This window comes from Salvelinus alpinus, chromosome 3, assembly GCF_045679555.1.
Source record: "Salvelinus alpinus chromosome 3, SLU_Salpinus.1, whole genome shotgun sequence".
NCBI lineage: Eukaryota > Metazoa > Chordata > Actinopteri > Salmoniformes > Salmonidae > Salvelinus > Salvelinus alpinus.
The window spans coordinates 98,455,486-98,599,664 of record NC_092088.1 but is presented as its reverse complement, the minus strand read 5'-3'; the positions used below and the strand labels follow the sequence as shown (position 1 = coordinate 98,599,664).

The following is a 144,179-nucleotide window of genomic DNA, read 5'->3' as shown; positions in this document are numbered from 1 at the left end:
GATTCACAACAACAGTGTTAGACAGGTGGGAGGTTCACAACAACAGTGTTAGAGAGGTGGGAGGATTAGATTCACAACAACAGTGTTATAGAGGTGGGAGGATTAGATTCACAACAACAGTGTTAGACAGGTGGGAGGTTCACAACAACAGTGTTAGAGAGGTGGGAGGATTAGATTCACAACAACAGTGTTAGACAGGTGGGAGGTTCACAACAACAGTGTTAGAGAGGTGGGAGGTTTAGATTCATAACAACAGTGTTATAGAGGTGGGAGGATTAGATTCACAACAACAGTGTTATAGAGGTGGGAGGATTAGATTCACAACAACAGTGTTAGAGAGGTGGGAGGTTTAGATTCACAACAACAGTGTTATTGAGGTGGGAGGATTAGATTCACAACAACAGTGTTATAGAGGTGGGAGGATTAGATTCATAACAACAGTGTTATAGAGGTGGGAGGATTAGATTCATAACAACAGTGTTATTGAGGTGGGAGGATTAGATTCACAACAACAGTGTTATAGAGGTGGGAGATTCACAACAACAGTGTTATAGAGGTGGGAGGATTAGATTCACAACAACAGTGTTATAGAGGTGGGAGGATTAGATTCACAACAACAGTGTTAGAGAGGTGGGAGGTTTAGATTCACAACAACAGTGTTATAGAGGTGGGAGGATTAGATTCACAACAACAGTGTTAGAGAGGTGGGAGGTTTAGATTCACAACAACAGTGTTATTGAGGTGGGAGGATTAGATTCACAACAACAGTGTTATTGAGGTGGGAGGATTAGATTCACAACAACAGTGTTATATAGGTGGGAGGATTAGATTCATAACAACAGTGTTATAGAGGTGGGAGGATTAGATTCATAACAACAGTGTTATTGAGGTGGGAGGTTTAGATTCACAACAACAGTGTTATAGAGGTGGGAGGATTAGATTCACAACAACAGTGTTATAGAGGTGGGAGGTTCACAACAACAGTGTTATAGAGGTGGGAGGATTAGATTCACAACAACAGTGTTAGAGAGGTGGGAGGATTAGAATCACAACAACAGTGTTATAGAGGTGGGAGGATTAGATTCACAACAACAGAGTTATAGAGGTGGGAGGTTTAGATTCACAACAACAGTGTTATAGAGGTGGGAGGATTAGATTCACAACAACAGTGTTATAGAGGTGGGAGGTTCACAACAACAGTGTTATAGAGGTGGGAGGATTAGATTCACAACAACTGTGTTATAGAGGTGGGAGGATTAGAATCACAACAACAGTGTTATAGAGGTGGGAGGTTTAGATTCACAACAACAGTGTTATAGAGGTGGGAGGATTAGAATCACAACAACAGTGTTAGAGAGGTGGGAGGTTCACAACAACAGTGTTATAGAGGTGGGAGGATTAGATTCACAACAACAGTGTTAGAGAGGTGGGAGGTTTAGATTCACAACAACAGTGTTATAGAGGTGGGAGGATTAGATTCACAACAACAGTGTTATAGAGGTGGGAGGATTAGAATCACAACAACAGTGTTAGAGAGGTGGGAGGTTCACAACAACAGTGTTATAGAGGTGGGAGGATTAGATTCACAACAACAGTGTTAGAGAGGTGGGAGGATTAGATTCACAACAACAGTGTTATAGAGGTGGGAGGATTAGATTCACAACAACAGTGTTATAGAGGTGGGAGGATTAGATTCACAACAACAGTGTTATAGAGGTGGGAGGATTAGATTCACAACAACAGTGTTAGAGAGGTGGGAGGATTAGAATCACAACAACAGTGTTAGAGAGGTGGGAGGTTCACAACAACAGTGTTATAGAGGTGGGAGGATTAGATTCACAACAACAGTGTTATAGAGGTGGGAGGATTAGAATCACAACAACAGTGTTAGAGAGGTGGGAGGTTCACAACAACAGTGTTATAGAGGTGGGAGGATTAGATTCACAACAACAGTGTTATAGAGGTGGGAGGATTAGATTCACAACAACAATGTTATAGAGGTGGGAGGATTAGAATCACAACAACAGTGTTAGAGAGGTGGGAGGTTCACAACAACAGTGTTATAGAGGTGGGAGGATTAGATTCACAACAACAGTGTTATAGAGGTGGGAGGATTAGATTCACAACAACAGTGTTAGAGAGGTGGGAGCTTCACAACAACAGTGTTATAGAGGTGGGAGGTTTAGATTCACAACAACAGTGTTATAGAGGTGGGAGGATTAGATTCACAACAACAGTGTTAGAGAGGTGGGAGGTTCACAACAACAGTGTTAGAGAGGTGGGAGGTTTAGATTCACAACAACAGTGTTAGAGGGGTGGGAGGTTCACTACAACAGTGTTAGAGAGGTGGGAGGTTTAGATTCACAACAACAGTGTTAGAGAGGTGGGAGCTTCACAACAACAGTGTTATAGAGGTGGGAGGATTAGATTCACAACAACAGTGTTAGAGAGGTGGGAGGTTCACAACAACAGTGTTAGAGAGGTGGGAGGTTTAGATTCACAACAACAGTGTTATAGAGGTGGGAGGATTAGATTCACAACAACAGTGTTAGAGAGGTGGGAGCTTCACAACAACAGTGTTATAGAGGTGGGAGGATTAGATTCACAACAACAGTGTTATAGAGGTGGGAGGATTAGATTCACAACAACAGTGTTATAGAGGTGGGAGGATTAGATTCACAACAACAGTGTTATAGAGGTGGGAGGTTCACAACAACAGTGTTATAGAGGTGGGAGGTTCACAACAACAGTGTTATAGAGGTGGGAGGTTCACAACAACAGTGTTATAGAGGTGGGAGGTTCACAACAACAGTGTTATAGAGGTGGGAGGTTCACAACAACAGTGTTATAGAGGTGGGAGGATTAGATTCACAACAACAGTGTTAGAGAGGTGGGAGCTTCACAACAACAGTGTTATAGAGGTGGGAGGTTTAGATTCACAACAACAGTGTTATAGAGGTGAGAGGATTAGATTCACAACAACAGTGTTAGAGAGGTGGGAGGTTCACAACAACAGTGTTAGAGAGGTGGGAGGTTTAGATTCACAACAACAGTGTTAGAGAGGTGGGAGGTTCACAACAACAGTGTTAGAGAGGTGGGAGGTTTAGATTCACAACAACAGTGTTAGAGAGGTGGGAGCTTCACAACAACAGTGTTATAGAGGTGGGAGGATTAGATTCACAACAACAGTGTTAGAGAGGTGGGAGGTTCACAACAACAGTGTTAGAGAGGTGGGAGGTTTAGATTCACAACAACAGTGTTATAGAGGTGGGAGGATTAGATTCACAACAACAGTGTTAGAGAGGTGGGAGCTTCACAACAACAGTGTTATAGAGGTGGGAGGATTAGATTCACAACAACAGTGTTATAGAGGTGGGAGGATTAGATTCACAACAACAGTGTTATAGAGGTGGGAGGATTAGATTCACAACAACAGTGTTATAGAGGTGGGAGGTTCACAACAACAGTGTTATAGAGGTGGGAGGTTCACAACAACAGTGTTATAGAGGTGGGAGGTTCACAACAACAGTGTTATAGAGGTGGGAGGTTCACAACAACAGTGTTATAGAGGTGGGAGGTTCACAACAACAGTGTTATAGAGGTGGGAGGATTAGATTCACAACAACAGTGTTATAGAGGTGGGAGGATTAGATTCACAACAACAGTGTTAGAGAGGTGGGAGGATTAGATTCACAACAACAGTGTTAGAGAGGTGGGAGGATTAGAATCACAACAACAGTGTTATAGAGGTGGGATGATTAGATTCACAACAACAGTGTTATAGAGGTGGGAGGATTAGATTCACAACAACAGTGTTATAGAGGTGGGAGGATCACAACAACAGTGTTATAGAGGTGGGAGGATTAGATTCACAACAACAGTGTTAGAGAGGTGGGAGGTTCACAACAACAGTGTTAGAGAGGTGGGAGGTTTAGATTCACAACAACAGTGTTATAGAGGTGGGAGGATTAGATTCACAACAACAGTGTTAGAGAGGTGGGAGCTTCACAACAACAGTGTTATAGAGGTGGGAGGATTAGATTCACAACAACAGTGTTATAGAGGTGGGAGGATTAGATTCACAACAACAGTGTTATAGAGGTGGGAGGATTAGATTCACAACAACAGTGTTATAGAGGTGGGAGGTTCACAACAACAGTGTTATAGAGGTGGGAGGTTCACAACAACAGTGTTATAGAGGTGGGAGGTTCACAACAACAGTGTTATAGAGGTGGGAGGTTCACAACAACAGTGTTATAGAGGTGGGAGGTTCACAACAACAGTGTTATAGAGGTGGGAGGTTCACAACAACAGTGTTATAGAGGTGGGAGGTTCACAACAACAGTGTTATAGAGGTGGGATGATTAGATTCACAACAACAGTGTTATAGAGGTGGGAGGATTAGATTCACAACAACAGTGTTAGAGAGGTGGGAGGATTAGATTCACAACAACAGTGTTAGAGAGGTGGGAGGATTAGAATCACAACAACAGTGTTATAGAGGTGGGATGATTAGATTCACAACAACAGTGTTATAGAGGTGGGAGGATTAGATTCACAACAACAGTGTTATAGAGGTGGGAGGTTTAGATTCACAACAACAGTGTTATAGAGGTGGGAGGATTAGATTCACAACAACAGTGTTATAGAGGTGGGAGGATTAGATTCACAACAACAGTGTTAGAGAGGTGGGAGGTTCACAACAACAGTGTTATAGAGGTGGGAGGTTCACAACAACAGTGTTATAGAGGTGGGAGGTTCACAACAACAGTGTTAGAGAGGTGGGAGGATTAGATTCACAACAACAGTGTTATAGAGGTGGGAGGATTAGATTCACAACAACAGTGACTTTATTCCTGAATCCTCCCTTATCTCCAAGTTTCATTTGAAATTTGAATAATTGTTAGTGTACTTTATCAGGTACGTTAACCGTTGCATTCTAAATTAGTTTGGAAATTAGGTTCTATCTCTTGGGCCATCTAGTGGGCCATCTAGTGGGCCGTCTAGTGGGCCGTCTAGTGGGCCGTCTAGTGGGCCGTCTAGTGGGCCGTCTAGTGGGCCGTCTAGTGGGCCGTCTAGTGGGCCGTCTAGTGGGCCGTCTAGTGGGCGATCTAGTGGGCCGTCTAGTGGGCCGTCTAGTGGGCCGTCTAGTGGGCCGTCTAGTGGGCAATCTAGTGGGCCGTCTAGTGGGCCGACTAGTGGGCCGTCTAGTGGGCCGTCTAGTGAGCCTTCTAGTGGGCCGTCTAGTGGGCCGTCTAGTGGGCCGTCTAGTGGGCCGTCTAGTGGGCCGTCTAGTGGGCCGTCTAGTGGGCCGTCTAGTGGGCCGTCTAGTGGACCGTCTAGTGGGCCGTCTAGTGGGCCGTCTAGTGGGCCGTCTAGTGGACCGTCTAGTGGGCCGTCTAGTGGGCCGTCTAGTGGGCCGTCTAGTGGGCCGTCTAGTGGGCCGTCTAATGTCTAGTGGGCCGTCTAGTGGTCCGTCTAGTGGGCCATCTAGAGGGCCGTCTAGTGGGCAGGTATTGAATGGCTGAGGGTAGTTAAATGTTTGAGTTATCATTACTGAAACAAATTGTCATGACCAAAACAAATTGTCTGATCACGTGGCTGTTACATAATACAATTCAATTTAATTCGGACATAGATAAAAATAAAATGATTGACATCAATGTGCATATTGTTTCAGATTTCAAACAGCTCAACATCTGTTGACCTGTCAGGTTCTGTATTGATGTAATGCTATATAATTACCATACCGGCTGTCTACTCGAGACCACCTAATGTCTAGACAACAAGACATATGCTACAAGCTGTCAGACTGCCATTTCTATGGGGGTAATCATGCAGAACAGTATCGTTTAACACTATAGGCACTATATACTGTTCGCTGCTCTGGCACCCCAATGGTGGAACAAACTCCCTCACGACGCCAGGTCAGCGGAGTCAATCACCACCTTCCGGAGACACCTGAAACCCCACCTCTTTAAGGAATACCTAGGATAGGATAAAGTAATCCTTCTAACCCCCACCCCCCCCTTAAAAGAGTTAGATGCACTATTGTAAAGTGGTTGTTCCACTGGATATCATAAGGTGAATGCACCAATTTGTGAGTCGCTCTGGATAAGAGCGTCTGCTAAATGACTTAAATGTAAATGTAAATGTAATATACAATAGGAGGCCTTTTGTCTGTCTTCTTTCCCTTGAACTCTTAGTGATCCACAGTTCAGTACAGCTGTAACCTGGGTGATGGTTTAGTGGTCCACAGTTCAGTACAGCTGTAACCTGGGTGATGGTTTAGTGAACCACAGTTCAGTACAGCTGTAACCTGGGTGATGGTTTAGTGAACCACAGTTCAGTACAGCTGTAACCTGGGTGATGGTTTAGTGAACCACAGTTCAGTACAGCTGTAACCTGGGTGATGGTTTAGTGGTCCACAGTTCAGTACAGCTGTAACCTGGGTGATGGTATAGTGAACCACAGTTCAGTACAGCTGTAACCTGGGTGATGGTTTAGTGAACCACAGTTCAGTACAGCTGTAACCTGGGTGATGGTTTAGTGAACCACAGTTCAGTACAGCTGTAACCTGGGTGATGGTTTAGTGAACCACAGTTCAGTACAGCTGTAACCTGGGTGATGGTTTAGTGAACCACAGTTCAGTACAGCTTTAACCTGGGTGATGGTTTAGTGAACCACAGTTCAGTACAGCTGTAACCTGGGTGATGGTTTAGTGAACCACAGTTCAGTACAGCTGTAACCTGGGTGATGGTTTAGTGAACCACAGTTCAGTACAGCTGTAACCTGGGTGATGGTTTAGTGAACCACAGTTCAGTACAGCTGTAACCTGGGTGATGGTGTAGTGAACCACAGTTCAGTACAGCTGTAACCTGGGTGATGGTTTAGTGAACCACAGTTCAGTACAGCTGTAACCTGGGTGATGGTATAGTGGTCCACAGTTCAGTACAGCTGTAACCTGGGTGATGGTTTAGTGAACCACAGTTCAGTACAGCTGTAACCTGGGTGATGGTTTAGTGGTCCACAGTTCAGTACAGCTGTAACCTGGGTGATGGTTTAGTGAACCACAGTTCAGTACAGCTGTAACCTGGGTGATGGTTTATTGAACCACAGTTCAGTACAGCTGTAACCTGAGTGATGGTTTAGTGGTCCACAGTTCAGTACAGCTGTAACCTGGGTGATGGTTTAGTGAACCACAGTTCAGTACAGCTGTAACCTGGGTGATGGTTTAGTGAACCACAGTTCAGTACAGCTGTAACCTGGGTGATGGTATAGTGAACCACAGTTCAGTACAGCTGTAACCTGGGTGATGGTTTAGTGAACCACAGTTCAGTACAGCTGTAACCTGGGTGATGGTATAGTGGTCCACAGTTCAGTACAGCTGTAACCTGGGTGATGGTTTAGTGAACCACAGTTCAGTACAGCTGTAACCTGGGTGATGGTTTAGTGGTCCACAGTTCAGTACAGCTGTAACCTGGGTGATGGTTTAGTGAACCACAGTTCAGTACAGCTGTAACCTGGGTGATGGTTTATTGAACCACAGTTCAGTACAGCTGTAACCTGAGTGATGGTTTAGTGGTCCACAGTTCAGTACAGCTGTAACCTGGGTGATGGTTTAGTGAACCACAGTTCAGTACAGCTGTAACCTGGGTGATGGTTTAGTGAACCACAGTTCAGTACAGCTGTAACCTGGGTGATGGTTTAGTGGTCCACAGTTCAGTACAGCTGTAACCTGGGTGATGGTTTAGTGGTCCACAGTTCAGTACAGCTGTAACCTGGGTGATGGTTTAGTGGTCCACAGTTCAGTACAGCTGTAACCTGGGTGATGGTTTAGTGAACCACAGTTCAGTACAGCTGTAACCTGGGTGATGGTATAGTGGTCCACAGTTCAGTACAGCTGTAACCTGGGTGATGGTTTAGTGGTCCACAGTTCAGTACAGCTGTAACCTGGGTGATGGTTTAGTGGTCCACAGTTCAGTACAGCTGTAACCTGGGTGATGGTTTAGTGAACCACAGTTCAGTACAGCTGTAACCTGGGTGATGGTATAGTGAACCACAGTTCAGTACAGCTGTAACCTGGGTGATGGTTTAGTGGTCCACAGTTCAGTACAGCTGTAACCTGGGTGATGGTATAGTGAACCACAGTTCAGTACAGCTGTAACCTGGGTGATGGTTTAGTGGTCCACAGTTCAGTACAGCTGTAACCTGGGTGATGGTTTAGTGGTCCACAGTTCAGTACAGCTGTAACCTGGGTGATGGTTTAGTGGTCCACAGTTCAGTACAGCTGTAACCTGGGTGATGGTTTAGTGGTCCACAGTTCAGTACAGCTGTAACCTGGGTGATGGTTTAGTGGTCCACAGTTCAGTACAGCTGTAACCTGGGTGATGGTTTAGTGGTCCACAGTTCAGTACAGCTGTAACCTGGGTGATGGTTTAGTGGTCCACAGTTCAGTACAGCTGTAACCTGGGTGATGGTTTAGTGGTCCACAGTTCAGTACAGCTGTAACCTGGGTGATGGTTTAGTGAACCACAATTCAGTACAGCTGTAACCTGGGTGATGGTTTAGTGGTCCACAGTTCAGTACAGCTGTAACCTGGGTGATGGTTTAGTGGTCCACAGTTCAGTACAGCTGTAACCTGGGTGATGGTTTAGTGAACCACAGTTCAGTACAGCTGTAACCTGGGTGATGGTTTAGTGGTCCACAGTTCAGTACAGCTGTAACCTGGGGGATGGTTTAGTGAACCACAGTTCAGTACAGCTGTAACCTGGGTGATGGTTTAGTGGTCCACAGTTCAGTACAGCTGTAACCTGGGTGATGGTTTAGTGAACCACAGTTCAGTACAGCTGTAACCTGGGTGATGGTTTAGTGGTCCACAGTTCAGTACAGCTGTAACCTGGGTGATGGTTTAGTGGTCCACAGTTCAGTACAGCTGTAACCTGGGTGATGGTTTAGTGGTCCACAGTTCAGTACAGCTGTAACCTGGGTGATGGTTTAGTGGTCCACAGTTCAGTACAGCTGTAACCTGGGTGATGGTTTAGTGGTCCACAGTTCAGTACAGCTGTAACCTGGGTGATGGTTTATTGCCCTGACGACTAAGATGTATTCTGTCGTGAAGTGAGTCAGCGGGAAAATACTGTTGAGATGGACTAGCTAGTTTTCATAGGAAAGTGCAGACACACAGTCCTATGGGCCCTGGTCTAAAGTAGTACACTGTATAGGGAACACACAGTCCTATGGGCCCTGGTCTAAAGTAGTACACTGTATAAGGAACACACAGTCCTATGGGCCCTGGTCTAAAGTAGTACACTGTATAAGGAACACACAGTCCTATGGGCCCTGGTCTAAAGTAGTACACTGTATAGGGAACACACAGTCCTATGGGCCCTGGTCTAAAGTAGTATACTGTATAGGGAACGCACAGTCCTATGGGCCCTGGTCTAAAGTACTACACTGTATAAGGAACACAGTCCAATGGGCCCTGGTCTAAAGTAGTACACTGTATAGGGAACACACAGTCCTATGGGCCCTGGTCTAAAGTAGTACACTGTATTAGGAACACACAGTCCTATGGGCCCTGGTCTAAAGTAGTACACTGTATAAGGAACACACAGTCCTATGGGCCCTGGTCTAAAGTAGTACACTGTATAAGGAACACACAGTCCTATGGGCCCTGGTCTAAAGTAGTATACTGTATAGGGAACACACAGTCCTATGGGCCCTGGTCTAAAGTAGTACACTGTGTAAGGAACACACAGTCCTTTGGGCCCTGGTCTAAAGTAGTGCACTGTGTAAGGAACACACAGTCCTATGGGCCCTGGTCTAAAGTAGTACACTGTATTAGGAACACACAGTCCTTTGGGCCCTGGTCTAAAGTAGTACACTGTATAAGGAACACACAGTCCTATGGGCCCTGGTCTAACGTAGTACACTGTGTAAGGAATAGGTTAGAATTTGGGACACAAGCAATACATTTGATTCTCTTCTGTAGGTAAACTCCAGGACACCTACAGCACCCGATGTCACAGGAAGGCCAAAAAGATCATCAAGGACAACAACCACCCGATCCACTGCCCGTTCACCCCGCTACCATCCAGAAGGCGAGGTCAGTACAGGTGCATCAAAGCTCGGACCGAGAGACAGAAAAACAGCTTCTATCTCAAGGCCATCAGATTGCTAAACAGCCACCACTAACACAGAGAGGCTGCTGCCAACATACAGACTCAAATCTCTGGCCACTCTAACAAATGGATCACTAGTCACTTCATGCAATGCCACTAAATAATGTCACTTTACTAATATCTTACATTACTCATATCACGTGAATATACTATGCCGCTCGTCCATCGCTCATCCATGTACTTACACATTTTCTCTTTCACCCCTTTAGATGTGTGTGTATTAGGTAGTTGTTGTGGAATTGTTAGATTACTTGTTAGATATTACTGCACGGTCGGAACTAGAAGCACAAGCAGAAGACACAACATTTGGCTATGTGGGAGAAGATCCAACATTTGGCTATGTGGGAGAAGACACAACATTTGACTATGTGGGAGAAGACACAACATTTGACTATGTGGGAGAAGACACAACATTTGGCTATGTGGGAGAAGACACAACATTTGGCTATGTGGGAGAAGACACAACATTTGACTATGTGGGAGAAGACACAACATTTGGCTATGTGGGAGAAGACACAACATTTGGCTATGTGGGAGAAGACACAACATTTGGCTATGTGGGAGAAGACACAACATTTGACTATGTGGGAGAAGACACAACATTTGGCTATGTGGGAGAAGACACAACATTTGGCTATGTGGGAGAAGACACAACATTTGGCTATGTGGGAGAAGACACAACATTTGACTATGTGGGAGAAGACACAACATTTGGCTATGTGGGAGAAGACACAACATTTGGCTATGTGGGAGAAGACACAACATTTGGCTATGTGGGAGAAGACACAACGTTTGGCTATGTGGGAGAAGACACAACATTTGGCTATGTGGGAGAAGACACAACGTTTGACTATGTGGGAGAAGACACAACATTTGGCTATGTGGGAGAAGACACAACATTTGGCTATGTGGGAGAAGACACAACATTTGGCTATGTGGGAGAAGACACAACATTTGGCTATGTGGGAGAAGACACAACATTTGGCTATGTGGGAGAAGACACAACGTTTGGCTATGTGGGAGAAGACACAACATTTGACTATGTGAGAGAAGATCCAACATTTGGCTATGTGGGAGAAGACACAACATTTGACTATGTGGGAGAAGATCCAACATTTGGCTATGTGGGAGAAGACACAACGTTTGGCTATGTGGGAGAAGACACAACGTTTGGCTATGTGGGAGAAGACACAACATTTGACTATGTGGGAGAAGATCCAACATTTGACTATGTGGGAGAAGATCCAACATTTGGCTATGTGGGAGAAGACACAACATTTGGCTATGTGGGAGAAGACACAACATTTGACTATGTGGGAGAAGACACAACATTTGACTATGTGGGAGAAGATCCAACATTTGGCTATGTGGGAGAAGAAACAACGTTTGGCTATGTGGGAGAAGACACAACGTTTGGCTATGTGGGAGAAGACACAACATTTGGATATGTGGGAGAAGATCCAACATTTGACTATGTGGGAGAAGATCCAACATTTGGCTATGTGGGAGAAGACGTTACATTTGGCTATGTGGGAGAAGATCCAACATTTGGCTATGTGGGGCAGCCTGTGGGCCGCATGCCCCTGCAACTGGCAGCCTGTGGGCCGCATGCCCCTGCAACTGGCAGCCTGTGGGCCGCATGCCCCTGCAACTGGCAGCCTGTGGGCCGCATGCCCCTGCAACTGGCAGCCTGTGGGCCGCATGCCCCTGCAACTAGCAGCCTGTGGGCCGCATGCCCCTTCAACTGGCAGCCTGTGGGCCGCATGCCCCTGCAACTAGCAGCCTGTGGGCCGCATGCCCCTGCAACTGGCAGCCTGTGGGCCGCATGCCCCTGTAACTGGCAGCCTGTGGGCCGCATGCCCCTGTAACTGGCAGCCTGTGGGCCGCATGCCCCTGCAACTGGCAGCCTGTGGGCCGCATGCCCCTGCAACTGGCAGCCTGAGGGCCGCATGCCCCTGCAACTGGCAGCCTGTGGGCCGCATGCCCCTTCAACTGGCAGCCTGTGGGCCGCATGCCCCTGTAACTGGCAGCCTGTGGGCCGCATGCCCCTGCAACTGGCAGCGTGTGGGCCGCATGCCCCTGTAACTAGCAGCCTGTGGGCCGCATGCCCCTGCAACTGGGAGCGTGTGGGCCGCATGCCCCTTCAACTGGCAGCCTGTGGGCCGCATGCCCCTGCAACTGGCAGCCTGTGGGCCGCATGCCCCTTCAACTAGCAGCCTGTGGGCCGCATGCCCCTTTAACTAGCAGCCTGTGGGCCGCATGCCCCTGCAACTGGCAGCCTGTGGGCCGCATGCCCCTTCAACTAGCAGCCTGTGGGCCGCATGCCCCTGCAACTGGCAGCCTGTGGGCCGCATGCCCCTGCAACTAGCAGCCTGTGGGCCGCATGCCCCTGTAACTAGCAGCCTGTGGGCCGCATGCCCCTTCAACTGGCAGCCTGTGGGCCGCATGCCCCTTCAACTGGCAGCCTGTGGGCCGCATGCCCCTGCAACTGGCAGCCTGTGGGCCGCATGCCCCTTCAACTGGCAGCCTGTGGGCCGCATGCCCCTTCAACTGGCAGCCTGTGGGCCGCATGCCCCTTCAACTGGCAGCCTGTGGGCCGCATGCCCCTGTAACTAGCAGCCTGTGGGCCGCATGCCCCTGTAACTAGCAGCCGGTGGGCCGCATGCCCCTGTAACTAGCAGCCTGTGGGCCGCATGCCCCTGTAACTAGCAGCCTGTGGGCCGCATGCCCCTGTAACTAGCAGCCTGTGGGCCGCATGCCCCTGTAACTGGCAGCCTGTGGGCCGCATGCCCCTTCAACTGGCAGCCTGTGGGCCGCATGCCCCTGTAACTGGCAGCCTGTGGGCCGCATGCCCCTGTAACTGGCAGCCTGTGGGCCGCATGCCCCTGTAACTAGCAGCCTGTGGACCGCATGCCCCTGCAACTGGCAGCCTGTGGGCCGCATGCCCCTGTAACTTGCAGCCTGTGGGCCGCATGCCCCTGTAACTAGCAGCCTGTGGGCCGCATGCCCCTGTAACTGGCAGCCTGTGGGCCGCATGCCCCTTCAACTGGCAGCCTGTGGGCCGCATGCCCCTGTAACTGGCAGCCTGTGGGCCGCATGCCCCTGTAACTGGCAGCCTGTGGGCCGCATGCCCCTGTAACTAGCAGCCTGTGGACCGCATGCCCCTGCAACTGGCAGCCTGTGGGCCGCGGGCCCATGTCAGCAAAATGTTAGTAGGGTGTGGTTGAATTACCGACCGGGATGTGGGGCCCTTTATCATATTAAAAACTGTAAACATTTTCCTCCATTCAACGGCAAAACGTGTAGAATTGCAGGAAATCAACTTTTAAAACTAAAACATTTTTTCTTTGCTGTCACGGGGGGGGGGGAGACGTTAAAATGTTTTGCCCACTAGGTGGGGAGGTTATGACTGTGGATGCAGACCCACTTAGCCACTGCGGGCCCTCAAACTTGCCCATCACTGATACAGACTGAGATAAACTGTGTCTCTGCCTGGAAAATATACTTCTCCCCCAAATGGAACCATATTCCCTATAATGTGCACTAGTTTTGACCAGGGCCAGTAGGGCTCTCATTAAAAGTAGTGCACTATGTAGGGAATAGGGTGCCATTTGGGATGTGTCCCAATGTATCTGCCTGGGAAATGAATGCTGTTGCCATCTTCCACACCCTGCAATTGGCCTTGTCACTTAGAGAGGGTGAGGGGAGGGGGTGAGGGGAGAGAGGGGGCGAGAGAGAGACAGGGGGAGAGAGAGAGTGTGTGGGGAGGGAGGGAGGAGGGAAGAGGAAGGGAGAGATGGGGGAGTGTGCTCTCTGTAGTTTAATCATGTTGTCTCTGGATCTGACCGCCGGGGGACATCTCCAACGATCTCCTTCAATAGCCATCATGTTGTCTCTGGATCTGACCGCCGGGGGACATCTCCAACGAGCTCCTTCAATATCCATCATGTTGTCTCTGGATCTGACCGCCTGGGGACATCTCCAACGAGCTCCTTCAATAGCCATCATGTTGTCTCTGGATCTGATCGCCTGGGGACATCTCCAACGAGCTCCGTCAATATCCATCATGTTGTCTCTGGATCTGACCGCCGGGGGACATCTCCAACGAGCTCCTTCAATATCCATCATGTTGTCTCTGGATCTGACCGCCTGGGGACATCTCCAACGAGCTCCGTCAATAGCCATCATGTTGTCTCTGGATCTGATCGCCTGGGGACATCTCCAACGAGCTCCTTCAATAGCCATCATGTTGTCTCTGGATCTGATCGCCTGGGGACATCTCCAACGAGCTCCTTCAATAGCCATCCCTCATGGAAGGAAGGAAGAAGTCATCGTTAACAAAAGAGAGGAAAGAGAGCTAGTCTTCCCTTGGGTTGGATCCCAGGACACTAATTGAGTTGTTAGATTCCTCTGGAGTCTCTGTTACAGACCCAATACAGGCCTGGATTGTCTCTGAGCTGTTATAGATCACGGCGGTTTCCCAAAGGGCAACCTATTCCCTACGTAGTGCACTACTTTTGACTACTACTACTGCTACTACTATGGGCCCTGGTCAAAAGGAGTGCACTGTACAGGGAATAGGGTGCCTTTTGAGATAGGGGCCATCTCTCAACAGAGCAGACATCTCTACTCTCCTGCTTAATAACCTTTTATGGTGACAGATGGGTAAGCCAGTACACTAAGCCAAGCATATGGAAATAAGCCAGAATGGGGTATTTAGCCTTTTCTTAAAAGGGAGGTTTAATATTATGCTGAGTGTACAAAACAGTATGAACACCTGCTCTTCCCATGACATAGACTGACCAGGTGAACCGAGGTGAAAGCTGTGATCCCTTATTGATGTCACTTGTTAAATCCACTTCAATCAGTGTTGATGAAGGGCAGGGGAGAGGTTAAAGAAGGATTTTTAAAGCCTTGAGACAATTGAGACATGGATTGAGTATGCGTGCCATTCAGAGGGTGAATGGGCAAGGCAAACTATTTGCCAGGCACATCTGCTTGTGTCAAGAACTGCAACACTGCCGGGTGTTTCCATGCTCAACAGTTTCCCATGTGTAGCCTGCCGTAAACCACCCTGCAGGTGTACCTCTGAAGCTAAGCAGGGTTGGTCCTGTTCAGTCCCTGGGTGGGTGTTGGAGGGCCAGTAGGAGGCACTCTTTCCCCTGGTCCAAAAAAAAAGAATAAATATCCCAATTCCCCAGAGCAGTGATTAGGGACATTGCCCTGTACAAGGTGTTGTCTTTAGGATGGGGTGTTAACCCCGGTGTCCTGGCTAGATTCCCAATATGTCTCTCATTCCATTGGTGATTATATCAAAATATGCCAAGATGTATCATTAAAAAAAAAGGAGGATCAAGGCACTCTTCATATAATGAATACAAAATACATTTATAATACATTTATAATAAATTAAAATACATTTATTTCTATGGCATGTTCAATGGAAACAAAGTTTAAAAACTCTGACTATTTTCTGGCTGCATGTCCTTCTTCAGGGACGAAGGCATTTTCATTAATTATATGAAGAGTGCCTTGTCCTCTCTTTTTAATGACCAATTTACCAAAAAGCAGCTTCTGTCTACCAAAACCTACTACTGTGTACCTTCTGTCTACCAACACCTACTACTGTGTACCTTCTGTCTACCAACACCTACTACTGTCTACCTTCTGTCTACAAAAACATACTAATGTGTACCTTCTGTCTACAAAAACCTACTAACGTGTACCTTCGGTCAACAAAAACCTACCGATGCGTACCTTCTGTCTACCAAAACGATCTACTGTGTACCTTCTGTCTACCAAAACCTCCTACTGTGTACCTTCTGTTTACCAAAACCTCCTACTGTGTACCTTCTGTCTACCAAAACCTAATACTGTGTACCTTCTGTCTACCAAAACGATCTACTGTCTACCTTCTGTCTACCAAAACGATCTACTGTCTACCTTCTGTCTACCAACACCTCCTACTGTGTACCTTCTGTCTACCAACACCTACTACTGTGTACCTTAGCAACGCTTCCCTTCCTCCTTCCTTTTTTTCTCCTTTAAAATGTTTTCAGTGTCATTAATAATTTCAGAATTTAATTTGTATTTGTAACATTAGACAATTATTTAATTCCTAATTTATTCCTAAAGTGTTATCCCAAATACAATCTGAGGTTATTTCATTACTTCTATTGCCAAAGATCTTTTCACAGTTGATAGATCTAAAACATATTTCTCTCAAGATTAAAGGAATTATGGATTAACTACAAAATGCAGTGAAACCTTCTCCTTGGGCTTCATAACAACAGGAAGAAAGTTGAATTTAAGTTGGGCAATTTATAGTCAATGTGGAGACAGACAGTGTCAGAGAAACATATTGTCTGTCCTTCTTCTGAACAGATTGGATTCTCAGTGCATATAAATGAGTCTAGTTCCTACTGGTAAGCAGCTGGCTGAGAGTCGCTTTAGCAGTGGGATGAAAGTCACTTCTGGAGAGCTAGGGAGGTTCACAACAACAGTGTTATAGAGGTGGGAGGTTCACAACAACAGTGTTATAGAGGTGGGAGGATTAGATTCACAACAACAGTGTTATAGAGGTGGGAGGATTAGATTCACAACAACAGTGTTAGAGAGGTGGGAGGTTCACAACAACAGTGTTAGAGAGGTGGGAGGTTCACAACAACAGTGTTATAGAGGTGGGAGGATTAGATTCACAACTACAGTGTTATAGAGGTGGGAGGATTAGATTCACAACAACAGTGTTATAGAGGTGGGAGGATTAGATTCACAACAACAGTGTTAGAGAGGTGGGAGGTTCACAACAACAGTGTTAGAGAGGTGGGAGGTTCACAACAACAGTGTTATAGAGGTGGGAGGATTAGATTCACAACAACAGTGTTATAGAGGTGGGAGGATTAGATTCACAACAACAGTGTTATAGATGTGGGAGGATTAGATTCACAACAACAGTGTTATTGAGATGGGAGGATTAGATTCACAACAACAGTGTTAGAGAGGTGGGAGGTTCACAACAACAGTGTTAGAGAGGTGGGAGGATTAGATTCACAACAACAGTGTTATAGAGGTGGGAGGATTAGATTCACAACAACAGTGTTAGAGAGGTGGGAGGTTCACAACAACAGTGTTATAGAGGTGGGAGGTTTAGATTCACAACAACAGTGTTATAGAGGTGGGAGGTTCACAACAACAGTGTTATAGAGGTGGGAGGATTAGATTCACAACAACAGTGTTATAGAGGTGGGAGGTTCACAACAACAGTGTTATAGAGGTGGGAGGATTAGATTCACAACAACAGTGTTAGAGAGGTGGGAGGTTCACAACAACAGTGTTAGAGAGGTGGTAGGTTCACAACAACAGTGTTATAGAGGTGGGAGGATTAGATTCACAACAACAGTGTTATAGAGGTGGGAGGATTAGATTCACAACAACAGTGTTATAGAGGTGGGAGGATTAGATTCACAACAACAGTGTTATAGAGGTGGGATGATTAGATTCACAACAACAGTGTTATAGAGGTGGGAGGATTAGATTCACAACAACAGTGTTATAGAGGTGGGAGGATTAGATTGACAACAACAGTGTTAGAGAGGTGGGAGGTTTAGATTCACAACAACAGTGTTAGAGAGGTGGGAGGTTCACAACAACAGTGTTATAGAGGTGGGAGGATTAGATTCACAACACCAGTGTTAGAGAGGTGGGAGGTTCACAACAACAGTGTTATAGAGGTGGGAGGATTAGATTCACAACAACAGTGTTATAGAGGTGGGATGATTAGATTCACAACAACAGTGTTATAGAGGTGGGAGGATTAGATTCACAACAACAGTGTTATACAGGTGGGAGGTTCACAACAACAGTGTTATTGAGGTGGGAGGATTAGATTCACAACAACAGTGTTATAGAGGTGGGAGGATTAGATTCACAACAACAGTGTTAGAGAGGTGGGAGGTTTAGATTCACAACAACAGTGTTATAGAGGTGGGAGGATTAGATTCACAACAACAGTGTTAGAGAGGTGGGAGGTTCACAACAACAGTGTTAGAGAGGTGGGAGGTTCACAACAACAGTGTTATAGAGGTGGGAGGATTAGATTCACAACAACAGTGTTATAGAGGTGGGAGGATTAGATTCACAACAACAGTGTTATAGAGGTGGGAGGTTCACAACAACAGTGTTATTGAGGTGGGAGGATTAGATTCACAACAACAGTGTTATAGAGGTGGGAGGATTAGATTCACAACAACAGTGTTATAGATGTGGGAGGATTAGATTCACAACAACAGTGTTATTGAGATGGGAGGATTAGATTCACAACAACAGTGTTAGAGAGGTGGGAGGTTCACAACAACAGTGTTAGAGAGGTGGGAGGATTAGATTCACAACAACAGTGTTATAGAGGTGGGAGGATTAGATTCACAACAACAGTGTTAGAGAGGTGGGAGGTTCACAACAACAGTGTTATAGAGGTGGGAGGTTTAGATTCACAACAACAGTGTTATAGAGGTGGGAGGTTCACAACAACAGTGTTATAGAGGTGGGAGGATTAGATTCACAACAACAGTGTTATAGAGGTGGGAGGTTCACAACAACAGTGTTATAGAGGTGGGAGGATTAGATTCACAACAACAGTGTTAGAGAGGTGGGAGGTTCACAACAACAGTGTTAGAGAGGTGGTAGGTTCACAACAACAGTGTTATAGAGGTGGGAGGATTAGATTCACAACAACAGTGTTATAGAGGTGGGAGGATTAGATTCACAACAACAGTGTTATAGAGGTGGGAGGATTAGATTCACAACAACAGTGTTATAGAGGTGGGAGGATTAGATTCACAACAACAGTGTTATAGAGGTGGGAGGATTAGATTCACAACAACAGTGTTATAGAGATGGGAGGATTAGATTCACAACAACAATGTTATAGAGGTGGGAGGTTTAGATTGACAACAACAGTGTTATAGAGGTGGGAGGTTTAGATTCACAACACCAGTGTTATAGAGGTGGGAGGTTCACAACAACAGTGTTATAGAGGTGGGAAGATTAGGTTCACAACAACAGTGTTATAGAGGTGGGAGGATTAGATTGACAACAACAGTGTTAGAGAGGTGGGAGGTTTAGATTCACAACAACAGTGTTAGAGCGGTGGGAGGTTCACAACAACAGTGTTATAGAGGTGGGAGGATTAGATTCACAACACCAGTGTTAGAGAGGTGGGAGGTTCACAACAACAGTGTTATAGAGGTGGGAGGATTAGATTCACAACAACAGTGTTATAGAGGTGGGAGGATTAGATTCATAACAACAGTGTTATTGAGGTGGGAGGATTAGATTCACAACAACAGTGTTATAGAGGTGGGAGGATTAGATTCACAACAACAGTGTTAGAGAGGTGGGAGGTTTAGATTCACAACAACAGTGTTAGAGAGGTGGGAGGATTAGATTCACAACAACAGTGGTAGAGAGGTGGGAGGATTAGATTCACAACAACAGTGTTATAGAGGTGGGAGGATTAGATTCACAACAACAGTGTTATAGAGGTGGGAGGATTAGATTGACAACAACAGTGTTAGAGAGGTGGGAGGTTTAGATTCACAACAGCAGTGTTAGAGAGGTGGGAGGTTTACAACAACAGTGTTATAGAGGTGGGAGGATTAGATTCACAACAACAGTGTTATAGAAGTGGGAGGTTCACAACAACTGTGTTATAGAGGTGGGAGGTTCACAACAACAGTGTTAGAGAGGTGGGAGGATTAGATTCACAACAACAGTGTTATAGAGGTGGGAGCTTCACAACAACAGTGTTAGAGAGGTGGGAGGATTAGATTCACAACAACAGTGTTATAGAGGTGGGAGGATTAGATTCACAACAACAGTGTTAGAGAGGTGGGAGGTTCACAACAACAGTGTTAGAGAGGTGGGAGGTTCACAACAACAGTGTTATAGAGGTGGGATGATTAGATTCACAACAACAGTGTTATAGAGGTGGGAGGATTAGATTCACAACAACAGTGTTATAGAGGTGGGAGGATTAGATTGACAACAACAGTGTTAGAGAGGTGGGAGGTTTAGATTCACAACAACAGTGTTAGAGAGGTGGGAGGTTCACAACAACAGTGTTATAGAGGTGGGAGGATTAGATTCACAACACCAGTGTTAGAGAGGTGGGAGGTTCACAACAACAGTGTTATAGAGGTGGGAGGATTAGATTCACAACAACAGTGTTATAGAGGTGGGATGATTAGATTCACAACAACAGTGTTATAGAGGTGGGAGGATTAGATTCACAACAACAGTGTTATACAGGTGGGAGGTTCACAACAACAGTGTTATTGAGGTGGGAGGATTAGATTCACAACAACAGTGTTATAGAGGTGGGAGGATTAGATTCACAACAACAGTGTTAGAGAGGTGGGAGGTTTAGATTCACAACAACAGTGTTAGAGAGGTGGGAGGATTAGATTCACAACACCAGTGTTAGAGAGGTGGGAGGTTCACAACAACAGTGTTATAGAGGTGGGAGGATTAGATTCACAACAACAGTGTTAGAGAGGTGGGAGGATTAGATTCACAACAACAGTGTTATAGAGGTGGGAGGATTAGATTCACAACAACAGTGTTAGAGAGGTGGGAGGATTAGATTCACAACAACAGTGTTATAGAGGTGGGAGGATTAGATTCACAACAACAGTGTTAGAGAGGTGGGAGGATTAGATTCACAACAACAGTGTTATAGAGGTGGGAGGATTAGATTCATAACAACAGTGTTATTGAGGTGGGAGGATTAGATTCACAACAACAGTGTTATAGAGGTGGGAGGATTAGATTCACAACAACAGTGTTAGAGAGGTGGGGGCTTCACAACAACGGTGTTATAGAGGTGGGAGGATTAGATTCACAACAACAGTGTTATAGAGGTGGGAGGATTAGATTCACAACAACAGTGTTATAGAGGTGGGAGCTTCACAACAACGGTGTTATAGAGGTGGGAGGATTAGATTCACAACAACAGTGTTAGAGAGGTGGGAGGATTAGATTCACAACAACAGTGTTAGAGAGGTGGGAGGATTAGATTCACAACAACAGTGTTATAGAGGTGGGAGGATTAGATTCACAACAACAGTGTTATAGAGGTGGGAGGATTAGATTCACAACAACAGTGTTAGAGAGGTGGGAGGATTAGATTCACAACAACAGTGTTAGAGAGGTGGGAGGATTAGATTCACAACAACAGTGTTAGAGAGGTGGGAGGTTTACAACAACAGTGTTATAGAGGTGGGAGGATTAGATTCACAACAACAGTGTTATAGAGGTGGGAGGTTCACAACAACTGTGTTATAGAGGTGGGAGGTTCACAACAACAGTGTTAGAGAGGTGGGAGGATTAGATTCACAACAACAGTGTTATAGAGGTGGGAGCTTCACAACAACAGTGTTAGAGAGGTGGGAGGATTAGATTCACAACAACAGTGTTATAGAGGTGGGAGGATTAGATTCACAACAACAGTGTTAGAGAGGTGGGAGGTTCACAACAACAGTGTTAGAGAGGTGGGAGGTTCACAACAACAGTGTTATAGAGGTGGGAGGATTAGATTCACAACAACAGTGTTATAGAGGTGGGAGGTTCACAACAACAGTGTTATTGAGGTGGGAGGATTAGATTCACAACAACAGTGTTATAGAGGTGGGAGGATTAGATTCACAACAACAGTGTTAGAGAGGTGGGAGGTTCACAACAACAGTGTTATAGAGGTGGGAGGTTCACAACAACAGTGTTATAGAGGTGGGAGGATTAGATTCACAACAACAGTGTTATAGAGGTGGGAAGTTCACAACAACAGTGTTAGAGAGGTGGGAGGTTCACAACAACAGTGTTATAGAGGTGGGAGGATTAGATTCACAACAACAGTGTTAGAGAGGTGGGAGGTTCACAACAACTGTGTTATAGAGGTGGGAGGATTAGATTCACAACAACAGTGTTATAGAGGTGGGAGATTCACAACAACAGTGTTAGAGAGGTGGGAGCTTCACAACAACAGTGTTAGAGAGGTGGGAGGTTCACAACAACAGTGTTATAGAGGTGGGAGGATTAGATTCACAACAACAGTGTTATAGAGGTGGGAGGTTCACAACAACAGTGTTAGAGAGGTGGGAGGTTCACAACAACAGTGTTATAGAGGTGGGAGGATTAGATTCACAACAACAGTGTTAGAGAGGTGGGAGGTTCACAACAACTGTGTTATAGAGGTGGGAGGATTAGATTCACAACAACAGTGTTATAGAGGTGGGAGATTCACAACAACAGTGTTAGAGAGGTGGGAGCTTCACAACAACAGTGTTAGAGAGGTGGGAGGTTCACAACAACAGTGTTATAGAGGTGGGAGGATTAGATTCACAACAACAGTGTTATAGAGGTGGGAGGTTCACAACAACAGTGTTAGAGAGGTGGGAGCTTCACAACAACAGTGTTAGAGAGGTGGGAGCTTCACAACAACAGTGTTATAGAGGTGGGAGGATTAGATTCACAACAACAGTGTTATAGAGGTGGGAGGATTAGATTCACAACAACAGTGTTATAGAGGTGGGAGGTTCACAACAACAGTGTTAGAGAGGTGGGATGATTAGATTCACAACAACAGTGTTATAGAGGTGGGAGTTCACAACAACAGTGTTATAGAGGTGGGAGGATTAGATTCACAACAACAGTGTTATAGAGGTGGGAGTTCACAACAACAGTGTTATAGAGGTGGGAGGATTAGATTCACAACAACAGTGTTAGAGAGGTGGGAGGATTAGATTCACAACAACAGTGTTAGAGAGGTGGGAGCTTCACAACAACAGTGTTATAGAGGTGGGAGGATTAGATTCACAACAACAGTGTTAGAGAGGTGGGAGCTTCACAACAACAGTGTTAGAGAGGTGGGATGATTAGATTCACAACAACAGTGTTATAGAGGTGGGAGTTCACAACAACAGTGTTATAGAGGTGGGAGGATTAGATTCACAACAACAGTGTTATAGAGGTGGGAGTTCACAACAACAGTGTTATAGAGGTGGGAGGATTAGATTCACAACAACAGTGTTAGAGAGGTGGGAGGATTAGATTCACAACAACAGTGTTAGAGAGGTGGGAGCTTCACAACAACAGTGTTATAGAGGTGGGAGGATTAGATTCACAACAACAGTGTTAGAGAGGTGGGAGCTTCACAACAACAGTGTTATAGAGGTGGGAGGATTAGATTCACAACAACAGTGTTATAGAGATCAAGATTAAAGGAATTATGGATTAACTACAAAATGCAGTGAAACCTTCTCCTTGGGCTTCATAATAACAGGAAGAAAGTTGAATTTAAGGTGGGCAATTTACTGTCAATATGGAGACAGACAGTGTCAGAGAAACACATTGTCTGTCCTTCTTCTGAACAGATTGGATTCTCAGTGCATATAAATGAGTCTAGTTCCTACTGGTAAGCAGCTGGCTGAGAGTCGCTTTAGCAGTGGGATGAAAGTCACTTCTGGAGAGCTAGGGAGGTTCACAACAACAGTGTTAGAGAGGTGGGAGGTTCACAACAACAGTGTTAGAGAGGTGGGAGGTTCACAACAACAGTGTTAGAGAGGTGGGAGCTTCACAACAACAGTGTTATAGAGGTGGGAGCTTCACGACAACAGTGTTAGAGAGGTGGGAGCTTCACAACAACAGTGTTATAGAGGTGGGAGCTTCACGACAACAGTGTTAGAGAGGTGGGAGCTTCACAACAACAGTGTTATAGAGGTGGGAGGATTAGATTCACAACAACAGTGTTATAGAGGTGGGAGGTTCACAACAACGGTGTTAGAGAGGTGGGAGGTTCACAACAACGGTGTTAGAGAGGTGGGAGGATTAGATTCACAACAACAGTGTTATAGAGGTGGGAGGTTCACAACAACAGTGTTATAGAGGTGGGAGGATTAGATTCACAACAACAGTGTTATAGAGGTGGGAGGATCACAACAACAGTGTTATAGAGGTGGGAGGATTAGATTCACAACAACAGTGTTAGAGAGGTGGGAGGATTAGATTCACAACAACAGTGTTATAGAGGTGGTAAGATTAGATTCACAACAACAGTGTTATAGAGGTGGGAGGATTAGATTCACAACAACAGTGTTAGAGAGGTGGGAGCTTCACAACAACAGTGTTAGAGAGGTGGGAGGTTCACAACAACAGTGTTATAGAGGTGGGAGGATTAGATTCACAACAACAGTGTTATAGAGGTGGGAGGATTAGATTCACAACAACAGTGTTATAGAGGTGGGAGGATTAGATTCACAACAACAGTGTTAGAGAGGTGGGAGGATTAGATTCACAACAACAGTGTTATAGAGGTGGGAGGATTAGATTCATAACAACAGTGTTATAGAGGTGGGAGGATTAGATTCATAACAACAGTGTTATTGAGGTGGGAGGATTAGATTCACAACAACAGTGTTATAGAGGTGGGAGGATTAGATTCACAACAACAGTGTTATAGAGGTGGGATGATTAGATTCACAACAACAGTGTTATAGAGGTGGGAGGATTAGATTCACAACAACAGTGTTAGAGAGGTGGGATGATTAGATTCACAACAACAGTGTTATAGAGGTGGGAGGATTAGATTCACAACAACAGTGTTATAGAGGTGGGAGGATTAGATTCACAACAACAGTGTTATAGAGGTGGGAGGATTAGATTCACAACAACAGTGTTAGAGAGGTGGGAGGATTAGATTCACAACAACAGTGTTATAGAGGTGGGAGGATTAGATTCATAACAACAGTGTTATAGAGGTGGGAGGATTAGATTCATAACAACAGTGTTATTGAGGTGGGAGGATTAGATTCACAACAACAGTGTTATAGAGGTGGGAGGATTAGATTCACAACAACAGTGTTATAGAGGTGGGATGATTAGATTCACAACAACAGTGTTATAGAGGTGGGAGGATTAGATTCACAACAACAGTGTTAGAGAGGTGGGATGATTAGATTCACAACAACAGTGTTATAGAGGTGGGAGGATTAGATTCACAACAACAGTGTTATAGAGGTGGGAGGATTAGGTTCACAACAACAGTGTTATAGAGGTGGGAGGATTAGATTCACAACAACAGTGTTAGAGAGGTGGGAGGTTCACAACAACAGTGTTAGAGAGGTGGGAGGATTAGGTTCACAACAACAGTGTTATAGAGGTGGGAGGATTAGATTCACAACAACAGTGACTTTATTCCTGAATCCTCCCTTATCTCCAAGTTTCATTTGAAATTTTAATAATTGTTGGTGTACTTTATCAGGTACGTTGACCGTTGCATTCTAAATTAGTTTGGAAATTAGGTTCTATCTCTTGGGCCATCTAGTGGGCCGTCTAGTGGGCCGTCTAGTGGGCCGTCTGGTGGGCCGTCTGGTGGGCCGTCTGGTGGGCCGTCTGGTGGGCCGTCTGGTGGGCCGTCTAGTGGGCCGTCTAGTGGGCCTTCTAGTGGGCCGTCTAGTGGGCCGTCTAGTGGGCCGTCTAGTGGGCCGTCTGGTGGGCCGTCTAGTGGGCCGTCTAGTGGGCCGTCTAGTGGGCCGTCTAGTGGGCCGTCTAGTGGGCCGTCTAGTGGGCCGTCTAGTGGGCCGTCTAGTCGGCCGTCTAGTGGGCCGTCTAGTGGGCCGTCTAGTGGGCCGTCTAGTGGGCCGTCTAGTGGGCCGTCTAGTGGGCCGTCTAGTGGGCCGTCTAGTGGGCCGTCTAGTGGGCCGTCTAGTGGGCCTTCTAGTGGGCCGTCTAGTGGGCCGTCTAGTGGGCCGTCTAGTGGGCCGTCTAGTGGGCCGTCTAGTGGGCCGTCTGGTGGGCCGTCTGGTGGGCCGTCTGGTGGGCCATCTAGTGGGCCGTCTAGTGGGCCGTCTAGTGTCTAGTGGGCCATCTAGTGGGCAGGAATTGAATGGCTGAGGGTAGTTAAATGTTTGAGTTATCATTACTGAAACAAATTGTCATGACCAAAACAAATTGTCTGATCACGTGGCTTTTACATAATACAATTCAATTTAATTCGGACATAGATTTTTAAAAAATGGATTGACATCAATGTGCATATTGTTTCAGATTTCAAACAGCTCAACATTTGTTGACCTGTCAGGTTCTGTATTGATGTAACGCTATATAATTACCATACTGGCTGTCTACTCGAGACCACCTAATGTCTAGACAATAAGACATATGCTACAAGCTGTCAGACTGCCATTTCTATGGGGGTAATCATGCAGAACAGTATCGTTTAACACTATGGGCACTATATACAACAGGAGGCCTTTTGTCTGTCTTCTTTCCCTTGAACTATTAGTGATCCACAGTTCAGTACAGCTGTAACCTGGGTGATGGTTTAGTGAACCACAGTTCAGTACAGCTGTAACCTGGGTGATGGTTTAGTGGTCCACAGTTCAGTACAGCTGTAACCTGGGTGATGGTTTAGTGGTCCACAGTTCAGTACAGCTGTAACCTGGGTGATGGTTTAGTGGTCCACAGTTCAGTACAGCTGTAACCTGGGTGATGGTTTAGTGGTCCACAGTTCAGTACAGCTGTAACCTGGGTGATGGTTTAGTGGTCCATTGTTCAGTACAGCTGTAACCTGGGTGATGGTTTAGTGGTCCACAGTTCAGTACAACTGTAACCTGGGTGATGGTTTAGTGAACCACAGTTCAGTACAGCTGTAACCTGGGTGATGGTTTAGTGGTCCACAGTTCAGTACAGCTGTAACCTGGGTGATGGTTTAGTGGTCCACAGTTCAGTACAGCTGTAACCTGGGTGATGGTTTAGTGGTCCACAGTTCAGTACAGCTGTAACCTGGGTGATGGTTTAGTGAACCACAGTTCAGTACAGCTGTAACCTAGGTGATGGTTTAGTGGTCCACAGTTCAGTACAGCTGTAACCTGGGTGATGGTTTAGTGATCCACAGTTCAGTACAGCTGTAACCTGGGTGATGGTTTAGTGATACACAGTTCAGTACAGCTGTAACCTGGGTGATGGTTTAGTGATCCACAGTTCAGTACAGCTGTAACCTGGGTGATGGTTTAGTGAACCACAGTTCAGTACAGCTGTAACCTGGGTGATGGTTTAGTGAACCACAGTTCAGTACAGCTGTAACCTGGGTGATGGTTTAGTGAACCACAGTTCAGTACAGCTGTAACCTGGGTGATGGTTTAGTGAACCACAGTTCAGTACAGCTGTAACCTGGGTGATGGTTTAGTGGTCCACAGTTCAGTACAGCTGTAACCTGGGTGATGGTTTAGTGGTCAACAGTTCAGTACAGATGTAACCTGGGTGATGGTTTAGTGGTCCACAGTTCAGTACAGCTGTAACCTGGGTAATGGTTTAGTGGTCCACAGTTCAGTACAGCTGTAACCTGGGTGATGGTTTAGTGGTCCACAGTTCAGTACAGCTGTAACCTGGGTGATGGTTTAGTGAACCACAGTTCAGTACAGCTGTAACCTGGGTGATGGTTTAGTGGTCCACAGTTCAGTACAGCTGTAACCTGGGTGATGGTTTAGTGAACCACAGTTCAGTACAGCTGTAACCTGGGTGATGGTTTAGTGGTCCACAGTTCAGTACAGCTGTAACCTGGGTGATGGTTTAGTGAACCACAGTTCAGTACAGCTGTAACCTGGGTGATGGTTTAGTGATCCACAGTTCAGTACAGCTGTAACCTGGGTGATGGTTTAGTGAACCACAGTTCAGTACAGCTGTAACCTGGGTGATGGTATATTGCCCTGACGACTAAGATGTATTCTGTCGTGAAGTGAGTCAGCGGGAAAATACTGTTGAGATGGACTAGCTAGTTTTCATAGGAAAGTGCAGACACACAGTCCTATGGGCCCTGGTCTAAAGTAGTATACTGTATAAGGAACACAGTCCAATGGGCCCTGGTCTAAAGTAGTACACTGTATTAGGAACACACAGTCCTTTGGGCCCTGGTCTAAAGTAGTACACTGTATTAGGAACACACAGTCCAATGGGCCCTGGTCTAAAGTAGTATACTGTATAGGGAACGCACAGTCCTTTGGGCCCTGGTCTAAAGTAGTACACTGTGTAAGGAACACATAGTCCTATGGGCCCTGGTCTAAAGTAGTACACTGTATAAGGAACACAGTCCAATGGGCCCTGGTCTAAAGTAGTACACTGTATAAGGAACACACAGTCCTTTGGGCCCTGGTCTAAAGTAGTACACTGTGTAAGGAACACATAGTCCTATGGGCCCTGGTCTAAAGTAGTACACTGTATAAGGAACACAGTCCAATGGGCCCTGGTCTAAAGTAGTACACTGTATAAGGAACACACAGTCCTTTGGGCCCTGGTCTAAAGTAGTACACTGTGTAAGGAACACATAGTCCTATGGGCCCTGGTCTAAAGTAGTACACTGTATAAGGAACACAGTCCAATGGGCCCTGGTCTAAAGTAGTACACTGTATAAGGAACACACAGTCCTTTGGGCCCTGGTCTAAAGTAGTACACTGTATTAGGAACACACAGTCCTATGGGCCCTCGTCTAAAGTAGTACACTGTATAAGGAACACCCAGTCCTATGGGCCCTGGTCTAAAGTAGTACACTGTATTAGGAACACACAGTCCTTTGGGCCCTGGTCTAAAGTAGTACACTGTATTAGGAACACACAGTCCTATGGGCCCTGGTCTAAAGTAGTACACTGTAAAGGAACACAGTCCAATGGGCCCTGGTCTAAAGTAGTACACTGTATAAGGAACACACAGTCCTATGGGCCCTGGTCTAACGTAGTACACTGTGTAAGGAATAGGTTAGAATTTGGGACACAAGCAATACATTTGATTCTCTTCTGTAGGTAAACTACCTGCACTCCAGGACACCTACACCACCCGATGTCACAGGAAGGCCAAAAAGATCATCAAGGACAACAACCACCCGATCCACTGCCTGTTCACCCCGCTACCATCCAGAAGGCGAGGTCAGTACAGGTGCATCAAAGCTCGGACCGAGAGACAGAAAAACAGCTTCTATCTCAAGGCCATCAGATTGCTAAACAGCCACCACTAACACAGAGAGGCTGCTGCCAACATACAGACTCAAATCTCTGGCCACTCTAACAAATGGATCACTAGTCACTTCATGCAATGCCACTAAATAATGTCACTTTACTAATATCTTACATTACTCATATCACGTGAATATACTATGCCGCTCGTCCATCGCTCATCCATGTACTTACACATTTTCTCTTTCACCCCTTTAGATGTGTGTGTATTAGGTAGTTGTTGTGGAATTGTTAGATTACTTGTTAGATATTACTGCACGGTCGGAACTAGAAGCACAAGCAGAAGACATTACATTTGGCTATGTGGGAGAAGATCCAACATTTGGCTATGTGGGAGAAGACACAACATTTGGCTATGTGGGAGAAGACACAACATTTGGCTATGTGGGAGAAGACACAACATTTGACTATGTGGGAGAAGACACAACATTTGGCTATGTGGGAGAAGACACAACATTTGGCTATGTGGGAGAAGACACAACATTTGGCTATGTGGGAGAAGACACAACATTTGGCTATGTGGGAGAAGACACAACATTTGACTATGTGGGAGAAGACACAACATTTGACTATGTGGGAGAAGACACAACATTTGGCTATGTGGGAGAAGACACAACGTTTGACTATGTGGGAGAAGACACAACATTTGGCTATGTGGGAGAAGACACAACATTTGGCTATGTGGGAGAAGACACAACATTTGGCTATGTGGGAGAAGACACAACATTTGGCTATGTGGGAGAAGACACAACATTTGGCTATGTGGGAGAAGACACAACATTTGGCTATGTGGGAGAAGACACAACGTTTGGCTATGTGGGAGAAGACACAACATTTGACTATGTGGGAGAAGATCCAACATTTGGCTATGTGGGAGAAGACACAACATTTGACTATGTGGGAGAAGATCCAACATTTGGCTATGTGGGAGAAGACACAACGTTTGGCTATGTGGGAGAAGACACAACGTTTGGCTATGTGGGAGAAGACACAACATTTGACTATGTGGGAGAAGATCCAACATTTGACTATGTGGGAGAAGATCCAACATTTGGCTATGTGGGAGAAGACACAACATTTGGCTATGTGGGAGAAGACACAACATTTGACTATGTGGGAGAAGACACAACATTTGACTATGTGGGAGAAGATCCAACATTTGGCTATGTGGGAGAAGAAACAACGTTTGGCTATGTGGGAGAAGACACAACGTTTGGCTATGTGGGAGAAGACACAACATTTGGATATGTGGGAGAAGATCCAACATTTGGATATGTGGGAGAAGACGTTACATTTGGCTATGTGGGAGAAGATCCAACATTTGACTATGTGGGAGAAGATCCAACATTTGGCTATGTGGGAGAAGACGTTACATTTGGCTATGTGGGAGAAGATCCAACATTTGGCTATGTGGGGCAGCCTGTGGGCCGCATGCCCCTGCAACTGGCAGCCTGTGGGCCGCATGCCCCTGCAACTGGCAGCCTGTGGGCCGCATGCCCCTGCAACTGGCAGCCTGTGGGCCGCATGCCCCTGCAACTGGCAGCCTGTGGGCCGCATGCCCCTGCAACTAGCAGCCTGTGGGCCGCATGCCCCTTCAACTGGCAGCCTGTGGGCCGCATGCCCCTGCAACTAGCAGCCTGTGGGCCGCATGCCCCTGCAACTGGCAGCCTGTGGGCCGCATGCCCCTGTAACTGGCAGCCTGTGGGCCGCATGCCCCTGTAACTGGCAGCCTGTGGGCCGCATGCCCCTGCAACTGGCAGCCTGTGGGCCGCATGCCCCTGCAACTGGCAGCCTGAGGGCCGCATGCCCCTGCAACTGGCAGCCTGTGGGCCGCATGCCCCTTCAACTGGCAGCCTGTGGGCCGCATGCCCCTGTAACTGGCAGCCTGTGGGCCGCATGCCCCTGCAACTGGCAGCGTGTGGGCCGCATGCCCCTGTAACTAGCAGCCTGTGGGCCGCATGCCCCTGCAACTGGGAGCGTGTGGGCCGCATGCCCCTTCAACTGGCAGCCTGTGGGCCGCATGCCCCTGCAACTGGCAGCCTGTGGGCCGCATGCCCCTTCAACTAGCAGCCTGTGGGCCGCATGCCCCTGTAACTAGCAGCCTGTGGGCCGCATGCCCCTGCAACTGGCAGCCTGTGGGCCGCATGCCCCTTCAACTAGCAGCCTGTGGGCCGCATGCCCCTGCAACTGGCAGCCTGTGGGCCGCATGCCCCTGCAACTAGCAGCCTGTGGGCCGCATGCCCCTGTAACTAGCAGCCTGTGGGCCGCATGCCCCTGTAACTGGCAGCCTGTGGGCCGCATGCCCCTTCAACTGGCAGCCTGTGGGCCGCATGCCCCTGTAACTGGCAGCCTGTGGGCCGCATGCCCCTGTAACTGGCAGCCTGTGGGCCGCATGCCCCTTCAACTGGCAGCCTGTGGGCCGCATGCCCCTTCAACTGGCAGCCTGTGGGCCGCATGCCCCTTCAACTGGCAGCCTGTGGGCCGCATGCCCCTTCAACTGGCAGCCTGTGGGCCGCATGCCCCTTCAACTGGCAGCCTGTGGGCCGCATGCCCCTGTAACTAGCAGCCTGTGGGCCGCATGCCCCTGTAACTAGCAGCCTGTGGGCCGCATGCCCCTGTAACTAGCAGCCTGTGGGCCGCATGCCCCTGTAACTAGCAGCCTGTGGGCCGCATGCCCCTGTAACTAGCAGCCTGTGGGCCGCATGCCCCTGTAACTGGCAGCCTGTGGGCCGCATGCCCCTTCAACTGGCAGCCTGTGGGCCGCATGCCCCTGTAACTGGCAGCCTGTGGGCCGCATGCCCCTGTAACTGGCAGCCTGTGGGCCGCATGCCCCTGTAACTAGCAGCCTGTGGACCGCATGCCCCTGCAACTGGCAGCCTGTGGGCCGCATGCCCCTGTAACTGGCAGCCTGTGGGCCGCATGCCCCTGTAACTGGCAGCCTGTGGGCCGCATGCCCCTGTAACTAGCAGCCTGTGGACCGCATGCCCCTGCAACTGGCAGCCTGTGGGCCGCGGGCCCATGTCAGCAAAATGTTAGTAGGGTGTGGTTGAATTACCGACCGGGATGTGGGGCCCTTTATCATATTAAAAACTGTAAACATTTTCCTCCATTCAACGGCAAAACGTGTAGAATTGCAGGAAATCAACTTTTAAAACTAAAACATGTTTTCTTTGCTGTCACGGGGGGGGGGGAGACGTTAAAATGTTTTGCCCACTAGGTGGGGAGGTTATGACTGTGGATGCAGACCCACTTAGCCACTGCGGGCCCTCAAACTTGCCCATCACTGATACAGACTGAGATAAACTGTGTCTCTGCCTGGAAAATATACTTCTCCCCCAAATGGAACCATATTCCCTATAATGTGCACTAGTTTTGACCAGGGCCAGTAGGGCTCTCATTAAAAGTAGTGCACTATGTAGGGAATAGGGTGCCATTTGGGATGTGTCCCAATGTATCTGCCTGGGAAATGAATGCTGTTGCCATCTTCCACACCCTGCAATTGGCCTTGTCACTTAGAGAGGGTGAGGGGAGGGGGTGAGGGGAGAGAGGGGGCGAGAGAGAGACAGGGGGAGAGAGAGAGTGTGTGGGGAGGGAGGGAGGAGGGAAGAGGAAGGGAGAGATGGGGGAGTGTGCTCTCTGTAGTTTAATCATGTTGTCTCTGGATCTGACCGCCGGGGGACATCTCCAACGAGCTCCTTCAATATCCATCATGTTGTCTCTGGATCTGACCGCCGGGGGACATCTCCAACGAGCTCCTTCAATATCCATCATGTTGTCTCTGGATCTGACCGCCTGGGGACATCTCCAACGAGCTCCTTCAATAGCCATCATGTTGTCTCTGGATCTGATCGCCTGGGGACATCTCCAACGAGCTCCGTCAATAGCCATCATGTTGTCTCTGGATCTGATCGCCTGGGGACATCTCCAACGAGCTCCTTCAATAGCCATCATGTTGTCTCTGGATCTGATCGCCTGGGGACATCTCCAACGAGCTCCTTCAATAGCCATCCCTCATGGAAGGAAGGAAGAAGTCATCGTTAACAAAAGAGAGGAAAGAGAGCTAGTCTTCCCTTGGGTTGGATCCCAGGACACTAATTGAGTTGTTAGATTCCTCTGGAGTCTCTGTTACAGACCCAATACAGGCCTGGATTGTCTCTGAGCTGTTATAGATCACGGCGGTTTCCCAAAGGGCAACCTATTCCCTACGTAGTGCACTACTTTTGACTACTACTACTGCTACTACTATGGGCCCTGGTCAAAAGGAGTGCACTGTACAGGGAATAGGGTGCCTTTTGAGATAGGGGCCATCTCTCAACAGAGCAGACATCTCTACTCTCCTGCTTAATAACCTTTTATGGTGACAGATGGGTAAGCCAGTACACTAAGCCAAGCATATGGAAATAAGCCAGAATGGGGTATTTAGCCTTTTCTTAAAAGGGAGGTTTAATATTATGCTGAGTGTACAAAACAGTATGAACACCTGCTCTTCCCATGACATAGACTGACCAGGTGAACCGAGGTGAAAGCTGTGATCCCTTATTGATGTCACTTGTTAAATCCACTTCAATCAGTGTTGATGAAGGGCAGGGGAGAGGTTAAAGAAGGATTTTTAAAGCCTTGAGACAATTGAGACATGGATTGAGTATGCGTGCCATTCAGAGGGTGAATGGGCAAGGCAAACTATTTGCCAGGCACATCTGCTTGTGTCAAGAACTGCAACACTGCCGGGTGTTTCCATGCTCAACAGTTTCCCATGTGTAGCCTGCCGTATACCACCCTGCAGGTGTACCTCTGAAGCTAAGCAGGGTTGGTCCTGTTCAGTCCCTGGGTGGGTGTTGGAGGGCCAGTAGGAGGCACTCTTTCCCCTGGTCCAAAAAAAAAGAATAAATATCCCAATTCCCCAGAGCAGTGATTAGGGACATTGCCCTGTACAAGGTGTTGTCTTTAGGATGGGGTGTTAACCCCGGTGTCCTGGCTAGATTCCCAATATGTCTCTCATTCCATTGGTGATTATATCAAAATATGCCAAGATGTATCATTAAAAAAAAAGGAGGATCAAGGCACTCTTCATATAATGAATACAAAATACATTTATAATACATTTATAATAAATTAAAATACATTTATTTCTATGGCATGTTCAATGGAAACAAAGTTTAAAAACTCTGACTATTTTCTGGCTGCATGTCCTTCTTCAGGGACGAAGGCATTTTCATTAATTATATGAAGAGTGCCTTGTCCTCTCTTTTTAATGACCAATTTACCAAAAAGCAGCTTCTGTCTACCAAAACCTACTACTGTGTACCTTCTGTCTACCAACACCTACTACTGTGTACCTTCTGTCTACCAACACCTACTACTGTCTACCTTCTGTCTACAAAAACATACTAATGTGTACCTTCTGTCTACAAAAACCTACTAACGTGTACCTTCGGTCAACAAAAACCTACCGATGCGTACCTTCTGTCTACCAAAACGATCTACTGTGTACCTTCTGTCTACCAAAACCTCCTACTGTGTACCTTCTGTTTACCAAAACCTCCTACTGTGTACCTTCTGTCTACCAAAACCTAATACTGTGTACCTTCTGTCTACCAAAACGATCTACTGTCTACCTTCTGTCTACCAAAACGATCTACTGTCTACCTTCTGTCTACCAACACCTCCTACTGTGTACCTTCTGTCTACCAACACCTACTACTGTGTACCTTAGCAACGCTTCCCTTCCTCCTTCCTTTTTTTCTCCTTTAAAATGTTTTCAGTGTCATTAATAATTTCAGAATTTAATTTGTATTTGTAACATTAGACAATTATTTAATTCCTAATTTATTCCTAAAGTGTTATCCCAAATACAATCTGAGGTTATTTCATTACTTCTATTGCCAAAGATCTTTTCACAGTTGATAGATCTAAAACATATTTCTCTCAAGATTAAAGGAATTATGGATTAACTACAAAATGCAGTGAAACCTTCTCCTTGGGCTTCATAACAACAGGAAGAAAGTTGAATTTAAGTTGGGCAATTTATAGTCAATGTGGAGACAGACAGTGTCAGAGAAACATATTGTCTGTCCTTCTTCTGAACAGATTGGATTCTCAGTGCATATAAATGAGTCTAGTTCCTACTGGTAAGCAGCTGGCTGAGAGTCGCTTTAGCAGTGGGATGAAAGTCACTTCTGGAGAGCTAGGGAGGTTCACAACAACAGTGTTATAGAGGTGGGAGGTTCACAACAACAGTGTTATAGAGGTGGGAGGATTAGATTCACAACAACAGTGTTATAGAGGTGGGAGGATTAGATTCACAACAACAGTGTTAGAGAGGTGGGAGGTTCACAACAACAGTGTTAGAGAGGTGGGAGGTTCACAACAACAGTGTTATAGAGGTGGGAGGTTTAGATTCACAACAACAGTGTTATAGAGGTGGGAGGTTCACAACAACAGTGTTATAGAGGTGGGAGGATTAGATTCACAACAACAGTGTTATAGAGGTGGGAGGTTCACAACAACAGTGTTATAGAGGTGAGAGGATTAGATTCACAACAACAGTGTTAGAGAGGTGGGAGGTTCACAACAACAGTGTTAGAGAGGTGGTAGGTTCACAACAACAGTGTTATAGAGGTGGGAGGATTAGATTCACAACAACAGTGTTATAGAGGTGGGAGGATTAGATTCACAACAACAGTGTTATAGAGGTGGGAGGATTAGATTCACAACAACAGTGTTATAGAGGTGGGAGGATTAGATTCACAACAACAGTGTTATAGAGGTGGGAGGATTAGATTCACAACAACAGTGTTATAGAGATGGGAGGATTAGATTCACAACAACAATGTTATAGAGGTGGGAGGTTTAGATTGACAACAACAGTGTTATAGAGGTGGGAGGTTTAGATTCACAACACCAGTGTTATAGAGGTGGGAGGTTCACAACAACAGTGTTATAGAGGTGGGAAGATTAGGTTCACAACAACAGTGTTATAGAGGTGGGAGGATTAGATTGACAACAACAGTGTTAGAGAGGTGGGAGGTTTAGATTCACAACAACAGTGTTAGAGCGGTGGGAGGTTCACAACAACAGTGTTATAGAGGTGGGAGGATTAGATTCACAACACCAGTGTTAGAGAGGTGGGAGGTTCACAACAACAGTGTTATAGAGGTGGGAGGATTAGATTCACAACAACAGTGTTATAGAGGTGGGAGGATTAGATTCATAACAACAGTGTTATTGAGGTGGGAGGATTAGATTCACAACAACAGTGTTATAGAGGTGGGAGGATTAGATTCACAACAACAGTGTTAGAGAGGTGGGAGGTTTAGATTCACAACAACAGTGTTAGAGAGGTGGGAGGATTAGATTCACAACAACAGTGGTAGAGAGGTGGGAGGATTAGATTCACAACAACAGTGTTATAGAGGTGGGAGGATTAGATTCACAACAACAGTGTTATAGAGGTGGGAGGATTAGATTGACAACAACAGTGTTAGAGAGGTGGGAGGTTTAGATTCACAACAACAGTGTTAGAGAGGTGGGAGGTTTACAACAACAGTGTTATAGAGGTGGGAGGATTAGATTCACAACAACAGTGTTATAGAGGTGGGAGGTTCACAACAACTGTGTTATAGAGGTGGGAGGTTCACAACAACAGTGTTAGAGAGGTGGGAGGATTAGATTCACAACAACAGTGTTATAGAGGTGGGAGCTTCACAACAACAGTGTTAGAGAGGTGGGAGGATTAGATTCACAACAACAGTGTTAGAGAGGTGGGAGGTTCACAACAACAGTGTTAGAGAGGTGGGAGGTTCACAACAACAGTGTTATAGAGGTGGGATGATTAGATTCACAACAACAGTGTTATAGAGGTGGGAGGATTAGATTCACAACAACAGTGTTATAGAGGTGGGAGGATTAGATTGACAACAACAGTGTTAGAGAGGTGGGAGGTTTAGATTCACAACAACAGTGTTAGAGAGGTGGGAGGTTCACAACAACAGTGTTATATTGGTGGGAGGATTAGATTCACAACACCAGTGTTAGAGAGGTGGGAGGTTCACAACAACAGTGTTATAGAGGTGGGAGGATTAGATTCACAACAACAGTGTTATAGAGGTGGGATGATTAGATTCACAACAACAGTGTTATAGAGGTGGGAGGATTAGATTCACAACAACAGTGTTATACAGGTGGGAGGTTCACAACAACAGTGTTATTGAGGTGGGAGGATTAGATTCACAACAACAGTGTTATAGAGGTGGGAGGATTAGATTCACAACAACAGTGTTAGAGAGGTGGGAGGTTTAGATTCACAACAACAGTGTTATAGAGGTGGGAGGATTAGATTCACAACAACAGTGTTAGAGAGGTGGGAGGTTCACAACAACAGTGTTAGAGAGGTGGGAGGTTCACAACAACAGTGTTATAGAGGTGGGAAGATTAGGTTCACAACAACAGTGTTATAGAGGTGGGAGGATTAGATTGACAACAACAGTGTTAGAGAGGTGGGAGGTTTAGATTCACAACAACAGTGTTAGAGCGGTGGGAGGTTCACAACAACAGTGTTATAGAGGTGGGAGGATTAGATTCACAACACCAGTGTTAGAGAGGTGGGAGGTTCACAACAACAGTGTTATAGAGGTGGGAGGATTAGATTCACAACAACAGTGTTATAGAGGTGGGAGGATTAGATTCATAACAACAGTGTTATTGAGGTGGGAGGATTAGATTCACAACAACAGTGTTATAGAGGTGGGAGGATTAGATTCACAACAACAGTGTTAGAGAGGTGGGAGGTTTAGATTCACAACAACAGTGTTAGAGAGGTGGGAGGATTAGATTCACAACAACAGTGGTAGAGAGGTGGGAGGATTAGATTCACAACAACAGTGTTATAGAGGTGGGAGGATTAGATTCACAACAACAGTGTTATAGAGGTGGGAGGATTAGATTGACAACAACAGTGTTAGAGAGGTGGGAGGTTTAGATTCACAACAACAGTGTTAGAGAGGTGGGAGGTTTACAACAACAGTGTTATAGAGGTGGGAGGATTAGATTCACAACAACAGTGTTATAGAGGTGGGAGGTTCACAACAACTGTGTTATAGAGGTGGGAGGTTCACAACAACAGTGTTAGAGAGGTGGGAGGATTAGATTCACAACAACAGTGTTATAGAGGTGGGAGCTTCACAACAACAGTGTTAGAGAGGTGGGAGGATTAGATTCACAACAACAGTGTTAGAGAGGTGGGAGGTTCACAACAACAGTGTTAGAGAGGTGGGAGGTTCACAACAACAGTGTTATAGAGGTGGGATGATTAGATTCACAACAACAGTGTTATAGAGATGGGAGGATTAGATTCACAACAACAGTGTTATAGAGGTGGGAGGATTAGATTGACAACAACAGTGTTAGAGAGGTGGGAGGTTTAGATTCACAACAACAGTGTTAGAGAGGTGGGAGGTTCACAACAACAGTGTTATAGAGGTGGGAGGATTAGATTCACAACACCAGTGTTAGAGAGGTGGGAGGTTCACAACAACAGTGTTATAGAGGTGGGAGGATTAGATTCACAACAACAGTGTTATAGAGGTGGGATGATTAGATTCACAACAACAGTGTTATAGAGGTGGGAGGATTAGATTCACAACAACAGTGTTATACAGGTGGGAGGTTCACAACAACAGTGTTATTGAGGTGGGAGGATTAGATTCACAACAACAGTGTTATAGAGGTGGGAGGATTAGATTCACAACAACAGTGTTAGAGAGGTGGGAGGTTTAGATTCACAACAACAGTGTTATAGAGGTGGGAGGATTAGATTCACAACAACAGTGTTAGAGAGGTGGGAGGTTCACAACAACAGTGTTAGAGAGGTGGGAGGTTCACAACAACAGTGTTATAGAGGTGGGAGGATTAGATTCACAACAACAGTGTTATAGAGGTGGGAGGATTAGATTCACAACAACAGTGTTATAGAGGTGGGAGGTTCACAACAACAGTGTTATTGAGGTGGGAGGATTAGATTCACAACAACAGTGTTATAGAGGTGGGAGGATTAGATTCACAACAACAGTGTTATAGATGTGGGAGGATTAGATTCACAACAACAGTGTTATTGAGATGGGAGGATTAGATTCACAACAACAGTGTTAGAGAGGTGGGAGGTTCACAACAACAGTGTTAGAGAGGTGGGAGGATTAGATTCACAACAACAGTGTTATAGAGGTGGGAGGATTAGATTCACAACAACAGTGTTAGAGAGGTGGGAGGTTCACAACAACAGTGTTATAGAGGTGGGAGGTTTAGATTCACAACAACAGTGTTATAGAGGTGGGAGGTTCACAACAACAGTGTTATAGAGGTGGGAGGATTAGATTCACAACAACAGTGTTATAGAGGTGGGAGGTTCACAACAACAGTGTTATAGAGGTGGGAGGATTAGATTCACAACAACAGTGTTAGAGAGGTGGGAGGTTCACAACAACAGTGTTAGAGAGGTGGTAGGTTCACAACAACAGTGTTATAGAGGTGGGAGGATTAGATTCACAACAACAGTGTTATAGAGGTGGGAGGATTAGATTCACAACAACAGTGTTATAGAGGTGGGAGGATTAGATTCACAACAACAGTGTTATAGAGGTGGGAGGATTAGATTCACAACAACAGTGTTATAGAGGTGGGAGGATTAGATTCACAACAACAGTGTTATAGAGATGGGAGGATTAGATTCACAACAACAATGTTATAGAGGTGGGAGGTTTAGATTGACAACAACAGTGTTATAGAGGTGGGAGGTTTAGATTCACAACACCAGTGTTATAGAGGTGGGAGGTTCACAACAACAGTGTTATAGAGGTGGGAAGATTAGGTTCACAACAACAGTGTTATAGAGGTGGGAGGATTAGATTGACAACAACAGTGTTAGAGAGGTGGGAGGTTTAGATTCACAACAACAGTGTTAGAGCGGTGGGAGGTTCACAACAACAGTGTTATAGAGGTGGGAGGATTAGATTCACAACACCAGTGTTAGAGAGGTGGGAGGTTCACAACAACAGTGTTATAGAGGTGGGAGGATTAGATTCACAACAACAGTGTTATAGAGGTGGGAGGATTAGATTCATAACAACAGTGTTATTGAGGTGGGAGGATTAGATTCACAACAACAGTGTTATAGAGGTGGGAGGATTAGATTCACAACAACAGTGTTAGAGAGGTGGGAGGTTTAGATTCACAACAACAGTGTTAGAGAGGTGGGAGGATTAGATTCACAACAACAGTGGTAGAGAGGTGGGAGGATTAGATTCACAACAACAGTGTTATAGAGGTGGGAGGATTAGATTCACAACAACAGTGTTATAGAGGTGGGAGGATTAGATTGACAACAACAGTGTTAGAGAGGTGGGAGGTTTAGATTCACAACAACAGTGTTAGAGAGGTGGGAGGTTTACAACAACAGTGTTATAGAGGTGGGAGGATTAGATTCACAACAACAGTGTTATAGAAGTGGGAGGTTCACAACAACTGTGTTATAGAGGTGGGAGGTTCACAACAACAGTGTTAGAGAGGTGGGAGGATTAGATTCACAACAACAGTGTTATAGAGGTGGGAGCTTCACAACAACAGTGTTAGAGAGGTGGGAGGATTAGATTCACAACAACAGTGTTATAGAGGTGGGAGGATTAGATTCACAACAACAGTGTTAGAGAGGTGGGAGGTTCACAACAACAGTGTTAGAGAGGTGGGAGGTTCACAACAACAGTGTTATAGAGGTGGGATGATTAGATTCACAACAACAGTGTTATAGAGGTGGGAGGATTAGATTCACAACAACAGTGTTATAGAGGTGGGAGGATTAGATTGACAACAACAGTGTTAGAGAGGTGGGAGGTTTAGATTCACAACAACAGTGTTAGAGAGGTGGGAGGTTCACAACAACAGTGTTATAGAGGTGGGAGGATTAGATTCACAACACCAGTGTTAGAGAGGTGGGAGGTTCACAACAACAGTGTTATAGAGGTGGGAGGATTAGATTCACAACAACAGTGTTATAGAGGTGGGATGATTAGATTCACAACAACAGTGTTATAGAGGTGGGAGGATTAGATTCACAACAACAGTGTTATACAGGTGGGAGGTTCACAACAACAGTGTTATTGAGGTGGGAGGATTAGATTCACAACAACAGTGTTATAGAGGTGGGAGGATTAGATTCACAACAACAGTGTTAGAGAGGTGGGAGGTTTAGATTCACAACAACAGTGTTAGAGAGGTGGGAGGATTAGATTCACAACACCAGTGTTAGAGAGGTGGGAGGTTCACAACAACAGTGTTATAGAGGTGGGAGGATTAGATTCACAACAACAGTGTTAGAGAGGTGGGAGGATTAGATTCACAACAACAGTGTTATAGAGGTGGGAGGATTAGATTCACAACAACAGTGTTAGAGAGGTGGGAGGATTAGATTCACAACAACAGTGTTATAGAGGTGGGAGGATTAGATTCACAACAACAGTGTTAGAGAGGTGGGAGGATTAGATTCACAACAACAGTGTTATAGAGGTGGGAGGATTAGATTCATAACAACAGTGTTATTGAGGTGGGAGGATTAGATTCACAACAACAGTGTTATAGAGGTGGGAGGATTAGATTCACAACAACAGTGTTAGAGAGGTGGGGGCTTCACAACAACGGTGTTATAGAGGTGGGAGGATTAGATTCACAACAACAGTGTTATAGAGGTGGGAGGATTAGATTCACAACAACAGTGTTATAGAGGTGGGAGCTTCACAACAACGGTGTTATAGAGGTGGGAGGATTAGATTCACAACAACAGTGTTAGAGAGGTGGGAGGATTAGATTCACAACAACAGTGTTAGAGAGGTGGGAGGATTAGATTCACAACAACAGTGTTATAGAGGTGGGAGGATTAGATTCACAACAACAGTGTTATAGAGGTGGGAGGATTAGATTCACAACAACAGTGTTAGAGAGGTGGGAGGATTAGATTCACAACAACAGTGTTAGAGAGGTGGGAGGATTAGATTCACAACAACAGTGTTAGAGAGGTGGGAGGTTTACAACAACAGTGTTATAGAGGTGGGAGGATTAGATTCACAACAACAGTGTTATAGAGGTGGGAGGTTCACAACAACTGTGTTATAGAGGTGGGAGGTTCACAACAACAGTGTTAGAGAGGTGGGAGGATTAGATTCACAACAACAGTGTTATAGAGGTGGGAGCTTCACAACAACAGTGTTAGAGAGGTGGGAGGATTAGATTCACAACAACAGTGTTATAGAGGTGGGAGGATTAGATTCACAACAACAGTGTTAGAGAGGTGGGAGGTTCACAACAACAGTGTTAGAGAGGTGGGAGGTTCACAACAACAGTGTTATAGAGGTGGGAGGATTAGATTCACAACAACAGTGTTATAGAGGTGGGAGGTTCACAACAACAGTGTTATTGAGGTGGGAGGATTAGATTCACAACAACAGTGTTATAGAGGTGGGAGGATTAGATTCACAACAACAGTGTTAGAGAGGTGGGAGGTTCACAACAACAGTGTTATAGAGGTGGGAGGTTCACAACAACAGTGTTATAGAGGTGGGAGGATTAGATTCACAACAACAGTGTTATAGAGGTGGGAAGTTCACAACAACAGTGTTAGAGAGGTGGGAGGTTCACAACAACAGTGTTATAGAGGTGGGAGGATTAGATTCACAACAACAGTGTTAGAGAGGTGGGAGGTTCACAACAACTGTGTTATAGAGGTGGGAGGATTAGATTCACAACAACAGTGCTATAGAGGTGGGAGATTCACAACAACAGTGTTAGAGAGGTGGGAGCTTCACAACAACAGTGTTAGAGAGGTGGGAGGTTCACAACAACAGTGTTATAGAGGTGGGAGGATTAGATTCACAACAACAGTGTTATAGAGGTGGGAGGTTCACAACAACAGTGTTAGAGAGGTGGGAGGTTCACAACAACAGTGTTATAGAGGTGGGAGGATTAGATTCACAACAACAGTGTTAGAGAGGTGGGAGGTTCACAACAACTGTGTTATTGAGGTGGGAGGATTAGATTCACAACAACAGTGTTATAGAGGTGGGAGGATTAGATTCACAACAACAGTGTTATAGATGTGGGAGGATTAGATTCACAACAACAGTGTTATTGAGATGGGAGGATTAGATTCACAACAACAGTGTTAGAGAGGTGGGAGGTTCACAACAACAGTGTTAGAGAGGTGGGAGGATTAGATTCACAACAACAGTGTTATAGAGGTGGGAGGATTAGATTCACAACAACAGTGTTAGAGAGGTGGGAGGTTCACAACAACAGTGTTATAGAGGTGGGAGGTTTAGATTCACAACAACAGTGTTATAGAGGTGGGAGGTTCACAACAACAGTGTTATAGAGGTGGGAGGATTAGATTCACAACAACAGTGTTATAGAGGTGGGAGGTTCACAACAACAGTGTTATAGAGGTGGGAGGATTAGATTCACAACAACAGTGTTAGAGAGGTGGGAGGTTCACAACAACAGTGTTAGAGAGGTGGTAGGTTCACAACAACAGTGTTATAGAGGTGGGAGGATTAGATTCACAACAACAGTGTTATAGAGGTGGGAGGATTAGATTCACAACAACAGTGTTATAGAGGTGGGAGGATTAGATTCACAACAACAGTGTTATAGAGGTGGGAGGATTAGATTCACAACAACAGTGTTATAGAGGTGGGAGGATTAGATTCACAACAACAGTGTTATAGAGATGGGAGGATTAGATTCACAACAACAATGTTATAGAGGTGGGAGGTTTAGATTGACAACAACAGTGTTATAGAGGTGGGAGGTTTAGATTCACAACACCAGTGTTATAGAGGTGGGAGGTTCACAACAACAGTGTTATAGAGGTGGGAAGATTAGGTTCACAACAACAGTGTTATAGAGGTGGGAGGATTAGATTGACAACAACAGTGTTAGAGAGGTGGGAGGTTTAGATTCACAACAACAGTGTTAGAGCGGTGGGAGGTTCACAACAACAGTGTTATAGAGGTGGGAGGATTAGATTCACAACACCAGTGTTAGAGAGGTGGGAGGTTCACAACAACAGTGTTATAGAGGTGGGAGGATTAGATTCACAACAACAGTGTTATAGAGGTGGGAGGATTAGATTCATAACAACAGTGTTATTGAGGTGGGAGGATTAGATTCACAACAACAGTGTTATAGAGGTGGGAGGATTAGATTCACAACAACAGTGTTAGAGAGGTGGGAGGTTTAGATTCACAACAACAGTGTTAGAGAGGTGGGAGGATTAGATTCACAACAACAGTGGTAGAGAGGTGGGAGGATTAGATTCACAACAACAGTGTTATAGAGGTGGGAGGATTAGATTCACAACAACAGTGTTATAGAGGTGGGAGGATTAGATTGACAACAACAGTGTTAGAGAGGTGGGAGGTTTAGATTCACAACAACAGTGTTAGAGAGGTGGGAGGTTTACAACAACAGTGTTATAGAGGTGGGAGGATTAGATTCACAACAACAGTGTTATAGAAGTGGGAGGTTCACAACAACTGTGTTATAGAGGTGGGAGGTTCACAACAACAGTGTTAGAGAGGTGGGAGGATTAGATTCACAACAACAGTGTTATAGAGGTGGGAGCTTCACAACAACAGTGTTAGAGAGGTGGGAGGATTAGATTCACAACAACAGTGTTATAGAGGTGGGAGGATTAGATTCACAACAACAGTGTTAGAGAGGTGGGAGGTTCACAACAACAGTGTTAGAGAGGTGGGAGGTTCACAACAACAGTGTTATAGAGGTGGGATGATTAGATTCACAACAACAGTGTTATAGAGGTGGGAGGATTAGATTCACAACAACAGTGTTATAGAGGTGGGAGGATTAGATTGACAACAACAGTGTTAGAGAGGTGGGAGGTTTAGATTCACAACAACAGTGTTAGAGAGGTGGGAGGTTCACAACAACAGTGTTATAGAGGTGGGAGGATTAGATTCACAACACCAGTGTTAGAGAGGTGGGAGGTTCACAACAACAGTGTTATAGAGGTGGGAGGATTAGATTCACAACAACAGTGTTATAGAGGTGGGATGATTAGATTCACAACAACAGTGTTATAGAGGTGGGAGGATTAGATTCACAACAACAGTGTTATACAGGTGGGAGGTTCACAACAACAGTGTTATTGAGGTGGGAGGATTAGATTCACAACAACAGTGTTATAGAGGTGGGAGGATTAGATTCACAACAACAGTGTTAGAGAGGTGGGAGGTTTAGATTCACAACAACAGTGTTAGAGAGGTGGGAGGATTAGATTCACAACACCAGTGTTAGAGAGGTGGGAGGTTCACAACAACAGTGTTATAGAGGTGGGAGGATTAGATTCACAACAACAGTGTTAGAGAGGTGGGAGGATTAGATTCACAACAACAGTGTTATAGAGGTGGGAGGATTAGATTCACAACAACAGTGTTAGAGAGGTGGGAGGATTAGATTCACAACAACAGTGTTATAGAGGTGGGAGGATTAGATTCACAACAACAGTGTTAGAGAGGTGGGAGGATTAGATTCACAACAACAGTGTTATAGAGGTGGGAGGATTAGATTCATAACAACAGTGTTATTGAGGTGGGAGGATTAGATTCACAACAACAGTGTTATAGAGGTGGGAGGATTAGATTCACAACAACAGTGTTAGAGAGGTGGGGGCTTCACAACAACGGTGTTATAGAGGTGGGAGGATTAGATTCACAACAACAGTGTTATAGAGGTGGGAGGATTAGATTCACAACAACAGTGTTATAGAGGTGGGAGCTTCACAACAACGGTGTTATAGAGGTGGGAGGATTAGATTCACAACAACAGTGTTAGAGAGGTGGGAGGATTAGATTCACAACAACAGTGTTAGAGAGGTGGGAGGATTAGATTCACAACAACAGTGTTATAGAGGTGGGAGGATTAGATTCACAACAACAGTGTTATAGAGGTGGGAGGATTAGATTCACAACAACAGTGTTAGAGAGGTGGGAGGATTAGATTCACAACAACAGTGTTAGAGAGGTGGGAGGATTAGATTCACAACAACAGTGTTAGAGAGGTGGGAGGTTTACAACAACAGTGTTATAGAGGTGGGAGGATTAGATTCACAACAACAGTGTTATAGAGGTGGGAGGTTCACAACAACTGTGTTATAGAGGTGGGAGGTTCACAACAACAGTGTTAGAGAGGTGGGAGGATTAGATTCACAACAACAGTGTTATAGAGGTGGGAGCTTCACAACAACAGTGTTAGAGAGGTGGGAGGATTAGATTCACAACAACAGTGTTATAGAGGTGGGAGGATTAGATTCACAACAACAGTGTTAGAGAGGTGGGAGGTTCACAACAACAGTGTTAGAGAGGTGGGAGGTTCACAACAACAGTGTTATAGAGGTGGGAGGATTAGATTCACAACAACAGTGTTATAGAGGTGGGAGGTTCACAACAACAGTGTTATTGAGGTGGGAGGATTAGATTCACAACAACAGTGTTATAGAGGTGGGAGGATTAGATTCACAACAACAGTGTTAGAGAGGTGGGAGGTTCACAACAACAGTGTTATAGAGGTGGGAGGTTCACAACAACAGTGTTATAGAGGTGGGAGGATTAGATTCACAACAACAGTGTTATAGAGGTGGGAAGTTCACAACAACAGTGTTAGAGAGGTGGGAGGTTCACAACAACAGTGTTATAGAGGTGGGAGGATTAGATTCACAACAACAGTGTTAGAGAGGTGGGAGGTTCACAACAACTGTGTTATAGAGGTGGGAGGATTAGATTCACAACAACAGTGTTATAGAGGTGGGAGATTCACAACAACAGTGTTAGAGAGGTGGGAGCTTCACAACAACAGTGTTAGAGAGGTGGGAGGTTCACAACAACAGTGTTATAGAGGTGGGAGGATTAGATTCACAACAACAGTGTTATAGAGGTGGGAGGTTCACAACAACAGTGTTAGAGAGGTGGGAGGTTCACAACAACAGTGTTATAGAGGTGGGAGGATTAGATTCACAACAACAGTGTTAGAGAGGTGGGAGGTTCACAACAACTGTGTTATAGAGGTGGGAGGATTAGATTCACAACAACAGTGTTATAGAGGTGGGAGATTCACAACAACAGTGTTAGAGAGGTGGGAGCTTCACAACAACAGTGTTAGAGAGGTGGGAGGTTCACAACAACAGTGTTATAGAGGTGGGAGGATTAGATTCACAACAACAGTGTTATAGAGGTGGGAGGTTCACAACAACAGTGTTAGAGAGGTGGGAGCTTCACAACAACAGTGTTAGAGAGGTGGGAGCTTCACAACAACAGTGTTATAGAGGTGGGAGGATTAGATTCACAACAACAGTGTTATAGAGGTGGGAGGATTAGATTCACAACAACAGTGTTATAGAGGTGGGAGGTTCACAACAACAGTGTTAGAGAGGTGGGATGATTAGATTCACAACAACAGTGTTATAGAGGTGGGAGTTCACAACAACAGTGTTATAGAGGTGGGAGGATTAGATTCACAACAACAGTGTTATAGAGGTGGGAGTTCACAACAACAGTGTTATAGAGGTGGGAGGATTAGATTCACAACAACAGTGTTAGAGAGGTGGGAGGATTAGATTCACAACAACAGTGTTAGAGAGGTGGGAGCTTCACAACAACAGTGTTATAGAGGTGGGAGGATTAGATTCACAACAACAGTGTTAGAGAGGTGGGAGCTTCACAACAACAGTGTTATAGAGGTGGGAGGATTAGATTCACAACAACAGTGTTATAGAGATCAAGATTAAAGGAATTATGGATTAACTACAAAATGCAGTGAAACCTTCTCCTTGGGCTTCATAATAACAGGAAGAAAGTTGAATTTAAGGTGGGCAATTTACTGTCAATATGGAGACAGACAGTGTCAGAGAAACACATTGTCTGTCCTTCTTCTGAACAGATTGGATTCTCAGTGCATATAAATGAGTCTAGTTCCTACTGGTAAGCAGCTGGCTGAGAGTCGCTTTAGCAGTGGGATGAAAGTCACTTCTGGAGAGCTAGGGAGGTTCACAACAACAGTGTTAGAGAGGTGGGAGGTTCACAACAACAGTGTTAGAGAGGTGGGAGGTTCACAACAACAGTGTTAGAGAGGTGGGAGCTTCACAACAACAGTGTTATAGAGGTGGGAGCTTCACGACAACAGTGTTAGAGAGGTGGGAGCTTCACAACAACAGTGTTATAGAGGTGGGAGCTTCACGACAACAGTGTTAGAGAGGTGGGAGCTTCACAACAACAGTGTTATAGAGGTGGGAGGATTAGATTCACAACAACAGTGTTATAGAGGTGGGAGGTTCACAACAACGGTGTTAGAGAGGTGGGAGGTTCACAACAACGGTGTTAGAGAGGTGGGAGGATTAGATTCACAATAACAGTGTTATAGAGGTGGGAGGTTCACAACAACAGTGTTATAGAGGTGGGAGGATTAGATTCACAACAACAGTGTTATAGAGGTGGGAGGATCACAACAACAGTGTTATAGAGGTGGGAGGATTAGATTCACAACAACAGTGTTAGAGAGGTGGGAGGATTAGATTCACAACAACAGTGTTATAGAGGTGGTAAGATTAGATTCACAACAACAGTGTTATAGAGGTGGGAGGATTAGATTCACAACAACAGTGTTATAGAGGTGGGAGGATTAGATTCACAACAACAGTGTTAGAGAGGTGGGAGCTTCACAACAACAGTGTTAGAGAGGTGGGAGGTTCACAACAACAGTGTTATAGAGGTGGGAGGATTAGATTCACAACAACAGTGTTATAGAGGTGGGAGGATTAGATTCACAACAACAGTGTTATAGAGGTGGGAGGATTAGATTCACAACAACAGTGTTAGAGAGGTGGGAGGATTAGATTCACAACAACAGTGTTATAGAGGTGGGAGGATTAGATTCATAACAACAGTGTTATAGAGGTGGGAGGATTAGATTCATAACAACAGTGTTATTGAGGTGGGAGGATTAGATTCACAACAACAGTGTTATAGAGGTGGGAGGATTAGATTCACAACAACAGTGTTATAGAGGTGGGATGATTAGATTCACAACAACAGTGTTATAGAGGTGGGAGGATTAGATTCACAACAACAGTGTTAGAGAGGTGGGATGATTAGATTCACAACAACAGTGTTATAGAGGTGGGAGGATTAGATTCACAACAACAGTGTTATAGAGGTGGGAGGATTAGATTCACAACAACAGTGTTATAGAGGTGGGAGGATTAGATTCACAACAACAGTGTTAGAGAGGTGGGAGGATTAGATTCACAACAACAGTGTTATAGAGGTGGGAGGATTAGATTCATAACAACAGTGTTATAGAGGTGGGAGGATTAGATTCATAACAACAGTGTTATTGAGGTGGGAGGATTAGATTCACAACAACAGTGTTATAGAGGTGGGAGGATTAGATTCACAACAACAGTGTTATAGAGGTGGGATGATTAGATTCACAACAACAGTGTTATAGAGGTGGGAGGATTAGATTCACAACAACAGTGTTAGAGAGGTGGGATGATTAGATTCACAACAACAGTGTTATAGAGGTGGGAGGATTAGATTCACAACAACAGTGTTATAGAGGTGGGAGGATTAGGTTCACAACAACAGTGTTATAGAGGTGGGAGGATTAGATTCACAACAACAGTGTTAGAGAGGTGGGAGGTTCACAACAACAGTGTTAGAGAGGTGGGAGGATTAGGTTCACAACAACAGTGTTATAGAGGTGGGAGGATTAGATTCACAACAACAGTGACTTTATTCCTGAATCCTCCCTTATCTCCAAGTTTCATTTGAAATTTTAATAATTGTTGGTGTACTTTATCAGGTACGTTGACCGTTGCATTCTAAATTAGTTTGGAAATTAGGTTCTATCTCTTGGGCCATCTAGTGGGCCGTCTAGTGGGCCGTCTAGTGGGCCGTCTAGTGGGCCGTCTGGTGGGCCGTCTGGTGGGCCGTCCGGTGGGCCGTCTGGTGGGCCGTCTGGTGGGCCGTCTAGTGGGCCGTCTAGTGGGCCTTCTAGTGGGCCGTCTAGTGGGCCGTCTAGTGGGCCGTCTAGTGGGCCGTCTGGTGGGCCGTCTAGTGGGCCGTCTAGTGGGCCGTCTAGTGGGCCGTCTAGTGGGCCGTCTAGTGGGCCGTCTAGTGGGCCGTCTAGTGGGCCGTCTAGTCGGCCGTCTAGTGGGCCGTCTAGTGGGCCGTCTAGTGGGCCGTCTAGTGGGCCGTCTAGTGGGCCGTCTAGTGGGCCGTCTAGTGGGCCGTCTAGTGGGCCGTCTAGTGGGCCTTCTAGTGGGCCGTCTAGTGGGCCGTCTAGTGGGCCGTCTAGTGGGCCGTCTGGTGGGCCGTCTGGTGGGCCGTCTGGTGGGCCGTCTGGTGGGCCATCTAGTGGGCCGTCTAGTGGGCCGTCTAGTGTCTAGTGGGCCATCTAGTGGGCAGGAATTGAATGGCTGAGGGTAGTTAAATGTTTGAGTTATCATTACTGAAACAAATTGTCATGACCAAAACAAATTGTCTGATCACGTGGCTTTTACATAATACAATTCAATTTAATTCGGACATAGATTTTTAAAAAATGGATTGACATCAATGTGCATATTGTTTCAGATTTCAAACAGCTCAACATTTGTTGACCTGTCAGGTTCTGTATTGATGTAACGCTATATAATTACCATACTGGCTGTCTACTCGAGACCACCTAATGTCTAGACAATAAGACATATGCTACAAGCTGTCAGACTGCCATTTCTATGGGGGTAATCATGCAGAACAGTATCGTTTAACACTATAGGCACTATATACAACAGGAGGCCTTTTGTCTGTCTTCTTTCCCTTGAACTATTAGTGATCCACAGTTCAGTACAGCTGTAACCTGGGTGATGGTTTAGTGAACCACAGTTCAGTACAGCTGTAACCTGGGTGATGGTTTAGTGGTCCACAGTTCAGTACAGCTGTAACCTGGGTGATGGTTTAGTGAACCACAGTTCAGTACAGCTGTAACCTGGGTGATGGTTTAGTGGTCCACAGTTCAGTACAGCTGTAACCTGGGTGATGGTTTAGTGGTCCACAGTTCAGTACAGCTGTAACCTGGGTGATGGTTTAGTGGTCCACAGTTCAGTACAGCTGTAACCTGGGTGATGGTTTAGTGGTCCACAGTTCAGTACAGCTGTAACCTGGGTGATGGTTTAGTGGTCCATTGTTCAGTACAGCTGTAACCTGGGTGATGGTTTAGTGGTCCACAGTTCAGTACAACTGTAACCTGGGTGATGGTTTAGTGAACCACAGTTCAGTACAGCTGTAACCTGGGTGATGGTTTAGTGGTCCACAGTTCAGTACAGCTGTAACCTGGGTGATGGTTTAGTGGTCCACAGTTCAGTACAGCTGTAACCTGGGTGATGGTTTAGTGGTCCACAGTTCAGTACAGCTGTAACCTGGGTGATGGTTTAGTGAACCACAGTTCAGTACAGCTGTAACCTGGGTGATGGTTTAGTGGTCCACAGTTCAGTACAGCTGTAACCTGGGTGATGGTTTAGTGATCCACAGTTCAGTACAGCTGTAACCTGGGTGATGGTTTAGTGATACACAGTTCAGTACAGCTGTAACCTGGGTGATGGTTTAGTGATCCACAGTTCAGTACAGCTGTAACCTGGGTGATGGTTTAGTGAACCACAGTTCAGTACAGCTGTAACCTGGGTGATGGTTTAGTGAACCACAGTTCAGTACAGCTGTAACCTGGGTGATGGTTTAGTGAACCACAGTTCAGTACAGCTGTAACCTGGGTGATGGTTTAGTGAACCACAGTTCAGTACAGCTGTAACCTGGGTGATGGTTTAGTGGTCCACAGTTCAGTACAGCTGTAACCTGGGTGATGGTTTAGTGGTCAACAGTTCAGTACAGATGTAACCTGGGTGATGGTTTAGTGGTCCACAGTTCAGTACAGCTGTAACCTGGGTAATGGTTTAGTGGTCCACAGTTCAGTACAGCTGTAACCTGGGTGATGGTTTAGTGGTCCACAGTTCAGTACAGCTGTAACCTGGGTGATGGTTTAGTGAACCACAGTTCAGTACAGCTGTAACCTGGGTGATGGTTTAGTGGTCCACAGTTCAGTACAGCTGTAACCTGGGTGATGGTTTAGTGAACCACAGTTCAGTACAGCTGTAACCTGGGTGATGGTTTAGTGGTCCACAGTTCAGTACAGCTGTAACCTGGGTGATGGTTTAGTGAACCACAGTTCAGTACAGCTGTAACCTGGGTGATGGTTTAGTGGTCCACAGTTCAGTACAGCTGTAACCTGGGTGATGGTTTAGTGAACCACAGTTCAGTACAGCTGTAACCTGGGTGATGGTATATTGCCCTGACGACTAAGATGTATTCTGTCGTGAAGTGAGTCAGCGGGAAAATACTGTTGAGATGGACTAGCTAGTTTTCATAGGAAAGTGCAGACACACAGTCCTATGGGCCCTGGTCTAAAGTAGTATACTGTATAAGGAACACAGTCCAATGGGCCCTGGTCTAAAGTAGTACACTGTATAAGGAACACACAGTCCTATGGGCCCTGGTCTAAAGTAGTACACTGTGTAAGGAATAGGTTAGAATTTGGGACACAAGCAATACATTTGATTGTCTTCTGTAGGTAAACTACCTGCACTCCAGGACACCTACACCACCCGATGTCACAGGAAGGCCAAAAAGATCATCAAGGACAACAACCACCCGAGCCACTGCCTGTTCACCCTGCTACCATCCAGAAGGCGAGGTCAGTACAGGTGCATCAAAGCTGGGACCGAGAGACAGAAAAACAGCTTCTATCTCAAGGCCATCAGATTGCTAAACAGCAATCACTAACACAGAGAGGCTGCTACCAACAAACAGACTTGAAATCACTGGCCACTCTAACAAATGGATCACTAGTCACTTCATGCAATGCCACTCTAAATAATGCCACTTTACTAATATCTTACATGACTCATATCACGTGAATATACTATGCCGCTCGGCCATCGCTCATCCATGTACTTACATGTACATATTCTCATTCACCCCTTTAGATGTGTGTGTATTAGGTAGTTGTTGTGGAATTGTTAGATTACTTATTAGATATTACTGCACGGTCGGAACTAGAAGCACAAGCATTTCACTGCACTCGCATTAACATCTGCTAACCATGTGTATGTGACAAATACAATTTGATTTGAGTATTATATATTAGGCTATGTGGGAGAAGACATTACATTTGGCTATGTGGGAGAAGACACAACATTTGGCTATGTGGGAGAAGACGTTACATTTGGCTATGTGGGAGAAGACACAACATTTGGCTATGTGGGAGAAGATCCAACATTTGGCTATGTGGGAGAAGACACAACATTTGGCTATGTGGGAGAAGACATTACATTTGGCTATGTGGGAGAAGACATTACATTTGGCTATGTGGGAGAAGACACAACATTTGGCTATGTGGGAGAAGACACAACATTTGACTATGTGGGAGAAGACACAACATTTGGCTATGTGGGAGAAGATCCAACATTTGGCTATGTGGGAGAAGACACAACGTTTGGCTATGTGGGAGAAGACGTTACATTTGACTATGTGGGAGAAGACATTACATTTGGCTATGTGGGAGAAGACGTTACATTTGACTATGTGGGAGAAGACATTACATTTGGCTATGTGGGAGAAGACACAACATTTGGCTATGTGGGAGAAGACGTTACATTTGACTATGTGGGAGAAGACACAACATTTGACTATGTGGGAGAAGACACAACATTTGACTATGTGGGAGAAGACACAACATTTGGCTATGTGGGAGAAGACACAACATTTGGCTATGTGGGAGAAGACACAACATTTGACTATGTGGGAGAAGACACAACATTTGGCTATGTGGGAGAAGACACAACATTTGGCTATGTGGGAGAAGACACAACATTTGGCTATGTGGGAGAAGACACAACATTTGGCTATGTGGGAGAAGACACAACATTTGGCTATGTGGGAGAAGACACAACATTTGGCCATGTGGGAGAAGACACAACATTTGGCTATGTGGGAGAAGACGTTACATTTGGCTATGTGGGAGAAGACATTACATTTGGCTATGTGGGAGAAGACACAACATTTGGCTATGTGGGAGAAGACACAACATTTGGCTATGTGGGAGAAGACACAACATTTGGCTATGTGGGAGAAGACGTTACATTTGGCTATGTGGGAGAAGACACAACATTTGGCTATGTGGGAGAAGACGTTACATTAGGCTATGTGGGAGAAGACACAACATTTGGCTATGTGGGAGAAGACACAACATTTGACTATGTGGGAGAAGACACAACATTTGGCTATGTGGGAGAAGACGTTACATTTGGCTATGTGGGAGAAGACACAACATTTGACTATGTGGGAGAAGATCCAACATTTGGCTATGTGGGAGAAGACACAACATTTGGCTATGTGGGAGAAGATCCAACATTTGGCTATGTGGGAGAAGACGTTACATTTGGATATGTGGGAGAAGATCCAACATTTGGCTATGTGGGAGAAGACGTTACATTTGGCTATGTGGGAGAAGATCCAACATTTGGCTATGTGGGAGAAGATGTAACTTGACAGATGTACAAACACATCGAGAGGCAGGAGTGAGTGAACTGTAAATTGCCTCTATTTTGATGCCAAGTCCTATTTATTCAGCTTGAGGAGAAATACAGGAGACACAAACCGATCCATGTTGATGACAGATGTTTTGACATCTCTCTCTCCTCCTCCTCCTCTCTCCTCCTCCTCCTCCTCTCTCCTCCTCCTCCTTTCTCCTCCTCCTCCTCCTCCTCTCTCCTCCTCCTCCTCTCTGCTTTGCTCCATCTCTTTTGGAGACACTATGTGATCTGTGTTTTTAACATGAACAAATTATAATATCTACATTTCAATGAATCAACCTTCATGAGAGAAGTCTTTCAACTCATTCAAAGTTCTACGGACTTGTTCCATACTCTACTTATTTACGACACATTGTCATACAGTACGTGGTTACATTGTCATACAGTATGTGGTCACATTGTCATACAGTACGTGGTTACATTGTCATACAGTAGGTCTACGTGGTTACATTGTCATACACAGTCTACGTGGTTACATTGTCATACAGTAGGTCTACGTGGTTACATTGTCATACACAGTCTACGTGGTTACATTGTCATACAGTACATGGTCACATTGTCATTCAGTACGTGGTCACATTGTCATACAGTACGTGGTCACATTGTCATACAGTACGTGGTTACATTGTCATACAGGTCTACGTGGTTACAGTGTCATACAGTAGGTCTACGTGGTTACAGTGTCATACAGTAGGTCTACGTGGTTACAGTGTCATACAGTACGTGGTCACATTGTCATACAGTACGTGGTCACATTGTCATACAGTACGTGGTTACAGTGCCATACAGTACGTGGTCACATTGTCATACAGTACGTGGTCACATTGTCAGACAGTACGTGGTCACATTGTCATACAGTATGTGGTCACATTGTCATACAGTACGTGGCTACATTGTCATACAGTACGTGGTCACATTGTCATACAGTAGGTCTATGTGGTTACAGTGTCATACAGTACGTGGTCACATTGTCATAATGTACGTGGTCACATTGTCATACAGTAGGTCTATGTGGTTACAGTGTCATACAGTACGTGGTCACATTGTCATACAGTACGTGGTCACATTGTCATACAGTACGTGGCTACATTGTCATACAGTACGTGGTCACATTGTCATTCAGTACGTGGTCACATTGTCATACAGTACGTGGTCACATTGTCATTCAGTATGTGGTCATATTGTCATACAGTACGTGGTCACATTGTCATACAGTATGTGGTCACATTGTCATTCAGTATGTGGTCATATTGTCATACAGTACGTGGTCACATTGTCATACAGTACGTGGTTACAGTGTCATACAGTACGTGGTCACATTGTGTTTTAGGATGAAACAGGAAGGAAGTTTACACCACATTTATAGAAGGTGGTTTCCCTGGCTCACCCAGAAAGAGACAGAAGAATAGACAATGTGACAAAGATGTATCATTAGATAAGACCTACGATGTGTCTCAAACGGCTCCCTTTTCCATGTGGAGGCCTATGGGCGGTGGGCAAAAATAGTGCTCTATATAGGGAATAATGTGCACAGTAAAAAAGTCTCAAAACACCACGATGGGGTAATGAAACCATGAAAAGTATTGCACCCAAGCAGAGATGTGTTCTTGGAGGGATTTTTAATGTTAACCCAATGTCTGTGTTTTAATGTGTATATCTTTTTATATTGAACCTTTATTTAACTAGGCAAGTCAGTTAAAAACAAATTATTATTTACAATGATGGCCTACCGACTGTTCACACTGTAATGATTAAAAACAGTTATCACTGTTGATTCTGTAAGCACTATTTTTATTTTATTTAACAAAGCAAGTCAGTTAACAAGAACTTGTCCTTAATTAACAATGACGGCCTAGGAACAGAGGGTTAACTGCCTTGTTCAGGGGCAGAACAACAGATCTTTAGCTTGTCAACTCTGGGATTCGATCTAGCAACCTTTCGGTTACTGGCCCAACGCTCTAACCACTAGGCTACCTGCCATCCCAGTATGCATGTTTTTTTTTCTTTTTCCATTTCAATTCAATCCAAAGTAATTTATTACAGTGTGGTTGAGTAGGTAAAATTCCAATAAAATGTACCATCTTACTGCCTCTCCTGTTTCCAATCTGTCTAAATAAAGCATTGAACAATATAAATATTCTCCGTAGGCCGTTATCATCAATCAATATTTAGGCTATAAATCATTTGCATTTCTAAACCATTGATTGTATGAGAAACACCGTTTTTCTGTTTTGAGGCTGCCTTTTCCATGCACTGAAACCCCCAGAAAGTGTTTTCACAAAACTCTCTCTTAAAAACACCAATGTTCAGGTTGAAGAACCACTTTGGGTGTTTCAGAGTTTTTCTTTTGTTAAAACACATTCTGCCTGGGTGGCAGGTAGCCTAGTGGTGTTGAGCCAGTAGAACACATTCTGCCTGGGCGGCAGGTAGCCTAGTGGTGTTGAGCCAGTAGAACACATTCTGCCTGGGTGGCAGGTAGCCTAGTGGTGTTGAGCCAGTAGAACACATTCTGCCTGGGTGGCAGGTAGCCTAGTGGTGTTGAGCCAGTAGAACACATTCTGCCTGGGCGGCAGGTAGCCTAGTGGTGTTGAGCCAGTAGAACACATTCTGCCTGGGCGGCAGGTAGCCTAGTGGTGTTGAGCCAGTAGAACACATTCTGCCTGGGCGGCAGGTAGCCTAGTGGTGTTGAGCCAGTAGAACACATTCTGCCTGGGCGGCAGGTAGCCTAGTGGTGTTGAGCCAGTAGAACACATTCTGACGATCTGGAAGGTTGCTAGATCGAATCCCCGAGCTGACAAGGTACAAATCTGTCGTTCTGCCCCTGAACAAGGCAGTTAACCCACTGTTCCTAGGCTGTAATTGTAAATAAAAATGTGTTCTTAACTGACTTGCCTAGTTAAATAAAGGTTAAATATAAAATAGCTAATATAAATGTATGCAAGTTGAGCAGAGCCTGAGGTCTGGCAATAACGCCCCCAGCAGAGACCCCTCTCCCCATAGAAGACCAGGGTTCAAATCCCCTGCTTCAACCCTCCAATCTGTTTCTCCTACCTGTCTCTGTCATTTCATAACTGTCTCAATAAAGTGTCAAAATACCCCGAACATATATTTTATCAAATGTACGCAAGTCGTTTAATTGATTTGTTAATTTCATTTTACCAAAATAATGTTAGAATAAATGCAATTTAATAGGTTGCTCAAAATGTAAGTATCTTTGATGAGGATAACCAAAGACAGAGAAAATGTAGTGATTGAACTCATTGGAAGTCTTTTGGTTTTAATCCGCCTGCATATCTTGCCACATGACTGTTTTTAGAGGATTAGAGGTCATTCCATTTTTAGACTTTATGATTCTTTCACACAATGTTGTATTCATGTTTGAAGAAAATAAAATTATATTTTTATATTAGAATTAACGTTGTTGAGCCTTGAGGTGTAATTGATCATGATGAACCGATATCAAAACCGTCAGACGAATTGATATTCAATGACGACAGCACCCATTCTCACATTGACAATTGTTTAGTAGAGGGAAGTGCAGAATCCTCAATTCTTTCAGTTTAACCTCGAGTTAGTGCTGGTGGTTTGAACACTGTGCTTGACAGTGCCTGCCAAAACGATATAAAATGGCAAATGATCAAATACAATAAACAATGTAAAATATTAAGATATAGATTAAGATTAAGATATATTTATCTATATAGAATTCTAAACATCATAATGGTGTTTGGAAGCATGAGAGGAAGACACAGCAAACGAGAAGGTATCTGATACTCCACTAGACAGGACTCGAAACACAAAAATAGGGGTTTTATTATTTTCTGTTAGTGCTCTCAGTCCCTGGCAAGGTCCCAAGGTGGAGCGGGTCGAGAGTTTCAAGTTCCTTGGTGTCCACATCACCAACAAACTATCATGGTCCAAACACACCAAGAAAGTCATGAAGAGGGCACGAAAACGCCTTTCCCCCTCAGGAGAGGCCACTGATTGGCTGATTGGCTACAATGACCCTCAAAAAGTTCTACAGCTGCACCATCGAGAGCATCCTGATCGGTTGTTTAACTGCCTGGTAAGGCGCTACAGAGGGTAGTACGTACAGCCCAGTACATCACTGGGGCCAGGCCTCCTGCCATCCAGGACCTATATACTAGGCAGTGTCAGAGGAAGGCCCAAACAATTGCCAAAGACTCCAGTCACCCAAGTCATAGACTGTTCTCTCTGTTACCGTACGGCAAGCGGTACCGGAGTGCCAAGTCTAGGTCCAAGAGGCTCCTTAGGCTTCTACTCCCAAGCCATAAGAAAATGCATAACAATTAATCAAATGGCCTCCCGGACTGTTTTTACACTGCTGCTCCTCTGTTTATTATCTATGCATAGTCACTTTACCCCTACCTACAGTACATGTACAAATTACCTCAACTAACCTGTAACCCAGCACATTGACTCGGTACCGGTATACCCTGTATACAGCCTCGTTATTGTTATTTTATTGTGTTACTATTATTATTATTTTAGTTTTTTGTTTATTTAGTAAATATTTCCTTAACTATATTTTCTTAACTGCATTGTTTGATAAGGGCTTGTTAGTAAGCATTTCACGGTAGGGTCAACACCTGTTGTATTCGGCGCATGTGACAAATAACATTCGATTTGATTTAGTGGCGTTACAACACACCATGTCATGTTTCAGAACATCTCAGGAGGATGTGTTTCAATACTCCAGCAAAGTCAAGGGTTTCGTCTCCGTCAAGTTGGTGGCAGCTCAGTTGCCACTAGTTTAGGTGTTACAGTGCATTTCATTTGAACGGTTTTGTCATTTAGGATGCAAAATAAGCTACGTTGAACGGTTTGTCATTTAGGATGCAATATAAGCTATGTTGAACAGGGAGTCGTTTGAACAGATTTCTATTAGCATTTTGTCATTCATCAGCTGTCGACTTGATTATTTGTGTCGTTATGCCCCAGTCACCTGAAAACTAGGCCAGCCAAAACCAGGCTTATTTTTTTCTGCGTAGGAGGACTAATCATTCTGATTCCAACCATTCTGAGTCCACCACTGTCTGCTTCCTCTCCCATTTCATAGTGATTGATGGGGTTTCGAATTCAAGGTGAAAGTTGCTAATAACTTGTAATTCTGTCCACAGAGAATCCATAACGACTTGGCTGATGTTGCAGAAAACAGACTTGAAATGGTAACTTCTTAGAGATGGGATAAACCTTTTATCTTTTTTTTTTTTAAATGGAGCCTTTCAAGACAGAACTCTGCATCAGAAGGCCCTGAATTCCTTCAACCAACTTTCCATTGTGAGATAATGGGTGTATTGTAACGATCGTCTGTGGTGGTAGAAGGATCGGACCAAAGCACAGCGTGGTAAGTGTTCATGTCTTTAATATAACTCCAAAACTGAACACAGGAACAAAAACAATAAACGATGATCAACAAACGAAACAGTACCGTGTGGCGACAAACACTGACACGGAAGACAAACACCCACAAACCAAAAGACAAAACAGGCTACCTAAATATGGTTCCCAATCAGAGACAATGAAAAACACCTGCCTCTGATTGAGAACCATATCAGGCCAAACGACAAACCCAACATAGAAACACAAAACATAGATAACCCACCCAACTCACGCCCTGACCACACTAAAACAAAGAAAATACAAAAGAACTATGGTCAGAACGTGACATGTATTCTCTAAGATACTGGAGAGAAGTCCACGATAAGAAGAACTCTCCAAGGAGGGCTTTCATTAACAGCATATTGAGCCAGTCACTGTGACTGAGTCTGTCACAACAGGTAATAGCCTATTAACAAAGCCAATACAGATGGATGATGTTATCACACACAAAGGGAGACAGTAGGTACTGAAAATGGAAAAAGCCACATTTGTTGAGAAGATTTGAGGATTACGTGTTCAGGCACACATACGTAAGCTTCAATTCAAATGTGGTTAATTTAGCTCTCTAGGTCCATACACACATTTAGTCACACACACGTGTGCTCACATGCACACACAGAGCTGTCATGCACCCATTATTTTAGTGGGTGCACCAAGTACGCAAGGATGGAGGGCAGGGTGGAGGCAGAGAAGTATTTGGAAGTCAGAGAATTTAACATGTTTCAAACACCTGAAACAGTTTTTTCCTGCAACGTAAAGCCATATTCATGATGTCTAATTTGATGTATAAAAAGGTATCTAAGCGTACCGCTTTGCCTGTTCAATGGTCATTGTAATTAACGAAACACACTGAACTCTAATGCCTTAGGAGATCAGTACAACTGCCAGCTCAAATCAAATCAAACGCTGTTTGTTTCAATCGACAATCTCTCTCTCCTCCTCCGCTTGTACTGGGGAGGAGGGGATACTCTTTGCCTGGTCCAGTCAGTGTGTGTCCCCGCCGCAAAATACAGCTGATAGATATATGTCATATAAATAATTATGATCAAATGTGGGCTTAAAAATAAAAGTTGAGTTATTAATTTAACGTTTGCAAAATAAATAAACAGGCCACATCTGAGAGGACACATACCCATGATGCATCTGTGTACACACACACACACACACACACACACACACACACACACACACACACACACACACACACACACACACACACACACACACACACACACACACACACTTCAACCACACCTTTGTTTCATTACCAAACCGGAGAGAAACCTCCATATGATGAAGTCCCACAAAACAAATTGCTTGTAACAAACAGTTACATGACCTACAGAATAGTCAAGAACACACTTCTACCAGCACCAATCTAAAAGCCACCAGAATGTTCTCCAACTGATCTTTAAACCTGAAGCTTCTCAGTAAACTTACAATTCTTACACGTAATGCAAAGTTTGCAAATTCAAATCCACATTCTAGGACACTTTACAGTACAGTAAAGCATATTGCCTCTCTACCATCTCTGGGGAAAAAAGTCACAACGGTATTTTCCCGAGGAGCCTTCAGCCAGAAGAGAGAAGAAGAAGAAGGAACAGGGGAATATGATCTAACTGAACTTTATCTTCAGCTGGCAGCACAACTCCTGACCAGAGATGTGTTCTGACAGACGACGGTCACATTCTAAAGAACGCCTCAGGATTCCATTACCCATAGTTCTATCAGAGAACACAACTCACTGGCAATGTCACTTTGACTGTGCGGAGCTTCACGAAGAGCTACAGAGATATACCCCTATCTCCTCTACAGCTGGGGCCCTGGGAGGGTCCCGAATGGCACCCTGTTCCCTAGATAGTGCACTACTTTTGACCAGAGCACTATGGGCCCTGGTCAAAAGTAGTGCACAACGTATGGAATAGGGTGCCATTTGGGATTCTAACCCTGGCTGCCTAGCTCAGCTGAAATCTCTGCAGTATTCCATTAAGAGTCTGTGCAGAGATGAGACATCTCACTCCTACCTTGTAGGGAATTACTTTATATCACTTGTTTCCTTCATGCTGTCTGGCTTGACGGTGGGCAGTGGCTTGACACGGACACTACGTTTGCTGTAAAGTCATTCTAACCACACAATTGAGATCACAATATAAATTGATATTGTTTCTCAATCGGAGAACATATTTTCTCACTCAGGACAATTTACAGCCTAAAAACATGTATGATAGTTTTATTTGGTTGCCAAAACTGGAGTTTATCACACTATGCCTACAGTTCTACATTTTCTATCAAGTTTTAAAACCCGAAAGTCTCCAGGCTCTGTGTGTTCTGTGTCCGTTTATAAATGGATCTGCTATTGTAATTAGGGAGTTCTCTCCTGTCCAATCAGCTGTCCAGATTGGCGGGAGACAGATATGAAACACCTGAGGCTTCTCCTCACCCACTGATTGGCTGAAATGTTCCTTCCTCCATAATTGGTGAGTTTGAATCAGAGCACTGTTCCGTGAGTTTGGGTCTTTCTGCCGTGCCGTGCCGTGGGGGGTTTTGGAACAGCCCCCAACCATACTTTAGAGAGGGAAACATGAGGGATACTCCAGTGTACATGAGCTCATTCACTCACAGTCATTTCTGATTTCATGTGTGTGATGTGAGGCATTGTTTGTCCATCCATGTCAGATCTTGTAACTTTCTGTCCAATTTAGATTCAGCAGCTGGATGCTCATCAAAGCATGCCTTAGTTACCTTAGGGAGTTTCTACTACAGAGTTATTTTTCAATAGCTGGGTGCTCATCAAAGCATGCCTTAGTTACCTTAGGGAGTTTCTACTACAGAGTTATTTTTCAATAGCTGGATGCTCATCAAAGCATGCCTTAGTTACCTTAGGGAGTTTCTACTACAGAGTTATTTTTCAATAGCTGGATGCTCATCAAAGCATGCCTTAGTTACCTTAGGGAGTTTCTACTACAGTTATGTTTCCACAGTAGAGGATGTGTTTCTGCAAAGACAATGATATCTCCCTAAATGAAATGATTGGACGTACTGCCAACTGTCGCAATATTATCTTGGAAGAAATATTGTATTCTAGCCAGTAAAACAAGGAGTTATTCCAAGGTAAAAAAACATTGCATCTGTAAGAATCAGTTGTCCAACACCAATTTTGAAAAGCGCTTAATTTATTAGTAAAAAGTTAAGTTAGATGTTGGAGACAGACGTTTCCTGTCTTGAGTTGTTGCAGTTCATTTTGTGGCACTGCTGAGAAGGAAATCTCACATTTCTTGGTAAATAGAGGACACACTGTTTAATGGTAGATAGAGGGTCAGTGGGCACGCTGTTTAATGGTAGATAGAGGGTCAGTGGGCACGCTGTTTAATGGTAGATAGAGGGTCAGTGGGCACGCTGTTTAACGGTAGATAGAGGACACCCTGTTTAACGGTAGATAGAGGACACACTGTTTAATGGTAGATAGAGGACACACTGTTTAACGGTAGATAGAGGACACACTGTTTAACGGTAGATAGAGGACACACTGTTTAACGGTAGATAGAGGACACACTGTTTAATGGTAGATAGAGGGCACACTGTTTAATGGTAGATAGAGGACACACTGTTTAATGTGAAAAGTTTATTAATAGGAAAATATAACACATTTTTGTACCATCATCTTTGAAATGCAAGAGAAAGGCCATAATGTATTATTCCAGGGGCAATTTAGATTTTGGCCACTAGATGGCAGCAGTGTATGTGCAATGTTTTAGACTGATCCAATGAACCATTGCATTTTTTTCCAAAATGTTGTATCAGACTGCCCATATGTGCCTAATTGGTTTAATAATAACTTTTCAAGTTCATAAACAGGCACTCTCCTCAAACAATATCATGGCTTCATTTCACTGTAATAGCTACTGTAAATTGGACAGTGCAGTTAGATTAACAAGAATGTAAGCGTTCTTCCCATATCAGATATGTCTATGTCCTGGAAATGTTCATGTTACTTACAACCTCATGCTAATTACATTAGCCTACGTTAGCTTAACCGTCCCATGGGGGGAACAGTCCTGTATGCTGTGTTTTTATTGATGTGGGGGATCAGCTCTGCAGTGTGTACCAGTCTGTCAGAGGTGTGTACCAGTCTGTCAGTGTGTACCAGTCTGTCAGTGTGTACCAGTCTGTCAGTGTGTACCGGTCTGACAGCGGTGTGTACCGGTCTGACAGCGGTGTGTACCGGTCTGACAGCGGTGTGTACCGGTCTGACAGCGGTGTGTACCGGTCTGTCAGCGGTGTGTACCGGTCTGTCAGCGGTGTGTACCGGTCTGTCAGCGGTGTGTACCAGTCTGTCAGCGGTGTGTACCGGTCTGTCAGTGTCTACCAGTCTGTCAGCGGTGTGTACCAGTCTGACAGCGGTGTGTACCGGTCTGACAGCGGTGTGTATCGGTCTGACAGCGGTGTGTACCGGTCTGACAGCGGTGTGTACCGGTCTGTCAGTGTGTACCAGTCTGTCAGTGTGTACCAGTCTGTCAGCGGTGTGTACCAGTCTGTCAGCGGTGTGTACCAGTCTGTCAGCGGTGTGTACCAGTCTGTCAGCGGTGTGTACCAGTCTGTCAGCGGTGTGTACCAGTCTGTCAGCGGTGTGTACCAGTCTGTCAGCGGTGTGTACCAGTCTGTCAGTGTGTACCAGTCTGTCAGCAGTGTGTACCAGTCTGTCAGCGGTGTGTACCGGTTCCGTCAGCGGTGTGTACCGGTCCGTCAGCGTGTACCGGTCCGTCAGCGTGTACCGGTCCGTCAGTGGTGTGTACCAGTCTGTCAGCGGTGTGTACCAGTCTGTCAGCGGTGTGTACCTGTCCGTCAGCGGTGTGTACCGGTCCGTCAGCGTGTACCGGTTCCGTCAGCGGTGTGTACCAGTCTGTCAGCGGTGTGTACCAGTCTGACAGCGGTGTGTACCAGTCTGTCAGCGGTGTGTACCAGTCTGTCAGCGGTGTGTACCTTTTTGTCAGCGGTGTGTACCAGTCTGTCAGCGGTGTGTACCAGTCTGTCAGCGGTGTGTACCAGTCTGACAGCGGTGTGTACCGGTTCGTCAGCGGTGTGTACCAGTCTGACAGTGGTGTGTACCAGTCTGTCAGCGGTGTGTACCAGTCTGTCAGCGGTGTGTACCTTTTTGTCAGCGGTGTGTACCAGTCTGTCAGCGGTGTGTACCAGTCTGTCAGCGGTGTGTACCAGTCTGACAGCGGTGTGTACCGGTTCGTCAGTGGTGTGTACCGGTTCGTCAGCGGTGTGTACCGGTTCGTCAGCGGTGTGTACCGGTCCGTCAACGGTGTGTACCGGTTCGTCAGCGGTGTGTACTAGTCTGCGCCTCCCGGCAGACGAGGAGGAGACAGAAGCAGAGTCAGAATACAGGTGGTTCAACAGCAGTTCAGTCTGACATCCTGTCTGTCTGTCTGTGTGTGTGTGTGTGTGTGTGTGTGTGTGTGTGTGTGTGTGTGTGTGTGTGTGTGTGTGTGTGTGTGTGTGTGTGTGTGTGTGTGTGTGTGTGTGTGTGTGTGTGTGTGTGTGTGTGTGTGTGTGTGTGTGTGTGTGTTCACCAGCAGTTCAGTCTACGATCCAGTCAGAACCATTTGTCAGATGTTTGTTCTCAGAGTTAGTGTTTGACACACCCTGTCTGTCCTCATCCTCATCCCAACAGAATGGGTGGTCTGAAATGTCCATCAACTTTAATGTTAATGCACTGCAACCCATCTCAATGTATTTCTAATAACAATATTGATACGTTACATGAATCAAGACTACAAATAACAATATTGATTAATGACATTAATCCAGACTACAAATAACAATATTGATTAATGACATTAATCCAGACTACAAATAACAATATTGATAAATTACATTAATCTAGACTACAAATAACAATATTGATTAATGACATTAATCTAGACTACAAATAACAATATTGATTAATGACATTAATCCAGACTACAAATAACAATACTGATTAATGACATTAATCCAGACTACAAATAACAATACTGATTAATGACATTAATCTAGACTACAAATAACAATACTGATTAATGACATTAATCTAGACTACAAATAACAATATTGATACGTTGCATTAATCCAGACTATAAGTAACAATTCTGATACATTACATTCCAACCATGTAAAACGTCTGTGTGATGAAGGGCCCTGTAGACACACACACACACACACACACACACACACACACACACACACACACACACACACACACACACACACACACACACACACACACACACACTAATGGGGGCCGCTCTCTAGATCAGGAACTCCACACACCCTCCTCCCCTGTGTGCATGTTTAGTTTTTTCCCTTAGTACTACACAGCTGATTCAAGTAATCAAGGTATGTTGATGAGTTCGTTATCTGAATCAGTTGTGTAGTACTAAGGTAAAACAACAAAATATGCACCAGGGGAGGCTCCAGGACCGAGTTTCAGAAACCCTGATCTAGATAACAGTAGCAGACACAACCCAGAGAAACCCTGATCTGGATAACAGTAGCAGAAACAACCCAGAGAAACCCTGATCTAGATAACAGTAGCAGACACAACCCAGGTGGACCCTGATCTAGATAACAGTAGCAGACACAACCCAGGTGAACCCTGATCTAGATAACAGTAGCAGACACAACCCAGGTGAACCCTGATCTAGATAACAGTAGCAGACACAACCCAGAGAACCCTGATCTAGATAACAGTAGCAGACACAACCCAGGTGAACCCTGATCTAGATAACAGTAGCAGACACAACCCAGAGAAACCCTGATCTAGATAACAGTAGCAGACACAACCCAGAGAAACCCTGATCTAGATAACAGTAGCAGACACAACCCAGAGAAACCCTGATCTAGATAACAGTAGCAGACACAACCCAGGTGAACCCTGATCTAGATAACAGTAGCAGACACAACCCAGAGAAACCCTGATCTAGATAACAGTAGCAGACACAACCCAGAGAAACCCTGATCTAGATAACAGTAGCAGACACAACCCAGAGAAACCCTGATCTAGATAACAGTAGCAGACACAACCCAGGTGAACCCTGATCTAGATAACAGTAGCAGACACAACCCAGCCCTAGGCCACCCCTGATAAACTCCAATAACATCTAGTTTAGTGAATCCCATTGGTATTAGGGCACCGCGTCACAATTTAAGTGTCTGTTTCTCCTCCACTATCATACAGTACACCCCAGATAGCCATTTCCTACACTGAGGTGGGAGGTTGGCAGTGTTTGTATTATGTAATGTGTGTGTGTGTGTGTGTGTGTGTGTGTGTGTGTGTGTGTGTGTGTGTGCGCATGTGTGTGCATTCGCGTGTCTGCGTTCGTGTCCGTGATCCTGGATCGGGATGAACCCCATAGTTAAGAAGTATAGTACAGTAGGTTATATATCCCGTCCCCTGGAGGTCCAGCTGTGAGTCCTTCAGTTCTCAGTTACCTCTATATATCCCGTCCCCCGGAGGTTCGACTGTGAGTTCTTCAGTTCTCAATTATCTCTATATCCCATCCCCTGGAGGTCCAGCTGTGAGTTCTTCAGTTCTCAGTTATTTCTATATCCCGTCCCCGGAGGTCCAGCTGTGAGTTCTTCAGTTCTCAGATCTCTCTATTTATCATCCCCCGGAAGTTTGTCTGTGAGCTCTTCAGTTCTCAGTTATCTCTATATGCTGCCTCATGTCATATTAGTCATGTGAATAAATATTATTCACAGTGACCTGTATGGTCTTCATGAATAAACCGTGAGACTATTTAATTCTATAGCTCTCTCCTCTCCTCTCCTCTCTGCACTGTTTCTAGGTGTTGTACCACAGACCCCGTTACACAGGGAATCAGCAACGCTACCCTCGGGATTCCACTATACTGGCAGCAGCAGGAGAGGTTCTATTGCCTGGTGCTGCTGGATGTCACAATGGTTCCGATTCAATCAGCCTTCACCTTCCAGTTAGACTCCCATCAAACACAATCTGCAGCGAGCCTATAGCTCACATAGGATGCACGTGGCGTGTCCATTAGACTTTAAGTAAAATATATAAACAGGTAATCTAGATGAGATTAGCAATAAACCACACCTGGGTAATTTGGCGTGAAAGTGCGAGCGAGAGAGAGAGAGAGAGAGAGAGAGAGGGGGGGGGAGGTAACCGAGATAATTGGCTGAATGTGATTTGTGAATCCCCATCTGCCATCCCACCTGAACGACAGAGTTATAGACATCTATTAGCTACTCGTTTTTGGGAGAAAGATAATAACAGCAATATATTTTCCCTGTGACTGTCTGCCACTGTGCTCGTTCCCCAAGAACACTTATGGAAGAACAATTTCATTTGGGTGCCATAAAAATGCATCTCGGATAATGTGATGCAATTTTGCATTGTCTCCTAGCCACATTCTCTTTTAGGCAAAACAGCAATGATGGTGGATCCCTCATACACACCTCCCTCTGTTTCTCCACATACCCCCCCCAACATAAGCACACACAGACACGCACACACAGGCACACTATGCCTCTCTCTGTCTCTGTCTCTGTCTCTGTCTCTCTCTCTCTCTCTCTCTCTCTCTCTCTCTCTCTCTCTCTCTCTCTCTCTCTCTCTCTCTCTGTCTCTCTCTGTCTCTCTCTCTCTCTCTGTCTCTCTCTGTCTCTCTATCTCTCTCTGTCTCTCTCTGTCTCTCTCTGTCTCTCTCTGTCTCTCTCTGTCTCTCTCTGTCTCTGTCTCTCTCTGTCTCTCTCTGTCTCTCTCTGTCTCTCTCTGTCTCTGTCTCTCTCTGTCTCTGTCTCTCTATCTGTCTCTCTCTCTCTCTCTCTCTCTCTCTCTCTCTCTCTCTCTCTCTCTCTCTCTCTCTCTCTCTCTCTCTCTCTCTCTATCTGTCTCTCTCTCTCTCTCTCTCTCTCTCTCTCTCTCTCTCTCTCTCTCTCTCTCTCTCTCTCTATCTCTCTCTCTCTCTCTCTCTCTCTCTCTCTCTCTCTCTGTCTCTCTCTGTCTCTCTCTGTCTCTCTCTGTCTCTCTCTCTCTCTCTCTCTCTCCACGACTGTCAGGGTGTGAGGCAGCACATTAGCTTTAAGTGATTTACATCCAGGGAATGAGGCTGCCTGTCTACCAGTAGAACGTGAAGGAGGAGAAGGTTGTAATCGATAACGATGCTGCTGAGTGTCTGAGGCCCTGTGTCAGCGCAGGACAGGATTGTCTAAGTCATTCCAAGCCTCTAATGAATCTGCCTTGTCAGACACTGAGGCCCTGCTGATTACATATTGAAGGGCTTCAAGTTAATATGGACTCTATGCCATCTCTCTCTCTCTCTCTCGCTCTCGCTCTCTCTCGCTCTCTCTCTCTCTCTCTCTCGCTCTCTCTCGCTCTCTCGCTCTCTCGCTCTCTTTCACTCTTTCTCTCTCTCTCTACCAATTTCTCTCTCCACATCCCCTCTCTTGCTCTCTTTCTCCCTCTCTCTCCTTTTCCCTTCTCTCTCAGTGAGTCCTCTTTCTCTCTCATCAAAGATGTTCCATATAACTTGCCTGGATAGTGCCAGAGGTATCAAGGGAGAAGAGACAGAACAGACATGACACAGAAATAATGAAATACAAAATTCAACAACCTTGCTGCTTGGCAAGTCTGTGGTCTGTGTGACATCAGGCGACTAGAATAATGTATTGTATGCATTGTCAGCGATGAATGATCCAAAATAGGATATGGATACAGGCTTCCTGTGAATCAGATGGGTTGTTTTTGATTGACCGTACGTCCACAGAACACTACTAGTAGATACAATACAAGAGCCCGTCCTTTAAACTGGCTGTCCTCTAATACACAGACATTGACTCCATTAAATCAGCGGTCGTCTTTTATTTAATCATCTTTAGTGTTTTGCAGAAGGATGATAAAACTTCTGCAAAAGTCAACAGCTTCAGTGCTCTGTCACAATTACTGCTTATCGAGGAACGCATCCTCATTCATCCAAACATTGACAACATGTCTGCCGCTTTCGTTTGGTAGCTAACATTTACAGGATTCAAATGCAGCTTGAGACATGACACAATGACAGTTCAGAAAGAGTAAATCTAGCGTGTCATTATTTGTCATCTTGGATTTAATTAATGCAGGAATCCAGTTAACCTTCCATTACCTATGACAGTTCAAAATAGGAAATCCAGCATGTCCTTTGTAGACATTGATTGAGTTACTAGTTCCTGTTCAGGGACCAAGTTAACCATCTGTTTTTTTTAACAGGGAGTAAGTTCTCACCTGATACATGCATCTAATTCCCATCTCTTTTTATTTTACCTTTATTTAACTAGGCAAGTCAGTTATGAACAAATTCTTATTTTCAATGACGGCCTAGGAACAGTGGGTTAACTGCCTTGTTCAGGAGCAGAATGACAGATTTTTACCTTGTCAGCTCGGTGATTTGATCTAGCAAACTTTCGGTGACAAGTCCAACGCTCTAACCACTAGGCTACCTGCCGCCTCTACACTCTAACCACCTGGCTACCTGCTGCCTCTACACTCTAACCACTAGGCTACCTGCTGCCTCTGTGTATGATAATCAGCATCTTTAAAACCAAACCACACTGTTACACGCGTCATGTGACCCAGTGACACAACTTAAAGCTGAGCTGTGATTCCATGCAGGGTCCATATTCAGGAAGTGTCTGATCCTAGATAAGCAGCACTCATTATCAATACGGGTCCCCCAGGTGATGAAGTATCTAATTAGTGTGTCTGTGTCTAATAACCTGCTCATTAGGAAATCTGTAGAATCTTTTGTCTTTTATATATATATATAGATAGATATTATTCTATTCCAGGGAACTGTTATTTTATAGCGTTATACATTGCACCATCATAACATCAGTTTGGGATAACGTCTTTTTCCATTATCTTTCTGCCCATTGTCTTCCCAGCCATTGTCTAGTGTCAGACAGGGCAACGATTCCGCATGCACTGTCGGTTTGAGGGACGAGCGCCACGTAGGAATGACGCCAACTGTCTGACTCCATTTCCCGGTGTGTTTTATATTCCTGTTCTGTTCCATTACCTGCTATACACTTCAGAGTGTGTTTGAGTGACAGGTGGACATTAGGTGCAACAGGCCAGTGTACAAGTCTCTGGTATTATATTTCAAGGTCTATTGGGGCCATGTTATCTGGCCGCACAAGGCACCACCAACACAACTTCTGACCTGCCTATATGCTGTATCCACAGATCCATTAGTGTATTGTAACCTGCCTATATGCTGTATCTACAGCTCCATTAGTGTATTGTAACCTGCCTATATGCTGTATCTACAGCTCCATTAGTGTATTGTAACCTGCCTATATGCTGTATCTACAGCTCCATTAGTGTATTGTAACCTGCCTATATGCTGTATCTACAGTTCCATTAGTGTATTGTAACCTGCCTATATGCTGTATCCACAGATCCATTAGTGTATTGTAACCTGCCTATATGCTGTATCTACAGCTCCATTAGTGTATTGTAACCTGCCTATATGCTGTATCTACAGCTCCATTAGTGTATTGTAACCTGCCTATATGCTGTATCTACAGCTCCATTAGCGTATTTTAACCTGCCTATATGCTGTATCCACAGCTCCATTAGTCTATTTTAACCTGCCTATATGCTGTATCCACAGCTCCATTAGTGTATTTTAACCTGCCTATATGCTGTATCTATATCTCCATTAGTGTATTTTAACCTGCCTATATGCTGTATCCACAGCTCCATTAGTGTATTTTAACCTGCCTATATGCTGTATCCACAGCTCGATTAGTGTATTTTAACCTGCCTATATGCTGTATCCACAGCTCCATTAGTGTATTGTAACCTGCCTATATGCTGTATCCACAGCTCCATTAGTGTATTGTAACCTGCCTATATGCTGTATCCACAGCTCCATTAGTGTATTGTAACCTGCCTATATGCTGTATCCACAGCTCCATTAGTGTATTGTAACCTGCCTATATGCTGTATCTACAGCTCCATTAGTGTATTGTAACCTGCCTATATGCTGTATCCACAGCTCCATTAGTATATTTTAACCTGCCTATATGCTGTATCTACAGCTCCATTCGTGTATTGTAACCTGCCTATATGCTGTATCCAATACTCCATTAGTGTATTTTAACCTGCCTATATGCTGTATCCACAGCTCCATTAGTGTATTGTAACCTGCCTATATGCTGTATCCACAGCTCCATTAGTGTATTGTAACCTGCCTATATGCTGTATCTACAGCTCCATTAGTGTATTGTAACCTGCCTATATGCTGTATCTACAGCTCCATTAGTGTATTGTAACCTGCCTAGATGCTGTATCTACAGCTCCATTAGTGTATTGTAACATGCCTATATGCTGTATCTACAGCTCCATTCGTGTATGTTAAATGCTGAGCTGTAGTCGATAAACAGCATTCTTACATAGGTATTCCTCTTGTCCAGATGGGTTAGGGCAGTGTGATTGCGATTGCATAGTCTGTGGACCTATTGGAGCGGTAAGCAAATTGGAGTGGGTCTAGGGTGTCAGGTAGGGTGGAGGTGATATGATCGTTGACTAGTCTCTCAAAGCACTTCATGCTGACGGAAGTGAGTGCTACGGGGCGATAGTCATTTAGCTCAGTTACCTTGGCTTGAATGAGGCTTGACTGAGCTGTTTTGTCTTGTAGTAATGTGGTGCAAGACTATATTTCCTTTATCCTTAATTCTAGCGACACACCTTTTTTTGTGTATCATTGTAACATCCTTTTTGGTCAGCAGATTCCCAACATAACACCAGGTGGTGGTGTGTTGGACACAGTGGCTGAGATACATAGAGGCTGTCTACATTCCTGATTTCTGTAACGGGTAGCTTCCCGTTTTAATATTGAATTAGGCTCAGAACCACTTGTGTTTTCAAACATGGTCCTGTTTTATCCATTGACGTGCTGATCAACGGTATATAAAAAAGTATGTGGACACCCCTTCAAATTAGAGGATTCGACTATTTTAGCCACACCCTGTTGCTGACAGGTGTATACAATCAAACACAGCCATGCAATCTCCATAGACAAACTTTGGCAGTAGAATAACCTTACAGAAGAGCTCAGTGACTTTCAACTTGGTACTGTCATAGTCTGCCACCTTTCCAACAAGTCAGTTCATGGGTATAATTTTGTATACTGATTCTGGTAAGATACCGACAAAGTCGGGCTGAATTCCGGTAGACAGAAACTGCCCGACTGCCCGGGGGGCGATTCTGGGCAGACATTCATTTTGATTCCGGGCCGAGTCCGACATCCGATTCTGGGCCGATTCAATCAGGGCCGGCTCCCCGGAAGAGGGCCGCTTCTGGGCCGGTTCAATCAGGGCCGGCTCCCCGGAAGAGGGCCGCTTCTGGGCCGGTTCAATCAGGGCCGGCTCCCCGGAAGAGGGCCGCTTCTGGTCCGATTCAATCAGGGCCGGCTCCCCGGAAGAGGGCCGCTTCTGGTCCGATTCAATCAGGGCCGGCTCCCCGGAAGAGGGACGCTTCTGGGCCGATTCAATCAGGGCCGGCTCCCCGGAAGAGGGTCGCGTCTGGGCCGATTCAATCAGGGCCGGCTCCCCGGAAGAGGGTCGCGTCTGGGCCGATTCAATCAGGGCCGGCTCCCCGGAAGAGGGACGCTTCTGGGCCGATTCAATCAGGGCCGGCTCCCCGGAAGAGGGACGCTTCTGGGCCGATTCAATCAGGGCCGGCTCCCCGGAAGAGGGCCGCTTCTGGGCCGCTTCCTCATTGCTTTCTGGGGCTGAATCTGCACCTATCCTGATACTCATCAACTTGTCCTGAAAAAAAACAGACGCCATACTTTTTCAAACCAAGTGGACAATGCAAGGACAGAAACATGAAACGGAAGTGTCCAATAAAATATAATGGATATATCACCACTCCCAATTGGCACCATTGAGGCACATCGTCCATGACAGTCAAGCTTCAACATGGAAACAGGAGAATCATGCAGATTCAGCATCAGTCATCCTGTTTTGTGAGATGATGATCAATTATTCAGTCTACTCAAGCAGAATACAAGGTCAAAGTTATCCAGGATTCTACTTTGAATGCAGCGTGCTACAGTTACTGTAAATTCATCTTTATATTAATTAAGCAGGAGTAGTATGCTATACGATCCAAAGTCCTTTATCCTTTATTTGCTAATTGAATATGCCCCTCCTCTTATACATTAACAATCTTCTTACCTTATAAACTCAGCAAAAAAAAGAAACGTCCCTTTTTCAGGACCCTGTCTTTCAAAGATAATTCGCAAAAATCTAAATATCTTCACAGATCTTCATTGTGAAGGGTTTGAACACTGTTTCCCATGTTTGTTCAATGAACCATAAATAATTAATGAACATGCACCTGTGGAACGGTCGTTAAGACACTAACAGCTTACAGACGGTAGGCAAATAAGGTCACAGTTATGAAAACTTAAGACACTAAAGAGGCCTTTCTACTGACTCTGAAAAACACCAAAAGAAAGATGCCCAGGGTCCCTGCTCATCTGCGTGAACGTGACTTAGGCATGCTGCAAGGAGGAATGAGGACTGCAGATGTGGCCAGGGCAATAAATTGCAATGTCCGTACTGTGAGACGCCTAAGACAGCGCTACAGGGAGACATGACAGACAGCTGATCGTCCTCGCAGTGGAAAACCACATATAACAACACCTTCACAGGATCGGTACATCCGAACATCACACCTGCGGGACAGGTACAGGATGGCAACAACAACTGCCCAGGTTACACCAGGAACGCACAATCTCTCCATCAGTACTCAGACTGTCCGCAATAGGCTGAGAGAGGCTGGACTGAGGGCTTGTAGGCCTGTTGCAAGGCAGGTCCTCACCAGACATCACTGGCAACAATGTCGCCTATGGGTACAAACCCACCGTCACTGGATGAGACAGGACTGGCAAAAAGTGCTCTCCTGTCTCACCAGGGGGGATGGTCGGATTTTTATTTTTCATTGAAGGAATGAGCGTTACACCGATGCCTGTACTCTGGAGTGGGATCGATTTGGAGGTGGAGGGTCCGTCATGGTCTGGGGCGGTGTGTCACAGCATCATCGGACTGAGCTTGTTGTCATTGCAGGCAATCTCAACGCTGTGCGTTACAGGGAAGACATTTTCCTCCCTCATGTGGTACCCTTCCTGCAGGCTCATCCTGACATGACCCTGCAGCATGACAATGCCACCAGCCATACTGCTCGTTCTGTGCGTGATTTCCTGCAAGACAGGAATGTCAGTGTTCTGCCAGGGCCAGCGAAGAGCCTGGATCTCAATCCCTCTGAAATGCGTTGTGCTCATTGTACTTTTTTGGACAATGGAACGGAAAACCAAACAAACATATGACTGTAACTGTTACAATGTTCCCTCTAAAATAGATAGCGAAGGGGTGGGACCCTTCAAACATGTTTACATCCCCATATCATGTGTTCTGAATATAATTCGTTCTGCTCCCACAGTATGTTGCCTTTAAGCGATATATTTATGACTGAACAACAGCAGAATATATAACAACACTCAGTCAAAGTTTAGGTTGGCAGGTGGCTGCTGTAAGTACCCCCAGGTGGCTCAATTTACCACGCGCTACAGTGATGTATTCTGAATGCTGGGGAGATTGTGCGTCATTCATGTGATTAGATTGTGTTTCCATGTGACTTGCCACACAGTACCCAAAACCCCTGGTGCCGAGAGAGGAGATGTGGGAAGGACACTATGCTACAGTAGCGCACTGGGTTGCTGCTGTTTAGAGAGGAGCAGTCCAGACTCCACTGTGGTACCGGATGATGCAGAGACAAATAGAGAGCGAGAGAGGTGCGCAGTAGGCTTCTCAGTTCACACTGGAGACGTTTTCCAGTCGCTTAGGAATGTTTTCACGTTTTGCACTAAAGGAAGTTTTCTGAAACAGGAAAAACTGTGGCTAGTCCAACCGATTCCCTATGACTTGATTGTGGGGAAGTGAGTGGAGTAAACCGTGCTTCTGAGCGGTGCGGTGTTGCGTTCGGTGGGGAAGAGGCTGAAACGGTATCAGAGTGAGAAGAGATTATCCGTGACAGCAAAAGCAAGATCTCCATTGGGCTCGAGCTCCTCTCTCTCTCTTCTGACAAACTATCACTCACCGACCAACCGTCACGGTTAGAAGATGTCCTGCGCTTCATAAACGAACGAGTGACCTCAGTGCCTCCGTTGTAGGCTGGCTATACTGTAGCCTACCTGGCGACAAGGCTGCATGTTTTGGATATTTGGATAGGATAAACAGCGTAGTCATTTTTTGGATTGAAATTACCAACGGAAAATTAATCGATAAATCATGGACAAGCGATGTTAATAGTGGACAACTGAAGGGATTGATAGCCTACAACGCATTATAGGTGAGGTGGAGGATATCTGATCCAATGTGAAGACTGATTTTTAAATTAACTTTCCATCCAAACTTAAATTGTGCCATTAATTCCCATATTTGAATGTCAAACTAAACGCATTGTTATTCTTCTTTAATATGGAGTGATAGGCTTCCTCTCATTGACAGGGTGCATCTGGTGCGGAACAAGTGAGACAACTAAACCCGTGTCTTCTTATTGATTTATATTTTAACGCAGATATTTTTTGGGGGGGATTATACAATTTTCAAGGACTTTACCAACATTCATCTCCAAGTTGTAGGCTAATTTGATAAAGCTGCCAGCTGGTCTCCGTTGTCTTGGTAGCCTTCCCTTACAGTAAAATATGTAAATTAACAGATGTGGGAATCAATCAATCACATTTTTCCTTATTGAAAAAAAACGGTACGTCTATTAGACCAGGGGGTTTTCAAACGTCTCCTGGGTGAACCCCAGCAGTTCCAATTATTTGAACGATTACACAGCTTGCATACCTGATTTAACTTGTCAATTAATCATCAAGCCCTTGGAATAGGTGAATCAGGTGAGCTAGTTCGTCTGAGGGTCCCAGAGAAGGGGTTTGAAAACCTGAATATTAAGCGTAGTCCTAATTCAGAGTGCAAATACACGATATACTTAATTAAGCGTCTTTCATAGTCCGAAACGTGTATGTGTCCCCTGTGTTCTAGAATAGTGCACCTTGTGGATGTAATACTTTTCACATTCTCAACGCAGCTCAATATCAGCGTCTGGAATGCGCTCTCCATAAAACCCGATAGAAGCCCATTTACGGTATTCTAGAACACCTGCTAATTGTTGTTATTTTATCACTCTCTCGATCACCCCGCCGACCATGCATGGAATAAATGTGTGCATGGGCTGCCTGCATCGTGGCTTTTTATCAAACCATCTGTCATAAGTCATGTATCATGATGTTTCTTTATATTTCTTGTTTTCATCCATCCAGCCCCTCTAACTACATGTACAGTTATGAGTGATACTGTCTTGTCCCTCTCAAAATCACCTCACAAAATCAATACCTACAAGTGCTGTAATTACTTGTTGTGTAGAGTATTTCCAGTGAGTGTGTGTGTGTGTGTGTGTGTGTGTGTGTGTGTGTGTGTGTGTGTGTGTGTGTGTGTGTGTGTGTGTGTGTGTGTGTGTGTCTGCCTAGCTGCTTGTGTGTGTGTGTGACTGCCTAGCTGCTTGTGTGTGTGTGTGTGTGTGTGTGTGTGTGTGTGTGTGTGGGCAGGTGCCTCTCACCAGGTCTCCCATGCTTTATCCTTTATCAACCTGCTTGATAATAATGAAACAATGTCCCCTCTGAAGTCTAGGGTCCCTCCCAGCCTTTATCCTTTATCAACCTGCTTGATAATAATGAAACAATGTCCCCTCTGAAGTCTAGGGTCCCTCCCAGCCTTTATCCTTTATCAACCTGCTTGATAATAATGAAACAATGTCCCCTCTGAAGTCTAGGGTCCCTCCCAGCCTTTATCCTTTATCAACCTGCTTGATAATAATGAAACAATGTCCCCTCTGAAGTCTAGGGTCCCTCCCAGCCTTTCTAGGTGTTGTGTGGTCGTCTAGAATGTAGGGATGATCCCTGTGGGGCGACTGAAGGCTCAGCCACAGCTGTGGCAGATAGAGAGAGATGCCTCTCCGTGGCTGTGGATGCTCCCTGGCCCTGCTGCTGCTGCCTCGGGGCTCTGCCGGCTGGGTGCCACTACCGCCCCTGTTGCCACGTCACACCATCACCACCCCTTCCTGCTCTCCCATCACCACCCTCCTCCGTTGCTCCAAGCCGTCTCCAGCTGGCAGCTTTCCTGTGATCCCTTCCTGCCTCTGGCCAGGATACCGACACACACAGCAGCTAACCCTGGCATCAGTCAGTTTCCCCTGCAGAACGTGCAGGTAGGTTGCTATCAGATAAAACTTGATATTTTCAGAATGATGGTTATTATGAATGATAAATAGTGTTTTGCTATAAACCTGAACAACATTCATGTACACTCTGATAGGGGATTACACTCACAGAGACAGACACTCACCTGCACTCGTACACATAGGCAGGCACACATGTACGCACGCACGGACGCGTGGACATGCACGGACGGATACACTCGTAACCCCGGGTTGGTCTAGTTAGTCTGATGGAAACTGACCCTTACAGCACAGTGTCCTTGTGTTGTTACTATCTGCATACAGATTTCAAAAGGATTGCATTATCACTTCAGCTGGGGAGTGTTGTTGAAGAATGAAAATGTTTTTTTGGACAACTTATCAACTCCATACCCTGGTGGTTGGTATAATATAAATAATCCATTTAACACACACTGTTATTCAAAGCCACTTCCTGTCATCTGCGCGTACATTTTTGTTAATGCATGGGTGGTCCCAGGAATCAAACACCACAATCCTGACATTGCAAGCACCACACTCTACCAACTGAGCTACAGAGGACATTGTTCTTCCCTAATGGAAACTGGCCCATGTAGCACAATGCCAAGAGTATTTCCATGTGCATTGCCCTGACTGGCCTGTAGTGTAGTGTGACTGCAGTGGGTCTCTGATTGCACCAGCGGTGCTTTAGTGTCCTCTTTGCCTCCTGATGATCAGAGCACATTCTTCCCCCGGTCCTCTGATCCCGCTCACACAGACAAACACAGCGTGACATTTAATCTGAGGAGAGCAGAGAGCGGACTTGATCAGGACAGGTCAGGCATATTGGCACTGATGTAGAACTTGACTTTTTCCCACCGTTAACCACCATTCATAGGGAGGATACTGTAGAAGGCACTTACTATCGGTGGCAGGGGGGAGGAGAAGAGGAGAATAAGAGGAGAATGGAACACAGCATCAGACACAGCAGGTGTTTGATGTGATATTTTGCAATGCAAAGCTTTTTCAGAAGAAGCTTGTGATTGATTTTTAATGTGGCGGTTGGTGGGATGAGTCAGCGTATCTCACAGAGAGAAACCAACGTCTTTTGTCTGTCCGGAGCCATGGATAGATGAGTAGATTGGTAGAGTGAGACTGAGTAGACTGAGTAGATTGGTGGAGACTAGATCCATAACTCTATGCTCGGGAAAAATACACTTCCATCGTGAAGGATTCTGAGGAGCCCCAGAATGAAGCTGTGCAGTAATGTTATATACATTTGAAAGGCTTGTCAGTGACAGACTGTAGGCTATGTTCTGTTCTGTTTGCAAGCCCTTACCTAGTTCTATATGACTCTTAATTCATCCACTGTGCCATCCTACCAACTACTGTTCATCATCCACTGTACCATCCTACCAACTACAGTTCATCATCCAGCGTGCCATCCTACCAACTACAGTTCATCGTCCACCGTGCCATCCTACCAACTACAGTTCATCATCCACCGTGCCATCCTACCAACTACAGTTCATCGTCCACCGTGCCATCCTACCAAATACAGTTCATCGTCCACCGTGCCATCCTACCAACTACAGTTCATCGTCCACCGTGCCATCCTACCAACTACAGTTCATCATCCACCGTGCCATCCTACCAAATACAGTTCATCGTCCACTGTGCCATCCTACCAACTACAGTTCATCGTCCACCGTGCCATCCTACCAACTACAGTTCATCATCCACCGTGCCATCCTACCAACTACAGTTCATCGTCCACCGTGCCATCCTTCCAACTACAGTTCATCATCCACCGTGCCATCCTACCAACTACAGTTCATCGTCCACCGTGCCATCCTACCAACTACAGTTCATCATCCACAGTGCCATCCTACCAAATACAGTTCATCGTCCACTGTGCCATCCTACCAACTACAGTTCATCGTCCACCGTGCCATCCTACCAACTACAGTTCATCGTCCACCGTGCCATCCTACCAACTACAGTTCATCATCCAGCGTGCCATCCTACCAACTACAGTTCATTGTCCACCATGCCATCCTACCAACTACTGTTCGTCGTCCACCGTGCCATCCTACCAACTACAGTTCATCATCCACCGTGCCATCCTACCAACTACAGTTCATCATCCACCGTGCCATCCTACCAACTACAGTTCATCATCCACCGTGCCATCCTACCAACTACAGTTCATCATCCACCGTGCCATCCTACCAACTACAGTTCATCATCCACCGTGCCATCCTACCAACTACAGTTCATCGTCCACCGTGCCATCCTTCCAACTACAGTTCATCATCCACTGTGCCATCCTACCAACTACAGTTCATCGTCCACCGTGCCATCCTACCAACTACAGTTCATCATCCACCGTGCCATCCTACCAAATACAGTTCATCGTCCACTGTGCCATCCTACCAACTACAGTTCATCGTCCACCGTGCCATCCTACCAACTACAGTTCATCATCCAGCGTGCCATCCTACCAACTACAGTTCATCATCCAGCGTGCCATCCTACCAACTACAGTTCATTGTCCACCATGCCATCCTACCAACTACAGTTCATCATCCACCGTGCCATCCTACCAACTACAGTTCATCGTCCACCGTGCCATCCTACCAACTACAGTTCATCATCCACCGTGCCATCCTACCAACTACAGTTCATCATCCACCGTGCCATCCTACCAACTACAGTTCATCATCCACCATGCCATCCTACCAACTACAGTTCGTTGTCCACCGTGCCATCCTACCAACTACAGTTCGTTGTCCACCGTGCCATCCTACCAACTACAGTTCATCATCCAGCGTGCCATCCTACCAATTACAGTTCATTGTACACTATGCCATCCAACCAACTACCGTTCATCATCCATGACATGGAATGGTGAAGTTTTTATTGGTTAGAGTTCAATCATAAGAGTTTTCAGTTTTGTATAGTCAAGGATCTCCTGGAAAATGATTTAAAAAAAATAATGTCTCAATTACTTGTATAGTTTGTCTTCTTTAATGAGGTAGTGCTTGTTCGCATCTTGTTAGTTTATCTTCTTTAATGAGGTAGTGCTTGTTCGCATCTTGTTCGCATCTTGTTAGTTTATCTTCTTTAATGAGGTAGTGCTTGTTAGCATCTTGTTAGTTTATCTTCTTTAATGAGCTAGTGCTTATTAGCATCTTGTTAGTTTATCTTCTTTAATGAGCTAGTGCTTGTTAGCATCTTTTTACTTCTTTAATGAAGTAGTGCTTGTTAGCATCTTGTTAGTTTATCTTCTTTAATGAGGTAGTGCTTGTTAGCATCTTGTTAGTTTATCTTTTTTAATGAGGTAGTGCTTGTTAGCATCTTGTTAGTTTATCTTTTTTAATGAGGTAGTGCTTGTTAGCATCTTGTTAGCATCTTGTTAGTTTATCTTTTTTAATGAGGTAGTGCTTGTTAGCATCTTGTTAGCATCTTGTTAGTTTATCTTCTTTAATGAGGTAGTGCTTGTTAGCATCTTTTTCGCATCTTGTTAGTTTATCTTCTTTAATGAAGTAGTGCTTGTTCGCCCTTTGTTAGTTTATCTTCTTTAATGAAGTAGTGCTTGTTAGCATCTTGTTAAGACACCTCTGCCACAAGCAATTCAAGCTACTTCCAGAAATACAGTTTGAATCATACAATGAGATCTCTAAACCTGAATTATGTGTATTTCCTGTCCTCTATTGTTTCATTTCCTCTCAGTGGGAGCTGCCATCTCCACACCACGTGCTGGGATTTCAGCCTTCTGCCAACCTGGAGCTGGTCCCTGTTTTCCCCCATCTGTACCGCTCAGTGCTGCCTCCTCACTGTGGCAAAGGATGGGTGGAGAAACGGGTCCCCGACTACAAGGTAAACAAACCACTACAACCTGGCCTGAGTCACAAATGGCACCCTACTCCCTATATAGAGTCCTATGGGCCCTGGTCACAAGTAGTGCATAGGGTGCCATTTGAGCTGCATCCATGGTCTCAGACTTCAGCTGTATCTGTCACAGATAGACTCACTGTAATCCCTGCTGTATCTGTCACAGATAGACTCACTGTAATCCCTGCTGTATCTGTCACATATAGATTTACTGTAATCCCTGCTGTATCTGTCACAGATCGACTCACTGTAATCCCTGCTGTATCTGTCACAGATGCACTCACTGTAATCCCTGCTGTATCTGTCACAGATCGACTCACTGTAATCCCTGCTGTATCTGTCACAGATAGACTCACTGTAATCCCTGCTGTATCTGTCACAGATAGACTCACTGTAATCCCTGCTGTATCTGTCACAGATAGACTCACTGTAATCCCTGCTGTATCTGTCACATATAGATTTACTGTAATCCCTGCTGTATCTGTCACAGATAGACTCACTGTAATCCCTGCTGTATCTGTCACAGATAGACTCACTGTAATCCCTGCTGTATCTGTCACATATAGATTTACTGTAATCCCTGCTGTATCTGTCACAGATAGACTCACTGTAATCCCTGCTGTATCTGTCACAGATAGACTCACTGTAATCCCTGCTGTATCTGTCATATATAGATTTACTGTAATCCCTGCTGTATCTGTCACAGATAGACTCACTGTAATCCCTGCTGTATCTGTCACAGATCAACTCACTGTAATCACTAATGGTTAAGGACAGTTATCACGGTAATGTTCAAGGACAGTTCACACTGTAATCACTAATGACAGTTATCACTGTAATGATTACGGACAGTTATCACTGTAATGTTCAAAGACAGTTCACACTGTAATGTTCAAAGACAGTTCACACTGTAATGTTCAAAGACAGTTCACACTGTAATCACTAAGGACTGTTGACTCAGTAAGCACTATTTTTATTTTATTTAACAAGGCAAGTCAGTTAATAAGAATTTGTTCTTAACAATGACGGCCTAGGAACAGTGGGTTAACTGTCTTGTTCAGGGGCAGAAAAACAGATATTTACCTTGTCAACTCGGGGATTTGATCTAGCAACCTTTCGGTTACTGGCCCAACGCTCTAACCACTAGGCTACCTGCCACCCCGTAATGGTCAAGGACAGGTCAATTTGAAGAGGGTCTCTGTATAAGGCCCCTGTTTTCTTTCCATCATAGTGGAATTGCCTATCGGCTCTGTGTTTCAAGATTTACAACAGCTGTCCTGAACAACATCGTGACTCTCTGTGTCTCTAGGTTTTTCCAGACACTCTTCCTTAACTCTGTGTGTCTACCTCAGGAAATCTGTTTGGAAGGTATAAACAGACACAAAAGTCCAGTTTACCTGAAAACTCTTGCTTCTCTGTCTCTAGGTTTACCTGATCAACAACTTGTCTCTCTGTCTCTAGGTTTACCTGATTAACAACTTGTCTCTCTGTCTCTAGGTTTACCTGATCAACAACTTGTCCCTCTGTCTCTAGGTTTACCTGATCAACAACTTGTCTCTCTGTCTCTAGGTTTACCTGATCAACAACTTGTCTCTCTGTCTCTAGGTTTACCTGATTAACAACTTGTCTCTCTGTCTCTAGGTTTACCTGATCAACAACTTGTCTCTCTGTCTCTAGGTTTACCTGATCAACAACTTGTCCCTCTGTCTCTAGGTTTACCTGATCAACAACTTGTCTCTCTGTCTCTAGGTTTACCTGATCAACAACTTGTCTCTCTGTCTCTAGGTTTACCTGATCAACAACTTGTCCCTCTGTCTCTAGGTTTACCTGATCAACAACTTGTCTCTCTGTCTCTAGGTTTACCTGATTAACAACTTGTCTCTCTGTCTCTAGGTTTACCTGACCAACAACTTGTCTCTCTGTCTCTAGGTTTACCTGGCCAACAACGTGTCTCTCTGTCTCTAGGTTTACCTGATCAACAACTTGTCCCTCTGTCTCTAGGTTTACCTGATCAACAACTTGTCTCTCTGTCTCTAGGTTTACCTGATTAACAACTTGTCTCTCTGTCTCTAGGTTTACCTGATCAACAACTTGTCTCTCTGTCTCTAGGTTTACCTGATCAACAACTTGTCTCTCTGTCTCTAGGTTTACCTGACCAACAACTTGTCTCTCTGTCTCTAGGTTTACCTGATCAACAACTTGTCTCTCTGTCTCTAGGTTTACCTGATTAACAACTTGTCTCTCTGTCTCTAGGTTTACCTGACCAACAACTTGTCTCTCTGTCTCTAGGTTTACCTGATCAACAACTTGTCTCTCTGTCTCTAGGTTTACCTGACCAACAACTTGTCTCTCTGTCTCTAGGTTTACCTGATCAACAACTTGTCTCTCTGTCTCTAGGTTTACCTGACCAACAACGTGTCTCTCTGTCTCTAGGTTTACCTGACCAACAACTTGTCTCTGTGTTTCTAGGTTTATCTCGGTTTATTTGAACAAGAACTTGCCTCTGTCTTTGTTTTTCTATGTGTACCTGACGCTCCTGCCTCCCTTGTGTTTCTAGGCGTACTTGAACAACACTCTGGAGAACACCTGGCTTACTCCGGAGGAAATAGGAATTTTCCAGCGGCATGAAAAACCATTGTTGATGACAAATCAAATGGCAATGAGCATATCTAGGCCAGCTACTGCCTCCGGGAGTCTCAACTCTCTCCTCATGTCACCTAGACCTGCTGCCTCCAGGAGTCTCAACTCTCTCCTCATGTCACCCAGACCTGCTGCCTCCAGGAGTCTCAACTCTCTCCTCATGTCACCTAGACCTGCTGCCTCCAGGAGTCTCAACTCTCTCCTCATGTCACCCAGACCTGCTGCCTCCAGGAGTCTCAACTCTCTCCTCATGTCACCCAGACGTATATCAGGTTAGTGGTGGGTTATATTACCTAGCTACCTGCTCCGTACTTTACAATCCTGTCCGCTGCATCCTCTCAGCCACAGCCCTGTCTATCAGCTGTTCTCCTCATAATGGTTACCATATTTAATAACTTCCTGATCCCAAAGTTTAATCCCCTCTTTTTAAGTAGACTGGAGAGATAGCAGAAGCACTCCCACTGTGTCCCAAATGGCACTCTATTCCCTATAGAGTGCACTACTTTTGACCAGGTCCCTATAACACTACATAGGGAATAGGGTGGAAATTTAGGATGCATCCCACTGTCAATCTGCATTTTACGCTACTTGTTAAAACTTTAGGAGGAGCCGTACCATCTGTGCGTGTGTAGGAGGGAGTTGGGTTGGAAGAGGCATGCGTGAACAGGAACCTCATTAAACACAATCGGTTTCAGATACGTTGGTTTCAGATACATTGGTTTCAGGGCTGCTGAAGTGGAACCGTTTACCAGTCAGTGGGTAGAAGCGTTCTCCTGCTTATCTGACGGAAGCGGACGGAAGACTCCAGAGGGTTTTTTTTTCTTCTCGCAGATAAACTAGTATGGTGATGCAAAACACTGACATGTAGGGTTGACTATCAAATGGCACACTGCTCCCTATATAGTGCACTTCTTCTGGATACTCAGAGCATATATTAGGTAGGCATGGAGACTCTATGCCCTGTGAACTAAATCACCTTGGTCAAAAGTAGTGCACTATATAGGAAAGAGGGTGTCATTTAGGACTCGGCCTGGGTGTCTGCTCTGCTCTGGATGTTGTTTTTAAGTCACTAATAGTGCTCTGCGACAAGGGCACTTTGTGCTCTGATGAAACAAACATGACAAAAAGGTGGGAACATTGGAGAACAAACCATTAAAGGAAAGACTGAGGTCTCGTTGTAGTTTGTCTGAATCAGGAGTTTAAAGGAGAACACTACCTCCCACTGAGCTGAACCAGGCCGTGTTGCACCCTGGGAAATGTGGATGAGTCTCAAATGGCACGCTGCTGCTTTTAATGCACTCCTTCAGACCAGGGTCCATATGACTCTAGTGCACTATATAGGGGGTAGTGTTCCATTTCAGACAAAGCCTTAGTGCTGCACTTCATAGTGTCCAGGTATCGTAGTGTATGAGGAAAGTCATGTATGACAAGGTAAAAATCTGTTGTTCCGCGCCTGGGCAAGGCCGTTAACCCACTGTTCCCCGAGCGCCGTGGATGTCGATTAAGGCAGACCCCCCGGCACCTCTCTGATTCAGAGGGGTTGGGTTAAATGCGGAAGACACATTTCAGTTGAAGGCATTCAGTTGTACAGCTGACTAGGATTCCACCTATTCTCTTTCTATATCACATTTACATGATTCTCATCTGACCTCCATCATGTGATGATACAAAGGCCCCAAATGGCACCCTATTCCCTACACCACGCACTACTTTTGACCAGAGCCCTACTTTTGAGCAGAGTGCACTACATAGGGAATAGGGTGCCATTTTGGATGTAGACAAAAGACTATGTTCACTTTAGGAGATGATCCAATGTGATAATGGGGTTGTCTCTATGTGATAATGGAGATGTCTCGATGTGATAACGGAGATCTCTCTATGTGATAATGGAGATGTCTCTATGTGGTAATGGAGATGTCTCTATGTGATACTGGAGATGTCTCTATGTGATAATGGACATGTCTCTATGTGATAATGGACATGTCTCTATGTGATACTGGAGATGTCTCTATGTGATACTGGAGATGTCTCTATGTGGTAATGGAGATGTCTCTATGTGATGATGGAGATGTCTCTATGTGATAATGGACATGTCTCTATGTGATAATGGACATGTCTCTATGTGATACTGGAGATGTCTCTATGTGATACTGGAGATGTCTCTATGTGGTAATGGAGATGTCTCTATGTGATGATGGAGATGTCTCTATGTGATAATGGACATGTCTCTATGTGATAATGGACATGTCTCTATGTGATACTGGAGATGTCTCTATGTGATACTGGAGATGTCTCTATGTGATAATGGAGATGTCTCTATGTGATGATGGAGATGTCTCTATGTGATAATGGAGATGTCTCTATGTGGTAATGGAGATGTCTCTATGTGATACTGGAGATGTCTCTATGTGATGATGGAGATGTCTCTATGTGATACTGGAGATGTCTCTATGTGATAATGGAGATGTCTCTATGTGATACTGGAGATGTCTCTATGTGATAATGGAGATGTCTCTATGTGATGATGGAGATGTCTCTATGTGATACTGGAGATGTCTCTATGTGGTAATGGAGATGTCTCTATGTGATGATGGAGATGTCTCTATGTGATAATGGAGATGTCTCTATGTGATAATGGAGATGTCTCTATGTGATAATGGAGATGTCTCTATGTGATAATGGAGATGTCTCTATGTGATGATGGAGATGTCTCTATGTGATAATGGAGATGTCTCTATGTGATGATGGAGATGTCTCTATGTGATAATGGAGATGTCTCTATGTGATACTGGAGATGTCTCTATGTGATAATGGAGATGTCTCTATTTGGTAATGTCATGTCTCTATGTGATACTGGAGATGTCTCTATGTGATAATGGACATGTCTCTATGTGATAATGGAGATGTCTCTATGTGGTAATGGAGATGTCTCTATGTGATAATGGAGATGTCTCTATGTGATAATGGAGATGTCTCTATGTGGTAATATCATGTCTCTATGTGATAATGGAATGTCTCTATGTGATAATGGAGATGTCTCTATGTGATAATGGAGATGTCTCTATGTGATAATGGGGATGTCTCTATGTGATTATGGAGATGTCTCTATGTGATAATGGAGATGTCTCTATGTGATTATGGAGATGTCTCTATGTGATAATGGAGATGTCTCTATGTGGATCATGTCTCTATGTGATAATGGAGATGTCTCTATGTGATAATGGAGATGTCTCTATGTGATTATGGACATGTCTCTGTGTGATTATGGAGATGTCTCTATGTGATAATGGAGGGGTCTCTATGTGATAATGTGGATGTCTGTATGTGATAACGGAGATGTATCTATGTGATAATGGAGATGTCTCTATGTGATAATGGAGATGTCTCTATGTGATAATGGAGATGTCTCTATGTGATAATGGAGTTGTCTCTATGTGATAATGGAGATGTCTCTATGTGATCCAAAATGGAACCATATTCTTTGAAGCTCCATTTATACCTGGTTCTTACATGAGTCGTTTGTCCTGATCTTGTCCTCATTCTGATTGTGCCCACGTTTGTAGACCGAGTTCCCTGGTCAAAATAAGTGCACTGCATAGGGAATATGGTGCCATTTGGGATGCATGCGATATTATGGGATATAATGGGGTGTGATGCTGGTCATCATATTGGGTCCTGTATATTGGTCCTGTATATTGGTCCTGTATATTGGTCCTGTATATTGGTCCTGTATATTGGGTCCTGTATATTGGTCCTGTATATTGTTCCTGTATATTGGTCCTGTATATTGGGTCCTGTATATTGGGTCCTGTATATTGGGTCCTGTATATTGATCCTGTATATTGGTCCTGTATATTGGGTCCTGTATATTGGTCCTGGTCCTGTATATTGGTCCTGTATATTGGTCCTGTATATTGATCCTGTATATTGGTCCTGTATATTGGGTCCTGTATATTGGTCCTGTATATTGGTCCTGTATATTGATCCTGTATATTGGTCCTGTATATTGGGTCCTGTATATTGGTCCTGGTCCTGTATATTGATCCTGTATATTGGGTCCTGTATATTGGGTCCTGTATATTTTTCCTGTATATTGGTCCTGGTCCTGTATATTGGGTCCTGTATATTGGTCCTGTATGTTGGGTCCTGTATATTTTTCCTGTATATTGGTCCTGGTCCTGTATATTGGTCCTGTATATTGGTCCTGTATGTTGGGTCCTGTATATTGATCCTGTATATTGGTCCTGTATATTGGGTCCTGTATATTGGTCCTGGTCCTGTATATTGGTCCTGTATATTGATCCTGTATATTGGGTCCTGTATATTGGGTCCTGTATATTTTTCCTGTATATTGGTCCTGGTCCTGTATATTGGGTCCTGTATATTGGTCCTGTATGTTGGGTCATGTATATTTTTCCTGTATATTGGTCCTGGTCCTGTATATTGGTCCTGTATATTGGTCCTGTATGTTGGGTCCTGTATATTGATCCTGTATATTGGTCCTGTATATTGGGTCCTGTATATTGGTCCTGGTCCTGTATATTGGGTCCTGTATATTGGGTCCTGTATATTGGTCCTGTATATTGGTCCTGGTCCTGTATATTGGGTCCTGTATATTGGTCCTGTATATTGGGTCCTGTATATTGGTCCTGTATATTGGTCCTGTATATTGGGTCCTGTATATTGGTCCTGATCATGTTTATTGGTCCTGTATATGGGTCCTGTACATTGGTTCTAGTCCTGTATATTGGTCCTATATATTGGGTCCTGTATATTGGTCCTGGTCCTGTAAATTGGTCCTGTGTATTGGTCCTGTATATTGGTCCTGTATATTGGTCCAGTATATTGGTCCTGTATATTGGTCCTGTATATTGGGTCCTGTATATTGGTCCTGTATATTGGGTCCTGTATATTGGTCCTGGTCCTGTATATTGGTCCTGTATATTGGGTCCTGTATATTGGTCCTGTATGTTGGTCCTGGTCCTGTATATTGGGCCTGTATATTGGTCCTGTGTATTGGGTCCTGTATATTGGTCCTGTATATTGGGTCCTGTATATTGGTCCTGGTCCTGTATATTGGTCCTGTATATTGGGTCCTGTATATTGGTCCTGGTCCTGTATAATGGGCCTGTATATTGGTCCTGTATATTGGTCCTGTATATTGGTCCTGGTCCTGTATATTGGTCCTGTATATTGGGTCCTGTATATTGGTCCTGTATATTGGGTCCTGTATATTGGTCCTGTATATTGGGTCCTGTATATTGGTCCTAGTCCTGTATATTGGTCCTGTATATTGGTCCTGTATATTGGTCCTGTGTATTGGGTCCTGTATATTGGTCCTGTGTATTGGGTCCTGTATATTGGTCCTGGTCCTGTATATTGGTCCTGTATATTGGTCCTGTCTATTGGGTCCTGTATTTTGGTCCTGTGTATTGGTCCTGGTCCTGTATATTGGTCCTGTATATTGGTCCTGTGTATTGGGTCCTGTATATTGGTCCTGTGTATTGGGTCCTGTATATTGGTCCTGGTCCTGTATATTGGTCCTGTATATTGGTCCTGTCTATTGGGTCCTGTATATGGGTCCTGTATTTTGGTCCTGTGTATTGGTCCTGGTCCTGTATATTGGTCCTGTATATTGGTCCTGTATATTGGTCCTGTATATTGGTCCTGTGTATTGGGTCCTGTATATTGGTCCTGTGTATTGGGTCCTGTATATTGGTCCTGGTCCTGTATATTGGTCCTGTATATTGGTCCTGTCTATTGGGTCCTGTATATGGGTCCTGTATTTTGGTCCTGTGTATTGGGTCCAATGTATTGGTCCTGTGTATTGGGTCCTGTATATTTGTCCTGGTCCTGTATATTGGTCCTGTATATTGGTCCTGGTCCTGTATATTGGGTCCTGTATATTGGTCCTGTATATTGGTCCTGTATATTGGTCCTGTATATTGGGTCCTGTATACTGGTCTTGGTCCTGTATATTGGTCCTGGTCCTGTATATTGGTCCTGTATATTGGGTCCTGTATATTGGTCCTGTATATTGGTCCTGGTCCTGTATATTGGTCCTGTATATTGGGTCCTGTATATTGGTCCTGTATATTGGTCCTGTATATTGGTCCTGGTCCTGTATATTGGTCCTGTATATTCGGTCCTGTATATTGGGTCCTGTATATTGGGTCCTGTATATTGGTCCTGTATATTGGTCCTGAATATTGGTCCTGGTCCTGTATATTGGTCCTGTATATTGGTCCTGGTCCTGTATATTGGTCCTGTATATTCGGTCCTGTATATTCGGTCCTGTATATTGGGTCCTGTATACTGGTCTTGGTCCTGTATATTGGTCCTGGTCCTGTATATTGGTCCTGTATATTGGGTCCTGTATATTGGTCCTGTATATTGGTCCTGTATATTGGTCCTGGTCCTGTATATTGGTCCTGTATATTGGTCCTGTATATTGGTTCCTGTATATTGGTCCTGTATATTGGGTGCTGTATATTGGTCCTGTATATTGGTCCTGTATATTGGGTCCTGTATACTGGTCTTGGTCCTGTATATTGGTCCTGGTCCTGTATATTGGTCCTGTATATTGGGTCCTGTATACTGGTCTTGGTCCTGTATATTGGTCCTGGTCCTGTATATTGGTCCTGTATATTGGTCCTGTATATTGGTCCTGTATATTGGTCCTGTATATTGGTCCTGTATAATGGTCCTGTATATTGGTCCTGTATATTGGTCCTGTATATTGGGTCCTGTATATTGGGTCCTGTATATTGGGTCCTGTATATTGGGTCCTGTATATTGGGTCCTGTATATTGGGTCCTGTATATTGGTCCTGTATATTGGTCCTGTATATTGGGTCCTGTATATTGGGTCCTGTATATTGGTCCTGTATATTGGTCCTGTATATTGGTCCTGTATATTGGGTCCTGTATATTGGGTCCTGTATATTGGGTCCTGTATATTGGTCCTGTATATTGGTCCTGGTCCTGTGTATTGGTCCTGTGTATTGGTCCTGTATATTGGGTCCTGTATATTGGTCCTGTATGTTGGGTCCTGTATATTGGTCCTGTATATTGGGTCCTGTATATTGGTCCTGTATATTGGTCCTGTGTATTGGGTCCTGTATATTGGTCCTGTGTATTGGGTCCTGTATATTGGTCCTGGTCCTGTATATTGGTCCTGTATATTGGTCCTGTATATTGGTCCTGTATATGGGTCCTGTATATGGGTCCTGTATATTGGTCCTGTATATTGGTCCTGGTCCTGTGTATTGGTCCTGTGTATTGGTCCTGTATATTGGGTCCTGGTCCTGTGTATTGGTCCTGTATATTGGTCCTGTATATTGGTCCTGGTCCTGTATATTGGTCCTGTATATTGGTCCTGTATATTGGTCCTGTATATTGGGTCCTGTATATTGGTCCTGTATATTGGTCCTGGTCCTGTGGGTGTTTTTTATTGCCGGTTCACTTGAATGATTTTCTACACCTTAGTTCTTTTGTAAGCTTGGTGATATGTCTTCAATGTTGAGAAGCTGTATACGCCCTCAGAACAAGCGCAACATGCTATATGAGTTAGTAGTCTGTAAGGTATTGAAATGAATGTCTCAGAAGTAATGAATGGCTCAGGGTTTCACTATAATTAGGAACTCAGGGACATCTTGAGGCTAATCAATTTCATATTTTATCTCCAGCTTTACATCATAAAACGCTTTACATTGGGACATATACAGTATGTATCCTCTTTACAGTGGGTCATATACAGTATGTATCCTCTTTACAGTGGGTCATATACAGTATGTATCCTCTTTACAGTGGGTCATATACAGTATGTATCCTCTTCAGTGGGTCATATACAGTATGTATCCTCTTTACAGTGGGTCATATACAGTATGTATCCTCTTTACAGTGGGTCATATACAGTATGTATCCTTTTTACAGTGGGACATATACAGTATGTATCCTCTTTACAGTGGGACATATACAGTATGTATCCTCTTCAGTGGGTCATATACAGTATGTATCCTCTATACAGTTGGTCATATACAGTATGTATCCTCTATACAGTGGGTCATATACAGTATGTATCCTCTTCGGTGGGTCATATACAGTATGTATCCTCTATACAGTGGGTCATATATAGTATGTATCCTCTTTACAGTGGGACATATACAGTATGTATCCTCTTTACAGTGGGTCATATACAGTATGTATCCTCTTTACAGTGGGTCATATACGGTATGTATCCTTTTTACAGTGGGACATATACAGTATGTATCCTCTTTACAGTGGGTCATATACAGTATGTATCCTCTTTACAGTGGGTCATATACAGTATGTATCCTCTTCAGTGGGTCATATACAGTATGTATCCTCTTCAGTGGGTCATATACAGTATGTATCCTCTATACAGTTGGTCATAGACAGTATGTATCCTCTATACAGTGGGTCATGTACAGTATGTATCCTCTTCGGTGGGTCATATACAGTATGTATCCTCTATACAGTGGGTCATATACAGTATGTATCCTCTTTACAGTGGGTCATATACAGTATGTATCTCCTTTACAGTGGGTCATATACAGTATGTATCCTCTTCAGTGGGTCATATACAGTATGTATCCTCTTCAGTGGGTCATATACAGTATGTATCCTCTTCAGTGGGTCATATATAGTATGTATCCTCTTTACAGTGGGTCATATACAGTATGTATCCTCTATACAGTGGGTCATATATAGTATGTATCCTCTTCAGTGGGTCATATACAGTATGTATCCTCTTCAGTGGGTCATATACAGTATGTATCCTCTATACAGTGGGTCATATACAGTATGTATCCTCTATACAGTGGGTCATATACAGTATGTATCCTCTATACAGTGGGTCATATACAGTATGTATCCTCTATACAGTGGGTCATATACAGTATGTATCCTCTATACAGTGGGTCATATACAGTATGTATCCTCTTTACAGTGGGTCATATACAGTATGTATCTCCTTTACAGTGGGTCATATACAGTATGTATCCTCTATACAGTGGGTCATATACAGTATGTATCCTCTTCAGTGGGTAATTTACTGTATGTATCCTCTTCGAAGTGGGTCATTTACAGTATGTATCCTCTTTACAGTGGGTCATATACAGTATGTATCCTCTTCAGTGGGTCATATACAGTATGTATCCTCTTCAGTGGGTCATATACAGTATGTATCCTCTTTACAGTGGGTCATATACAGTATGTATCCTCTATACAGTGGGTCATATACAGTATGTATCCTCTATACAGTGGGTCATATACAGTATGTATCCTCTATACAGTGGGTCATATACAGTATGTATCCTCTATACAGTGGGTCATATACAGTATGTATCCTCTATACAGTGGGTCATATACAGTATGTATCCTCTTCAGTGGGTCATATACAGTATATATCCTCTTCAGTGGGTCATATACAGTATGTATCCTCTATACAGTGGGTTATATACAGTATGCATCCTCTATACAGTGGGTCATATACAGTATGTATCCTCTATACAGTGGGTAATTTACAGTATGTATCCTCTTCACAGTGGGTCATTTACAGTATGTATCCTCTTCAGTGGGTCATATACAGTATGTATCCTCTTCAGTGGGTCATATACAGTATGTATCCTCTTCAGTGGGTCATATACAGTATGTATCCTCTTTACAGTGGGACATATACAGTATGTATCCTCTATACAGTGTGTCATATACAGTATGTATCCTCTATACAGTGGGTCATATACAGTATGTATCCTCTATACAGTGGGTCATATACAGTATGTATCCTCTTCAGTGTGTCATATACAGTATGTATCCTCTATACAGTGGGTCATATACAGTATGTATCCTCTTCAGTGGGTAATTTACAGTATGTATCCTCTTCACAGTGGGTCATTTACAGTATGTATCCTCTTTACAGTGGGTCATATACAGTATGTATCCTCTTCAGTGTGTCATATACAGTATGTATCCTCTTCAGTGGGTCATTTACAGTATGTATCCTCTTTACAGTGGGTCATTTACAGTATGTATCCTCTTTACAGTGGGTCATATACAGTATGTATCCTCTTCAGTGGGTCATATACAGTATGTATCGTCTTCAGTGGGTCATATACAGTATGTATCCTCTATACAGTGGGTCATATACAGTATGTATCCTCTATACAGTGGGTCATATACAGTATGTATCCTCTTCAGTGGGTCATATACAGTATGTATCCTCTTCAGTGGGTCATATACAGTATGTATCCTCTATACAGTGGGTTATATACAGTATGCATCCTCTATACAGTGGGGCATATACAGTATGTATCCTCTATACAGAGGGTAATTTACAGTATGTATCCTCTTCACAGTGGGTCATTTACAGTATGTATCCTCTTCAGTGGGTCATATACAGTATGTATCCTCTACAGTGGGTCATATACAGTATGTATCCTCTTCAGTGGGTCATATACAGTATGTATCCTCTTTACAGTGGGACATATACAGTATGTATCCTCTTTAAAGTGGGTCATATACAGTATGTATCCTCTATACAGTGGGTCATATACAGTATGTATCCTCTATACAGTGGGTCATATACAGTATGTATCCTCTATACAGTGGGTCATATACAGTATGTATCCTCTTTACAGTGGGTCATATACAGTATGTATCCTCTATACAGTGGGTCATATATAGTATGTATCCTCTTCAGTATGTCATATACAGTATGTATCCTCTTTACAGTGGGACATATACAGTATGTATCCTCTATACAGTGGGTCATATATAGTATGTATCCTCTTCAGTGAGTCATGTACAGTATGTATCCTCTTCAGTGGGTCATATACAGTTTATATTCTGTTGACATTTCAATGAACAAACTCGCAGCTGTGTGATTTTTAGTTCTTCCTAAATGCTTTCCTAACAGCAGCATCATGAAAAAACAACTACACTACAGAGACTTTTCCTTCTAAGATACTTGACAGGAAGTAGTTTTTAAATCCCTAATAGTGCATTTCTCCAGCCAGCCCATGACAGTCCATCCATCACTTTCACCCACCCATTGCATTTTCTTCAGCTGCGCTAGCCTTCAGTTTGTAAAAGCCTCCAGGCTGGAAACTGAAATCCCTTGGACAGTGTCGACTGTCTGACAGACGGGTGGGCATGCAGTGCAGTGTTGTGTTGTAATTATACAATCAATTACTTGTCTGGATGATTGAATACTTGTCTGTTCTGTGGCTAGCACCTCGCTGTGGATCACAGGCTTATGGGAGGGATCTTCCTCTTTAATGAGACCATGTCTCTCAGCAGACTGCTGACAAGGTGAAGTCCTGCGGCTGCATCCCCAATGCTACCCTATACCCTACATACTGCACTGCTTATAAACAGAGCCCTATGGACCCTGGTCAAAAGTAGTGCACTATTAAAGGGACTAGGGTGCCATTTTGGGTCACAGCCCTACTCGACCTCATCAAACTGCTGCGGTCCTTGTTCCTTAGTTACCATCAGCTTCACTTGTTGAGTTAAAGATGCGTTGTCAGACTGACTGGAGAGAAAGGGAGAAACAGCCTTTGGTTGGTCCCTGACTGCATTTCACATGGCACCATATTCTCTGTATTTTCATTTGATTTAACCCTTATTCTACCAGGTAAGTTGACTGATAACATGTTCTCATTGACAGCAACGACCTGGGGAATAGTGACAGGGGAGAGGAGGGGGGATGAATGAGACAATTGTAAGCTGGGGATGATTAGGTGACCGTGATGGTATGAGGACCAGATTGGGAATTTAGCCAGGACACCGGGGTTAAAACCCCTACTCTTACGATAAGTCCCGTGGGATCTTTAGTGACCACAGAGAGTCAGGACACCCGTTTATCGTCCCATCCGAAATACGGATATATAGTATGCTACCTTTGACTAAAGCCCTATTGGCATCGGTCTAAAGTAGTGCACTATATAGGGAATAGGGTGCCATTTGAGAAGGTGACCATCACTGTTTGATTGTTGAACAATCCTCCGTCCAGCAGCTCATATCTCAAATCAAATCAAATCAAATCAAATTTTATTAGTCACATACACATGGTTAGCAGATGTTAATGCGAGTGTAGCGAAATGCTTGTGCTTCTAGTTCCGACAATGCAGTAATAACCAACAGTAATCTAACCTAACAATTCCACACTACTACCTTACACACACACACAAGTGTAAAGGGATAAAGAATATGTACATAAAGATATATGGATGAGTGGTGGTACAGAACGGCATGGCAGATGCAGTAGATGGTATAGAGTACGGTATATACATATGAGATGAGTACTGTAGGGTATGTAAACATAAAGTGGCATAGTTTAAAGTGGCTAGTGGTACATGTATTGCATAAAGATGGCAAGATGCAGTAGATGATATAGAGTACAGTATATATACATATGAGATGGGTAATGTAGGGTATGTAAACATTGTATTAAGTGGCATTGCTTAAAGTGGCTAGTGGTACATTTTTACATAATTTCCATCAATTCCCATTTTTAAAGTGGCTGGAGTTGAGTCAGTATGTTGGCAGCGGCCGCTAAATGTTAGTGGTGGCTGTTTAACAGTCTGATGGCCTTGAGATAGAAGCTGTTTTTCAGTCTCTCGGTCCCTGCTTTGATGCACCTGTACTGACCTCGCCTTCTGGATGATAGCGGGGTGAACAGGCAGTGGCTTGGGTGGTTGTTGTCCTTGATGATCTTTATGGCCTTCCTGTGACATCGGGTGGTGTAGGTGTCCTGGAGGGCAGGTAGTTTGCCCCTGGTGATGCGTTCTGCAGACCTCACTACCCTCTGGAGAGCCTTACGGTTGTGGGCGGAGCAGTTGCCGTACCAGGCGGTGATACAGCCCGACAGGATGCTCTCGATTGTGCATCTGTAGAAGTTTGTGAGTGCTTTTGGTGACAAGCCGAATTTCTTCAGCCTCCTGAGGTTGAAGAGGCGCTGCTGCGCCTTCTTCACAACGCTGTCTGTGTGGGTGGACCAGTTCAGTTTGTCCGTGATGTGTACACCGAGGAACTTAAAACTTTCCACCTTCTCCACTACTGACCCGTCGATGTGGATAGGGGGGTGCTCCCTCTGCTGTTTCCTGAAGTCCACAATCATCTCCTTTGTTTTGTTGACGTTGAGTATGAGGTTATTTTCCTGACACCACACTCCGAGGGCCCTCACCTCCTCCCTGTAGGCCGTCTCGTCGTTGTTGGTGATCAAGCCTACCACTGTAGTGTCATCCGCAAACTTGATGATTGAGTTGGAGGCGTGCATGGCCACGCAGTCGTGGGTGAACAGGGAGTACAGGAGAGGGCTCAGAACGCACCCTTGTGGGGCCCCAGTGTTGAGGATCAGCGGGGTGGAGATGTTGTTACCTACCCTCACCACCTGGGGGCGGCCCGTCAGGAAGTCCAGGACCCAGTTGCACAGGGCGGGGTCGAGACCCAGGGTCTCGAGCTTGATGACGAGTTTGGAGGGTACTATGGTGTTAAATGCTGAGCTGTAATCGATGAACAGCATTCTCACATGGGTATTCCTCTTGTCCAGATGGGTTAGGGCAGTGTGCAGTGTGGTTGCGATTGCGTCGTCTGTGGACCTATTGGGTCGGTAAGCAAATTGGAGTGGGTCTAGGGTGTCCGGTAGGGTGGAGGTGATATGGTCCTTGACTAGTCTCTCAAAGCACTTCATGATGACGGAAGTGAGTGCTACGGGGCGGTAGTCGTTTAGCTCAGTTACCTTAGCTTTCTTGGGAACAGGAACAATGGTGGCCCTCTTGAAGCATGTGGGAACAGCAGACTGGGATAAGGATTGATTGAATATGTCCGTAAACACACCAGCCAGCTGGTCTGCGCATGCTCTGAGGACGCGGCTGGGAATGCCGTCTGGGCCTGCAGCCTTGCGAGGGTTAACACGTTTAAATGTTTTACTCACCTCGGCTGCAGTGAAGGAGAGCCCGCAGGTTTTGGTAGGGGGCCGTGTCAGTGGCACTGTATTGTCCTCAAAGCGGGCAAAAAAGTTGTTTAGCCTGTCTGGGAGCAAGACATCCTGGTCCTCGACGGGGCTGGTTTTCTTTTTGTAATCCGTGATTGACTGTAGACCCTGCCACATACCTCTTGTGTCTGAGCTGTTGAATTTCGACTCGATTTTGTCTCTGTACTGAGACTTAGCCTGTTTGATTGCCTTGCGGAGAGAATAGCTACACTGTTTGTATTCGGTCATGCTTCCGGTCACCTTGCCCTGGTTAAAAGCAGTGGTTCGCGCTTTCAGTTTCACGCGAATGCTGCCGTCAATCCACGGTTTCTGGTTTGAGAATGTTTTTATCGTTGCTGTGGGTACGACATCGTCAATGCACTTCCTAATGAACTCGCTCACCGAATCAGCATATTCGTCAATATTGTTGTTGGACGCGATGCGGAACATATTCCAATCCGCGTGATCGAAGCAGTCTTGAAGCGTGGATTCAGATTGGTCGGACCAGCGTTGAACAGACCTGAGCGCGGGAGCTTGTTGTTTGAGTTTTTGTTTGTAGGCTGGAATCAACAAAATGGAGTCGTGGTCAGCTTTTCCGAAAGGGGGGCGGGGGAGGGCCTTATAAGCGTCGCGGAAATTAGTATAACAATGGTCTAGTGTTTTTCCAGCCCTGGTAGCACAATCGATATGCTGATAGAATTTAGGGAGTTTTGTTTTTAGATTAGCCTTGTTAAAATCCCCAGCTACGATGAATGCAGCCTCAGGGTGTGTGGTTTCCAGTTTACAAAGAGTCAGATAAAGTTCGTTCAGGGCCATCGATGTGTCTGCTTGGGGGGGAATGTATACGGCTGTGATTATGATTGACGAGAATTCCCTTGGTAGATAATGCGGTCGACATTTGATTGTGAGGAGTTCTAGATCAGGTGAACAGAACGACTTGAGTTCTTGTGTGTTGTTATGATGATCACACCACTTCTCGTTAATCATAAGGCATACCCCCCCGCCCCTCTTCTTACCGGAAAGATGTTTGTTTCTGTCGGCGCGATGCATGAAGAAACCAGCTGGCTGCACCGACTCCGTTAGCGTCCCTTGAGTTAGCCATGTTTCCGTGAAGCAGAGCACGTTGCAATCCCTGATGTCTCTCTGGAATGCTACCCGTGCTCGGATTTCATCAACCTTATTGTCAAGAGACTGGACATTGGCGAGTAGTATGCTAGGGAGTGGAGCGCGATGTGCCCGTCTCCGAAGCCTGACCACGAGACCGCCACGTTTTCCCCTTTTTCGGCGTCGCACAGGGTCGCCGGCTGGGATCAGATCCATTGTATTGTGTGGAAGGCAAAACACTGGATCCGTTTCGGGAAAGTCATATTCCTGGTAGGAACGATGATGAGTTGACGTTAATCGTATATTCAGTAGTTCCTCCCGACTGTATGTAATGAAACCTAAGATTACCCGGGGTACCGATGTAAGAAATAACACGTAAAAAAACAAAATACTGCATATTTTCCAAGGAACACGAAGCGAGGCAGCCATCTCTTTTCGGCGCCGGCTCCCATCCCTCTGCTGTCTGTCTGCCACAGATCAGACTGCACTGTGTTTAAGACTGTGCTCTTCGTGTGATGTGATAATATGTCATATAATATGTTATAATATGTTATGAAAGCATCACGTGAAGCTATAATATGTTATGGAAGCATCACGTGACGCTATAATATGTTAGGAAAGCATCATACAAGCACAGGTAATCATGTTGTTGTGTTTCTGTACCTTTATATCCAGTGGGTTCCTCCTCAGCCCTTAAACAGTCTACTATAGACATGAGACCATATAAATATAATATATACAGTCTACTATAGACATGAGACCATATAAATATAATCTATACAGTCTACTATAGACATGAGACCATATACATATAATATATACAGTCTACTATAGACATGAGACCACATAAATATAATCTATACAGTCTACTATAGACATGAAACCACATAAATATAATCTATACAGTCTACTATAGACATGAACCCATATAAATATAATATATACAGTCTACTATAGACATGAGACCACATAAATATAATCTATACAGTCTACTATAGACATGAAACCACATAAATATAATCTATACAGTCTACTATAGACATGAGACCACATAAATATAATCTATACAGTCTACTATAGACATGAGACCATATAAATATAATATATACAGTCTACTACAGACATGAGACCACATAAATATAATCTATACAGTCTACTATAGACATGAAACCACATAAATATAATCTATACAGTCTACTATAGACATGAGACCACATAAATATAATATATACAGTCTACTACAGACATGAGACCACATAAATATAATCTATACAGTCTACTATAGACATGAGACCATATAAATATAATCTATACAGTCTACTATAGACATGATACCATATAAATATAATCTATACAGTCTACTATAGACATGAGACCACATAAATATAATCTATACAGTCTACTATAGACATGAGACCACATAAATATAATCTATACAGTCTACTATAGACATGAGACCATATAAATATAATCTATACAGTCTACTATAGACATGAGACCATATAAATATAATCTATACAGTCTACTATAGACATGAGACCATATAAATATAATCTATACAGTCTACTATAGACATGAGACCACATAAATATAATCTATACAGTCTACTATAGACATGAGACCATATAAATATAATCTATACAGTCTACTACAGACATGAGACCACATAAATATAATCTATACAGTCTACTATAGACATGAGACCATATTAATATAATCTATACAGTCTACTATAGACATGAGACCACATAAATATAACCTATACAGTCTACTATAGACATGAGACCACATAAATATAATCTATACAGTCTACTATAGACATGAGACCATATAAATATAATCTATACAGTCTACTATAGACATGAGACCATATAAATATAATCTATACAGTCTACTATAGACATGAGACCACATAAATATAATCTATACAGTCTACTATAGACATGAGACCACATAAATATAATCTATACAGTCTACTATAGACATGAGACCATATACATATAATCTATACAGTCTACTATAGACATGAGACCACTATAAATATAATCTATACAGTCTACTATAGACATGAGACCACATAAATATAATCTATACAGTCTACTATAGACATGAGACCATATAAATATAATCTATACAGTCTACTATAGACATGAGACCACATAAATATAATCTATACAGTCTACTGTAGACATGAGACCATATAAATATAATCTATACAGTCTACTATAGACATGAGACCACATAAATATAATCTATACAGTCTACTATAGACATGAGACCATATAAATATAATCTATACAGTCTACTATAGACATGAGACCATATAAATATAATCTATACAGTCTACTATAGACATGAGACCACATAAATATAATCTATACAGTCTACTATAGACATGAGACCACATAAATATAATCTATACAGTCTACTATAGACATGAGACCATATAAATATAATCTATACAGTCTACTATAGACATGAGACCACATAAATATAATCTATACAGTCTACTATAGACATGAGACCATATAAATATAATCTATACAGTCTACTATAGACATGAGACCATATAAATATAATATATACAGTCTACTATAGACATGAGACCATATAAATATAATCTATACAGTCTACTATAGACATGAGACCATATAAATATAATATATACAGTCTACTATAGACTTGAGACCATATAAATATAATCTATACAGTCTACTATAGACATGAGACCACATAAATATAATCTATACAGTCTACTATAGACTTGAGACCATATAATTATAATCTATACAGTCTACTATAGACATGAGACCATATAAATATAATCTATACAGTCTACTATAGACATGAGACCACATAAATATAATCTATACAGTCTACTATAGACATGAGACCATATACATATAATATATACAGTCTACTATAGACATGAGACCACATAAATATAATCCATAGTCTATTTGGATGGATGAGAGGGCTTTATTTTCATTATGATGGTGAAGGTGGTCCTCTGTTTTTTCCAGTAGGTTCCTCCTCAGCCCTCCTCCTCCTCCTCAGCCCCTTCACAGTATTCTGTAGACACAGACACAACCTTTTTTTTTCATTTGGTGCTTAAAGTAGGTTTGTTTTTGATTGATCTCACCTCTCATCTCCTCCTCCCCTCTCGTCCCATCTCTCCACCCCTCTCCTCCTCCTTTCCTCCCCTCTCCTCTTCTCCCCTCTACCTCTCCTCCCCTCTACTCCCCTCCACCTCTCCTCTCTACCCTCTCCTTCTCTCCTCTCCTCTCTACCCTCCACCTCATCTAAACCCTCTTTCCTCCCCTCTTCTCCTCTCTCCTCCCCGCTCACCTCACATTTCTCCCTCTCCTCCACTCGTATCCTCTCTTCTCTTCTCCCCTCTCCTCCACCATCCCCCCAGGCTCTGTTGTGTTTTATGGATGAACACAGAAACAAGATGGTTCCTGCTGTGTTGCGCTGCATTGTGGAAAGTGTTTAACTTTCAAATGAAATGTTCACAATGGGTGTCCTACTGTAATACCGGAGCAGTCAGCATCATGCAGTCTCCCATTGAGAGACTCGGTGTGTGTAATGACCCCTTAAGGTCGATTTCCGCGCCCCTGTGAAAATCTAATTAGCATAATACATAAATACGTCAGTTTATGCTAGAGACCCCTCTATGGAAAGATGAGACTCTCACGAACACGGTGGTGTTCTCCGTTTTGCTCTATCACCACCATAAGCGTCTTAGGACTCATCTGAAGTCGGTACAGCCGATCTGTTAACTTCTGTCTGCAGCATTCAACCAGTTTGGGCTACTCATTAATATGACCCCTCTGTGTAAAGGTGAGACTCTCAGGAACACGTACATGTTGGCTGGCTATAGGACGCCCACAGACCTCACAAGACTCATCTGAAGGTCCCCCGGGAAAAAATTATGGAAGTACTGTATATATGGAGACTGTTTAATGACAAATCTCTCAGATGAAAAATGATGTTTGGCCTTAATTAATGCTATTATCCCATACAAATGAATTGAATAACATATTTACTACATGGAACAACAGATAGTCCTTACTGCTATTAGCCAATAGAAACACAATGAATAACAGAAAGTCCTTACTGCTATTAACCAATAGAAACACAATGAACAACAGATAGTCCTTACTGCTATTAACCAATAGAAACACAATGAATAACAGATAGTCCTTACTGCTATTAACCAATAGAAACACAATGAATAACAGATAGTCCTTACTGCTATTAACCAATAGAAACACACTGAATAACAGATAGTCCTTACTGCTATTAACCAATAGAAACACAATGAATAACAGATAGTCCTTACTGCTATTAACCAATAGAAACACAATGAATAACAGATAGTCCTTACTGCTATTAACCAATAGAAACACAATGAATAACAGATAGTCCTTACTGCTATTAACCAATAGAAACACAATGAATAACAGATAGTCCTTACTGCTATTAACCAATAGAAACACAATGAATAACAGATAGTCCTTACTGCTATTAACCAATAGAAACACAATGAACAACAGATAGTCCTTACTGCTATTAACCAATAGAAACACAATGAACAACAGTCCTTACTGCTATTAGCCAATAGAAACACAATGAATAACAGATAGTCCTTACTGCTATTAACCAATAGAAACACAATGAATAACAGATACGCCCCCCAAAAATCTAAAGGAAGTTTGTTCTGAAGTGTCTGTCCTAAATCTGAGAGATAGAAGAAAGACCAGGAAACTATTTATATATATACAGTGGGGAGAACAAGTATTTGATACACTGTCAATTTTGTAGGTTTTCCTACTTACAAAGCATGTAGAGGTCTGTAATTTTTATCATAGGTACACTTCAACTGTGAGAGATGGAATCTAAAACAAAAATCCAGAAAATCACATTGTATGATTTTTAAGTAATTAATTTGCATTTTATTGCATGACATAAGTATTTGATCACCTACCAACCAGTAAGAATTCCGGCTCTCACAGACCTGTTAGTTTTTCTTTGAGAAGCCCTCCTGTTCTCCACTCATTACCTGTATTAACTCCACCTGTTTGAACTCGTTACCTGTATAAAAGACACCTGTCCACACACTCAATCAAACAGACTCCAACCTCTCCACAATGGCCAAGACCAGAGAGCTGTGTAAGGACATCAGGGATAAAATTGTAGACCTGCACAAGGCTGGGATGGGCTACAGGACAATAGAAAAACAGCTTGGTGAGAAGGCAACAACTGTTGGCGCAATTATTAGAAAATGGAAGAAGTTCAAGATGACGGTCAATCACCCTCGGTCTGGGGCTCCATGCAAGATCTCACCTCGTGGGGCATCAATGATCATGAAGAAGGTGAGGGATCAGCCCAGAACTACACGGCAGGACCTGGTCAATGACCTGAAGAGAGCTGGGACCACAGTCTCAAAGAAAACCATTAGTAACACACTACGCCGTCATGGATTAAAATCCTGCAGTGCACGCAAGGTCCCCCTGCTCAAGCCAGTGCATGTCCAGGCCCGTCTGAAGTTTGCCAATGACCATCTGGATGATCCAGAGGAGGAATGGGAGAAGGTCATGTGGTCTGATGAGACAAAAATAGAGCTTTTTGGTCTAAACTCCACTCGCCGTGTTTGGAGGAAGAAGAAGGATGAGTACAACCCCAAGAACACCATCCCAACCGTGAAGCATGGAGGTGGAAACATCATTCTTTGGGGATGCTTTTCTGCAAAGGGGACAGGACGACTGCACTGTATTGAGGGGAGGATGGATGGGGCCAAGTATCGCGAGATCTTGGCCAACAAACTCCTTCCCTCAGTAAGAGCATTGAAGATGGGTCGTGGCTGGGTCTTCCAGCATGACAACGACCCGAAACACACAGCCAGGGCAACTAAGGAGTGGCTCCGTAAGAAGCATTTCAAGGTCCTGGAGTGGCCTAGACAGTCTCCAGACCTGAACCCAATAGAAAATCTTTGGAGGGAGCTGAAAGTCCGTATTGCCCAGCGACAGCCCCGAAACCTGAAGGATCTGGAGAAGGTCTGTATGGAGGAGTGGGCCAAAATCCCTGCTGCAGTGTGTGCAAACCTGGTCAAGAACTACAGGAAACGTATGAACGCTGTAATTGCAAACAAAGGTTTCTGTACCAAATATTAAGTTCTGCTTTTCTGATGTATCAAATACTTATGTCATGCAATAAAATGCAAATTAAATACTTAAAAATTATACAATGTGATTTTCTGGATTTTTGTTTTAGATTCTGTCTCTCACAGTTGAAGTGTACCTATGATAAAAATTACAGACCTCTACATGCTTTGTAAGTAGGAAAACCTGCAAAATCGGCGGTGTATCAAATACTTGTTCTCCCCACTGTATTTTTACATATATTTAACTCCTTATTTTATGCACTAAACTCTCTCCATATATACTTCCGTAGATAAAAAAAAAAAAAATAGTTCCGGGGACCTGGGGACCTTCAGACAAGTCTTGTGGACGTTCTGGAGCAGAACATCCGACATGTACAGAAGGGTATTCGCCAGAGACCTTTTATATTAGTCTCTAGCCCAAACTGTTCAGCCGCTACAGACAGAGGTTTTCAGAAGAGGTTGTACCGACTTCGGACAAGTCCCGTGAGTCGTAAAACAGATGATCACCGTTTGTGTTTGTGAGAGTCTCATCTTTCCATGGTCTGATAAACACCGCTCTATCTCTGCCACCTTTCACCGCAGATGAGGAATTGCGATATCGGTGGATGTGGTGGATTGAGGTACAGCCCATGCAAAACAGATATCTTTTAGCCTAAACAGACGGATTTTGAGGGGGACCCAAGAAATTGCAGGAGAAGGGTTAATTTACTTGCCTAGTTAAATAAAGGTTGAATAAAATGATACAATCAAATTATGATGTGGTGATGATGAGGATGATGATGAGGGTTATGATGGTGGTGAGGATGATGGTGGTGAGGATGATGGTGATGATGATTATGAAGAGATGCAGTTTTGGATTCAGGTGTTGATGGATGGATCCTAGTAAAAGATGAATATGAAATGTAAAGTGATCTGTTATGTGAGTCAGCCAGCTGTCGTGCTCTGTATATTCTATATACCCCTAACAAGTAGGCCTCCTCAGCTCAAGCAGTTCAATATCTAGCAGAGCGTTCTTAGAAGCAACAACAGAAGATAAAGTGATGAAAACCTTAAAAACACTTGAATGGAAAGAAACGTCACTAACCTTCCTTAGCTAACTTGGTTCTGGGGAGATTCAGGGCTGATGCAGCAACATCACATTTCATTCATCTTCCAGAGTACTTCAGAAAACCTTTTGTCTTTATACTGTGTGTATTCCTACCATTGTACATTCAAGGTCATGGAGAACAAATGGACCGGTTTTTCATGTTTTTGGGGTGGCAGGTAGCCTAGTGGTTAGAGCGTTGGGCCAGTAACCGAAAGGTTGCTGGATCGAATCCCCGAGCTAAACAAATCTGTAATTTTACCCCTGAATAAGGCAGTTAACCCACTGTTCCCCTGTAGGCCGTCATTGTAAATAAGAATTTGTTCTTAACTGACTTGCCTAGATAAATAAAATGTTTTAAATGTTTATATATTTCCCAGAATGCTTTAGATCAAACACTGGGAACAATCTAGCAACCTTTCATGACAATGAGAAATATTGTTTGACATCTTAAAATCAAACTAATATTTGAAATCTGGTGTATATTGCTTATTAATAAGTGGAAGATCATTTTGAGAAAAGGTTTGTCAAATTGTCGGAGTTAAATAAAAAAATAAAAAAGGTTCTTATTAGCTGTTGATTATATTTTATTCAACTTCAGTCGTTATGTGGGATCGATATCCGGTTGATTATATTTTATTCAACTTCAGTCGTTATGTGGGATCGATATCCGGTTGATTATATTTTATTCAACTTCAGTCGTTATGTGGGATCGATATACGGTTGATTATATTTTATTCAAGTTCAGTCGTTATGTGGGATCGATATACGGTTGATTATATTTTATTCAACTTCAGTCGTTATGTGGGATCGATATACGGTTGATTATATTTTATTCAACTTCAGTCGTTATGTGGGATCGATATCCGGTTGATTATATTTTATTCAACTTCAGTCGTTATGTGGGATCGATATACGGTTGATTATATTTTATTCAACTTCAGTCGTTATGTGGGATCGATATACTGTCGATTATATTTTATTCAACTTCAGTCGTTATGTGGGATCGATATACTGTCGATTATATTTTATTCAACTTCAGTCGTTATGTGGGATCAATATACGGTTGATTCCTACCGCAGGGGAAACGTGTTCATGTTAAAGAACTAGTGGAAATGACATTCAGATTTCATCCTTAATCCAGTTCCATAGGAGGGTGTTATTTAGCATTTTATAATTGGCAGTCATTAATCTCCACATATTGAACTGTCTTTCATAGAATATGTAATACAAATATGATCCTTTGAAGAGGACAATGTCCTTTTTTTGCCATTTGGCCAACTTAAAGTGTAATAATCCCACTACGTAATTATCTCCAGCATAATACCAGTGTCTATATACACGACATGAAACAGTATGTGGACACCTGCTGTCTAATATCTCATTAGAAAATCATTGGCATTAATATGGAGTTGGTCCCCTCTTTGCTGCTATAACAGCCTCAGCTCTTCTGGGTAGGCTTTCCACTAGATGTTGGAACATTGCTGCGGGGACTTGCTTCCATTCAGCCACAAGAGCATTAGTGAGGTCGGGGGCACTGATGTTGGGCGATTAGGCCTGGCTCACAGTCGGCGTTCCAATTCATCCCAAAGGTGTTCGACTGGGTTGAGATCAGGGCTCTGTGCAGGCCAGTCAAGTTCTTCCACACAGATCTCGATAAACCATTTCTGTATGGACCATTATCGTCTAGAATGTCATTGTGTTCCTCATCCACAAACTGTACAATTCGCACTATGCATTGGGGCAGGTAGCGTTTCTCTAGCATCCGCCAACCCAGATTCATCCTTCGGACTGCCAGATGGTGAAGCTACAGAGAACACGTTTCCACTGCTCCAGTATCCAATAGCGGTGCGCTTTACACCACTCCAGCCGAAGCTTGGCATTGCGCATGGTGATCTTAGGCTTGTGTGCGGCTGCTTGGCCATGGAAACCAATTTCATGAAGCTCCCGACAAACAGTTATTGTGCTGACGTTACTTCCAGAAGCAGTTTGGAACCCGGTAGTGAGTCTTGCAACCGAGGACAGACAAATTATGTGCCCTACGCGCTTCATCACTCTGTGATCCCAAATAATTTTTACACACTACGGTTCCCCATTCTGTGAGCTTGTGTGGCCTACCACTTTGCGGCTGAGCAATTGTTGCTCCTAGACATTTCCACTTCACAATAACAGCACTTACAGTTGACCGGGGCAGCTCTAGCAGGGCAGAAATTTGACGAACTGACTTGTTGGAAATTTGGCATCCGATGTCGGTGCCATGTTTAAAGTCACTGAGCTCTTCAGTATGGGCCATTCTACAGCCAATGTTTGTCTATGGAGATTGCATGGCGGTGTGCTCGATTTTATACACCTGTCAGCAACAGGTGTGGCTGAAATAGCCGAATCCACTAATTTGAAGGGGAGGGTCACATACTTTTGGCCATTAAGTGTATGTAAAAACGCCAAATTTCTATGTTTTTTTTAGAAACAATTATAAAGTTACAAAGTTCTTCCCGATTACATCATCAAAAGTAAAAACATTTTAAAAATAGATTCACAGTTACATGCGGAGCAAGAAAATACCCCGCCTCTGGCAAATACCCTCCCTCTGGCTAGAAACCCATAGCATGTTTTGAAAATCTAACTTTTTCTTGGTTTTCACGTGTACCAACAAATGGGTGTGATCATTGTACAGTGGTCCCTGCAGCGTACGCTCAAACCGATTAGAACGCTAATTTAGAACGTCCAATTTTGATTCCCCGCGACAGTCAGCATTTGAGCTAGCCACACAGTTCTTTTTTCACAGAAACATTTTACACAAAGTCCTTACGAATGCAGTGGCGGTCAGTGCCATTTAACATGAGGGAGGATGATTTATTTTAATGAGCATGGCCTTATTTCTATTATCGAAATGCATTATTTTTCACCAGACCTTCAAAACATGTGAATAAAACTATAAAATACATTATGCTCCGTTTGTACATACATACATACTTCATGCTACAGTAGAAACAACAACACGATATACAGAAAATACTGGAAGGCACTTACTTTGATAGGAACGCACACATGTCCAAAGTACATTTTTTGTAAGGAAATCAACAATGAAAGCAATGCGAGCGCCAGCCAGAAAATGTGCCAGTTCGTGCAAGACTGTGCAAATGTCTGCATACTTGATGTGCGGAACAAATGGGGAAGGGCTCTCCCCGAAGAGGGAAGTTTGACCGGCTCAGTAAAGCCTCAAACATACAGTTGAAGTTTACATACACCTGAGCCAAATACATTTATGCTGAGTTTTTCACAATTCCTGACATTTAATCCTGGTAAAAAATCCCTGTCTTAAGTCAGTTAGGATCACCACTTCATTTTAAGAATGTGAAATGTCAGAATAATAGTAGAGAGAATAATTTATTTCAGCTTTTATTTCTTTCATCATATTCCCAGTGGGTCAGAAGTTTACATACACTCAATTCATTTTTGGTAGCATTGCCTTTAAATTGTTTAACTTGGGTCAAATGTTTTGGGTAGCCTTCCACAAGCTTCCCACAATAAATTGGGTGACTTTTGGCCCAATCCTCCTGACAGAGCTGATGTAACTGAGTCAGGTTTGTAGGCCACCTTGCTCGCACACGCTTTTTCAGTTCTGTCCACACATTTTCTATAGGATTCAGGTCAGGGCTTGTGATGGCCACTCCAATACCTTGACTTTGTTGTCCTTAACCTGTTTGGGCTAGGGGGCAGCATTTTCACATTCGGATGAAAAGCGTGCCCAGAGTAAACTTCCTGCTACTCAGGCCCAGATAATATAGGCTAATTATTAGTAGTATTGGATAGATAACACTCTGAAGTTTCTAAAACTGTTTGAATGATGTCTGTGAGTATAACATAACTCATATGGCAGGCGAAAACCTGAGAAAAATCCAACCAGGAAGTGGGAAATCTGAGGTTTGTAGTTTTTCAACTCATCGCCTATCGAATTTACAGTGTCTGTGGGGTCATTGCACCTTCTAAGGCTTTCCCTAGATGTCATCAGTCTTTAGAACCTTGTTTGAGGCTTCTACTGTGAAGTGGGGGCAAATGAGAGCTGAATGAGTCAGAGGTCTGGCAGAATGGCATGAGCTGGTCACGCGCTCTCACGTGAGAGCGACCTGCGTTCCATTGCAGTTCTAAAGACAAAGGAATTCTCCGGTTGGAACATTATTGAAGATTTATGTTAAAAACATCCTAAAGATTGATTCTATACATCGTTTGACTTTTTGACTTTTCGTCTGGACCTAGTGATCGCGCGTCATGAATTTGGATTTGTGAACTCAAGGCGTGAACAACAAGGAGGTATATGGTGCTGTAGATAATGAATAGGAGGTTGAAAAGTGGCGGAATTGCCCTTTAATGACACCTGTGAAGTATATTTGGATACCAATGCCTGGATTCAATCCATATGGCAGAAGTAGACCCACGTTATAGCTCGAATGAAATTTAAAGGCAATGTTCCTGTGTTCGCGGAGACTGCATTCATGGTAAACAATGCATATGTTGGCTCAATCGGAAATGACCTTTACATTTTAACACAGGTCTTCTGCAAAACAAACAAAGGTTCTACGTGGAACCAAAACGTATTCTCCTACAGGGACAAGCCGAAGAACCCTTTGTGGTTCTAGGTATCACTTCTACGCTCTTCGCTTACTTCATTCCCATGTGTTCTATCAGTGCATCGGGGATAGCATACACAGCCTTCAACAGTGTAGGAGCCTGAAGCAGCAGCCTAACTGTCTGTATATAACGTTAATACAGGCTTTAAGAAAGCCAAATGGCTCTGTTATTGTCCCATCAGGCTAACGGGTGTCTGCTACAGTCCTCCCTTCCAGGTTAATGTGCAGCGTACAGCTATTCCCATCCCCCTGGAATCAGCAGAGGGCTTTTCGAAGGTGACCTCCTAGATTTCTGGGTAAAACGCAGAGTATTGATCTGTTTTCCACACTCACTGTGACACTGCTACAGTAGTTACAGTAGTAGGAGTAGTAGTAGTTACAGTAGTAGTAGTTACAGTTACATAGTGTTACAGTAGTAGTAGTCACAGTTACATACTATTACAGTGTTACAGTAGTTACATTAGTAGTAGTCACAGTTACATACTGTGACAGTGTTACAGTAGTTACAGTAGTAGTAGTCACAGTTACATAGTGTTACAGTAGTAGTAATAGTCACAGTTACATACTGTGACAGTGCTACAGTAGTTACAGTAGTAGTAGCCACAGTTACATACTATTACAGTGTTACAGTAATAGCAGTAGCCACAGTTACATACTGTGACAGTGCTATAGTAGTTACAGAAGTAGCAGTCACAGTTCCATACTGTGACAGTGTTACAGTAGTTACAGTAGTAGTAGTCACAGTTACATAGTGTTACAGTAGTAGTAATAGTCACAGTTACATACTGTGACAGTGCTACAGTAGTTACAGTAGTAGTAGTCACAGTTACATACTATTACAGTGTTACAGTAGTAGTAGTAGCCACAGTTACATACTGTGACAGTGCTATAGTAGTTACAGAAGTAGCAGTCACAGTTACATACTGTGACAGTGTTACAGTAGTTACAGTAGTAGTAGTCACAGTTACATAGTGTTACAGTAGTAGTAATAGTCACAGTTACATACTGTGACAGTGCTACAGTAGTTACAGTAGTAGTAGTCACAGTTACATACTGTGACAGTGCTATGGTAGTTACAGTAGAAATGGTAGTAGTAGTAGTCACAGTTACATACTGTTACAGTGTTACAGTGTTACAGTAGTAGTAGTAGTAGTAGTAGTCACAGTTACCTACTGTGACAGTGCTATGGTAGTTACAGTAGTAGTCACAGTAGTAGTAGTCACAGTAACATACTGTGACAGTGTTACAGTATCTTTTGGAGTTTAGTTTCAGCCTGCTACATCACTACAGCTCGATGAAGAAGGGGAGGAGTTATTATGCTCAATATACATTTCAAAGTATGTGTTCTTAAATGGCACCTTATTCCCTATAGGGCCCAATGGGCTCTGGTCAAATGTAGTGCACTAGATAGGGAATAGGGTACAATGTGAGACTGTACCCCTGCTCTATATCACGTTCCTCTAACATTTACAGGCAGCCAATCACAGTTTGGCATTTAATAAACAATATAGGTTCATTAGAGTGTTGGAGGGTGGTGGGTGTCTCTTCTCAGCCTGACTCTATAGCTCTATTTATAGAGGAGCTGTCTGTATCCAGGACTGATTAGATGTTATTACATTAAATCATTGCAGGTGCAGCAAAATATTCATGTTTCTAGCTTCAGCAGTGTATTACTACCTAGCTAAATATTCATGTTTCTAGCTCCAACAGTGTATTAATACGTAGCTAAATATTCATGTTTCTAGCTCCAGCAGTGCATTAATACCTAGCTAAATATTCATGTTTCTAGTTCCAGCAGTGCATTAATACCTAGCTAAATATTCATGTTTCTAGCTCCTAAATATTCATGTTTCTAGTTCCAACAGTGCATTAATACCTAGCTAAATATTCATGTTTCTAGCTCCAACAGTGCATTAATACCTAGCTAAATATTCATGTTTCTAGTTCCAACAGTGTATTAATACCTAGCTAAATATTCATGTTTCTAGCTCCAACAGTGCATTAATACCTAGCTAAATATTCATGTTTCTAGTTCCAACAGTGTATTAATACCTAGCTAAATATTCATGTTTCTAGCTCCAACAGTGCATTAATACCTAGCTAAATATTCATGTTTCTAGTTCCAACAGTGTATTAATACCTAGCTAAATATTCATGTTTCTAGCTCCAACAGTGCATTAATACCTAGCTAAATATTCATGTTTCTAGTTCCAACAGTGTATTAATACCTAGCTAAATATTCATGTTTCTAGCTCCAACAGTGTATTAATACCTAGCTAAATATTCATGTTTCTAGTTCCAACAGTGTATTAATACCTAGCTAAATATTCATGTTTCTAGCTCCAACAGTGTAATAATACCTAGCTAAATATTCATGTTTCTAGCTCCAACAGTGTAATAATACGTAGCTAAATATTCATGTTTCTAGCTCCAACAGTGTATTAATACCTAGCTAAATATTCATGTTTCTAGTTCCAACAGTGTATTAATACCTAGCTAAATATTCATGTTTCTAGCTCCAACAGTGTATTAATACCTAGCTAAATATTCATGTTTCTAGCTCCTAAATATTCATGTTTCTAGTTCCAACAGTGCATTACTACCTAGCTAAATATTCATGTTTCTAGTTCCAACAGTGTATTAATACCTAGCTAAATATTCATGTTTCTAGCTCCAACAGTGTATTAATACCTAGCTAAATATTCATGTTTCTAGCTCCTAAATATTCATGTTTCTAGTTCCAACAGTGCATTACTACCTAGCTAAATATTCATGTTTCTAGTTCCAACAGTGTATTAATACCTAGCTAAATATTCATGTTTCTAGCTCCAACAGTGTAATAATACGTAGCTAAATATTCATGTTTCTAGCTCCAACAGTGTATTAATACCTAGCTAAATATTCATGTTTCTAGTTCCAACAGTGCATTAATACCTAGCTAAATATTAATGTTTCTAGCTCCAACAGTGTATTAATACCTAGCTAAATATTCATGTTTCTAGTTCCAACAGTGTATTAATACCTAGCTAAATATTCATGTTTCTAGTTCCAACAGTGCATTAATACCTAGCTAAATATTCATGTTTCTAGCTCCAACAGTGTATTAATACCTAGCTAAATATTCATGTTTCTAGTTCCAACAGTGCATTAATACCTAGCTAAATATTCATGTTTCTAGCTCCAACAGTGTATTACTACCTAGCTAAATATTCATGTTTCTAGTTCCAACAGTGCATTAATACCTAGCTAAATATTCATGTTTCTAGTTCCAACAGTGTATTAATACCTAGCTACATATTCATGTTTCTAGTTCCAACAGTGCATTAATACCTAGCTAAATATTCATGTTTCTAGCTCCAACAGTGTATTAATACCTAGCTAAATATTCATGTTTCTAGCTCCAACAGTGTAATAATACGTAGCTAAATATTCATGTTTCTAGCTCCAACAGTGTATTAATACCTAGCTAAATATTCATGTTTCTAGTTCCAACAGTGCATTAATACCTAGCTAAATATTAATGTTTCTAGCTCCAACAGTGTATTAATACCTAGCTAAATATTCATGTTTCTAGTTCCAACAGTGTATTAATACCTAGCTAAATATTCATGTTTCTAGTTCCAACAGTGCATTAATACCTAGCTAAATATTCATGTTTCTAGCTCCAACAGTGTATTAATACCTAGCTAAATATTCATGTTTCTAGTTCCAACAGTGCATTAATACCTAGCTAAATATTCATGTTTCTAGCTCCAACAGTGTATTAATACCTAGCTAAATATTCATGTTTCTAGTTCCAACAGTGCATTAATACCTAGCTAAATATTCATGTTTCTAGCTCCAACAGTGTATTAATACCTAGCTAAATATTAATGTTTCTAGTTCCAACAGTGCATTAATACCTAGCTAAATATTCATGTTTCTAGTTCCAACAGTGCATTAATACCTAGCTAAATATTCATGTTTCTAGTTCCAACAGTGTATTAATACCTAGCTAAATATTCATGTTTCTAGTTCCAACAGTGCATTAATACCTAGCTAAATATTCATGTTTCTAGCTCCAACAGTGTATTAATACCTAGCTAAATATTCATGTTTCTAGCTCCAACAGTGCATTAATACCTAGCTAAATATTCATGTTTCTTGCTCCAGCAGTGTATTACTACCTAGCTAAATATTCATGTTTCTAGTTCCAACAGTGCATTAATACCTAGCTAAATATTCATGTTTCTAGTTCCAGCAGTGCATTAATACCTAGCTAAATATTCATGTTTCTAACTCTCAGACCTTCTCCTTATACGATGTCTCATCATTGTCGGTGATCAGGCCTACCGCTGTTTTGTTGTCGGAAAACTTAATGACGGTGTTGGAGTCGTGCTTGGCCATGCAGTCATGGGTAAACAGGGAGTACAGGAGGGGACTGAGCATGCACCCCTGAGGGGCCCCTGTGTTGGGGATCAGCGTGGCAGATGTATTGTACCTACCCTTACCACCTGGGGGCGGCCCGACAGGAAATACAGAATCCAGTTGCAGAGGGAGGTGTTTAGTCCCAGGGTGACTAAGTTCAGGGCAGAGTACTGGGTGGAGGCTGGCTAGTGGTGACTGTTTAACAGTCTGATGGCCTGGAGATAGAAGCTGTTTTTCAGTCTCTCTGTCCCAGCTTTGATGCACCTGTACTGTCTCAGCCTTCTAGATGTTAGCAGGGTGAACAGGCCATGGCTCGGGTGGCTGAGGTCCTTGATTATATTTTTGGCCTTCCTGTGATACCGGGTGCTGTAGATGTATTGGAGGACAAGCTGACCGCACCATAGTGATGACAATGAAGGAGAGGTTATTTCCCTGGCACCACTCTGCCAAGGCCCTCACTTCTTATCTGTAGGCTGTCACGTCTTTGTTGGTAATCAGGCGTACCACTGTTGTGTTGTCTGCAAACTTGATGATTGAGTGACAGAGTGGCCACGCGGTCATGGGTGAACAGGGATTACAGGCATGGGCTGAGCACTTGCCCTCGTGGGGTCCCCGTGATGAGGATCAGTGTAGTGGAGGTGCTGTTGCCTACCTTCACCACCTGGAGTTGGCTCGTCAGGATGTCTAGCACCAAGTTGCACAGGGCAGGGTTTTAGACCCAGGGCCCCGAGCTTATTGTTAAGCTTGGAGGGCACTATGGTGTTGAAGGCTGAGCTGTAGTCGATGAACAGCGTTCTTACATAGGTATTCCTCTTGTCCAGATGATGTAGGGGAGTGTGCAGTGCAATGGTCGATTGTGTCATCTGTGAATCTGTTGGGGAGGTATGCAAATCGAAGTGGGTCTAAGGTGTCGGGTAATGAGTAGGTGATCTGATCGTTAACTAGCCTCTCAAAACACTTAATGAAGACAGAAGTGAGTGCTACGGGGCGAAGTCCAGTGTAGTCCATTGAGAGCCATCACGGTGTCAGCTTGGGTAGGAATATACACGTCCGTGACGATGACCAGAGATAATTACTGGAGATATTAAGCATGTCTCCAGGACTGATTTAGATATTATTACTGGAGGTGTAAACCATGTATCCAGGACTGATTAGATATTATTACTGGCGGTGTAAACCATGTATCCAGGACTGATTAGATATTATAACTGGAGGTGTAAAGAATGTATCCAGGACTGATTAGATATTATTACTGGAGGTGTAACCATGTATCCAGGACTGATTAGATATTATTACTGGAGGTGTAAACCATGTATCCAGGACTGATTAGATATTATTACTGGAGGTGTAAAGATTATTCATCAGCCCTTTAGCCAGCCGTTTACTGTAGGAGACATAGGCTTGCATCCCACATGGCACCCTATTCACTATACAGTGCACTACTTTTTGACCAGCGCACCTATGGACAAAAGCAGTGCACTAAATAGAGATTAGGCTACCATTTGGGACGTCAAACAACCTTACTCTGCTCTGCAGTTACATTGCTCACAATGTAGTGGTTAATTGGTCGTGGATTGGCCTTGAGTTCCTTTGTTTGTCTTCTACCACGACCTTTCAGATTGAGAAGTTCATGTATTTGTGCTGTTCTGGGATTATCTGCAGTGAGAAGAAGAATGTTTTGTGAGTCTCAGTCGGTAGAGCGTGATATTTGAAACATCAGGGTTTTAGGTTAAACTTTCCACTGGGGTTGTCACCCTTATGAAAATGAATGCTCGCATTACTGTAAAAATAACTTTATTCATGCTACACAGCGTGTACACAACCAATATAGGGTTGGGATGCAGTACTTTACAGTTCAAAGCTGTATACACAACCAATATAGGGTTGGGATGCAGTACTTTACAGTTCAAAGCTGTATACACAACCAATATAGGGTGTGGATGCAGTACTTTACAGTGCAAAGCTGTGAACACAACCAATATTGGGTTGGGATGCAGTACTTTACAGTTCAAGGCTGTATACACAACCAATATAAGGTGTGGATGCAGTACTTTACAGTTCAAAGCTGTATACACAACCAATATAGGGTGTGGATGCAGTACTTTACAGTTCAAAGCTGTATACACAACCAATATAGGGTGTGGATGCAGTACTTTACAGTGCAAAGCTGTGAACACAACCAATATTGGGTTGGGATGCAGTACTTTACAGTTCAAGGCTGTATACACAACCAATATAGGGTGTGGATGCAGTACTTTACAGTTCAAAGCTGTATACACAACCAATATAGGGTGTGGATGCAGTACTTTACAGTTCAAAGCTGTAAACACAACCAATATAGGGTTGGGATGCAGTACTTTACAGTTCAAAGCTGTATACACAACCAATATAGGGTTGGGATGCAGTACTTTACAGTTCAAAGCTGTATACACAACCAATATAGGGTGTGGATGCAGTACTTTACAGTGCAAAGCTGTGAACACAACCAATATTGGGTTGGGATGCAGTACTTTACAGTTCAACGCTGTATACACAACCAATATAGGGTGTGGATGCAGTACTTTACAGTTCAAAGCTGTATACACAACCAATATAGGGTGTGGATGCAGTACTTTACAGTTCAAAGCTGTAAACACAACCAATATAGGGTTGGGATGCAGTACTTTACAGTTCAAAGCTGTATACACAACCAATATAGGGTTGGGATGCAGTACTTTACAGTTCAAAGCTGTATACACAACTAATATAGGGTTGGGATGCAGTACTTTACAGTTAAAAGCTGTATACCCAACCAATATAGGGTTGGGATGCAGTTCTTTACAGTTCAAAGCTGTATACACAACCAATATAGGGTTGGGTGCAGTACTCTACAGTTCAAAGCTGTATACACAACCAATATAGGGTTGGGATGCAGTACTTTACAGTTCAAAGCTGTATACACAACCAATATAGGGTTGGGATGCAGTTCTTTACAGTTCAAAGCTGTATACACAACCAATATAGGGTTGGGATGCAGTACTTTACAGTTCAAAGCTGTAAACACAACCAATATAGGGTTGGGATGCAGTACTTTACAGTTCAAAGCTGTATACCCAACCGATATAGGGTTGGGATGCAGTTATTTACAGTTCAAAGCTGTATACACAACCAATATAGGGTTGGGATGCAGTACTTTACAGTTCAAAGCTGTATACACAACCAATATAGGGTTGGGTGCAGTACTATACAGTTCAAAGCTGTATACACAACCAATATAGGGTTGGGATGCAGTACTTTACAGTTCAAAGCTGTATACACAACCAATATAGGGTTGGGATGCAGTACTTTACAGTTCAACGCTGTAAACACAGCCGAGGTAGGGTTGGAATGCAGTGTGTTCCATTTCATGCATCAACAAGCAGCAGCAACAGTGTATAATAACTAGAGCTGCCTTCCTGCCTAAAAGCCTATTCTATGTATAGCTCTATAATGAACTATTCATGGACACGAAAAACATATTTTGTTTTTTGTTTTTTTGCCATGTTATTTCCTCCTTTCCCTATTATGTGTTCTGAGGCTAGCATAAAAAAATAATAATAATGTTTTCATAAAAAGGTACGTCACAGTTTAGAAAGTGAATAGGGCAGATACGTCAACCCTCATCTATAATGGTCTGGTTCCAACTGTGGCCCAAACTCTTTATTTTCCTTTCCAGGAATCTGAAAGTGAACTGGTCTTGTTGATAGACAGTGACCGAATGGGAAATGTTCCCCCTGGAGTCCTGGTCCGGACACAAAGTGACATTCTATTCCCTAGTGCACTACTTTGGACCAGGACCCATAGTGCAGTATCACAGGTGCTGGAAAACAGAATGTCGATTTGATTGGTCTATTTAGACCTATAGCAGTGAAGCAAGCAGAGGGTGCGGCTCCTCTCATGTGAAGACCAGAGCTGTGTCTCAAATGGCTCTCTCTTCATATTCATACATCTTTATAGTATACTGCTTTTTACTAGGGCCCATAGGAAGCTAGTCAGAAGTAGTGCATTATAAAGGTGAAAAGGGTGCCATTTGTGACCCAGCCTAGGTTTATAGGCCTGCTGGTTTATAGACCTCCTGGTTTATAGGCCTGCTGGTTTATAGGCCTCCTGGGCTTCATAATTGGACAACTAGATGGCCAAAATGTCTTCACATGTATCCCTTTCAGACTGTAATATTGTCCCAGAGAAAATGGAATATACAAAGTGTGATTGATTCTAATAGAGCAAGAGCAAGATTGTTATTCAATCGATAGGAGAATATATATATATATATAAATATATTACTGTATATATAGTGCTGAATAAAGAGAAAAGGGAGTCATACATAAATAAATAGATAAAGTGTGAAGAAGCTAGACGAAAATATTGTTACTGTCTCCTCAAGTCTTTCGACCCACGACAGCAGACACCTGTGGTTTAGATACCAGCAAGATGTGAATATTGTTACCTTCGACTCTAGTCTGTCCCTCACGGCACGGCAGCAGACACCTGTGGTTTAGATACCAGCAAGATGTGAATATTGTCACCTTCCCCTCTAGTCTGTCCCCTACGGCACGACAGCAGACACCTGTGGTTTAGATACCAGCAAGATGTGAATATTGTTACCTTCCCCTCTAGTCTGTCCCCTACGGCACGACAGCAGACACCTGTGGTTTAGATACCAGCAAGATGTGAATATTGTTACCTTCCCCTCTAGTCTGTGCCCCACGGCACGACAGCAGACACCTGTGGTTTAGATACTAACAAGATGTGAATATTGTTACTGTCTCCTCTAGTCTGTCCCCTACGGCACGACAGCAGACACCTGTGGTTTAGATACCAGCAAGATGTGAATATTGTTACCTTCCCCTCTAGTCTGTGCCCCACGGCACGACAGCAGACACCTGTGGTTTAGATACCAGCAAGATGTGAATATTGTTACTCTCTCCTCTAGTCTGTCCCCTACGGCACGACAGCAGACACCTGTGGTTTAGATACCAGCAAGATGTGAATATTGTTACCTTCCCCTCTAGTCTGTGCCCCACGGCACGACAGCAGACACCTGTGGTTTAGATACCAGCAAGATGTGAATATTGTTACTCTCTCCTCTAGTCTGTCCCCTACGGCACGACAGCAGACACCTGTGGTTTAGATACCAGCAAGATGTGAATATTGTTACCTTCCCCTCTAGTCTGTCCCCTACGGCACGACAGCAGACACCTGTGGTTTAGATACCAGCAAGATGTGAATATTGTTACTCTCTCCTCTAGTCTGTCCCCTACGGCACGACAGCAGACACCTGTGGTTTAGATACCAGCAAGATGTGAATATTGTTACCTTCCCCTCTAGTCTGTCCCCTACGGCACGACAGCAGACACCTGTGGTTTAGATACCAGCAAGATGTGAATATTGTTACCTTCCCCTCTAGTCTGTGCCCCACGGCACGACAGCAGACACCTGTGGTTTAGATACCAGCAAGATGTGAATATTGTTACTCTCTCCTCTAGTCTGTCCCCCACGACAGCAGACACCTGTGGTTTAGATACCAGCAAGATGTGAATATTGTTACCTTCCCCTCTAGTCTGTCCCCCACGGCACGACAGCAGACACCTGTGGTTTAGATACTAACAAGATGTGAATATTGTTACTGTCTCCTCTAGTCTGTCCCCCACGACAGCAGACACCTGTGGTTTAGATACCAGCAAGATGTGAATATTGTTACCTTCCCCTCTAGTCTGTCCCTCACGGCACGGCAGCAGACACCTGTGGTTTAGATACCAGCATGATGTGAATATTGTTACTCTCTCCTCTAGTCTGTCCCCCACGGCACGACAGCAGACACCTGTGGTTTAGATACCAGCATGATGTGAATATTGTTACTCTCTCCTCTAGTCTGTCCCCCACGGCACGACAGCAGACACCTGTGGTTTAGATACCAGCATGATGTGAATATTGTTACTCTCTCCTCTAGTCTGTCCCCCACGGCACGACAGCAGACACCTGTGGTTTAGATACTAACAAGATGTGAATATTGTTACTGTCTCCTCTAGTCTGTCCCCCACGACAGCAGACACCTGTGGTTTAGATACCAGCAAGATGTGAATATTGTTACTGTAGCTTTAGGTTTATTCTCCACTGAATCAGACAGTGAAGGAACTAGGCCTCGGGTATGATGATGTTTTGCAGCAGACAATGTTACATTAAACCCCGTCCACCGCTTCCACAACACTCGACAATATTTCTGTTTACTTTTTGCTCATCTTCATCTGGTATTTGCCTGGGTATTCTCCCCCTGAAGCACATGGCTCACATATGGTAAGTGCCAGTTAGTTCAAACGGAATTAGTTTCCAATTCAACAGAAGTGTTAATTAAACGTGTTTTCTTTGACGCCTGTTGTGTGTTGCTCATTGATTGGGAACAGATACATTTGCCTTGTTTTGGGGATTACCCCCTAGAAGACCAACTGTGTGGGGGGGGGGGGGTGGTTTGATGAGATGGTTGTGGCCTAGTATGTCTGACAAACCACGTACAGGAAGTGTTATCCCCCCCCCCCCAATGCAAGCTTTTAGTTCTCCCATATATTAGTGAGAGAGAAGGGGAGGAGAGAGACTCATCCCTCAGTAGGCTATTTGTGCTGATCCATTTCTACTGAACAAACAAAGGCTCTCAGCATTATTATCCCCACTTTGTTTAGGCAGAAATATTCCACTACAGGCGGATAGCAGTGAAGAGAGTCAATAATTCAGCAAAACAAAGCTTTAGATTTCCCTGAAGAAAGTGTGAACCATTCTGGACTAGCCACTTTATTAGGCTGTGTAAATATGAGGGGCAGAGGAGGTGGATAGTGGCAGGGGATTGCATGCCAAATTGCACACTATTCATATAGGGCTCTGGTCGAAAGTAGTGCACTATATAAGGAATAGGGTGTATTTTTATGACGCAGACATGGTTGACTTGACGTGTTTTAAAACGTGTTTGGACTGTTTGTCTGGCTTGTTGTTTCAGCACCACAACACAGTGGACAGCTCCATGTTGTTGTTTCAGTATCCACAACACAGTGGACAGCTCCATGTTTGTTTCAGCACCATAACACAGTGGACAGCTCCATGTTTGTTTCAGCACCATAACACAGTGGACAGCTCCATGTTTGTTTGTTTCAGCACCATAACACAGTGGACAGCTCCATGTTGTTTGTTTCAGCACCATAACACAGTGGACAGCTCCATGTTGTTTGTTTCAGCACCATAACACAGTGGACAGCTCCATGTTGTTTGTTTCAGCACCTCAACACAGTGGACAGCTCCATGTTGTTGTTTCAGCACCTCAACACAGTGGACAGCTCCATGTTGTTGTTTCAGCACCACAACACCGTGGACAGCTCCAACTCTTTCATTCAGCACCACAACACAGTGGACAGCTCCACATATTTAATTCAGCACCACAATCCAGTGGACAGCTCCATATATAACGTTAAGTACCACAGTATAAAGGACAGCTCCATATATAACATTCAGCAACACAGTATAAAGGACAGCTCCTGAAATATCATTCAGCACCCCAACACAATGGACAGCTCCATATATAACATTCAGCACCACAACACAATGGACAGCTCCAATATATAACATTCAGCAACACAACACAATAGGCAGCTCCATATATAACATTCAGCACCACAACACAATGGGCAGCTCCATATATAACATTCAGCACCACAACACAATGGACAGCTCTATATATAACATTCAGCACCACAACACAATGGGCAGCTCCATATATAACATTCAGCACCACAACACAATGGGCAGCTTCATATATAACATTCAGCACCACAACACAATAGAGAGCTCCATATATAACATTCAGCACCACAACACAATGGACAGCTCCATATATAACATTCAGCACCACAACACAATGGACAGCTCCATATATAACATTCAGCACCACAACACAATGGACAGCTCCATATATAACATTCAGCACCACAACACAATGGACAGCTCTATATATAACATTCAGCACCACAACACAATGGACAGCTCCATATATAACATTCAGCACCACAACACAATGGACAGCTCTATATATAACATTCAGCACCACAACACAATGGACAGCTCCATATATAACATTCAGCACCACAACACAATGGACAGCTCCATATATAACATTCAGCACCACAACACAATGGACAGCTCTATATATAACATTCAGCACCACAACACAATGGACAGCTCCATATATAACATTCAGCACCACAACACAATGGACAGCTCCATATATAACATTCAGCACCACAACACAATGGACAGCTCCATATATAACATTCAGCACCACAACACAATGGACAGCTTCATATATAACATTCAGCACCACAACACAGCTCCATATAAAACATACAGCACAAAGGACAGCGTCATAGTGTTTTGATTCTGTTCTAGATCTGTACGATTCCATTTAGAATTTAATTTCGTTTCATTTCCTGATGCGTAACGGACTTCACACTAAAACACTACTGAAATTAAGTGAGTTTTAGATTCTCATTCTGTTATTGTACTGTACAGCCAAAGTTACGAGCTAGACAGCTGCAGATCAGTAGAGAGATAGTTAATGAGTTGAGATACTCACTTACGGGCTTTTGTACTGGTAGCTTCAGATCTTCTTCTCTCCTGGATTTCTGAGCACACTTCTGAAAGAGGGAGAGGGAGAGACATCCTGGTTGTGGAGTCAAGTGGAGGCCGTTGGCTGTGTGAGTTATATCATTCAGGAAGTAGAGATCAAATAGACAGGAAGACAAAGGTTCACGTTGTGAATGTCTTTGTTGAAGATGTTCCTTTGAAGATGGAAGTTGTGATATGAAATCATCCTTATCTAGTTTCATGTGTTGAATAACACATTTTATGAGCGTTTTTTTTCATCAAGATACGGAGGCCTTGTCCCCAAAACAAACGGCGGTGTCACATTGTTTATGCATTCAGAGCATCGGGCTGTTGAAGATGTTACAGAGAAATGTTCTCCTTAAATTTTCCCTTTGATTTCTTGACATTGTATTGTGTTACAAAATAAGACGTTATAATGTATTTAATTTTCTTATTTTTTTTGTCAGTGATCTATGCAAAATACTTTCTAATGTAAAAGTGGAAGAAATATATTTATATTTTTTTAAGATTAATGCAAAAATGAAATACTAATATACCTTGATTGCCCCCCCCCCCCCCGCCTCCCCATGAGTCAATACCTGTTAGAAACACCTTAATGCCAGTAATAACAGCAGTGATTCTTCTTGGCTTAGTCTCATAAAAGCTTTGCACACCTTTATTGTGAAATATTTGCCCATTATTCTATTCAAAATTCTTCAAGCTCTGTCAATGTGTTGGGGATCATGGTTATACTGCCATGTTCAAGTCTTGCCATAGAGTTTTTACCAGATTTTATGTCAAAACTGTAATTTGACCACTCAGGATCATTCACTGTCTTCTTCGTAAACAACTCTAGTGTGGCGTTGGCCTTGTGTTGTAGGTTATTGTCCTGCTCCCTTTGTCTAGTGCAAAGCAGACTGAACCAGGTTCTCCTCTAGGGTTTTGCCTGTGATTAGCTGCAGTCCGTTTCTTTTTATCCTGAAAAACTCCCCGGTATTTGCTGATGACAAGCATACCCATACTATGATGCAGCCACCACCATGCTTGAAAATCAGGAGGCAGTTACTCAATGATGTGTTGTGTTGGATTTGCCCCAAACATAAGGTTTTCCATTTAGGACAAAGAAAGTGTATTATTTTGCAGTGTTGTTTTGCAGTATTACTGTAGTGCCTGGTTGCATACAGGATGCATGTTTTGGTATCATTTTATTCTGTATATTTGTCTTCTTTTCTCCATGTTTTCTTTCTTCTTCAGTAATACTTTAGTGCCTTGTTGCGTCCAAATGCATATTTTGGAATAGTTTTATTCTGTATATTTTAATTATCATTTTCTCTCTGTCATTTAGGTCATTATTGTGGAGTCACTACAATGTTGTTGATTCATCCTCAGTTTTCTCCCATCACAGCCATTGAACTCTGTAGCTGTTTTAAAATCCCCATTGGCCTTAGGGTGACATCCCTTAACAGTTTCCTTCCTGTCATGCAGCTCAATTCAGAAGGACGACTGTATCTTTGATGTGTCTGGTTTGTTTAATACATCATCCACAGCATAATTATTAACTTGACCTTGCTTAAAGAGATTTTCAATGTCTGATTTGTTATTGTTACCTACCCATCTACCAATCACTGCCCTTCTTTATGAAGCTCTCAAAAAAGCTCCCTTTGTAGTTGAATCTGTGCTTGGAATTCAATATTTGACTGAGGCCCCTTACATGCAACTTATAATGTGATTTGTTAAGCCAAATTGTATTCCTGAACTGATTTAGGCTTGCTGTAACAAGCAGGGTGAAGACTATATTTTAGTTATTGACATTTTTTGAAATTTGTAAACATTTGTAGAATTTTCTTTTCACTTTTACATTATCAGTATGTGGTGTAGATCAATGACACACACAAAAAAATCACAGTTAAATATATTTCAATCTTATTTTGTAACACAAAATCCAAGGGCGGTGAATAGTGTAACAGTTTGTGAAGTTGAATTGTAGTCCCAGCTGCCTTTCTCTTCCCAAAGGGTATTTTACTCTCCTCTACATCACTGTCTGTCTGCTGGTCTGTTCCTGTTCTGACTGGAATTATTCCCGTGGTAGATTTCCCCGGTGGCCTCATTGGGCGGATGCGTGCTCTGCTCTCTTCTCTATGCTACAGTAGATAACTTCACTTCCCTCAGATCTTCCCTCTCACAGCCATTAGATAAAGTGCTATTCGTTTTTGCGGCGTAGTGATATGTTAACTGGGATGAATTCACGAGTGCGATTTTGTTTTAAAAATGTCCTCAGGACTTATCTTCACAGTGAGATTCAGCGTCTGTGGTTTCTCTGTTTCGACTGATGCAGCCAGGATGATAATGAATGTGATGACTCCTGTGTTTGAGAATAGAGATGTTTTTACCCCTCCATTCCTCTCTCTGACTGTTCCCAGGGTCAGGAAAGATGCTCAGAGAGCAGCAAACCTTTTATCAAGTGCCCTTGCATTGAGACACAGAGAGTGTAAAGACATACAGCCGGGAAATAAGTTTATCTTTCATAGAAATTGAGTGAGAGAAACACAATAAGATCATTATACAGTAACCCAACTGTCCAGGTAGTAACACAATAAGATCATTATACAGTAACCCAACTGTCCAGGTAGAAACACAATAATATCATTATACAGTAACCCAACTGTCCTGGTAGTAATACAATAACATCATTATACAGTAACCCAACTGTCCAGGTAGAAACACAATAACATCATTATACAGTAACCCAACTGTCCTGGTAGTAACACAATAACATCATTATACAGTAACCCAACTGTCCAGGTAGAAACACAATAATATCATTATACAGTAACCCAACTGTCCAGGTAGTAACACAATAACATCATTATACAGTAACCCTACTGTCCAGGTAGAAACACAATAAGATCATTATACAGTAACCCAACTGTCCTGGTAGTAACACAATAACATCATTATACAGTAACCCAACTGTCCAGGTAGAAACACAATAATATCATTATACAGTAACCCAACTGTCCAGGTAGTAACACAATAACATCATTATACAGTAACCCTACTGTCCAGGTAGAAACACAATAACATCATTATACAGTAACCCAACTGTCCAGGTAGTAACACAATAAGATCATTATACAGTAACCCAACTGTCCAGGTAGTAACACAATAAGATCATTATACAGTAACCCAACTGTCCAGGTAGAAACACAATAATATCATTATACAGTAACCAGTAACCCAACTGTCCAGGTAGTAACACAATAAGATCATTATACAGTAACCCAACTGTCCAGGTAGAAACACAATAATATCATTATACAGTAACCAGTAACCCAACTGTCCAGGTAGTAACTCAATAACATCATTATACAGTAACCAGTAACCCAACTGTCCAGGTAGTAACACAATAAGATCATTATACAGTAACCAGTAACCCAACTGTCCAGGTAGAAACACAATAATATCATTATACAGTAACCCAACTGTCCAGGTAGTAACACAATAAGATCATTATACAGTAACCCAACTGTCCAGGTAGTAACTCAATAACATCATTATACAGTAACCAGTAACCCAACTGTCCAGGTAGAAACACAATAATATCATTATACAGTAACCCAACTGTCCAGGTAGTAACACAATAAGATCATTATACAGTAACCCAACTGTCCAGGTAGTAACTCAATAACATCATTATACAGTAACCAGTAACCCAACTGTCCAGGTAGTAACACAATAAGATCATTATACAGTAACCAGTAACCCAACTGTCCAGGTAGAAACACAATAATATCATTATACAGTAACCCAACTGTCCAGGTAGTAACACAATAAGATCATTATACAGTAACCCAACTGTCCAGGTAGTAACTCAATAACATCATTATACAGTAACCCAACTGTCCAGGTAGAAACACAATAATATCATTATACAGTAACCCAACTGTCCAGGTAGAAACACAATAAGATCATTATACAGTAACCCAACTGTCCAGGTAGAAACACAATAAGATCATTATACAGTAACCCAACTGTCCAGGTAGTAACACATTAAGATCATTATACAGTAACCAGTAACCCAACTGTCCAGGTAGTAACACAATAACATCATTATACAGTAACCAGTAACCCAACTGTCCAGGTAGTAACACAATGAGATCATTATACAGTAACCCAACTGTCCAGGTAGTAACACAATAATATCATTATACAGTAACCCAACTGTCCAGGTAGTAACACAATAAGATCATTATACAGTAACCCAACTGTCCAGGTAGTAACTCAATAACATCATTATACAGTAACCAGTAACCCAACTGTCCAGGTAGTAACACAATAAGATCATTATACAGTAACCAGTAACCCAACTGTCCAGGTAGAAACACAATAATATCATTATACAGTAACCCAACTGTCCAGGTAGTAACACAATAAGATCATTATACAGTAACCCAACTGTCCAGGTAGTAACTCAATAACATCATTATACAGTAACCCAACTGTCCAGGTAGAAACACAATAATATCATTATACAGTAACCCAACTGTCCAGGTAGAAACACAATAAGATCATTATACAGTAACCCAACTGTCCAGGTAGAAACACAATAAGATCATTATACAGTAACCCAACTGTCCAGGTAGTAACACATTAAGATCATTATACAGTAACCAGTAACCCAACTGTCCAGGTAGTAACACAATAACATCATTATACAGTAACCAGTAACCCAACTGTCCAGGTAGTAACACAATGAGATCATTATACAGTAACCCAACTGTCCAGGTAGTAACACAATAAGATCATTATACAGTAACCCAACTGTCCTGGTAGTAACACAATAACATCATTATACAGTAACCAGTAACCCAACTGTCCAGGTAGAAACACAATAACATCATTATACAGTAACCCAACTGTCCAGGTAGAAACACAATGAGATCATTATACAGTAACCCAACTGTCCTGGTAGTAACACAATAACATCACTATACAGTAACCAGTAACCCAACTGTCCAGGTAGAAACACAATGAGATCATTATACAGTAACCCAACTGTCCAGGTAGAAACACAATAAGATCATTATACAGTAACCAGTAACCCAACTGTCCAGGTAGTAACACATTAAGATCATTATACAGTAACCCACCTGTCCAGGTAGTAACACAATAACATCATTATACAGTAACCCAACTGTCCAGGTAGTAACACAATAACATCATTATACAGTAACCAGTAACCCAACTGTCCAGGTAGTAACACAATAAGATCATTATACAGTAACCCAACTGTCCAGGTAGTAACACAATAACATCATTATACAGTAACCCAACTGTCCAGGTAGTAACACAATGAGATCATTATACAGTAACCCAACTGTCCAGGTAGTAACACAATAACATCATTATATAGTAACCAGTAACCCAACTGTCCAGGTAGTAACACAATAACATCATTATACAGTAACCCAACTGTCCTGGTAGTAACACAATAACATCATTATACAGTAACCCAACTGTCCAGGTAGTAACACAATAACATCATTATACAGTAACCAGTAACCCAACTGTCCAGGTAGTAACACAATAACATCATTATACAGTAACCCAACTGTCCAGGTAGTAACACAAAGAGATCATTATACAGTAACCCAACTGTCCTGGTAGTAACACAATGAGATCATTATACAGTAACCCAACTGTCCAGGTAGTAACACAATAACATCATTATACAGTAACCAGTAACCCAACTGTCCAGGTAGTAACACAATAACATCATTATACAGTAACCCAACTGTCCTGGTAGTAACACAATAACATCATTATACAGTAACCAGTAACCCAACTGTCCAGGTAGTAACACAATAACATCATTATACAGTAACCCAACTGTCCAGGTAGTAACACAATGAGATCATTATACAGTAACCCAACTGTCCTGGTAGAAACACAATAATATCATTATACAGTAACCCAACTGTCCAGGTAGAAACACAATAATATCATTATACAGTAACCCAACTGTCCAGGTAGAAACACAATAATATCATTATACAGTAACCAGTAACCCAACTGTCCAGGTAGTAACACAATAACATCATTATATAGTAACCAGTAACCCAACTGTCCAGGTAGTAACACAATAACATCATTATACAGTAACCCAACTGTCCTGGTAGTAACACAATAACATCATTATACAGTAACCCAACTGTCCAGGTAGTAACACAATAACATCATTATACAGTAACCAGTAACCCAACTGTCCAGGTAGTAACACAATAACATCATTATACAGTAACCCAACTGTCCAGGTAGTAACACAAAGAGATCATTATACAGTAACCCAACTGTCCTGGTAGTAACACAATGAGATCATTATACAGTAACCCAACTGTCCAGGTAGTAACACAATAACATCATTATACAGTAACCAGTAACCCAACTGTCCAGGTAGTAACACAATAACATCATTATACAGTAACCCAACTGTCCTGGTAGTAACACAATAACATCATTATACAGTAACCAGTAACCCAACTGTCCAGGTAGTAACACAATAACATCATTATACAGTAACCCAACTGTCCAGGTAGTAACACAATGAGATCATTATACAGTAACCCAACTGTCCAGGTAGAAACACAATAAGATCATTATACAGTAACCCAACTGTCCAGGTAGAAACACAATAATATCATTATACAGTAACCCAACTGTCCAGGTAGAAACACAATAATATCATTATACAGTAACCAGTAACCCAACTGTCCAGGTAGAAACACAATAAGATCATTATACAGTAACCCAACTGTCCAGGTAGAAACACAATAAGATCATTATACAGTAACCCAACTGTCCAGGTAGAAACACAATAATATCATTATACAGTAACCCAACTGTCCAGGTAGAAACACAATAATATCATTATACAGTAACCAGTAACCCAACTGTCCAGGTAGAAACACAATGAGATCATTATACAGTAACCCAACTGTCCAGGTAGTAACACAATAACATCATTATACAGTAACCCAACTGTCCAGGTAGAAACACAATAAGATCATTATACAGTAACCCAACTGTCCAGGTAGAAACACAATAAGATCATTATACAGTAACCAGTAACCCAACTGTCCAGGTAGTAACACAATAACATCATTATACAGTAACCCAACTGTCCAGGTAGAAACACAATGAGATCATTATACAGTAACCCAACTGTCCAGGTAGTAACACAATAACATCATTATACAGTAACCCAACTGTCCAGGTAGAAACACAATAATATCATTATACAGTAACCAGTAACCCAACTGTCCAGGTAGTAACACAATAACATCATTATACAGTAACCCAACTGTCCAGGTAGAAACACAATAAGATCATTATACAGTAACCAGTAACCCAACTGTCCAGGTAGAAACACAATAACATCATTATACAGTAACCCAACTGTCCAGGTAGTAACACAATAAGATCATTATACAGTAACCCAACTGTCCAGGTAGAAACACAATAATATCATTATACAGTAACCAGTAACCCAACTGTCCAGGTAGTAACACAATAAGATCATTATACAGTAACCCAACTGTCCAGGTAGTAACACAATAATATCATTATACAGTAACCCAACTGTCCAGGTAGTAACACAATAAGATCATTATACAGTAACCCAACTGTCCAGGTAGTAACACAATAAGATCATTATACAGTAACCCAACTGTCCAGGTAGAAACACAATAACATCATTATACAGTAACCAGTAACCCAACTGTCCAGTGAGAGAAGGACTTGGCCGTACTGCAGCGCCATGCGTAACATTTGACCCGTAGCTGTGAATGTCTTAAACTGAACTAATGGTGGATAAGAAATGCAGCACGTCATGGTGGCTCTATTGGGTTTGAAGCCTAGGTTAACCTAATCTGGTATTCAAATTAAAATACATTTAGCATTTGATGTAAATGTATGTGTTATCTTGATAATCCTGATGTTTGAGCAGCTTCCTGCATTCACATGGCTGTTGAGAGAGAGATAGCAGAGATGAGAGAGAGATGAGAGACAGATTGAGAGAGAGAGAGAGAGATGAGAGAGATGAGGGCGAGAGAGATGAGATGCTGCTGGTGGACTTAACACCCTTCCTACGAGAGAGAGAGAGAGAGAGAGAGAGAGAGAGAGAGAGAGAGAGAGAGAGAGAGAGAGAGAGAGAGAGAGAGAGAGAGAGAGAGAGAGAGAGAGAGAGAGAGAGAGAGAGAGAGAGAGAGAGAGAGAGAGAGAGAGAGAGAGAGAGAGAGAGAGAGAGAGAGAGAGAGAGAGAGAGAGAGAGAGAGAGAGAGAGAGAGAGAGAGAGAGAGAGAGAGAGAGAGAGAGAGAGAGAGAGAGAGAGAGAGAGAGAGAGGACATAACACCCTTCCTACAGGACACAGATTCCATGTGTGCGTAGGCTTAGTTGTGATTATCTTCCTCCGTTGGCTCCAGTTGTAAGCTCCACCACATCACGCTAGGGCGCTAGGCGCTAGCTGCTGTCTGATACACCCTGGCTAGGTCTCAAATGGCACCCTATTCCCTATATAGTGCACTACTTTTGACCAGAGCCCCATAGGGAATAGGGTTCCATTTGGGACGGTCCTCCAGCATAACGCTATGAGCCTGGGGATGAAAAGCCACAGTGTTGGCATGGCATCCATCTAAATCAACATACAAAGATAGAGTCATGCTTCATCCAGGAGAAGGATTCCTTCAGTAGTACTATGACAGTGTCTGTGTCCTAAATGGATTCCTGTTCCCTATGTAGTCCATAGGGCTCTGGTGATAGGGCATAGGGTGCTATTTGGGAAACACACCGTTTAATGCCTTTTAATATGCAGGCAGAACCCTGATGATTTATCCAGGGTTTTTTCTCACAAAATTGCACCCTATTCCCTATATAGTGCACTACTTTTGACCTGAACCCTATGAACCATGGTCAAAAGTAGTGCACTAAATTGATAATAGAGCATAATTTGGAAAGCAGACCCAGAACAGAAATATGACATGTTGATATCATACGGGTTATTTTCTGTAGTATTCTGTCAAGCTACACCAACCCCATGACTGACTATATAAATATACCAACTCATTAACTTATACTTATTAACTAAACCTCTACTGTCACTAGCTTGTTTTAGCACTGCCTCTCTCTGAAATGATCCCCTGCTCATAGGTCGAACCCTCATCATCATTATTCTGGGACCAAACCTTTCTCCCTTTGATGGTGGGAACAGAGAGACAGAGAAGAAGAGAGTAGAGAAGGGGTCAATTAGTAATTCTCTGTTCTCTGTTCTCTCTCTCTCTCTTTCTCTATGTCTGTCACTGTCTCTCTGTCTGTCTCTCTGTCTCTCGCCTTCTTCCTGTCTCACTCTCTCTCTCTTTCTCCAGGTTGTCCTGTGGCTATCAAGAGAGTGGGCAGGAACAAGAGGATCTCTCTGGCAGCTGCCGCCATGACAGCCATGGAATCAGACCCCTCCAGACTCCAAGGGCCTTCGCCCTCCTCCTGCTCTCCCTCGTTCATCCATCCCCTCCGCCTGTTCCAACTGTCACCAATCAAGATCCCCTTTCGGCTGTCTCCACCTGGCCCAGGTAAACAAACTCCTGTGATGCCTGGCTGAAGTGCACCCTATTCCTTGTATAGTGTACTACGTTTAACCACGGCCCATCGAGCTCTGGTCTAAAGTAATGCACTAAATAGGGAATTTGGGGTCCACGTTATACGTTGAGCACTAAGTAGGGTATAGGGGACCATTTCAGACACGACCTCTGTTTAGCCAATCCAGGATGTGTGTCTGCAGTCTGTTGATGTGTTTTAGGTTGTGTTGTTTAAGGTCTGTGTCTATTGTCCTAACTGCAGGGTTTTTTGGCATCATTAATACCAGCGGGTCTTTCACTAAGGCTGTTATGTCCTAACTGCAGGGTTTTTTGGCATCATTAATACCAGCGGGTCTTTCACTAAGGCTGTTGCTGTATGTCCTAATTGGTGAATTGTAATTGCAAATATGTGGCATTATGCGAATGGTAACATTAAACAGATTTGTTTTTATTGTATTTAATGCAGAATCTTTCTTTGAACTACAACAGGCTTCTTTCTACATTGCATTTTATAGAAGTTCATGTGAGAAAGGTTTTTTCCAGCAGTATCAGGGTCATGGTTGACATATGAAGCATCCTCAACTTCAAATGCAGACTGTGGTGCTACCTGGGTGGTTGGGTTACTGTATAATGATCTGTTACTACCTGGACAGCTGGGTGGTTGGGTTACTGTATAATGATCTGTTACTACCTGGACAGCTGGGTGGTTGGGTTACTGTATAATGATCTGTTACTACCTGGACAGCTGGGTGGTTGGGTTACTGTATAATGATCTGTTACTACCTGGACAGCTGGGTGGTTGGGTTACTGTATAATTATCTGTTACTACCTGGACAGCTGGGTGGTTGGGTTACTGTATAATGATCTGTTACTACCTGGACAGCTGGGTGGTTGGGTTACTGTATAATGATCTGTTACTACCTGGACAGCTGGGTGGTTGGGTTACTGTATAATGATCTGTTACTACCTGGACAGCTGGGTGGTTGGGTTACTGTATAATGATCTGTTACTACCTGGACAGCTGGGTGGTTGGGTTACTGTATAATGATCTGTTACTACCTGGACAGCTGGGTGGTTGGGTTACTGTATAATGATCTGTTACTACCTGGACAGCTGGGTGGTTGGGTTACTGTATAATGATCTGTTACTACCTGGACAGCTGGGTGGTTGGGTTACTGTATAATGATCTGTTACTACCTGGACAGCTGGGTGGTTGGGTTACTGTATAATGATCTGTTACTACCTGGACAGCTGGGTGGTTGGGTTACTGTATAATGATCTGTTACTACCTGGACAGCTGGGTGGTTGGGTTACTGTATAATGATCTGTTACTACCTGGACAGCTGGGTGGTTGGGTTACTGTATAATGATCTGTTACTACCTGGACAGCTGGGTGGTTGTGTTACTGTATAATGATCTGTTACTACCTGGACAGCTGGGTGGTTGGGTTACTGTATAATGATCTGTTACTACCTGGACAGCTGGGTGGTTGGGTTACTGTATAATGATCTGTTACTACCTGGACAGCTGGGTGGTTGGGTTACTGTATAATGATCTGTTACTACCTGGACAGCTGGGTGGTTGGGTTACTGTATAATGATCTGTTACTACCTGGACAGCTAGGTGGTTGGGTTACTGTATAATGATCTGCTACTACCTGGACAGCTGGGTGGTTGGGTTACTGTATAATGATCTGTTACTACCTGGACAGCTGGGTGGTTGGGTTACTGTATAATGATCTGTTACTACCTGGACAGCTGGGTGGTTGGGTTACTGTATAATGATCTGTTACTACCTGGACAGCTGGGTGGTTAGGTTACTGTATAATGATCTGTTACTACCTGGACAGCTGGGTGGTTGGGTTACTGTATAATGATCTGTTACTACCTGGACAGCTGGGTGGTTGGGTTACTGTATAATGATCTGTTACTATCTGGACAGTTGGGTGGTTGGGTTACTGTATAATGATCTGTTTCTACCTGGACAGCTGGGTGGTTGAGTTACTGTATAATGATCTTATTGTGTTTCTACCTGGACAGTTGGGTTACTGTATAATGATCTTATTGTGTTTCTACCTGGACAGTTGGGTTACTGTATAATGATGTTATTGTGTTACTACCAGGACAGTTGGGTTACTGTATAATGATCTTATTGTGTTTCTACCTGGACAGTTGGGTTACTGGTTACTGTATAATGATATTATTGTGTTACTACCTGGACAGTTGGGTTACTGTATAATGATATTATTGTGTTTCTACCTGGACAGTTGGGTTACTGTATAATGATGTTATTGTGTTTCTACCTGGACAGTTGGGTTACTGTATAATGATCTTATTGTGTTACTACCTGGACAGTTGGGTTACTGTATAATGATCTTATTGTGTTTCTACCTGGACAGTTGGGTTACTGTATAATGATGTTATTGTGTTTCTACCTGGACAGTTGGGTTACTGTATAATGATCTTATTGTGTTACTACCTGGACAGTTGGGTTACTGTATAATGATCTTATTGTGTTTCTACCTGGACAGTTGGGTTACTGTATAATGATCTTATTGTGTTACTACCTGGACAGTTGGGTTACTGGTTACTGTATAATGATCTTATTGTGTTTCTACCTGGACAGTTGGGTTACTGTATAATGATATTATTGTGTTTCTACCTGGACAGTTGGGTTACTGTATAATGATGTTATTGTGTTTCTACCTGGACAGTTGGGTTACTGGTTACTGTATAATGATCTTATTGTGTTACTACCTGGACAGTTGGGTTACTGGTTACTGTATAATGATCTTATTGTGTTACTACCTGGACAGTTGGGTTACTGGTTACTGTATAATGATCTTATTGTGTTACTACCTGGACAGTTGGGTTACTGGTTACTGTATAATGATCTTATTGTGTTACTACCTGGACAGTTGGGTTACTGGTTACTGTATAATGATCTTATTGTGTTACTACCTGGACAGTTGGGTTACTGGTTACTGTATAATGATCTTATTGTGTTACTACCTGGACAGTTGGGTTACTGGTTACTGTATAATGATCTTATTGTGTTACTACCTGGACAGTTGGGTTACTGGTTACTGTATAATGATCTTATTGTGTTACTACCTGGACAGTTGGGTTACTGGTTACTGTATAATGATCTTATTGTGTTACTACCTGGACAGTTGGGTTACTGGTTACTGTATAATGATCTTATTGTGTTACTACCTGGACAGTTGGGTTACTGGTTACTGTATAATGATCTTATTGTGTTTCTACCTGGACAGTTGGGTTACTGTATAATGATCTTATTGTGTTACTACCTGGACAGTTGGGTTACTGGTTACTGTATAATGATCTTATTGTGTTACTACCTGGACAGTTGGGTTACTGGTTACTGTATAATGATCTTATTGTGTTACTACCTGGACAGTTGGGTTACTGGTTACTGTATAATGATCTTATTGTGTTACTACCTGGACAGTTGGGTTACTGGTTACTGTATAATGATCTTATTGTGTTACTACCTGGACAGTTGGGTTACTGGTTACTGTATAATGATCTTATTGTGTTACTACCTGGACAGTTGGGTTACTGGTTACTGTATAATGATCTTATTGTGTTACTACCTGGACAGTTGGGTTACTGGTTACTGTATAATGCTCTTATTGTGTTACTACCTGGACAGTTGGGTTACTGGTTACTGTATAATGATCTTATTGTGTTACTACCTGGACAGTTGGGTTACTGGTTACTGTATAATGATCTTATTGTGTTTCTACCTGGACAGTTGGGTTACTGTATAATGATCTTATTGTGTTACTACCTGGACAGTTGGGTTACTGGTTACTGTATAATGATGTTATTGTGTTTCTACCTGGACAGTTGGGTTACTGGTTACTGTATAATGATCTTATTGTGTTACTACCTGGACAGTTGGGTTACTGGTTACTGTATAATGATGTTATTGTGTTTCTACCTGGACAGTTGGGTTACTGGTTACTGTATAATGATCTTATTGTGTTACTACCTGGACAGTTGGGTTACTGGTTACTGTATAATGATCTTATTGTGTTACTACCTGGACAGTTGGGTTACTGTATAATGATGTTATTGTGTTTCTACCTGGACAGCTGGGTTACTGTATAATGATATTATTGTGTAACTACCTGGACAGTTGGGTTACTGGTTACTGTATAATGATCTTATTGTGTTTCTACCTGGACAGTTGGGTTACTGGTTACTGTATAATGATCTTATTGTGTTACTACCTGGACAGTTGGGTTACTGGTTACTGTATAATGATGTTATTGTGTTTCTACCTGGACAGTTGGGTTACTGGTTACTGTATAATGATGTTATTGTGTTACTACCTGGACAGTTGGGTTACTGTATAATGATGTTATTGTGTTTCTACCTGGACAGCTGGGTTACTGTATAATGATATTATTGTGTTACTATCTGGACAGTTGGGTTACTGTATAATGATATTATTGTGTTTCTACCTGGACAGTTGGGTTACTGTATAATGATCTTATTGTGTTACTACCTGGACAGTTGGGTTACTGTATAATGATGTTATTGTATTACTACCTGGACAGTTGGGTTACTGTATAATGATCTTATTGTGTTACTACCTGGACAGTTGGGTTACTGTATAATGATCTTATTGTGTTACTACCTGGACAGTTGGGTTACTGTATAATGATGTTATTGTGTTTCTACCTGGACAGTTGGGTTACTGTATAATGATATTATTGTGTTACTATCTGGACAGTTGGGTTACTGTATAATGATCTTATTGTGTTTCTACCTGGACAGCTGGGTTACTGTATAATGATATTATTGTGTTACTATCTGGACAGTTGGGTTACTGTATAATGATATTATTGTGTTTCTACCTGGACAGTTGGGTTACTGTATAATGATCTTATTGTGTTTCTACCTGGACAGCTGGGTTACTGTATAATGATATTATTGTGTTACTATCTGGACAGTTGGGTTACTGTATAATGATATTATTGTGTTTCTACCTGGACAGTTGGGTTACTGTATAATGATCTTATTGTGTTACTACCTGGACAGTTGGGTTACTGTATAATGATGTTATTGTATTACTACCTGGACAGTTGGGTTACTGTATAATGATCTTATTGTGTTACTACCTGGACAGTTGGGTTACTGTATAATGATCTTATTGTGTTACTACCTGGACAGTTGGGTTACTGTATAATGATCTTATTGTGTTTCTACCTGGACAGTTGGGTTACTGTATAATGATATTATTGTGTTACTATCTGGACAGTTGGGTTACTGTATAATGATATTATTGTGTTACTATCTGGACAGTTGGGTTACTGGTTACTGTATAATGATATTATTGTGTTTCTACCTGGACAGTTGGGTTACTGGTTACTGTATAATGATCTTATTGTGTTACTACCTGGACAGTTGGGTTACTGTATAATGATATTATTGTGTTACTATCTGGACAGTTGGGTTACTGTATAATGATATTATTGTGTTACTATCTGGACAGTTGGGTTACTGGTTACTGTATAATGATGTTATTGTGTTTCTACCTGGACAGTTGGGTTACTGTATAATGATCTTATTGTGTTTCTACCAGGACAGTTGGGTTACTGTATAATGATATTATTGTGTTACTATCTGGACAGTTGGGTTACTGTATAATGATATTATTGTGTTACTATCTGGACAGTTGGGTTACTGGTTACTGTATAATGATGTTATTGTGTTTCTACCTGGACAGTTGGGTTACTGTATAATGATCTTATTGTGTTTCTACCTGGACAGTTGGGTTACTGTATAATGATGTTATTGTGTTACTACCTGGACAGTTGGGTTACTGTATAATGATGTTATTGAGTTACTACCAGGACAGTTGGGTTACTGTATAATGATCTTATTGTGTTACTACCTGGACAGTTGGGTTACTGGTTACTGTATAATGATCTGTTTCTACCTGGACAGTTGGGTTACTGGTTACTGTTACTACCCCTCCTCTCCCTTCGTTCTCTCCCTGTACCTCCTCATTGTAAAGGATGAGGAGAGGGAATTTCATTTTAGCTGAAGTGGACATGTTTAAATCAAGGGTCAACACGTCATTATTGGATTCAGAAAATGAGTCTGGTACTGTAGGTAATTTACTAGAGGAACCAGACCATGTCTACCTCTGTCTCTGTTCTCTCTCTCTGTTCTCCGTCTCTCTCTCTGTTATCTGTTCTCTCTCTGTTCTCTCTCTCTCTGTTCTCAGTCTCTCTCTCTGTTCTTTGTTCTCTGTTCTCTGTTATCTGTTCTCTCTCTGTTCTCTGTTCTCTCTCTGTTCTCTGTCTCTGTTCTCTCTCTCTCTCTCTCTTACATCAATTCAATTTCAATTTTAGGGCTTTATTGAAATGGGAAACATATGTTTACAATGTCAAAGCAAGTCAAATAGGTTATTTTTCTTTACAGTAAACATTCCACTGACAAGTTCCAAAAGACATTTAACATTAAATAAATAAACTTAAATATAGGTTGTATTTACAATGCTGTTTGTTCTTCACTGGTTGCCCTTTCCTTGTGGCAAAAGGTCACAACTCTTGCTGCTGTGATGGCACACTGTGGTATTTCACCCAGTAGATATGGGAGTTTATCAAAACTGGGTTTGTTTTTTAATTCTTTGCGGATCTGTGTAATCTGAGGGAAATATGTGTCTCTAATATGGTTATACATTTGGCAGGAGGTTAGGAAGTGCAGCTCAGTTTCCACCTCATTTTGTGGGCAGTGTGCACATAGTCCATCTTCTCTTGAGAGCCAGTTCTAATGCACATTCAGATGTCATAAATCAACACTGCAGAGCTCTCCCTGTCCTCTGCCGTGTCTTGATTATATTACTGTTGATGATACCTGGAAATGTGCATGCACACCCTGGCCCATCTACTGTTGCTAGCCCCAATTCTGACTTGTGCTCTGATATCTGCTTCACTGATTTCTGCTCTCGTAAAAGCCTGGGTTTTCTGCACGTTAACACTAGAAGCTTATTACCTAAAATGGATCAATTGAAAGTGTGGGTTCACAGATCCAATCCCAGATGTGTTGGTCATTACTGAGACGTGGTTGAGGAAGAGTGTTTTGAATACTAATGTAAACTTTTCTGGTTATAACCTTTTTCGTGGGAGAGGTGGGAGAGTGGCAATCTTCACCAAGGATCACCTTCAGTGCTCTGTTGTCTCCACCAAGTCCGTCCCCCAACAATTTGATTTGCTGGTTTTAAGAATTAAGCTTTCAAATAGCTTTTTGTTGACTGTTGCTGTGTGTTATCGTCCTCCATCAGCACCAGCCTGTACCCTACCTGCCCTAAGCTCTCTCCTGGCCCCTACACTAAGTCTGAATTTGTCCTGCTAGGTGACCTAAACTGGGACATGCTTAAACCACCTGACCAAGTCCTAAAGCAATGAGACTCCCTAACTCTTTCTCAGATTATTACCAATCCCACAAGGTATGACTCCAAACACCCAGAAAAGGCTACTCTCCTTGATGTTATCCTCACAAATAATCCTGATCGGTAGCAGTCTGATGTTTTCTGTAATGAGCTTAGTGATCACTGTTTTACAGCCTGTGTTCGTAATGGCTGCTCAGTGAAACGATCTGTCCTGATTTGTCATAGACGCTTACTAAAAAACTTTAATGAGCAAGCCTTCCTTCATGACCTGGCCTCTGTAAATTACAAGGAGCACATGGCTGAGCTCTTTAAATCACCACTTCATCAAGTCCGGATTCCTATTTGACTCAGCCATGCCTCCTCCAACATTTCCTCATCTCCCACCCCTTCTAATGCGACTAGCCCGATGCTTCTCCCTCTTTTTCCCCGCTACAAAGTTTCTCCGAGGTGCTAAAGGATCTCCTTAAACTTTACCCCCCAAAATAATCTGGGTCAGATGGTTTAGACCCTTTCTTCTTTAAGGTTGCTGACCCTATCGTCGCCAAGCCTATCTCTGACCTTTTAAAACCTGTCTCTCCTTTCTGGGGAGGTTCCCATTGCTTGGAAGGCAGCCACGGTTCGTCCTTTATATAAAGGAGATCAAGCTGATCCTAACTGTTATAGGCCAATTTCTATTTTGTGTTGTTTATCAAAAGTGTTGGAAAAACTTGTCAATAATCAACTGACTGGCTTTCTTGATGTCTATAGTATTCTCTCTGGTATGCAATCTGGTTTCCGCTCAGGTTATGGATGTGTCACTGCAACCTTAAAGGTCCTCAATGATGACTTGGCCAAAGCTTTTGATACGGTAGACCATTCCATTATTGTGGGCCGGCAAAGAGGTATTGGTGTCTCTGAGGAGTCTTTGGCCTGGTTTGCTAACTACCTCTCTTAAAGAGTGCAGTATATAACATCAAAACATCTGCTGTCTCAGCCACTGCCGGTCACCAAGGGAGTACACCAAGGCTCGATCCTAGGCCCCACGTTCTTCTCAATTTGCATCAACAACATAGCTCAGGCAGTAGGAAGCTCTCTCATCCATTTATATGCAGATGATACAGTCTTATACTCACCTGGCCAATCCCTGGATTTTGTGTTAAAAGCTCTACAACAAAGCTTTCTTAGTGTCCAACAAGCTTTCTCTGCCCTTAACCTTGTTCTGAACACCTCCAAAAGAAAGGTCATATTGTTTGTTAAGAAGAATGCTCCTTTCCCCACAGGTGTGATTACTACCTCTGAGGGTTTAGAGCTTGAGGTAGTCACCTCATACAAGTACTTGTGAGTATGGCTAGACAGTACACTGTCCATCTCTCGGCACATATCAAAGCTGCAGGCTAAGGTTAAATCTAGACTTGGTTTCCTCTATCGTAAATCGCTCCTCTTTCACCCCAGCTGCCAAACTAACCCTGATTCAGATGACCATCCTACCCATGCTAGATTACGGAGACATAATTTATAGATCGGCAGGTAAGGGTGCTCTTGAGTGGCTAGATGTTCTTTACCATTCGGCCATCAGATTTGCCACCAATGCTCCTTATAGGACACATCCCTGCACTCTATACTCCTCTGTAAACTGGTCATCTCTGTATTCCCATCGCAAGACCCACTGGTTGATGCTTATTTATAAAACCCTCTTAGGCCTCACTCCCCCCCTGTCTGAGATATCTACTGCAGCCCTCATCCTCCACATACAACACCCATTCTGCCAGTCCCATTCTGTTAAAGGTCCCCAGAGCACACACATCCCTGGGTCGCTCCTCTTTTCAGTTCGCTGTAGCCAGTTGCTGTTGTCATCTTAGGTCTCTCTTTATGTAGTGTTGTGTTGTCTCTCTTTATGTAGTGTTGTGTTGTC

The 144,179-nt window shown here is 43.3% G+C and overlaps 1 protein-coding gene across 2 annotated transcripts; it reads left to right on the top strand.

Moving 5' to 3' along the window:
- Positions 1-76,085: 76,085 nt before the first annotated feature.
- LOC139571609 (transcription elongation regulator 1-like protein) lies at positions 76,086-135,188 on the top strand. Of its 2 annotated transcripts, none has more exons than XM_071394636.1 (5): positions 76,086-76,779; positions 78,336-78,699; positions 82,402-82,548; positions 85,121-85,475; positions 134,651-135,188. In XM_071394636.1, exons 2-5 carry the CDS (start codon positions 78,385-78,387, stop codon positions 134,878-134,880), a joined length of 1,047 nt encoding a protein of 348 aa, XP_071250737.1. In that variant the 5' UTR covers positions 76,086-76,779; positions 78,336-78,384; the 3' UTR covers positions 134,881-135,188. The 2 variants fall into 2 exon arrangements, with proteins under 2 accessions (XP_071250737.1, XP_071250736.1); XM_071394635.1 differs by having other exon boundaries at positions 78,331-78,699; positions 134,651-135,187.
- Positions 135,189-144,179: the final 8,991 nt, after the last annotated feature.

Coding starts and splice junctions, on each gene's coding strand:
- LOC139571609 (XM_071394636.1), top strand. CDS start 78,385: ATGATCCCTGTGGGGCGACTGAAGGCTCAGCCACAGCTGTGGCAGATA. Junction 82,549..85,120: donor AACGGGTCCCCGACTACAAG/GTAAACAAACCA, acceptor TTGTGTTTCTAG/GCGTACTTGAACAACACTCT. Junction 85,476..134,650: donor GTCACCCAGACGTATATCAG/GTTAGTGGTGGG, acceptor CTCTTTCTCCAG/GTTGTCCTGTGGCTATCAAG.